General features: G+C 41.4%; 2 protein-coding genes and 1 non-coding gene across 4 annotated transcripts; 2 read left to right on the forward strand and 1 right to left on the reverse strand.

The window, feature by feature from the left end:
- Positions 1-20,800: 20,800 nt before the first annotated feature.
- On the reverse strand, positions 20,801-119,681 carry CMYA5 (cardiomyopathy associated 5). Of its 2 annotated transcripts, XM_061158094.1 has the most exons (13): positions 119,533-119,681; positions 63,461-73,703; positions 60,439-60,534; positions 58,823-59,056; positions 57,272-57,294; positions 52,479-52,597; positions 47,861-48,010; positions 45,145-45,291; positions 43,665-43,812; positions 31,562-31,695; positions 30,148-30,247; positions 26,708-26,881; positions 20,801-21,691 (listed from the first exon to the last, which is right to left on the reverse strand). In XM_061158094.1, exons 1-13 carry the CDS (start codon positions 119,679-119,681, stop codon positions 21,445-21,447), a joined length of 11,964 nt encoding a protein of 3,987 aa, XP_061014077.1. In that variant the 3' UTR covers positions 20,801-21,444. The 2 variants fall into 2 exon arrangements, 1 of the variants encoding a protein (XP_061014077.1); XR_009695198.1 differs by lacking the exons at positions 20,801-21,691; positions 26,708-26,881; positions 30,148-30,247; ... (2 more) ...; positions 45,145-45,291; positions 57,272-57,294 and having other exon boundaries at positions 47,873-48,010.
- LOC133067547 (small nucleolar RNA SNORA72) lies at positions 83,954-84,086 on the forward strand. Its single transcript, XR_009695330.1, has one exon. It is a non-coding gene; the product is annotated as a small nucleolar RNA SNORA72 (small nucleolar RNA).
- LOC133066733 (mortality factor 4-like protein 1) lies at positions 89,316-90,491 on the forward strand. The gene is given in 2 exon segments (XM_061158093.1): positions 89,316-90,300; positions 90,302-90,491. Coding segments are annotated over 2 exon segments (972 nt in total). The 5' UTR covers positions 89,316-89,358; the 3' UTR covers positions 90,332-90,491.
- Positions 119,682-123,423: the final 3,742 nt, after the last annotated feature.

The raw sequence follows: 123,423 nt of genomic DNA on the forward strand, positions 1-123,423 counted from the left end.
AGAATCACCATATGTGGGTTCACCATATGATCCAGCTATCCCACTCTTGAGCATATATCCAGACAAAACTAGATACAAAAACATACATGCACCTCTGTGTTCAAAGCAGCATTATTCACAATAGTCAAGACATGGAAACAATCTAAATGTCCATTGACAGATGAATGGATAAAGAAGCTATGATACATATTTACAATGGAATACTACTCAGCCAAAAAAAGAAGAAAATAATGCCATTTACAGCAACATGGATGCAACTAGAAATTATTATACTAAGTGAAGTAAGTCAGAAAGAGAAATACAAATACCATATGATTTACTTACATGTGGAATCTAAAATATGACACAAATGAACCTGTCTATGAAATAGAAACAGAATCAAGGACAAAGAGAACAGACTTGTTTGCCAAGGGGTTGGGGGAGGGATGGTGTAGGAGGTTAAGTTAGCAAGTGTAAGTGATTATATATGGAAAGTATAAACAAGATCCTACTGTATAGCCCAAGGAACTATAGTGAATATCTTATGATAACCCATAAGGTCCGTCTAGTCAAAGCTATGGTCTTTCCAGTAGTCATGTATGGATGTGAGAGTTGGACCATAAAGAAAGCTGAGCACCAAAGAACTGATGCTTTTGAACTGTGGTGTTAAAGAAGACTCTTGAGAGTCCCTTGGACTGCAAGGAGATCAAACCAGTCAATCCTTAATGAAATCAGTCCTTAATATTCGTCGGAAGGACTGATGTTGAAGCTGAAACTCCAATCTTTTGGCCACCTGATGTGAAGAACTGACTCATTAGAAAAGACCCTGGTGTTGGGAAAGATTGAAGGCAGGAGGAGAAGGGGATGACAGGATGAGATGGTTGGATGGCATCACCGATTCAATGGACATGAGTTTGAGTAAGCTCTGCGAGTTGGTGATGGACAGGGAGGCATGGCGTGCAGCAGTCTACAGGGTTGCAAAGAATCAGACATGACTGAGCAACTGAACTGAACTGATGATAACCCATAATGGAAGAGAATATTTTTACTAAAGAATGTATATATATATAATATATATATATATATATTATATATATATAATTGAATCACTTTGCTGTACAGCAGAAATTATCACAACATTGTAAATCAACTATACTTCAATTAAAACAAACAAATAATAAACACTGAAACTGAAATCAAGCTCTGGATTTTAAATACTCATATCTCTTTTTTCTTCAAAAGCTCTAAAATTATCATTACTCTTCTAATGATGGTTTCTAACTGGTACCCAGTCTTCAATTAATCCTTAATAATGCCTTGGGATATCTTTCTAGGAAGAGGAAGGTTTTCAACACTCTAAAATCTTCCAAGCAACTTCACTGCCTAAGGAATAATTCTAACCCCCTAGTGCCTATGGTCCTCCACATCCAGACTCCATGTTCTTCCCCATGCTTACCTCCCACCCTGTTCCTTAAACCTAAATCACATCCTGTACTTTGCATCTGTTGTTGCTCAACTGCTCACCCAACCTGAGAAACCTTCAACCATCCAGGCAGTGGGACTTGCCACTCAAATTCTCCCACTGGTTCTTAAGATGTCGAATACAGATCCCATCAGTATGTGTAAGTTACAGTGGTAATTTTACAATAAAATTGACAAACAACTCCCTCGGTGACCAGGTGTGGTAGTTTATATTATTTCCCACAAATATCCCGTTCTACTCCCTGGGGGAGGATCATTCTTTCACTGTACTCCTGACAGAAGGCTTGGCCACCCGACTGACTTTGGCCAGTGGAGTTACAGCACAGGAGCCTTACATGACTTCCAAGCAGAAGTTTAAAGAGCAAATGGATGGTTCACTGGACTCCTCCCCAGCAGGAAATAGCCTACTGCATCAGCCCGGTCCCAGAGTAAAGATAAAATGGGACAGAACCACAGCCAACCCACCGTAGACATACAGCAAAAACAAGAAATCAACCTTGGTTTATAAGCTATGGAGCTTTCCAGGGTTTTGTTATTGAGGCACTATCCTGACTATAGAAACAGGGATTTCCCCACCTCCCCCTCCACCCCTGAATCTTCTGTCAATGGAATCAATTAGTCTCCATTCCTGAAACCAGAAGAAGTCATACTGGGCCAACAGGGTGGGAGTGTTCTGTGTAAGGAGAAGATGCTTGACCTGACTGTCTTGGCCTCTCCCTGGGGCAAGTGATCATTAATAGATAGAACCTCAGCCCAGCTGTCCCCCAGTCTAGATGGGTCATTACTGCTCCATCGACCAGTGTCACACCTAGGAGATGAGCCTCACCCGTGGAAATGTCCTAGCAGAGGGGAGGGTGGAAGAGGGGGCTTGTGTCTGTGCTCCCCACTCCCAACAGGCTCCCGTGTGAGGAGCCTCGATGTCAAGAACTTGAAGCCATTGGCTCAGGTGGCTTAGCAGTTGGAAAGAATTGGGATGCACCCCTTCTCCAACCTGAGCTGGTTCATCCCAGAAAGGTCAGACTCAATGATGGGCAAGTTTAAAGCCAGGGGACCAAGAGGAACCTCCAATCACCACACACCTGCCATGGTGATGAGGCTTTCTATGCAGACTGGGATTAAGCTCAGGACAGACTGGAAGACCCCTCCCAGTATTGGGGTAGCTTACACACTGCCTTCCTCCAGAGTGCCTCCTGTCCTCTTCACCTTTGGTCCAGTGATCCCCTCTGGCCTTTCCGCAATAACTAACCCAGGGTTGCCTGTGACAACCTTGGACTTGTTCCCGAAGGTCAGCTCTGATGACACTTCCTCCACAAAGCCTTTGTTCTTCCAATTGTCAACTTTCTCCTCATTCTTGAAAGCGGCAGGCACTGTGCCAGATGGACTGAATTCTACATCCCATTGTCCACAGCAACATCCTTGAGCAGTCACAACATTTATCATAATGGAGCAAGAACATTCCTCGTACTCCCTCTTATTTTTTAAACCTAACATTGATTGACCAAAGCCGATTTAACAATTTAAAATGAAGCATGACATTAGCTTTAAGATTAGTTGCTAAGAGATGACCTCTTTATAGTTTCAAAATCCAGAACCTCATGTTCACCTGCTTGATTCAATGTAAACTCTGTACCCTTGAGAAAGAGAATCATTACTAAGACTCAGGCTTATAATCAGTGTTTAGGGAGTGAAGAGTGAGAAAAAACTGTATGTCAATCTAAAAGTGTTTATCTTTTTACCCTAAAAATGTTCAGGGAACCACAGCAAAGTGAATACAGTTAGTATCCAATTTCTGAGGGGGATACAGTCCAAGATTCCCAGTCGATGCCTGAAGCTACTATGCCTTTCCCTATATAATCATACCTATGATAACGTTTAATTATATATTAGGCACAGTAAAAAAATATTTGAATTGCCAGATCACTACCTCTGCACTTTGTGCCATTAGTAAGTAAAGTAAGCGTTACCTTGACAGTCCATCGGATGGTTGCCACAGGAGGGATGGTGTAGGACGGCATGAGATTTCATCACACTCTGCAGAATAGCATGCAAATTTAAAACGTTGCTTATTTCTTGAATTTTCTGTTTAACCTTTTCAGACCACAATTGGCCAAGGTTAACTGAAACTGCAAAAAGCGAAACCACGGATAAGTGGGGAGACTGCTATATGCTTATCCTTAAACCACACATTTACAGAGGTTACAACTCTAAGTGCATGTTATGCGCTCCTTGCCACAATTTTTAAAAAGTTAAAGTCCAGCTATATCTATGTAATGTGTCTTGGAAGGTCTCAGCACCGCTGAATCCCCGTACTTGACTGGGGTGAGTCACGCTGTAGGGAACACCACGGGCTAGAGCCGTTCTGCAGCCACGCGCAGTTCTGTCTTTGCTCCACCCACATATTTGTTCAGATCTCCTGGGTCAGTCACCACAGCGGGGGTGCTCAAAGCCCCATGTCCTGTGATCAGGGTCCTAGGGCTGCCATAGCAAATTCCCACATGCTGGGCAATCGTAAGACAGCAGAAATTCATTCTCTCAAAGTCTAGAGGCCAGAAATCTGAAACCAAGGTGTCAGCAGGGCCACGCTCCCTCCTAAAGCTCTAGAGGAGATTTTCTCCTTGCCTCTTCTGAGCGCCTTGTGGCTGCTGGTTGCCAGCAATCCTTGGCACATCCTGACTTTTAGACGCACCACTCCACCCCGTGTTGCATCTTCAAGTGGGCATCTTTCCTCTGAACGAACCGCTGTCTCCAAATCTCTCTACTCACTGGACTTAGAGCTCACCCTACTCCAGTTGACATCAGCCAAGACTCCACTCCCAAATAAGCCCATGTTCACAGGCACCAGGTTTAGGACATTAACATACCTTTTTGTGAATGCAATTCAGTCTATAATAGTCTGAAACTATCTTTTTCTTCCAATTTCTTTGACCAACACAAAAATCAAAGACTTTCTAAAGGAACATTATGAAGAAAATAAACACCAAATAATAGCAACAACAACATAACAGAAGTACAAAAGCATAAAAATGGAGATGTTTATTCAAAGATTGTTGACATCTGGCCATAGTTTGACTTCACAAAGATCCTGTTCCTGAACCAGAGGGGTCACAGTTTTGATTGTTTGGAAGAATAAACCCCCACTTTGTAAAGGTAAGTCAGAGCCTTCCCACTGAACCCTGCATGACCGTGGCAACTGAGGGTCCCCTTCTCTACCTCAGAAGGGTCTCTTCTGTGAAACCGCAGCGGTAGCCATGGTGACACCTTTGGCACCATCTGCTTAGTCAGGACTACGATTAGTCTGCAGTCTTTTTAAGTCTCTCTTAGGCCCTTTGGGGTGCAAGCTCCACCTCCCCTGGTGCTACTTCTCTCCTCCATTTCCATGACTTGCTATAAAAACAAAACATGAAGCATTGTGTATTCAGGAGCAGTTTCCTCCCACCACCCTCCCTTCCCTCCACCAATCAAGTCCTCCAAAACACCATATCATTTCCATGTCATTCCTGGATTTTCTCTAGCCTACAAAAAAAGAAAAGAAAAGAAAATGGCAACAGCAAAATAAAGGAAGAAAGGACTCTATGAACGAAAACAGACAGCAGGGATGCTGTGATGAATGTAAGAACTACCTGACTCTATTGCTTGCATTCTCAGCTTCAAGTACTAGAAATAAATAGGCAGGCTTTTATGCTGAAATTTTTTTTGTAGCCCTACACAGCCAATCTCACATTTAGGGCAAGTAATTTTCAATTTTCTGAGTTCTATTATCATTAGGAAGGTAAACAATAGGAAAAAAAAAAAAGCAAGGAAGTCTATTAGAAAAAAGTTAAATACATTTGTATTTTAAAGGTGGTATTATCAGCTTATCTACTGCAGGATTACGGTACTCTAAAAGCATATTCTCCACATGTGTTTTCAGGTTGGGTTTCACTCTGTTGGTTCAGCAGTATCTATCATAAGGCTTCAATAATTTGTACTTTTTAACTCATAATTGTATTTCTAGGAACTTACTGAAAGAAATAATGAGATGTATATGCAGATATTTATGGACAAGGATATTCACTTTAGAATCATTCATAGTAACCAAAAGTTGTAAACAAATGTCCAGCATCAGAGTACTAGTTAAATAGATGATGCTATATCATTATAATGAAATATTCAGCACATATTAAAAACTATATTTGTAATGAATATTTAAGGATATGAAGGAAAATATGTGCATACATACTCATACACATACATCAGATGGGATTCTCTGGCTGCTGGTAACAACAAAAAACAATTTGAAATTACTTAGGCTTAAAAAGGTGACAATGGGAAAGGGATTCATGAAATGGGATTGGACCAACTTTTTTTCCATGAGGGAAAACCTACATTTTGATTTCTACTGTGCACCATACATAAAAAACTGATTATGTATATATATATATATATCAAAGTTATATATGTGTGCATTCATACACACACACACACATATGTGTTCAGTCATTCAATCTTGTCTCTTTGTGACCCTTTGGGCTGTAGCCCACCAGGCTCCTCTGTCCATGGGATTTTTCAGGCAAGAACACTGGAGTGGGTTGCTATTTCCTTCTCCAGGGGATCTTCCCAACCCAGAAACTGAACCTGCATCTCCTGCACAACTCAAGCCACACAAAGTTTAGAAGTAGACACTAGAGACCAGAAATGTTGTCTCAACAATGTCACCAAGGATCTGGGCTCCCATCTTTATGCTCCTTCATGCTCAGCATGTGAATTTCATCCTCAAGGTTGCAAGATGCCTATGATAACTCTAGGCATTGCATACACACACAAGGAAGGCAGAAGGCCAAAGGCCCAAAGTCACAGAACATACTAACTGAGTCTAGGTCTGTGGGAATGTGGATACTGTTTATTTTAGTCATCATTTTCCATAGTTTCCAAAAGTCTCATAGTGATATGAATTAGCATTCTTTTTAAAAAGAAAGTTCTGTTCATTGAATGGGGAAAGAGCAAAATCATTTTCTGATTTTTGAACTTCAAGCCCCATACAGGTAATCCATAGGGTTTCCCATTGCGTTGAATAATTGGGGACTCATTTCTATGCGTATAGAGGTGAAGAAGTAGCCCTGAGCTTATTCTTGGGAGGATGCAGAGCAGTGCATGGCTCCCTGACTCTCACATTATAAGGTGCACACGAAGACTTTGTGTGGGGGCCCCTAAATGCTATTCTTTGGGAGCAGAGGTGTTTCTGACCTGAAATGACTTGGGGAGAAAGGCAGCGTCCCACACAGCCAGGGTTTGGTGTGTAGGTGTCTGCCCCTGCTGTTCAACACTCAAATGCATATTTTATCCATTTTCTGGAGCTCTGCAGGGTAGAACTTAGCTCAGAATAATTAAGGAGAAATGCAAATCAAGAAATAAGCTTTGTTATAGTTTAATTCACTGAAAGAAGAAAAGGTGAAAAGCATTATAAATTTCAACAGAGATGATTTCCTGAAGAATACCATGGATCAACAGGTTTTCTTAAGAAAATGACCTTTCAAGCAGCTTGTGTTTTGGACGAGTAAGGTTTACTCACACCATCTGGATGATAATTTTTGACCCTGAGGCTTCAGCTCCTTCGCTCACGTCCAGTCATTGAGGAAACTCAGACTCCATTTGGAGCTTCTGTTTTTCTCCCTCTGACTTACAATCCAAGCACTATATGGAGAGAGGCCTCCAGTTTCCCAGTGGAGAGAAGCAGGAAGCTGACACAGAGATTCTGAATGGTGAGAAGGGAAACTGTGTTAAAGGAGAACCAAAATCTACATGATTTTCTGACTTCCCTTTCAACAATATTTATTTACTGCCCAAATTCTATGAAGCCCTAAGCTAAAACCTAGAGCATTCAGGAAAGAATCTCTCCACTGCAGGAGCCCTCCACAGCCATACCCTAGAGTCACTTCAATGGCCACTTCTTCCCCACTCGCCCACCCCTCTTACACATAGAGCTATAGTGACCTCTGAGCCCCTCTCATCCATCAGGCTATGTGTCACCTCCTCACCTTTGCTCTATGTCAGAAACGCTCTTCTCTGCCACCTCCCGCCTCCATAACCCACTCCCCTCCATCTGGCCAACTCTTATTCAGCCATCAGGTCTCAGCACAGACATTTCTTCTAAGAAAGCCCACCTAAGTCCTCCCAAGTTCCTCTGCCTACACTTTCACTTCCTTTCACTGAATAAACATAAAAAGTTACAAGGAGACAAAAATAAAATGTCTTTTATGACTATATCTCCAGAGTTTTGCTTATTCAACACACTAGTCACATAAAACTAGTATCATTTGGTCATAACAAACAGATATGTTCTCTCTCGGCTCTGTACCCCATTATTCTTCAGTCTATATGCTGATTAGATCCTTGGGTTCTGCCGAGGCCTCTTTAAAGGTAGAGATTGTGTCTTACTCATCTTGGTTCCCAGCAGGAATCAGTATGGTATCTTGATATGGTAGATGTTAAAAAAAATCTATATTTGAATTGAACAATTAAATATAATATATTTAATTGAGTTTAAATAAAACTGGGTGCCAAGCTTGCACTATCAAGGAGTTTCTGTTAGGTTTTCCCAACAAGATTTAATGAAAACTGATTCAAGTTCATGGTAAATATGGAAACAATACGCAATTTTCCATGACAAATTCAAGAAAAATTCTAGGCCAAAGAGTGAAGCTTGTTCCTTTCAGTTCAGTTCAGTTCAGTTGCTCAGTCGTGTCTGACTCTTTGCAACCCCATGGACTGCAGCACACCAGGCCTCCCTGTCCATCACCAACTCCAGGAGCTTACTCAAACTCATGTCCATTGAGTCAGTGATGCCATCCAATGATCTCATCCTCTGTCGTCCCCTTCTCCTCCTACCTTCAATCTTTCCCAGCATCAGGGTCTTTTCAAATGAGTCAGCTTTTCGCATCAGGTGGCCAGAGTACTAGAGTTTCAATTTCAACATCAGTCCTTCCAATGAACACTCAGGACTGCTCTCCTTTAGGATAGACTGGTGGGATTTCCTTACAGTCCAAGGGATTCTCAAGAATTTCCTCCAACACCACAGTTCAAAAGCATCAATTTTTCAGTGCTCAGCTTTCTTTATAGTCCAACTGTCACATCCATACATGACCACTGGAAAAACCATTGCCTTGACTAGACAGACCTTTGTTGACAAAGTAATCTCTCTGCTTTTTAATATGCTGTCTAGGTTGATCATAACTTTTCTTCCAAGGAGTAAGCGTCTTTTTATTTCATGGCTGCAGTCACCATTTGCAGTGATTTCGGAGCCCCCCCCAAAATAAAGTCTGACACTGTTTCCACTGTTTCCCCATCTATTTGTCATGAAGTGATGGGACCAGATGCCATGATGTTAGTTTTCTGAATGCTGAGCTTTAAGCCAACTTTTTCACTCTCCTCTTTCACTTTCATCAAGAGGCTCTTTAGTTCCTCTTCACTTTCTGCCATAAGGGTGGTGTCATCTGCATATCTGAGGTTATTGATATTTCTCCCAGAAATCTTGATTTCAGCTTATGCTTCATTCAGTCCAGTGTTTCTCATGATATACTCTGCATATAAGTTAAATAAGCAGGGTGACAATATACAGCCTTGACGTACTCCTTTTCCTATTTGGAACCAGTCTGTTATTCCATGTCCAGTTCTAACTGTTGCTTTTTGATCTGCATACAGATTTCTCAAGAGGCAGGTCAAGTGGTCTGGTATTCTCATCTTTTTCAGAATTTTCCACAATTTGTTGTGATTCACACAGTCAAAAGCTTTGGCATAGTCAATAAAGCAGAACTAGATGTTTTTCTGGAACTCTCTTACTTTTTCAATGATCCAGCAGATGTTGGCAATTTGATCTCTGGTTCCTCTGCCTTTTTTAAATCCAGCTTGAATATCTGGAAGTTCATGGTTCACGTACTGCTGAAGCCTGGCTTGGAGAATTTTGAGCATTACTTTGCTAACATGTAAGATGAGTGCAATTGTGTGGTAGTTTGAGCATTCTTTGGCATTGCCTTTCTTTGGGATTAGAATGAAAATGGACCTTTTCCAGTTCTGTGGCCACTGCTGAGTTGTCCAAATTTGTTGGCATATTGAGTGCAGCACTTTCACAGCATCATCTTTTAGGATTTGAAATAACCCAACTGGAATTCCATCACCTCCACTAGCTTTGTTCATAGTGATGCTTCCTAAGGCCCACCTGACTTCGCATTCCAGGATGTCTGGCTCTAGGTGAGTGATCACACCATCGTGATTATCTGGGTCATGAAGATCTTTTTTGTATAGTTCTTCTGTGTATTCTTGCCACCTCTTAGTATCTTCTGCTTCTGTTAGGTCCATTCCATTTCTGTCCTTTATTGAGTCCATCTTTGCATGAAATGTTCCCTTGGTATCTCTAATTTTCTTGAAGAGATCGCTAGTCTTTCCCATTCTATTGTTTTCCTCTATTTCTTCGCATTGATCACTGAGGAAGGCTTTCTTATCTCTCCTAGGGTATTCTTTGGAACTCTGCGTTCAAATGGGTATATCTTTCCTTTTCTCCTTTGCTTTCACTTCTCTTCTTGTCACAGCTATGTGTAAGGTCTCCTCAGACAGCCATTTTGCTTTTTTGCATTTCTTTTTCTTGGGAATGGTCTTGATCCCTGTCTCCTGTACAATGTCACGAACCTCCGTCCACAGTTCATTAGGCACTCTGTCTATCAGATCTAGTCCCTTAAATCTATTTCTCACTTCCACTGTATAGTCATAAGGGATTTGATTTAGGTCATACCTGAATAGTCTAGTGGTTTTCCCTACTTTCTTCAATTTAAGTCTGAATTTGGCAATAACGAGTTCATGATCTGAGCCACAGTCAGCTCCCAGTCTTGTTTTTGCTGACTGTATAGAGTTTCTCCACCTTTGGCTGCAAAGAATATAATCGATCTGATTTTGGTGTTGATCATCTGGTGATGTCTTTAATGCCAAACTTTTAGAAATGAAAAGTTGGAAGTCAGTTGAATATCTCTCAATAATGAATGGGTTGAGTAGTCTACAATCTGTCTTTCCAGTGGACTGCACTGAGATATTAAAATAGTGATGTGAATCTGTTGATGTGAGAAGATGTTCATGACATAGCCTTAAGTAACAAAAGCAGATTATGTAATAGTGATTTTATTTACATTTTAGAAAGTGCACATGTGTGCTTGTGTGTATGTGTACCCAAAGGAAAGAAGCAAAGCATTTGGGAGGACACACACTGAATGTTAATACTGCTTCCCTATGAGTGGTGAAATGAAGGATAATTATCTGTTGTTCTAAATACTTTCCCTGAATATTTGCAATGAGTAAAAACAGGAAAATACTAAGCTTTCACTGGAGATACAATGGCCATGGATAGTATAACAACATACCAAGGGGCGTGTGAGGACATCGTGCTTTTCTGAGGGGTACACTAGGCTCTTTGATTGTAAGAAGTCCCTGCAGTATAGCTGAATTAATAATGGCTAAAATGTTTGCTTTTGTCATATGGCCAGCACTCTGCTAAGAATTTTACACACATTAATTTGTTCATTTACAGGTCACAACAACCCTTCTCTGCTTCATTCTTTTCAATAGCATTAATCACTTTTGATACTCAACAGTTCACTTATGTCCTTTACTGTGTATTGTTCTTCTCACTAGAATGTAAACCTTCTGTGGGCAGGGCTATTTGTATGTTATGTTCACTGCTGGATCCCTAGTACCTATGGCAGAGGCTGGCATCATAGCTAGTCTTCAAATGAATAAATGAACAATCTTATGACATAATAACTAGTACTTGAAGGTGGGAGGAGAAGGGGACAACAGAGGATGAGATGGTTGGTTGGAGACTCGATGGACATGAGTCTGAGTAAGCTCTGGGAGCTGGTGATGGACAGGGAGGCCTGGTGTGCTGCAGTCCATGGGGTTGCAGAGTCAGACACAACTGAGCGACTGAACTGAACTGATGACTTCCTTACAATGAGAACTCTAAACGAGACTGAGCAATTTGCCCCAAATCACACAGCTACGAAGCAGCAGAGCCCAGTTTCTCTAAACCCATATCTACATGATAATCTGGTTCTAACCCACTCTCATCAATTACAACAAATCCTTGAATAAAAGCATCCTCCTCCTCCCCCCACATGCAGTCCATCCATGGGCGAGACAATGAGATGTCACGTAAGAACTTGCAAGTGTGGTTTCCTTCTATTAAATTGGTAATATCTTTACATAATAGATGATGTTCTATCATCTGCAGGGGTCATCATAACAGACATGCTATTTTTCAGATCAAAAACAGAAGGAACTGGGCCTAGACACCTAATCATTCACTAAGTGAAGGAAAAAAACACAGCCTGGAAAAGGGTCTTAAGTTTTTTTTTTTCTTTTAATTGTGAGTGTAAAAATTTGTACTGAATAAATAAAACCCCCAAGGGACAAGGATTTTCTCAGGGAAAAATCCTCAGGGCTGATGCCAGGAGAAAGTACTTAGAGTAGCAAACCCAAATATTTGGGCCCATGGCTAGCCATGGCAGTTTAATAATGCTGGCCACTAAGGTCTTCCACATAACCTGCCTTGATCACCAACCGATCCTTAAACTCACACAGAGCTTCCCATGTGGAAATCTGTCAGCTCTCCTGAGCACGTGGGACCTGAGAGGAGTCTAAGCGGCCAACACTGACTGTGGGGGGGCCTGCAGGTCCTAGAGCTCAGAGGCCTGGAGAGGGAGTCTTCTGACCAGAGGTGTGTGCTCTCCAGCCCCTTCGGCAATTTAATGTTTCACTATAGATTAAGTGATTGACATTCTAAATTATTAATGAGTCTTCTGTGGGCTTGATTAATGGGGGTGAATCTCTATGGGCCTGACAACCTTTAAAGCTCTGACCAATCCACTTCCTAAGTCTTCTGTGGGAAAACCAGCCCTGAGTTGTAATGACAATGCGAACTCAGACAAACCACCCTTCCCCCTTTACACACACATAGCCGTGCACTCGAACACACACACACACAGATATGAAATATACACAACATAACGATGCACACATGAGCACACTTAGCACATAAACATACACCCATCGGCCTGTCTGAGGCCCTGTTTGGCCACATAGTGCCCCAATGACATCATGGTCTCATCTTCCCGATAACTGCAAATTCATGGAGTTGAAAAATATAAAATACTCCTTCAAATGTGCTTGTATCTCTCCCAACTTTGCTGACTGCCAACTTATCAAAGGTTGTTTGTTTTTGCTTTTCTCTTTGCGACCCCATGAACTACAGCACACCAGGATTCCCTGTCCTTCACCATCTCTTGGAGTTGGCAATGCCATCCAACCATCTCATCCTCTGTCACCCCTTTCTCCTCCTGCCCTCAGTCTTTCCCAGCATCAGGGTCTTTTCCAATCAGTTGGCTCTTTGCATCAGGTGACCAAAGTACTGGGGCTTCTAAATAGACTCAATTCAACACAAGCCAACCCAGGTACAATAGCAGTTTCCCCCACATTTCTGCACAAGGCTGGTCCTAAAGGCAACCAGTCAGCAGTGCTGCTCCCTTAGAAGCAGGGAGTGAACAGGGCCACAGGGTTCCTGAACAGAGTTAACAGAGAGACAAGGAACACTTTTTCTTCTCTCCCACCTACATCAGGTCCTCTCTGCAGGAGCTGAGAGCTGGCAAAGGCCAGCCCAGGGGGCCTTTATGAAACATCCTGTTTAATGCTCACACACAGAATACCCAAACACGTGAAAAGCCGATTTGCTGAGACTGCCATTGCCTGACTCCTAATGCCTTACTTCTTGTTAATTCACCCAGAATATAACCTGAAGTCCTTACTTGGCCTTTAAGGCCATTATGAACTGGCCCCCAGAGAATCCGTAGCATTCTCTCATTGCGGATTCCACTCCAGTCCCGTGGCCTCCTTATTGGTCTTTAACACACCCCCGTGTGCTGCATCAAGACCTCTATATGCCTGTTCTTCTGTGGTCAATAATCTTCCACTGCAGGTATCCACATGACCTACGCCCTAGACCGCTAGGCTTTGTCCATGGGATTCTCCAGGCAAGGATACTGGAGTGGGTTGCCATTTCCTACTCCAGGGCATCTTCCCAATCCAGGGATAGAACCTGTGTCTCTTATGTCTCCTGCATTGTAAGGTGGGTTCTTTACCACTAGTGCCACCTGGGAAGCCCTTATTTAGGTCTTTATTCAAATATCATCTGATTAGAGACACTTTTCTATCATACCTACAATACAGAGCAGTCCCTGCCTCGTATTACTCTCATTCTTTTACCTGGATTTATTTTCCTTCCTAGTTCTTAATCCCCACTGACATAGTATGTATGTATTTGAGTGTGTTAGTCGCTCAGTCATGTCTGACTCTTTGCAACCCCGTGAACTATAGCCCTCCAGGCTCCCCTGTCCATGGAATTCTCCAGGCAAAAAACCTGAGTGGATAGCCATTCTCTTCTCCAGGGAATCTTTCTGACCCAGGGGTCAAACCCGGGTCTCCTGCATTACAGGCGGATTCTTTACTGTCTGAGCCACCAGGGATGCATGTATGTATTTACTGTCCATTAAAATATAAGCTCCTTAAAAGCAAGGATTTTGACTGATTTGATGACTGCCAACTGCTCCTTAAAGTGCTGAGCATGCAGTAAGACTCTTTGTGGTGTAGAGACAGCCCAACATGAAGTCTGGGAACTTGGGTTAGCTTGAAAAAGGAAAAATGATTTTCTATCACTAGCTAGCTGTACAGAAATCCATGAAAGGGAAGATACTAAGGGGATTCTAAAACCATTCTAAGAAGTAATGGCCAAATTCATCTTGGGAAGTATTCTCTGGCTTAGGGAATTGCTTTTAATGGGCCTTTTAGTTCTGCAAAGAAAGGCCTAGAGTCTGGGCAGGATAGAAGAGGCTGAGACAGGAGGACACAGTTTTGTTCTCAGTTTATTATAAAAGATGTCTATATTGGTAAGATAAGTGTTTTTTAGTTTTATGTTTTCTAGTTCCACTGGCTGATCCAAGAAAACAAAGCTTGAACAGAAGCTAGAAACTTTAAGAGCAAAATGGAATGGACAGGTTTGTCTGTTCAGTATGTCTGGAAAGCCAGGCTAAAGGAGTCCAGACAGGGGCTCCTGGCAACATGGGATGCCTCACAATCAGTTTTACTTTGCATCATTATCTAAGAAGAAATCTCCCTTATTAGCTCCAAGTCTTCAACAAAAGCTATGTTAACTGCTACCAGTGTCAGTCTTGTGTTAGCACTGCCTTAAGGAATCAATGGAGATTGTGTCAATGTTCTGGATAGTGAAAGTCAAATGGGACCAGGGACGCATGAAGAAGAGGTGGCTAGAGGTGGTGGAGGGGAATTTGGAGGGCAGAGATGTCAACAAGGAGAAAGCAATCATTTGGAGAAATTCTTGGAAATTTGGAATCAGAATCAAAATTTCTTACAATCAATATGACATCAGTATTTGGATAGTAAAGGACAAGGGACTTGGAGAAAATTAAAGATTTAGGTACTTTGCGGTCCCTAAAGTGCTGCACTCAATATGCCAGCAAATTTGGAAAACTCAGCAGTGGCCACAGGACTGGAAAAGGTCAGTTGTCATTCCAATCCTGAAGAAAGGCAATCCCAAAGAATGCTCAAACTACCGCACAATTGCACTCATCTCACATGCTAGTAAAGTAATGCTCAAAATTCTCCAAGCCAGGCTTCAGCTATACGTGAACCGTGAATTTCCAGATGTTCAAGATGGATTTTAAAAAGGCAGAGGAGCCAGAGATCAAATTGCCAACATTCACTGGATCATTGAAAAAGCAAGAGAGTTCCAGAAAAACATCTATTTCTGTTTTATTGGCTATGCCAAAGCCTTTGACTGTGTGGATCACAACAAACTGTGGAAAATTCTGAAAGAGATGGGAATACCAGACCACCTGACCTGCCTCTTGAGAAACCTATATGCAGGTCAGGAAGCAACAGTTAGAACTGGACATGGAATAACAGACTGGTTCCAAATAGGAAAAGGAGTACATTAAGGCTGTATACTGTCACCCTGCTTATTAAACTTATATGCAGAGTACATCATGAGAAATGCTGGGCTGGATGAAGCACACGCTGAAATCAAGATTTCTGGGAGAAATATCAATAACCTCAGATATGCAGATGACACCACCCTTGTGGCAGAAAGTGAAGAGGAACTAAAAAGCCTCTTGATGAAAGTGAAAGAGGAGAGTGAAAAAGTTGGCTTAAAGCTCAACATTCAGAAAACTAAGATCATGGCATCTGGTCCCATCACTTTATAGGAAATAGATGGGGAAACAGTGGAAACAGTGTCAGATTTTACTTTTGGAGGCTCCAAAATCAATGCAGATGGTGATTGCAGCCATGAAATTAAAAGACACTCCTTGAAAGAAAAGTTATGACCAACCTAGATAGCATATTAAAAAGCAGAGACATTACTTTGCCAACAAAGGTCCGTCTAGTCAAGGCTATGGTTTTTCCAGTGGTCATGTATGGATGTGAGAGTTGGACTGTGAAGAAAGCTGAGCACCGAAGAATTGATGCTTTGCACTGTGGTGTTGGAGAGGATTCTTGAGAGTATCTTGGACTGCAAGGAGATCCAACCAGTCCATCCTAAAGAAGATCCTTCAGGTCCTGGGTGTTCATTGGAAGGACTGATGCTGAAGCTGAAACTCCAATACTTTGGCCACCTCATGCGAAGAGCTGACTCACTGGAAAAGACCCTGATGCTGGGAGGGACTGGGGGCAAGAGGAGAAGGGGATGACAGAGGATGAGATGTCTGGATGTCATCACCGACTTGATGGACATGAGTCTGAGTAAACTCCAGGAGTTGGTGATGAACAGGGAGGCCTGGCGTGCTGCGATTCATGAGGTCAGAAAGAGTCAGATACAACTGAGTGACTGAACCGAACTGAACTGGAAATGAATTCAGCATCACAGAGTTCAGACTTTAATCTCAGCAGTTAGCTACTTTTTAAACTTTATCTCACCATAGAAACCTGTTTATTAAATAAACTGTTACATGGAATCCAGATCCAAACTGAGCCACTGTGATGGAAAGGGGTAGGGGTTTGAATTTATGCCCACTTGGCTTTCCTACTGGATCCCATGTTATCCTCATGTCCCTGGGAATCCCAGCACCCCAGGAATATAGCTTAAAAACCATGGCCATGGATCTGGAACTGAAAGCAAGAATATGCTCTTTAAAATTTCAGATGCTTGATCTTTCAGCCTGACTCTGAGTGCTCATTACCTGCTAAGCAGTATGTCTCTCAGCCAGCTGTTACTGATTGGGTATTCTCCCTTCTCTTGAACCAAATTCCTCAACCCTGGGACTTCTACCCACTGGTCCTGGTGTAAAACTCAAAATAAGCCTAATTCCTTCCATAAAACAGCCCTGTAAGTCTCTGGCTTCCTAGGTGGTGCAGTGGTAAAGAATCCACTTGCCAAGCAGGAGATGAAGGAGGCAAAGATTCAACCCTTGGGTTGGGAAGATCCACTGGAGAAGGAAATGGCAACCCACTCCAGTATTCTTCCTTGTAAAATCCCATGGACAGAGGAGCCTGATGGGCTACAGTCTGTGGAGGAACAAAAAAGCTGACATGACTTATGGACCAAACAGCAGCAAGTCTTTGAAGAACTCTTATTTCCTTCCTTAACTTGTCTTTGTTCCGGGTTAAACATTTTCAACCCTCCAACTATTCTCAAGCAATTCTTACAGTGCATATACTATTTGGGCACCTGAAGCTACTGATACTGATCAGAGAAAACGAACTCAATATTGACAGAGTTAAGACCAAAACAGGGGCACATAAAAGCGGAGCACAACCACACATACTCTGGGGGTAGTAAAGCAAAGTGAGAGATGCCATTCTTCTAACGTGAGAACTACAGAAAATACGTTTCCCTGCCAACACCCCTGCCCACTGTGGAGGGGGCTGGAAAGCAGGTCCAACTTCATTCAGCTTGATCACTGCCTAGCAGTCACCGAATCAGGGACATGGGGCAGGAGAGGCACTCAGCTCTCATTACTATTATTTGTGGAACACCCCCAGCAGTTGGGCTCTGGAATTCAGGGCAGTAATTGCCTAGCATGGGTTCATTCCCACTCATCTTTACTGACCACCTGTGTATCCACACAGTTACTGATCCTTGCCTAATGCCATGGAAATCTATTAACTAAAAAGAAGTGATATTCTGTAACCATGGATTCATCAGTTCTTTTGGAGCAAGTTGTATCAGTCTGTCAGCATCATTTAGGAATAATCACTGGATATTTATCTTAGGTACTGGCTTTGGTAGAGCCTGTAGGGGGCAGGGAGGTACGTTTCAACAATTAGGGCTAGTTTCACAGCTAGAAAGTACATGACCAGCTCAGTATGAGAGCCCCCCTCCCCCACACCAAACCCCCTGAAACAAAACTTGGGCTTCCTGCTACCCAGGTGCTTCACACACACCCTGACAGTGGTGTTTTGAGGCCTGGAGGCATGTGCGTGCTGTGCATCCACGCACGGGTGGACAAGGACACATGCACTTGATGTATAGGAGGACCCCTTCAGTGCTGACCCTTCCTCTGTGCAGCTAGACCTTACTCTGCCTGTGATAAAGCTCTTCCATGAGCATAAACTGAGTCCTGTGAGTTCTTTCAGCAATTAAACAGCTGAGATGATTCAAGGGTAATGAACACAGCAAGGCTGAGAAGGGACCTCAGATACAGGCCATCCTGAGGCCTGAAAGATGCTTCTGATGGGAGAGTGTTGGTTTTCAGCACTGAAAGCACAGTTTTGTGAGTGAGTGTGATGAAGTACAAGACAATTCTGTTGGACGCTAGGGAAGCACTTCTATAAAAACAACAGGAACATATTCTGGTTTGCTCCAACAGAAAAATACTTCTAATTTTGACAAAGAATATATCCAGCCAGAGTTGCCAGGTGCAGAGAGACAGAGAAGGACCACAGGGTTCATCCCCACTTTTGAATCTTTTTTCCACTGTACCTGTTAGAGGCAACACTGTGTTTTCATATATGTGGTTTCGTGTTTTTTTTTCCTCACAAATAGAATATTATACATACCTCTGAATCCTAAATAAGGTCAATGGTATTGAAGAAAGAATTAAAGTATCCTATGTCTGCTGGGAGTAGGACAGCACCAATAACAAAAGAGAGGCTTGGGAAGGAAGTCAGTACAGGAGGGAAGAGAAAGTGGATGTATGAATGAATATATGTGTGCATATATGTATATTCATATGTGTATGTGTGGTGTGCATATGAGTATGCATAGGCACGTAATTTTCATGTACAATGTATATGTAGAAAAATGACCTGATTAAAAATGAAACAAAATATAATCATTTTATTCTTCTAGCTTCAGATGCAAGCTATATCTAAATCCATGCTCTATTCCCTGCCAGCTGTGGCTATGAACAAGTTAGTTAACTGCTCTGAGACTGGTTTCCTCATCCATAAAATGGAAATTTTTATTGTGCAATGACCTGATGAGCATTAAGAGATAATGCATGAGCTATACATTGACCATCAGCGGATTTCCAGAGGAGAAATTTGGACAGAAATTCGCTGTCTTCCTTTTCTCTCGCTGAGGATCTGTGTTGTGTGAAGAGGAAAGACAAGAATGCAAAAGCAGCTCAGAGAGTAAGGGCCAAGGAGGAGGGCGTGGGGGAAACAGCATTAGCTTCACTCTACTTGTCTGCACGGGACCAGTCCCCTAGAACCACCGCCTGTCGCTTAACAGACAAAGGCAGCTAAACCATGAGCTCCCAAAGCCACTGTCCTCCCTGCCAGCATCCCCTTGCTACGGGGTCAGAGATATAGGGGCCCACTTACGGGGGATGCGGTGGAAGGTCGCCACAGAGGGTCTCTGGCATCCTCATCAGGACGTTGTAAGCTAAAAATACCGGGCTGTTTCACGTGCTTATTTAACCTTAAGTTTACAATTATCCTGAGAAAAAGGCATCACCAAAGCATCTGAGTTGCCCAGAGTCATGATGTAGAAGGGCTGAGTCACGATTTGAACCCAGTTCCTCCCATTACAACACGACTTCCGCCGTCACACCGGAGCTGCTTCCGCCTTGTCGGCGGACGCTGCTGGCGTCCGGCCCGCCTCCCCGCGGCTCGCCTGAGTGCACCCGCGGCTGCATTAGAGGGTGGGCGGCCTGCTGTCGACTGTATCAGGCACCTGTGTTTCTTGTGTCCTTTGAGGGGTTTCTTATGACCACAGAGCCTTCAAGGAACACAACCTGGAAAGGTAAGGAAGGGAATTTAATGTCCCCCGAGGTCTCCAGGGGTAATGCTCATCCAACTGGCTTGGACAGGAGTGCTTACACGTTACCCTCTGGCGTGTTCCGAGTGGTTTCCGAGGGTGCCCCCAACACGGCAAGCCCCTGGTGTCCACACTGTAATAACCCACCCATAAAACATGTCCTCTAGACGTTCTTGCCTCTTCCTTTCTCACTTTCCTCACTTCCTCTCCTGTGCTTCCTAGAATTGCCTCCTATGTTTCCTAGAATTATCTCCTATGTAAATAACTTGCACTAAATCTTTATCTCTTTGGTCTACTTTTGGAGGAATCCAAACTGAGTCAAATTCTAAAATCCACGTGGTTGTTGCTCCTTTTGTTATTAATTACACTATATTCCCACCCAAAAAAGTAATAATGACCATGAATTCCTGATTAGTCAGAATCTGATTATCATTTTAAGGCTTGTAAAAAAGGAAGTCAGTGTTTCCCACAAAGCAGCACTGACTCCTTGTTTTCACTCACTATCCTTCTTGCCAGCAGTTGCCCTAATTTCAAAGCAGGATGAGGAAGGCTTTGAAGTCTCTCTGTTAATGCGGTTACACACCCAGTTTTGCTTTTCCAGCTATTAAACAATAGATTTTAGGGTATGTACCAAAAGTAGGACATTATTTCTCGATACAAGAAAACAATTGAATTCGTAATGTTAAAAAAAATCTTCAAGTACAATCAAAGTATTTGTCTTGTGGAGAACAAGAGCAATTTCATCTCAACATGCATTTTATATTTATCAACTCTATACATACATATTTTAGGAAGATTTTGAGAGATTTCAATATATCTTAAAATGACCAACCATTTTATTTTTAGCAAAAAGAGATTCTCAGTTTCTGGTAGTTGTCTGTAACTATAGGCTGAAAATCTTTAGGTTTTAAAGCTTACATGTGTAAATTCTCACATGAAAATGAGTGGTAGTCGCACCCACTGCAGTGTGATGATGCTTTATCCGTAGCTTGTCCCATCCAGAGACGCCAGGCTCGCAAGTCACATGTAATAAGTTCACGTAACATGTTTTGTTTTATAGACTCTAACCATTTATTTAACAAAAAGGAAATCTCTAACATCTAGCATTTTTCTACATTTAAAATTTCAGGGAAAAGAGACTCGTGTTCTACAGTATATAATGGTTACAAAAGAGTTCATTATCAGCTTAGAATGGTTAAAATATGTTCGCTACTGATTAGGACTCAGCATTCTTTAGTGAAGTAGATGACATTTCTCTTATGGAAAAAGTAGTTGTTTCTTGTTGGAGGAGAGGAATTACCAGCACAACCTTCCCATCACTCAGGAAGGGACACAGACCTGTCCCTCTGAGGATTTCTTTCACCAGTGACATAGGTGGAAGTCCATTTCGCTATTTTGATTCCCAAGTCAGGTATAAATCCTTTTCACTTAGGGAAGAACTCAAACATATGTAAACTGAAGGGTAGAGGTTGCTTTTTCCATCTTCTGCTCACACGACACTCTAGAAATTCAAGGTTTTCTTGGTGGTTTGGCTCAGGTGTTGATCACTGTGCATGGAGCTATCATTCGTGCAAGTGTTTTTTGAATGCTGTATTCAAATGTTTTGAATACTGTCTAGCACCCACAGGAGAGAACAACAGAGCACCCCCCTCCTCCAAAATTTGAATTTTGCTCTTGGAAACTCTGAAAGCCAACAATCACTTCTGCCTTGCAGAATCGGGGGGCTCTATCCCCAGGTGCAGAGTACATTTTCCAGGTTTCTCCAGGGCGAAGGCAGGGTGGACGCCCTCGTTAAATCTGTGCCTGATGATGAAGAGCATCTGTCCAGTCTCAGCATTTATAAACAGCAGCCTCTGGGTGGTGTAGTCCAGCAGGATGCCCACTCTGGCAGGACGCTCAGTCACGTGGACATCGCTCACAATGCCACTGTAGAAAAATGTGTATCTGAAATGGAACAGAATGGGAATTGAAAACTTTGGACATCTTGAAGGACTATGATAAAGAAAATCACCTGGAGACAACCAATTTTGCAATTATTGATCTCAGTTCACAATAAGAAGCTGCAGTAACATTGCCCCAAATACCTTAGCCAGATCCCTCCTAGATGCTAAAATGCATAGCTCTTCCCAACAGACGAGCGTTTTTAATAATTTTGCTACTTCTACATTAGGAGGCAGGCCCAGAATAACCAACATATGCCTCCCTTGTGATTTTTCTCCACATTTTAATTCTTTCCCAGCTGCCCACATGTTTTAACTACCGCATTCATGGTGTGTCATTCTTTTGAATAAAACTCCTTTGAGGCTGCCATGTATTTTTAAAAGTACTGCAGGTTCGCCTTCCATAAAATGCATTAATTTTACTGTTTAAAAAATCTGTAAGTAACTTATATAAGGGCCTTAATGAAGTTTACGAAATATGTCATTATTTCTGTCCAACTTCATCCTTTGTACAATGCCCCTGCCCCAAACCAACTTTCCTTTTCATCTTCTCTATGTTTTCTGCAGCCTTACAGCCAAGGGGGGTTACCTTTGATTTCTCTCTCCAGTTCAAATACATTCAGTTCACCATGTTTTCAATGGCGTATGTGTATGTTCTACAGTTTGTTAGACTTCTGCACCTCTGGGGGATATGAAGGATCACAGCATACTGTCCTTGCCTTCGAGGAAACCCATACTCTACTGAACTAGAAGGAAAAACTGTTTATGACTTTAGCACAGGCTGGGGCTCAGACTCCAGCTCCGGGCACAGATGGGGAAAGTGTTTTCTGACACATTTCATGGACCTGGTTTGGTTGTGAAAGGAAAGGTTCAAGGACAGGTTGGAAGGGAGAAATTGCTGAACAGAAAAAGTGAGACTGCTCTGTGCAAAAGAGTAACATAAGGTGGGAGCTTCCTCCTGGCGATCTTAGAAACAGAGGGTGGGGCCCTGAAAGCAGGAGAAGAGAAGAGCTGGGGGACAGGTGTGTGGTCTGTGGATATGACAGGTCTGAGGGCTAGAGCGACACTGGACAGACTGGGGCCATAGAACCTGCGTACCTCTGGTGAGGCAGAGAAGGACCTTGAAGACTTGCTGTGCCTTTCTTAAACACCTAGAAGCTTGAGCACAGGGAATGGCAAGTTGGCAACTTCCTTGTGGAACGAAGTTCATTCAAAAGGGCAGAGGTTTATGGGGATGAAAGGTAAGTGAGACTTCCACAATGATAAAGGACCTTTTCAGTGCCTTGCCAATGTGAAATATGGCCGAACACTATAAAATTTTAGAACCTGTAAAGCACAGAGGCTGTGGGTGGCAATGATGGGGAATAGCAGTGTAGCTGACTTGGGGAGCAGATGGGTGCACTTTCAGCCAAAGAAAGGTCAGGACAGGATGGGGAAAAGGGCGAGGTGATCCAAGCTGTGGGGGCAGCAGAGGCAATGACGAGGTGGCAGAATAAACCTGTATGTCATCTGCTTGATCAGTTAGAAGGGGACGTGTGAATGACTTTGAGGGTATTACCTGGATAGGTAAGTCAGAGGCCAGGCTCTGTATTGGCCTGCCCTGTCTAATATAGTAGCCAAGAGGCACATGTGGCCACTTACATTAGCATTAAGTAAAATTCAAAATTCTGTTCATCAGTCTTGCTAACCATATTCCAAGTGCTCAATAGCCACATCTACGGTTTTTCTAGTTTTTCCAGGACTGGTCAAGAGGGTTCTGAATGTCCGTCTGAGCTACTTCCCTAACCTGCTGGGAAGACCCACAGGCCCAGCTCCAGTCAGTCCTGAGCAAGTGGCTACCATGTAGGTCACGGAGGGAAGGACATTCCATGAAGCCTTGGAGCCACCAGTTCTGCAGGGCCTGGAATTCGCCCTGTCCTGCTTCTGCCCCATTTCCCACTGAGCACATTGCTTCATTCTCTAAGCTGCACTCTGGCCTGAAAGAAGGCCTTTCTGTCTGTGGCCTGACTCCCTCCCGATCCTTTGGACTGCTAGTTCCTGTTCAGACAGGGGTCATTCGGAAGCCTGGTTCTTGACATCTGCTTGACCCTGGAACTGCCTGGGTGAGGGTCCCTACCTGTGGGGCCCACCCTGGTGCATCTCCCTGCTGGCGCAGAATGAGCCCAGACTCCTTTCCGCCCCGGTGGCTGCTGCCCTCAGGACTCCCATCCCCCAGCCTGGTTACCTTCTTCCGGGCTTCCCACCTTCACTGTGGTCCCAGAGTGCTGACACCACAGTATATGTTTGTAGATTTTTTTTAGCAGAAAAGGAAGGGACATGATGCGAATGATGTTTTAGAAATATTTGCCAGTGGTGACACTTAGAATGGCTTGGAGTGGTTAGAGACTAGAAAAAGAGCACAGGCCTGGGGGCTGTGGGTGAAATGGGAAAAGGAAGTGAAGCCTTGAACTAGAGGAGTAAGGTAGGGACAGACAGGAAGAAATGCAACTGATTCTTTCTCCTTAGACTCTTCATTTCTCCTATCCCACTGGGACATCTTACAGTAGATGCAAGTAGAATCAGGAGTAATATTGCTTCATTTAAATCGTGAAGCCAGAAAAATGGAAAAACACAGGAGGGTCTACTATAGCAGCACTCTCAGTGACCTGAAGGCAGGGTGCTCTGTTTGGACCGTGGAATGAGGCTCTTAAGACCTGACCCCTCTGTGCTGTGATCACACAGGCAGGCACATCCCTTCCCCCAGAATCTATAGAACCTACCCTGAGCAACAAGAGGCAAAGACCAGAGCTGTTGAAGCTGCTGAATGAAATTAATTCTGTTCTCTGGAGTCTAGAACTTTGTTATTGGAGACTTGCCTTTAGGTTCATAAGGGTTCAATTATCCAAGGAAATCTTCATGAAATCAATACTTGGTTCCATCTCTAAGTCTACCGATCATAAACTCTGGGTTTGAATGATTTTTCAACTCTGGGCGGAGGATGGGTCCTCAAGGATCGCACAGCACTGAACATCAATTAATCATAATTGCTCTGATTTGATGGAATGTGACTTTGAACAGCTCTTGGAGATGGTGTCCTTATGAACCTTGTCAGGGAATCAAACTCTGTCAAGTAGGATACAGGGAGAGATGTGCAGCGACAAATATGCAAAATCCAATCTGTGGGCCTTTTTCTGGGAACTTGCAAGCACTGCTTCCTTTTTAAGCATTCTATTTGAATAATGCCTCACATTTGAGTCTTTACAGTTTCAAAGCTCTTCCTCGTACCTGACTTCATGTGACCCTCAAAACCCCCAAATGGAGCAGACTAGGCGTCACTGTCCCCTGACAAGACAAATGAGGCACAGATTAACCAAGACAGATCTGCTCACAGGATTAACCAACTTCTGGAGAGTAGTCAATAGGACACAGTCAAGAATGGAGCCAGGACTCCAATTAGGTTCCTGGCTCCAGTCTCATGCTCTGTTATTAGACCGTCTTGTGCACATGTTCAGTTCACAGCATGCTTGCCTTATCTCTCTGAGACTAACGCAGGTTTGTGTCTTTTTCATATCAACCAATTAGACAATACTAATGAGACAGTCTACAACCTGGGGCCGTTTACTGCAGCACTTGCACCTGGACAAATGTCTCCTTGAGCAACAGAATACAAAGAAACTAAAATTAACCACGTGTATGCCCAGTTGGGGCAAATTATGAACAAGATACAAAAGGCCCCAACTCAACTGCCACTTCTGAGGTGCTGGGAGCAAAAGCAGGGTACTGTACATGATACACGCACTTGGCACCGCCAAGGGGGTGGGCAGACCCCCTAAGCCACTGCTCCAGCCTGACCCACCAATCTACCTTTACCCTCATTCCATTTAAGGGGCCAGCTCACCCCTCCTCAGGGAGGGAGCAAGGGGACCCGTTCCTTGTCTTTGCTCGCTCGTGCTGCAGCACAAGTCCAATAAAGCCTTGCCTAAATTCGTCATCTACATTCTTATCAATGGAAATTGATTAAAGAGTCTAAGGGGACTTCCTGGGTAGTCCAGGAGTTACCACTCCACCTTCCAATGCAGAGGGTGTGGGTCTGATCCCTGGTCAGGGAGCTCAGATCCCACATGCCTCATGGTCAAAAAACAAAAACATAAAAACAAAAACAACAAATTAAATAAAGATTTTAAAAAACAACAACAACAAAAGAGAGTCCAAGAACCCCAGGTCAGTCACACTAATAATATAGACCACGGGTTAGTCAACTTTGTCTGTAAAGGGCCAGACGGTAAATATCTTGGGCTTTGGGGGCCATTTGGTATCTGTTATAACTAGACAACTCTGCCACTGTAGCATGAAAACAACCATAGGCAATATGTAAACAAATGAACTTGGTTGTGTTCCAATAAAACTTTATTTACAAAAAGATCAGCAGGTCATATTTGGCCGGTGGGTTGTAGTTTGCCAACCCCTAATATAGACCAGTGGCGGTGGTGGGGATAGGGTGCTGGGATCCACTTTTTCCTTAGTCCTGTTGACTCCTCCGTGGAGGGAGCCCTTTTAGCCTTACCCTTATGGTCTCTCTCCACCCTGGGGTGGTTTTCGAAGGAAAACCACACACCCACTTTCCTGACTTTTCATCATGAGCTTCCTGAGGGGACACACACCCTTTTCCAGGAACCTACTCTGTCCTGCAGTATGGGAAGCTGGCCTGGCCAAGGCTTTGGGTGGGTTCAAGTCTATTAAAGAGGATTCGAGATAAGAAACAGTTTTGCTCTCACATATGAACCACATTCTCTAAAACTGGCTTCCTCATTAATCAGAGTAATAGTTGAGTCTCCATGTATCAGTTGGCCCAGAAGTTTGTTTACAGAAAAACCTGAATGAACTTTTGGGCCAACTCAATACTTGACTCTTTTCTTTCTCAGTTGGCTCAGAACTTGGGCAGGGAAGTGAGAGGCTACTTACCAGGCCCCTCAGAAGCCCTCGGCCTAGACATCGACTGATGACACTTGGATTAAGTGAAGAGGGACAGGCCCCAGCTTACCTCTGTGGCCCAGAGCAGTGCATGTACCACGAGGTCTCTCCTTGTCCCAGGGTACCAGCCTGCACCGCTGAGCTGGAGCAGATGCCAAGTCGGTAAGCTGGGCAGTCTGTGACAGTGGTTTCCCAGTAGTGCTGGCCACAGGCAGGCAGCTCCTCACCCAGCACTGATGGGATTCTGCAGGCAAAGTTGATCAGGAGTTGACAGCCTTTATTTCATAGACATAGACATTCATAAACGCACCCGCAGTTTAAGCAGGATTCTATCCTTGGAAACTGCTGGAATTTGACTAAAGACATTCATTGTTCATGCTGTCCCTGACCTTGACCTGAGGGCCACAGAATTCCCACAACATTCAACATGCTTCTAACATATCTCTACTGCCACACACAACACACATATATTAAACATAGCATCTCTTAGAGGAACTGGGAACTAGAAAATAGAATAATGGTAGGATAAAAAGAAGAGGGCTTCCCAGGTCGTTCACTGGTAAAGAACCCGTCCGCCAACACAGGAAATGCAGACTCGGGTTTGATCCCTGGGTCGGGAAGAACCCCTGGAGAAGGAAATGGCAACCCACTCTGTATTCTTGCCTTGGAAATTCCATGGACAGAAGAGCCTGGTGTGCTGTAGTCCATAGGGTTGCAAAGAATCAGACATGACTGAATGACTGAACACACACGCATAGGATAAAAAGAAATGGCACCAATTCATGGCCCCAGTGGCAAAGAACCTACCTGCCAATGTAGGAGGCATAGGAGACCCGGGTTCAATCCCTGGGTCAGAAAGATCCCCTGCAGAAGGGAATGGCTACCCACTGCAGTGTTCTTGCCTGAAGAATCCCATGGACAGGGGAGCCTGGTGGGCTACAGTCCATAGGGTCACAAAGAGTCGGACACGACTGAAGTGACAGCATGCACCGCATTCAAAGGGAGTGAGGAAATATATAAAGGGGGCAAGGGGAGAATTCTAAGAGAGTATGACTTGGAAAGTTTTTTTCCCCAAAACTTGCACGCACACAAAATGGAGTCTCTAAAACCTTTAACCATGAGTCCCCGTGTCTGAGGACCTTACTGGGCACAGAGACCAAACCAGATGCTGCTCCTGGGCAGCTAGTGTCTGGGGAGGCCTGAGCAGAGGGTAATGCAGGTAAAGTGGGTGTGGTGTTCGTGCTCTGGAGAGGCTTGCCGTCAACAGTCTTGGGGACTGGGGCCTCTTTAGATGGAAGTAGGTATGCCTAAGAGGTTGTTGAAAGGTCTCATTTTGTCTCACCTCAGCTATTTTTGTAACAGGCATGGTGAAGTGAACCAAAGCACTTTCAACCGCTGATGGGTGACCTTGTTTGCATGAATTGCTCAATTTTGCTTTGAAATGACTCAGACAGCAAGGAAGCATTTTTAATTTAAGCAGTATTAATATTCAGTCAGCACCATCTCCCGTGCCCCTATAACAGGTGAGAAAATGATTACACAAGGGAATGTATTTCACTTTCTCGTGTCTTTACCCAACAACCTCATTTCAGAGAGGTGGCTACTGATGGGCGCTTGCTCTCTGGAGCAAAACCTGGTTGCTTGATATGCATGAGCTAATTTTCAGATTAATAATTAACAAAATTCTATCAAATACATTACAGATATTATCTATTATTATTAGCAGCCATGAAATTAAAAGACACTTGCTTCTTGGAAGAAAAGCTATGACCAACCTAGACAGCATATTAAAAAGCAGAGACATTACTTTGCCAACAGAGGTCCATCTAGTCAAAGCTATGGTTCTTCCAGTAGTCATGTATGGATGTGAGAGTTGGACTAAAAAGAAAGCTGAGCACCAAAGAATTGATACTTCTGAACTGTGGTGTTGGGGAAGACTCTTGAGAGTCCCTTGGACTGCAAGGAGATCCAACCAGTCAATCCTAAAGGAAATCAGCCCTGAATATTCATGGAAGAACTGATGCTGTAGCTGAAACTCCAATACTTTGACCAACTGACATGAAGAACTGACTCACTGGAAAAGACCCTGATGCTGGGAAAGATTGAAGGTGGCAGGAGAAGGGGACGACAGAGGATGAGATGGTTGGATGGCATCACAGACTCAATGGACATGGGTTTGAGGAAGCTCCAGGAGTTGGTGATGGACAGGGAAGCCTGGCGTGCTGCAGTCCATGGGATCGCAAAGAATCAGACACAACTTAGCAACTGAACTGAACAATTATTCTCATCAGTCATCTATGAACCAACCTCCAATATACTTTTCTCTTTGATTTTTTGAGAAATCCAAAAGAGACAGAAAAGCTCAGTCTATTTCTTAAATCTTTTTCTCCCCCTGAACTCACTCATTGGTACATGTTTAGCACTTCCACTGTTCTGGACCCTAGGATAGATTCTGGGGGCTCAAATATGCGGAAGACAGGGCTGCTTGAGGACCAGTCAAGATGGAGTAGCTGATGAACGATTCCAAGGTGCTCAGACCTTTTTGTAGACATGATCAAAGGGCGCCTGAGCCCAGAGAAGGCTTGGCCATTTCCAGGAGCAGGTAACACCTGAGTTGAGCCACAGACAGGTGAATAGCAGCCTAAGAAGGAAACAATGCGAGTCACCGTTGGTGGGCTCAGGGCGGTAGTGAGAGCTTGCTGGCAGTCCACCCCAGGCACATTAGTGCCTACAGGAGCGTGTTTCACATGGGTTATGATTTTCAAAAGTCTTTCACTTTCTTCCATTTGGACCCTCAAAATAACCATGAGTGACTGCAGACAAACTGCAGAGCATGCTCCATGCTGTGCCCTCAGCTTCTGGCTTCTTTTGACTTTGCTGCTTCCTTTTGTTGGGGCTTCCCTGGTGGCTCAGACTGTAAAGAATTTGCCTGCAATCAGGAGACCCGGGTTTGAGCCCTGGGTCAGCCCTAGAGAAGGAAATGGCAACCCACTCTAGTGTTCTTGCCTGGAGAATCCCATGGATAGAGGAGCCTGGGGGGCTAGAATGCATGGGGTTGCAAAGAGTCAGACAGGACTGAATGACTAACACTTTCACTTTCCTTTTGTGGGAGCCTCTGGGGGAGAGGGGGCAAGATCCTGAAAGTCCTGCATGTGGCCAGGTCCAGAAACTCAACAAAATGTCATTCTCCTCTATTCCTTTTCAAGTGGATTGATACAAAATCTGATTTGCTGTTGAAAATAATAGAAGAATGAACCCAGGCTCTTTTTTCACTGAACCAGAGATAACACCTTAAAACAGCCTATGTGTTAAACAAAACCATCTGTGCTTGTATTTCCAATAAAAATATTGACACTTGCTCCATGTTTGAACTACCTCCATCACTTTCCCCTTAGTAACGAACCACAACCGAACTCTGCAATTCGTGCTTGCTGTCACATAGCATGTGCACCAAACCAAGGATGTGGCGGATGAGGCCACATGAGGCCTCTCGTGCCTTCTTCTACTCACTCTGTCAGCCGTCTCCTCTCAGCGAAGCTGATCACTGTCCCATTTGAGGAAATCTGCAAAGCAGGATGAGCCGTTTCCCTCAACAAGAGAAATCTGGTTCCTGTTGCAATCAGAAAACAGGATTATAACATTACCACAACCTCCCTGGCCAAGCCCCACCTTTCAGATCTTAGTCTCTCCTTGCTTCTGACATCAAAATCCCCGCCCCCACCCCCCAGGGTGTTTTCAGGTCCATGGTAGAATTCCATCCATGATCAGGACTCATGAGCTAGTGACTCTTCACCTTACCTGGTATCACAGATGTGTGAAACCCCCCTCAGCCCAAATCTAGTGCCTACTCTGTTATACGAAGTATGCTCCCCACCCAACACCTACCTCACCTGGAAACTAGTTAGAAAGGCAGAATCTCAGGCCTTCCGACAGGTTCCTGAATTACAATCTCTCTTTTAACAAGCTCCTCGGGAGATCCATGTGCGCGTTCAAGTCTGAAGACGCACTGGTGTAACCTCCAGAAGTGCTTCTAACAGTGGACGGTACAGGCACCACACTGGGACTGCAGGGAACACACTTCTGGACAGACAGTCCCCCTGTTTTCTCTCTTTACAAACATCACGCTGTCCCTAACCACATCAAACAACACACATGGCTCATGCACAACTTTTTGCTGGTTAAGCAAGTCACTTAATGGGCCACCCTCAAGTTTCTGCCTCAATCTTTGGGTCTAGGATAAGATAAAAAAATGATCACCTTTCCATTCCTCATTTCTTTTCACAATAATTGGGAACAGCCGAGTATTTTTTATTGGCATCATCAGGGTATTTTCCCCAAAAGGCCCTTGAACAGTTATCATTTTCTTGAGTTACTCATACATTCATGCATTCAACAAATATAAATTGGCACCAATCATGAGCTAGGCATGGAAAATAATTAGAAGAATAAGACTGGAAGATTATTCATGGAGTTCACAGTGTCATGTATCAAGAATATCTTCATCCCACTCTTCCCAACACACACACACACACACTCACAGACTCAAAACATACCCATCATCTATAGCAGATTGTAAGCCAAACAAGAATCATCTGAGGAGATTTAAAACATGTCAGAGCCCATATCTCAGTAAATTAGATCAGGATCTTTGGGAGTGGATCCCCAGCATCTTTTTTTTTTTTTTTTTAAATTTTTTAAGCACCTGACTGATAGCTAATGGGTAGCCAAGGTTGAGAATGTCTTAAACCAGAAAAATAAAAGAAACACCTTGACCTTTGGCCAACCCTGGGTCCTTACGCCAAAAACCTAGCATTGCCAGCAGACTGGGAGCTTAAGAAGTGGCCCTCTAGGATGTCTTCTCTGGGTGGTGGGTGGGAAGGAATGGGAATACTTGGAAGCAGTTCTCTGTGTGCAAAAGAAGTACCTCTGGTGGAAATGAGGGCAGCTTCACTCTGCTCACTAGTCCCAAATGCATTGGTGGCTCTCACGTAGAAAAAGTAATTGTCATTGGGTTGGAGATTAACTTTCAGCTGGAGTCCTTTAATTCCAGAGAAAGATCTAAACGTGAAAGGAAAATAATAATTTTAAATATAATGCTACATGCTAAACAATACATCATATGTCAGTCCTGCAGTGCATGAACACCTTTTATTAACAAATCATTTATTTTTCCCTTTTTATGACCATGGAGTTAGCAAGTCAGATTCTATAAAATGGCCACTTCCAGTAAGTTTACTTTATCAAATCATTTCTACCTTGGTCAACTTTTGTCTAATATTATGCCTGCCAGAATGCTCTTTGGAATAGAGCCAACGAAACTTTTTTTTTTTAATTCAGAAAATAGACTAATTTTGTGGTTAATGAGTCTCCAAGCTTACGTTGTTTTCTTTATGAAATTCTGGCCAAGAGGGCACTTGTGGATTAAGATGATGTTAAACTAATCTATAATGGAAAAAAACACTATCTCATTAACAGATCCTGAATAGTGGAAAACTTAAAGTGATGATTTTGTACATAGCCATCATGTTAAAGCTACCCAAGTTAATGAAACTGAGGATCTCTAAAGATGACAACATCCTTTAGAGCAAACTTAATCCTGGCAAGAAAAGAGAATTCTAATTGCCAAATAAAATCCCCAAAGTTGTTGTTCCTAAACCTCCCATTTACAATGAAAGAAAAGTACTGGTCATGGTATTGGAATGGCACTAGACCCAGCAAGTACACTGTAACATCCCAACCATTTAAGCTAAATGGACTTGCTGGATTTGAAGATGAAGTTCTGAACTTGAAATGAGCTGGAATAATTTTTGTGCCTTTTTTCCATTCTCTTTAATCTGCGTGATTATCATATCCTAGGGCATTTATACAAACAAAGTATACAAGTTTGTTATACAAGCTCTTCTTTTAGCCTCCATTTGGGGAAACTTTGGACAAGTTAGGCTCCTTGCTGATAAAAGAAGTTCTAATCTGAGTGCTACAGAATCAGAATCCTGTCCCTCTTGGATGTGCATTAGATACTAGACATAGAAAACAATAGTACAATAGCCTTCAAATCCATTCTCAGAGGGAGAGAGTTGTTTTTTTTTTAACTGTTTGCTTTGTTTGTTTTTATTTTCTTTGGGTTTATTTTGTTATTAATGAATGTTCCACAAAATCATTAGAATCAAAGAGTGGCCACTGTTCATTCTCAGATTTATTTTCTTTTTCAGGTTATTCCTCCTTCTGCTGATTTATTTCATTCTCAATACCTACCTTAGAGAATACCATGAAGGACCATGAAAAGGAAAAAGTATCATTGATCCAGAAAACAAATTAATTTAGACTTTTTCAAAGCAGAAAATCTGTACAGAGTAATGATCCCTCCCCGACCAGAGCAGCCCTGTGTCTAAAAGCTGGGAAACTCCATGTGTTTCTCAGCAGTAGGGGCCACAGAGGGGAGAAGCCTAGGTCTATTTATGTATTTGCTATTTAGTACTTGCTCCTGAAAAAGGTCCCTGTAAATTCCCCAAACCTTATTGATTGTTATTTCAGAACCTACCACCTGACCAGGCCCTTGGAGGGTACTCTCTTTAGATGCAGGGGAGAATGGATGGATGAAATTGAGCCACATGTCCACTGACAACTAATTGTGCTTCAACTAATTAACAAAACACCAGGTTCTATGACTAAAAATACAATTCTAAACTAGTATCTAGATCATTATTCTGGGGTAAATGTATTGCTGATCTTGTTTGAACTGATGACTGAAGATATGTTTTCAGTGTACATTAATTATAACAAGCTTATTGTCACAATAAGCACACTCAGATCTGAACTGAATTTCAGACTTCATCTACTCATTAAATAAATATTTACTGATCACTTGTCATATGCTCAGGTCCTGCCCCTGCTTGACAGGACTAGGTGAGGAAATTTCATCTCTAGAAATTGGATAGAACATACAGGTTTCATTTTGTGACAATGCAGTTGTTAAATGCCAAGGATACTGTTCTCGGGTTAAGTTTTGCTGTTAAATTTTATGAAGCCTATAAAGGAGGAAATGATATATGTGTGTGTGTGTATATATATATATATATATAGAGAGAGAGAGAGAGAGTCAATTACATGCTATGTCTTATTAGTCATTTAAAGAACAAAAGCCTACATGGTACAGAGTCCAATATATGGGATCACTGTGCAAACAGGTCATGTAGACATGACAAATACACACCATGCCCTCACTGAATCTATAAAAGCACCAGGCATGAAAATGAAAGTAACATGAAATATGGTAGGGTTTTATTGCTTATAAGTTGCTATCATATGCTCAAACACCAAGAAGAAGGCAAAAAAGCTCAGATACAAATGGTTCAACCCTATGTCTATTTATTCTGTCTGACCTCACTTGAATGCCACAAAAGTCTTCATGTCAGCTGTCCCTACTGTTGAGCCAAATGAAAACTTCACAAATTTTGCAATTTGAAATCTGAAGGGTGGCACTTCTCCATAGATTATGATATTTTTATTTCAAAACCAAAAAACTTGTCATAATTGCAACTGAATCCACATGGTTATAATGAGCTTTGCATAGTCTGGAGTAGAATTCAAATTCACAGAATATCCAAATCGAGGTAATTGATTAAACCGCACATGGAATCCCAGGGAGTTATTGGTGCTTAGGTAAGAAGAGATTTCAGTCTTATCAACAATGTGACCAATCTGATGATTGTAGAAGTTCAGAGCCAATAATAAAATCCAAAACACAATAAGAAATATGACTCAAAGTGTTTCACTCTGGGTCATAAGTGCGGCATCCTCTCTACAAACACCATAGTACAGTAGAAAGGGAAGGCTTTATATTAGAGGTTCTGGGAATGTGAATATTGTTAAATTCCAGTGTTGTAAGGCAGAGAGAAATAGTCAAAGGAGACCTACTGTCTCCTCAGAAGTCTGAAGGGCTGCCATGTTAAAGAGACTGGTCCGTCTTTTGCTATTTCTGATGGAAATGAGTGGAAGACCCCAGAAGGCCAATGTTTGCCCAATGTAACAAAGGCTTCTCTAGTTTGAGCCCTTTCACTCTTTAGTTTTTGCAGGGGATGACTGAAAAGTTTGCCACGACTAACCACAGACGATGGGGCAAGGAATATTTCACATGAGAATTGAAAAGGATCTTTATGAAGTAGAAAACCATTAGGGACTTAATGCTTATGAGAAAATACTAAAAGCATTCGTATTAAATCAGAGAGAGACATGAGGTTAAAAAAAATTGAGGAGTAGGAGGTAAAATTATTATCACTTGCGGATAATATGACTACTATCTAGAAAACCGAAGAAACTCAACTGAAAAACTCAGAATTTAGTGAGATGGCTTGATGTGAATCTAATAAAAAAAAAATCGAAATCTTTCATATACAATAACAACTAGATAGAAGATAAAGCAAAATAAAGACCTTATTTGAATAGTGGCAAACATAGCAAAAGTGTGTAGGATTTATATGAAAACTATTTTTGAAAATGATAATGAAGGAAAGTCCACTAAAGACTTGACTAAAAGGAAAGGCAGATCAGTTCTTGGAAAGGAAAATGCAACAATCATAAAAATTGCAGTGCTCCCTAAATTAACCTGTCAACTTCACATGATCTCTACAAATACCGAATTATCAGGGGCAGAGGAGTAGAGGGGACTACACAGTCTGACTCTAAAGGTCGTATGAGAAATAAACTAGCAAAAAAAAAAGCAGTCATGAAAGGGCAACCTAATCTACTTGACTTCTAAAATTATAAAGTTATAATAATAAAGAGTGCATGGTACCAGGGCATAAATAGATGGGTCAGTGGAACAGTTTATAAAGGTTGGGAATAGCACTGAACACATAAGTTCTTAAATACATAATAATGGAACTATTTCAAATCAGAAAGGAAAATGCTGGTAAAGTTGGATAGCCATACTAGAAAAAATAAAGTTGGATTCCCTACTCCATACTTCCTCTTGAAAGTGTGTATTAACTAGTATTAACATTTAAAAAAATATGTATGGCAAAAAAATTTTAATTGCAGCTTGTATCACAGATGAAGACTGATGTCCTTTAAAAATCAAAGAACTTCTACAGATCAATAAGAAAAAATACTACACTCTAATAGGAAAAAAAATGGGTAAAGGAAATGAAAAGTTCATAGAAAAGGAAGTACATAGCTCTGAAACATACAAAAAGATGTTCAACCCAATAACAGAAATGCACAATTAAACTATAATAAGATTCCATTTTCTACTTCACAAACTGTGAGAGATCAAGTTTTATCACACCCTGTATAGGCAAAAGTATGGAGAACCAAACACTTTTACATGCTGCTTGCCAAAGTGTAAACAGCTACAGCGTCTATGGAGACAATTTGGTAATATCTATCAAAACTCAAAATGTTCTTACTTTCTAACCAATCATGATACTTCTAGGAATTTACCCTGCAGATATACTTGCACATGTATTAAATGATATATGCCCAAGGTTCTTTCTGCCATACTCTTTGTGACAATGGAAACAACTTAAGTGCCTCTCAATTAGTCAAATAAATTGATTATATTCTTAGAATACAGTGACATTTTTTTTAAACTGATGCAGTTCCATTCATATTGCCATGAGATACCAAGAAATATTTTTAAATAAGAAAAATAAGGTGGAAAAAAAATAATAATAATAAAAAAATAATAAAAAAAAGAAAAAGAAGGTGGAAGAAATACATATAGTATGCTACCATTTGTTGAAAAAATATAGCTGCTATATATGCACAGACTATCTAAAAAGATAAATATGCATCAGATAACAGTAATTGCCTCTGGGGTGGGGAGAGATGAGTAAATGAAGTATAGATAGAAAGGAGACAATTTTCACTGTATTCTTTTTTGTATCTTTTGAATTTGTACCATATTTATGTATTATCTATCTGAAATTAAACAATTTACTTTCAGAGCTATATTACAAGTTCAGAAGCTGGTTAAATGTGTTTGCAAAAGGCACATTAGTTTGAATTCTATAAAGTAACTTCTCTAGGAATTTTATAATTCAGCAATTTGTGTTGGATGGAAGGTGTACATGTGCCCAAGGTAAGCTGAGGGCTGGTCACCAGGGGGAGTGGTGATGCGCTGCGCTGCCATGTCCGATACCTGGACCTGAACATATTTCCTCCGGGAAGAGGGGGCGGCATGTGTACAAACACCATGGGGAAACGCAGTGCCGTGACTCCTGGAAGCAGCCTGCGGATGGTGCTGTCGCTGCAGGGCAAACAGATGGCTAAGTACGAACTGCTTTTTAAAAACACAGTGGGCTCTTACGGTTGGCAGCACCAACACTCAGCCAGTCAATCAACAGCATTTACTGTGAACTGTGGAGAGAGCACATCGCTGGGCTCTATGGGGACCAGCCAGTAAAGTCGTGTTTCCCATACCTGCCCGGGCATATTAGACCTTCTGAATAGGAATCCTTAAGAGGCGCCTGTGAATCTAAACTCTAACGAGTAGCCCAGTTGTTGCTGTTGTTGTGTTTTTAATGATCTGTTAGGTTTGAAAAACATAACTGTAAGATAGCACAGGGTGAGAAGGGGTGGGAAGGAGAAACAGGAATAAGAAGAAAAATCTATGAGAACATAAGCAACATGAAATACAAGAAGAACTAACTAAACAGTTTCAGCTGTTGGAAGCCATTTATAAAATCTTAATTATCCATAAACAGAATTTTTTGTTTAAGATGAAAATTTTTGGTTAAATCAGGATTAAGGAAATTCTTTATATGCTGACTTTTTTTTTAACATAATAAATAAATATTTTTCAACAGGCCTTTTTTTTCACTTGATAACTGGGTCTTATTATAAGACTCAGTGTTAACTAAACATCACTATTAGTTCATAATAGTGTAGAAACATAACTTGAGGGCAGAATCCTGGTGACCCATGGAACTTAGGCTTTCCTATAATTAGAATCTCTCACAAAATCAAAGAGAGTCAATCAAAGAGATCTTTCCAGCAGAAGGACCCTAGGGTTTAGTTTTCTCTATAGTTAGTTACCCTCCAAAGTTTGAATGATACCATTTACATTTCAGGCAGAGAATCCCAAGAACCTAGTCACATCTATTCATTCTTCTGGATTCTCCAAGCTTTCCTTTACCATGCCAAGGTCACACAGGTGGACAATTACCCGAGGTCCCATAGAACTACCTGCACAGAATGGCGATTTAAATCATGCTTTCAGAGCCCGTTTAAAAAATGGTTACATAGGGAATGCTTTTGCATCTTTTGTAAAACTGCTCTTAAAGACAATCACTATTATCTTGTTCAATAGCCCTTATATAAAGATCTACATGAAAAATTCATCTTATAACTGAATGTCAAGAAATAGAATTGTCTCTCTTAGTTAAGTGTTGTGCTTCCTTTTTTAAAACAGATGAGTTATGTAATCTCTTTCTTTCTCCCTCTTGCTCTCTCTTCTGTTTTCACTTTAGCTGCCAGGAAGTTCATATTTAAATTGCATGTTCCATTGAGGTATTGTTCTTAACCTGTGCTTTGTGATACAATCTCCTTACCCCTGCATTACCTGGCTCTTGCCCTTACAGGGTTGTTTTTAGTGGCTTTAGTATGACTGAGTCTTTCATTGTGAACAATTGGAATCATTTTGAAAACTGACAGATCGTAAGTTAAAAGTGAAAGAAGAGGTTGGTTTTCCATTGACTGAGGTTTTACTATACAACCAGGAGGTGTATAGAATTTTAAATGATCAAAGTTAAATCAGATTCATTTGGGAAGAAAGATTTCATTTAGAAAAAGCTGAATGCCAAGAATTTCTGTGGAGGTGGAGGTGGGGGGGGGGGGGTAGGTTATCCTATTACCTCTTAATTACTCAGTGAATTTTGGCCCAGTCATGTCAGTGGTGCTCCTGTCATCCTATGAAGCAAGCATGGGGGAGGAATGACTGTCTCCTTTACCCACAGACGGTGCAGTAGGTCCAATCACTTGCCCTAGACTGTGTGGTCAGTCATCCCCTGTCCAGCTGAAAGCTGAGTGAAAAAAGTGTTTTGTTTTCTTTTTCAAATGCTGGGATTCTTCATCTCCTGATCAGGCATGGAGTTTATGAAGAAATTCAGCCTTACTTCCATAGGGACAAAGTGGCAGGTGTCCCCAGCTAGATCACCCAGCTGTGACAGACAATCCTGTTCCTGCCCCACCACGTGTGACCCCAAAAGCTGGAAGCAGGAGAAACAGGAGCTCACAGGCCCAGCACCCCGAGCCCAGCCCACCCTGAGGGGGCTCCCAGGGAGGGTGACCCGGGAGGGTCTCTCCACCCGCCGCCTGGCCGGGGCCGGGGAGCAGGAAGTGCGCTCCCAACCGCCTCGGCGGCGTACTGAGTCTCACAGATTTGTCGCTCGGCACACAGCTTCTTTCTGCACAGCCCACACGGCTAATGCCTGTACTATATTTCTCTCAGTTTTCCCTCCTCCACCCACGGTGCTGCTGACTCCTCTCCACACAGGAGAGACGGAACAGCTGAGGAAACAGCCGAGCGGTGGGAAATTTTTGAAAGTGTTTTGAGCCCACCCAACCTGAGGAGAGCATTCAAAGAAAAACAGGAAAGGGTGAGTAGGAGCTCCCTCAGCCCCCACACACAAGCCAGGGATTGTCACTCCCGCCCACCCCGGAGCCCCACAGGGGCCGACTGCTGGGCTGGAGCCACAGTGCCCACACACCACAATATGCAAATGTGTTTTCTGTGAGGATGATGGCAGGGGGACAACTGCTCGGCTGCTTCAGACACCACGTCAGGAAGCTCGGGAGCACAACAGGCTCACTGCGTTTAAACACCTCCTCTAAGGGGTCAACCGGCATCTTTGGTCTTAAACTGGAATTTCTAGAGGTCCTCATTCTGGCAGAGTGAACGCCAGTCTGAAGATGGATGTGTTTCTGTTCTGGCAACCAAAATTAGACTCCCTAATCTAAAGGGTAATCAATGCCCCCCGTGTGCGTATGTGCAATTTCATATTAGTCATCCTTTTTTCCCCTCTTCATTTCAATTTCTCTTCCTACTCCAGACAAGAGCTTTTAAGGCTGTCTGTCTTTTCAGAGGTGTGAGGGTGAGAAAGATCTAAATTCATTTAGTTTTTAGTTCTGTTTAGTTCTCCATCTTTTCTTTGCTAGAGATTCCAGTCAGTGAGATGACTTGGAGTTGGCAAGGACAAAAGGAGATGGGCTAATGCCATCATTCATCTTCTCATTCACTCATTAAATAGACCTGTAATGAAGAGCTGCACAGAAAGTTTCCTGTTCTTACCCAGTTTTTTATGGGTTTTTTTGTATGTGTTTTGTTTCTACATCTGATTTAGCATAGGGGTTTTGCATAGAACCTAGAATGTATGCAAGGGTTATGTAACCAATGGATAAATAAGATCATAAGTGTCCTTCCCTATAAGTGATCCATGAAAAGGTTTCCAATCTTCCAAGTTAGACTAGTCCTATCTCCTAATTAAGTATCCATTCACTGAAATTAACTCATTCACCATTCTTCTTTACTCTGTTGGCACAATTCACTTTTTTTTTTTCCGATTTTGAATAATATCCTCAAAACTGACCTAACTTTTATTGTTGTTGTTATTATTATGTATTCAGTGCTAATGATATATACCCATTCAGGTAACACATGCGTATTGAGTAGCTACAATATGCCAGATACTGTCCCAAGCACTGAGGCTGCAACTTTACATAATAATCCCTTTATGGAGCCAACAAGTGAGTGGGATCAGACAATCCTTGGCTTGCTGTTCTTTCCAAGACACAAAATAACTTTAATTATGCACTGCTATGCAGAAAACCAAAGTGAAGAATGTGGTTCTAATAAAATGGAAAACTAGGGACAGTTTGCTTTGTTAGCTAGGGGTGATAAAATGTTGAGATTCTTTGTTTATCAGTTCTACTGTCTGACTAGCTGTCTACAGCTGACATCCTAGAGATTGGCAATATAGATGACTGCTAAATAGCTAATGTTTAATAGAGTTTGAACCATCAAACATTGTAAGGAATGTTTTAAAGTTGGTTTTAACAACCAGATGGTCAAAGACACAAGACACATGACCACTCCAAAAGAGTCGAATTTTCTTTCCCTCTTGAACTCTTAAATTGGAGAACCAAAAGAGATACAAATGAGTTTTGCAGCCCTGGGCCTCTGAAATTAAGGATGAATTATTTCATAGTTTGTTGATGCCAACCAGAGATATAAAGCGCTGAGGCTTCTTGTATTTGTGAGGGATCACTCTGATGTGGTGTGTCAGCGGTAGACTTATCAAACGAACAGGGTAGTGATTTGTGGCCAACAAAATTGTGCTTGCCTTAAAAACAACCTATTGTGAGATGCATCAGGTATCCAAAGAGCCTGGAGAGTCATCTTTGAGCTGTGGATTGAACATACCATTCCACCTCCTGGCACTGAGGAGTCTTTTAACACCTAACTGGAAAAGAGCTCCATCTCCAACATAGCCCCAAACTATCAACAAGGCTCAGAATGTGGAATTTCCCTTCACTTCTAAACCTGTTGGACTAGGTCCATTCAATAACAAAGGATTCTTGTATTGGTTCATAACTTCTATAAACTTGTGCTTATCCAGTCTCTCAGATGTTCTCCTTTGGCAAGAAAAACTAAGAGAACCCACTAGCAAAGTGTCAAAGGCATAAATGAATGACAAGTCATGTTTTAATAAGCTCAACTTTTGTCTTAATGAAATTGATGGAAGGCTATTTTTTCCCTAGAAATGAAACTGTCATTGATTTCTCTAGCTTTGATGAAGGATTTGTTTGGAATGCATTCTTCATCATTGATATCAAATCAACTTTTTTTGAGAGCCTCAGAATGACCAGAGAAAGGAAAACCATTAACTAAAGGGGTTCTCTCTTTACATCTATGTTTTTCATATGACAAAAGAAACCAAGGGTATACAATAACTCCAAGTTGTTGGGCTGTTAAGGTATGTTAACTCAGTCTGTATAATGACACAAGTTTCAGAAGTAGTAGAAAGAATAAGATGAAGCTGATTTGCATCCTGACTCTGAACTCTCACTCCATCATTTAATACCTTGGCCAAATTATTTAACCTCCCTGAGTCTCATTTAATGGAAGTCATGATCTCCCTCCTAGAATTGTCAAGAGAGTTAGATGAGACTTAGCACATAGCCTGACAAGTCGAAGGCCCTTGGTGATGCCATTCTCCTTCCTTCTCCCCTTTCCCTTCTCCCTGTAGCCACACTTAAGAGATGGCATCACAGTTCCCTCGGTGAAACGGCTACCAGGTCTCAGGGTTTCCAGACTTCTGCCGATTTAAGAATCCAACTGTGCTGGTATTATTTATGCAAATGCCAGCTGAGTCCCAATGCTATAACAGGGATGAGTCACTCCAAAGCACTCGTTCATGGTCTGGTCTTGCCTTGGAAAGAACTGGGTTTCCTCACTGATGATGGAGAATGATGGGAGAGATTGCCCGGGGACTCAGGCACTTCTGATCAAATGCTCTCACAGCATCAAAAGTTTTTATGCAGAGAATGTCCAGGACTCTCATGAGTGACATTCAACAGTGGTTAGCAGCTTGGACTCTGAAATCTAACAAAACAAGATTTGAGTCCTGATTGCCACTCACTAGCTGCTAGGCTCTCAAAGCATCTGTTAGCTCTCGGAGTGTATGTAAGGATTAAATAAAGCAACATACATAAGGCATTTAGGACAGTGACTTGGTATATAGTAAATGTTTAATAGAAGCCAGTAATAATCTCTCTGTGTGTTTCTGTCTTTGTCTCACTCTGCCTTCCTTCCTCTATTCTTTCTTTCTCTTCCTAAGTCTCTCTGTCTCTGTCTCTGTGTGTGTGGGTTTCTCTCTCTGAGTTAACCACTCAGCTATTTGCTAATCATTGAGTCCTGCCTTCCAGCAATTGGCACATTAACAGAGACGTTTGTTTCTTGTATGTTTACTGTGTTCTCACTTCGGCTGAAATGCCTACATCTCACCCTTATACACTCCACTCAACGTTACTTCATCCTTTGATCATTATTTTGTGAAGCTTATCTTCACATATTTGAAAGAAATGATAATTATTGCTCAGTTGAATGAAACCTCACATCATAACTAAATAAACAGCTGTGGCTTGATCAGGAAGATAATCAAGAGCTTAAATATCACACTTTATTAAAAAGCTGTCTGATTTCATACCATTATTTCCAAGTTCCATATCCTGCCAAAATAATTTACCTCAGAAAATTACTGATTTTTAAATGTCTCTAGCAAAATATGGATACCAATAATAATCATCTAAATATTCATCATGGAACATCATTCCCTATTGCCACAGATTGGAGGTTAAGAAAACACCACCTCAAAAAAAAAAGAAAAAAGAAAAATTAAAAAAAAAAAAAAAGAAAACACCACCTCAGTAAATAAATTAACATTTACCAAAGACCCACTGGATATACAGACTTTTATTAATAAATTTTAGCTTCATAATTTTTATTGAGAGAACTTTACATTTCTTTTTTCCTGGAAAAAAAGCACTAGATTTTTCATGCTCTTGAAGAGGCAAGTATGTCTGTGATAATGTAAATGTAATTAGCTCCTTTTTATTACCAATATATTATGGAGACATTCAAATTTACATTATATACAAGCTCACTGTTAGTTTCCTGAGTTAGGTGGTACCTATTCTGTATGACTACTAAAAAAACACAGCACATATGCATATATCCTGTCTAATGATTCAAGTTAAATATACCTCAAAGAATGTTCTATTTTATTAAAATTCACATACATTTCTCTTATAAGGGAGTCACCATTCTGCATTGTAGCGTGTGCTTTATTACAAACTTAGAGTTCATTGATGAATAGTGACAGAGTTGCAAATCAAGTCAACAGCTTCATTAGCTCAGCAGGGTTTTAGGAAGCGTTTCTCCCTCTGTGACCATAAACTTAGAGGCTGGTCGAGAGCCCTGCGCTGGGTTTCCGGCACACCAGGCTCTTCCCACGGAGAGGGGTCCTTACCTGAGGCCCTCGCCCTCGGGAGCGTGCTGTCTGCAGTACTCCAACGTGTAGGTCTCGGTGGCCTCCGGGCTGGCGGTCCACCATCGGATGGTGGCTGAGTTCCAACACACAGTACAGTCCTCAGCCCGGATCACAGGGGTGGAGGGGGCTGCGGGGAGAGAGCCAGGGCAGTTGTGGAGCTGTCTATGGCAGTTCTGCTTCCCTGGTCGCTGGGCTTGGGGATGATTTTAACTTTTTTTTTTTAAATATGTCCTGAGTTGAAAACCCAAAAGGTATAAAAATATACATAGTGAAAGGTCTCCCTCCCATCTTTGCCTTTCAAACTGCCCAGTTTTCACCCATCCCCAGACAGCTTCAGATAGTAGCTTTCTATAAATTCTTCTATAAATCCTACCAGGGTTTCTTCATACATATACAAGCAAATGAATATGAAGATTTTTGTCCCTTTCTTTACACAAAAGTTAGCTGCCGTGATCTTGCCATCAGTAGGTACTCAATAAGTTGTTTTAAAAGGCAAAAAGAAAGGATAAAACAGAGGGAGTAAGTCATTTCTCCCTCTAAGGCAGTTACAATTATCTTAAATACAATGCAAACTTGGCTTATGACACAGCTGCTTAAGCCCCTGTGAAAAGATCCCATCATGGGAATGCATTTCCAGCTGATCACCATTGCTGAAAAATCTTTTGGGGGCTCCTAGCACCCATATGAGAAAGCCTGAGCTTCTTACCTTAGCAAGTGTGAACTCTGTGTACTAGCCTTTCTTAACTCATGTCCTCTTCTCCTTGTTTTTAAGTCAAAGAAATAATACCAAAATTCCTGTTGTATCCTGCACACTCCCTACTCTTTCTTACCTTGACACCTGTGCTCATATGTCTTCTTCAGATGGAATACACTCCTTTAACATATTACTTCCTACTGGTCCTTTAGTGATTCCATTCAGGCATAAGTTCTAGGAAGCCATTCCTGATCCTGTCCCTGCCCCAGCCCGTCTTGGATATCGTTCTAGAGTGTTCTGGATCACGGCCCTTACCACACATTTTCTATGATTTTTTGTGTTGTATCTCCCCCACTTAGGTATGAGCTTCCTGAGAAGAGGAGCCCCGTCTCATTCACTGTTGTAAACGCAGCACTGTACAACACCCAGCATGCAACAGGTGCGTAACAAATGCTTCTTGGTTGATCTTAATAGTCTGTAAAGAACTGAGTATTGCCTCTTAACACCCCCTTAACATCTCCTTTTTGTTGTCGTTGTTTACTGTTGTTTAGTTGATGAGTCACGTCCGCCTCTTTGTGACCCCCTTGGACTATAGTCTGCCAGGCTCCTCCGTCCATGGAATTCTCCAGGCAAGAATACGGGAGGGGATTGCCACTTCCTTCTCCAGGGGATCTTCCCAACCCAAGGTTCGAACCCGTGTCTCCTGCATTGGCAGGCAGATTCTTTACCACTGAGCCACCTGGGAAGCCCCTACCATCTCCTTACCTGTTCTAAAGATTGCCCTTTCGCTGGGCAGGCTACATCCTGTAAAATTCACAGCCATTACCCACACTTGATAGCATCGGTCAGGTTCTAAATCTTCAAAAACACAGTAGCTTTCTTTCACGGTCACTCTGTATTCTTCTACCAAATCTAGCATAAAACACAATCATAAACTCTAAGGTATCTTCCTAAGTTAACTGAAAGCTATAGCTATTGGAAAAATTCAACTACACATTTTTCAGTGGGAAATACAAACTGATAAACTTACAGATATCACTATGTGGTAGATAGCATTTAAGAACATTCAAGCAATAACATTCCAAAGGAGAATGACATAGTATTACTTGTGAACACTTACCAGAACATAATAGCACATTAGTAAGATTCTGAGTTTCATATACCACAATTAAAGTAACTTGTTTTAATAGCAAATACTAAAATTGCATGGAATTTATGTTAATCTCAGTAATCCACTCTCAAGAAAAGTCTTAAGAAGCAATGGCAATATTTTAAAAGAGTACGTAATAAAATAAGGACAATCCCATGTTTCCTAAATGTACAATATTAAAAAGCATCTTTATAGATTAGTAAACCATTCAGTATGATTTTCAAAGTTTCATATCTTGATTCCTTATCATGAATTCCAGAATTCTTTCAACTAGAGGTTTCCATAATTGATAGAAATACTTAAACACTGTTGACAGAGCATAAACTATTCTAAGAAATAACTTTGTTCAATCAAGATATTTCCTAAAATTACTTATTTTACTTTCAGTATTTTAGTAGTAAATATTACTCAATAACATTCTGAACACCTGCCCCTTGGGCCAATCTGATTATTCTTACTGAAATTTCTTTCCTTTTAAAAGAATGATTTTCTTTTCTAAATTAGCCTCTGGTGATTCCAAGTATCCTCTCTTATTACTCTAGGATGTCATATCTTCAAAATCCCTCCAGTTAATAAACCCAGATTATTCCCTTTTAAAGAAAATTTAGGAAATCTTCAATTCAGCAGGCTTCTTCAATTGCATCTCTCTTTACCAGTGAGATATACTTCCCTGGACGAAATTTTGGCTTGAATAATGTCATAAAGACATATATACACTGAAAAACATTTCCCCCATAGCCTAGAACCTGTGGTTCTCAATAGAATTATCCTTTTAGACTAAGTCGTTTAGCCTGGTATGCCTTTTAACAAAGCACATAATATATGTCACTGGGGACCTATTACACGCAGCATAGCATCACAGTCTAGACCATCAGATTATTGAAGTGGCATCAGCAGAGTTCAAGGCATCAGAGAAATGAGACACGGGACAGGTATGTGTTTGGGGCATGATAGGGGAAGCTGGGGAGGTAGAGCACTTTATAAAGTCCTCCAGGAAGTAAAGAGCTTTTCAGAGGAGTCTTGGAGAGCCATGAAGTTCTCTGATATAACTGGATATACAGGGAGGTGAAGTGTGGTATAGCAAAACAACCACAGAGTCAAGCAAATAGAAACATACTTTGAAGCTTTGAAGTCTGAAAGATCTTTATTTAAAACCTGTCCTGGTCCCAAGTAATTTTTGTGGTCTTGGGCAAATTATTTAATCTCACATCTGTTTTCTTAATTGCAAATGGGAATAAGAGCACTTTTCTTTCTTTTTTTTTTTTTTTTAAGAGCACTTTTCTTGTGCTGTGACAGGTATATGGTAATAGGTTCCCAATAAGATATGAGTTCTTACAGACAAATTTAGCCAACTTTACAATATACCTATGGTTGCTTTCTTACTTTTTCTAATTTAAGTATCACATGACATCCCAAAAGTCTTAAATATTGATTAACAGTGAAATAAGTTATAATTCATTCCTTATTACAAATTGGTTCCTATGCCATGTCAATCTTGTCACATGCTCATCTGATTTCCAAAAATATGGGTCTACCTTAAACAAGCAACACAGAATGCCAGCACTCCCAACTCTGATCCATCAAACTGCTTGGCTTCTAGGACTTATTAGAGGTCTTACTGAACAGAGAGATGTTTACAAAAGGCTCAGCTGTAAGACATGCGATCCATTCACCCTCCCAAGCACTTTTACCTCTATCTTCACGTTAATTTGGGACACCAGAAGACTATACCATACAGTCTTTTCATGCCTTGAGAAGTGTGAACTCTGAATTTACCTTTATAGTTTGTTTGCAACTTTTATCAAAGGGGGATCTGAGAAAATGCCAACCATGATATCCAATGCTGCAACTGCACTAAAATTACTGTGGAGGCCCGTGTCCTACATACAGCTCATTTCTCCTCTGCAAAGTGCGACACTTTATGCTTGTGTTTTAGACTTCAGTTCTGATCGAAACTTTGTTTTCAACACTTTGGTATGTTACCTCATGCCTGAAAATGAGAATCACTCAATTGCTCTTGTTAACCTGAGAACTCAAAGCCGAATTTGAATTTCAGTTAAAATATTCATGTTGAAAAGTATTCATTCATGAACTTTATTCATGTTAAAGTATTCATCATCAAGATGATATTTATTCATTCTTGTTTTCTTTGGTCCTGATTTCCAACTTTTGCTTATATGTCATTTCATTATATAATTGTTGGTTCATTGTTGCTTTTATAAGTGGCTACAAATGCTTTGCAGAAAGAGTCATAATAGGTATATGTTTAAATAGTACACATTAAGATGTAGAAATGTACATATGCATCTGAATACGTGTTAGTAATCCTACCAGTTACTTCTCGGTCATCTTGTGGCTCCTCCATGCAGTAAACCTGGAATGAGTCAATGACGTCTTCTTTGTTCATGCTCCAGTAAACAGCAATTGTTGTGCTAGTGGCAGAATTTGGTTCCTGAGGTTCTAATCTAGGAGGTTGTGGAACTGGAATATAAGCAAGATTTATTACAACTAATGCTGTTTTATTGATTTCTTTTTCTTTTTGCAAAAGTCACCTGTGCTTATTGATAATAACACAAGCAATACAGAAGTACATGGAGGAAAAATGGGAGGGCTATCTTGTTCTCAACAGCCCCCCAAACTCAAGGATATCCCTTGGAAGCAACCACTGTTATTATAGTTGTGTGTAACTCTCTCCAAAATGTCTTCTCTGCATGCATACATATACACTATGATACACATAGAAATAAAAAAAAAAATGGACCTCCCAATGGGATCATTTGATAATATTCTTCTGCAGTCCTGTACTTTGAGTAATAAACTTATACAAGTTAGAGGATGCACCAAATGATTTGGTTTTCCTTCAAAACAAAACCTTGAGTTTGCATTGCTAGTAACCAACATCATATCCTTCTATGTCAATATAGAATCTATATTCAAATAGAGATCGAGGAAACCCTTTTTAGCTATAGTTGCTTTATTATCAAGGCTGCAAAAGACTTGCATGAATAAAATATCAAAATACACTTTCTGAAACTACTACCCCATTTTCCCATATCCAACATGACTATACCCACAATTTTTTTTAATTCTTAAAAAATGTAAAAATTACATGAGGGAAAAGCACCCTATTAACTGATTCAAATATAAGATTTAGATATCTAGTATAAATCCTAGATAGTATAAATTGTTCTGCGTTTTAAAGGCAACAATATTCTCAAGTGTTTTACTAGAGATTTAAAAAGTTTATAGTTATGCATATTGAACATTCATGTACATACAATGCCATAAATGAAGCTCCTATGAAATTCTTCTCCAAAATTTTTGAGATATAAAAGCATTGAATATAGTTTACCAAATAGAGGAAAAGGTTATTCCCATAGTTGAACAGATGAACTGTTTTAAATTTTATTTTTGTGGTTATTATTTTCCAGTCAACAATTTCCTGAGAGATGAGCTTGCTAAATAATATAGGCTAAATTTTATGTGATTACTTTATTAAAAGTCAACAATGAAGGGAAAGAAAACAAAGGTTAGTTCAACAGGAAAGTGGAAATTAGAAGAAATAAATGGTTCTAAATTTAGAGAATTGGAACAAAAAGAGACACATTGAAAAGATTCAATACAGAGATAAGGAGCTGACGAAATACACAGTTATGAAAAATGAGAAGGAAGACAAGAGAATGGGCAAGTTCTTGAGCTTTGGAGGGGAGAGACTGGCCTAAGGTTAAACGCCAGATCCCCTACTTGTAAGCTGTGTTACTTCAGCTTCAGTTCCTCCATCTTTAAAACAGGAAAACAACAATAATACTACTTCCTCCCAGGATTGTTGTAAAAAGCAAGATAATACCTACCAAGTGCTCAGCAAAGTACTTGACACATAACCAGGGTTAACATTCAGAAAGCAACATGGCCTTTGCAGGAGCACAGAAAATGGAGGGGAGAAGGCAGGAAGCCCCTGACGATGGGGCTGAAGTAGAGCCCCTTCATCTGGTAAAAAAAGAGGGACCACAGGCGTGAGGCATGCGGGGAGGCTGCGTGAGCAGGCGGGAAGCCCGTCCGGCAGAGCACCTCCACAAGGGCTGACAGTGCATCAGAGGCTCTTACACTATCTGTGACTTTTCTGTTCGTCTTCCCAGCAGAAAATCAGGGTCACATTCTAAAGGGGTCCGCCAGGTAAATGTAGTTCAGTAAATTTTCATGTTGCCCTGGTTTATGGAAGAGCCAAGCAGACTGACTACTGTCTATCATCTTTGAAGTAGTGCTGGAGAACGTTTTGAAGAACAAACAATGAAAATGCTCCCTTTTCCTCTATGAATTATACTTTGAGCTTTACGTGCTTTTTAAAATGGTAACATCTTTTCAGAAATCTCGTATCAGGTACTTTAGCAAACTTTAAATTGATAACTGAGCCCCCCTCCCAAATCAACAAATTTTAAGGAATAGGCAGTTGTAGGGAATTAAGCAATGCAGTTAGGCTAGAAATAATTTTGTACCTAATCTACTCCTTTAAAAACATTGAAACTAAAACATCTTATTTCAAAACAAGAACCACTTTTATTATTTAAACTATTCTAAAATTCAAAAGGGAGTATGAATAGTCCATGTATGTAATGTACTAACAGTGGCTAGATTTACAATTCCTATGTGGCACAAGAACATCAGAGGCTCAGGCTTTACACATTATTAACACTATTTACACTTCTAGAGTAATAAACTTGAGTAGGAGTGATGCCAAAAAATGCGAAATGATTTTAAGGCTTCTTAGACATAGGTTAAGGAACTGGGCAAAGGCATCACTCCCATGGATTCCCTCTGCCTGACAGACTATGCCCATGACGAGCTGTCATGCTCAATGAGCTCAGCATCAGATCAGCCTGCACTTCAGTACAGATTCCCACTCAACTGAGCTTTCAAGAAAGTCCCCAGGAGAACAGCATTATCTGCAGTAGCCAAAAGGGGAAAGGAACTCAGAAGTATATCAACAATAAATGGATGAGCAAAAGGCAGTATGGACATACAATGGGATTTATTCAGCTTTAATAAGGTAGGACATTTTGACACATGGTACAATACGGATGAACTTAGAGGACATTATGCTCAGTGAAATAAGCCAGTCACAAAAAAGACAAGTATTGCAGAATTCCATTTACATGAGACACTTAGAGTAGTTAAATCCATAGAGACAGGAAGTAGAATGGTGGTTGCCAGAGGCTGGTGGTGTGGGTGGGAGGACTGCAGAACTGTTATTTAACAGTTACACAGTTCCAGTTTTGCAAAATGAAAAGAATTCTGGAGCTGGATTAGTGGTAATGGTTGTACAACTGTGGCTTCAACGTGGTTCAAATGGTCAATTTTATTTTACACATATTTTACCAGAATATTTTTTTTTAAGTTCTTAGGAGCAGAGTCAAGAAGCTTTGGGTATCACAAATCTATGGTTATCCCCTCTTTCACAGCAATACACTCAGCCTCTCTGGTGCAGACCAGTGGTTCAAGTGCAAAGACTCTGAAGCCAAACACCCCCGCCACACACATCCCCAATAGCTGTGTGTCTAGAGCAATATGAGAAACAATTCTCTGTTCCCTCTATTTCCTCATCTGTCAGATGGGAATAACAATAAACCCTGTCTCTTAGAGTGGTGAGATAAGAGGACAGTCTAATTAGAAACAGTCTCAGCCCTGCCAGGCATCGGTAAGCAGGGAAGAAATGTCAGGGGCTGCTCTGTTTCTCATTATAAAAGTCATCGCCTTCCCTGACTCTGTGAAGCAGAGGCCCAGTGTGTGGCATTCATATCTCAGAGACCAGTCTCCCTTTAAAGCTTGGAACTACTGGGATTGCCGCATGTACTGTTTGTGAATGCAGCATTAACACTTTGTGACCTCTGAAATGTACAAAATGCCCCCTCACTGCCCATCAGATATTCAAAAGAATGTCCTTCTAAATGAACAATAGCATATAAAGAATCCCTTAAAAAAAAAAAAGAGCTACTCTGTTGACCAGAATTTCTTGGTTTGCAGTCTTGGCTCCATTGAAATGCTTCTTAAAGACATAAGAAAATACCCCTTTGTTCTGAGATATACTAAAGAAAATCCATTAGGACAAATAACTGAATTTTTCATTTTATATAGTGTTGGGGGCTGGGGAGCTTTTTTGTTTTTCAGTTTTTTTAAAGACACAGTAGGCTTTTACTAGTTACTAAATTAAAACTCTCCCTATAGGAATAAAAGTTAATTCTCAATTTGAAAACAGAAATTGTCTTTATGGTTTGCTTTGCAAGATTATAGCATCTTTTAAAGAGGGCGTCTAAGTACATTTTACAGTAAGTGAAACTTGGTTACTTCACTGAAACACAGCAGCTTTGAAAAAAAAATCTAAATAAATTTCATTGTCTTGTTTGTTAAAATAGCACATTAAAAAATATTTTGAAGAGTCGGCAGGATGCTTTTGATAGCTGAGTTGGAGGAGGCTCCTGGCTACAGAGCATGATGCTGAGCTGTTAGTTCTCTACGTTAATCTGTTTAGTTTGAAAAAAGGAAAAAGAACTCAACTGAAGAGGGGAAAGCCACTCCAAAAGAAATACCTGTACAACATATATGAAAATACTTGATTTCTCTTTCCTTCTATACCTGGCTGCTGGCGTGAAGCAAATAATCTCAAAGAGAGAGAAATCTTTTAAGAGAAAAAAAGAGAGAAGACCCTTCGATTCCACTGCTATGTCCTTCCACCTCCTCAGTATTCCAGCACAGTCACAAAGCTTCAAATGGAAATGCCGTTTATAACTGAAATGGTATGCTAGTCTCACACTTTATTTCAGAATCTAGCTTTAAATTCTTACAAGAAAGATTTTTCCTTTTCCAGCTATAATTCCTTAGCTTCAAAAACTTCACAAAACAAACAAGAAATAACTGCCAAATTTCACTGAGGTAATTAATATATTAAAGTTCCTACCAGCCACTTGTTTTAACATCTGGTCACTTCTTGCCGAGCTATCATCATAATGTTCAAACAGTGAAAACGCAGCAGGCATTTTCTCTAAAGAAGCAGTGTTCTCCATTGCAGAAAGCAGCCTGTTGGGAAAATAATTCTGTATAAGTGCAGAAATTATTAACATATACATAATGAAAGCTAAGAACAATTACTCAAAACGAAATTGTTGTTGGTATTGGTGGTGGTGGTTTTTGTGAGGCATTGTAGCCAAAAAGGATTTAAAATGTTTCAAAATCTGTAAAGATGTGTCTAAAATCTATTCATAGGATTCTTTAGTGCAACTGGTAATATTAGAAACTCCATTCCTATATCCTTAAATTGAACAGATTCCATTGAATTATACAGTCTTAATTTTGCCTCTATAAAGTTAGTCCTAAAAATGATTACACTTGAATGATTGTTTTTATTCCCTAAAGATAAAAAAGGTTCAGAGCCCGTCTGGAAAGTCACATACTTTGTGATGTCTTTGCTGTTTTCAACTCTCAATACTATACATCTAGCCATTTAGTCTTTCAAGAAAATATGCGCATCTACTAAGTGCCAGGCACTGCTGTGGGTACAACAACAAAGGAGTATAAAGTCTATCTATTCTCGAAAGACTAAATAAGCCACAGTATATAAATTGTTAACTTTCTTTATATTCAACACGCTATTAAGAGGGATGCCAACAAATACCAGCTCTCAGCACTGGCATCCAGGTGAAATATGGACTTAAAAAAAGGGTTGATTCTGAAGAGGGAAACGGGGGAAGGAAGGACTGCAAAAGCATTTATCTTTAGCATGAGGGCCTAAAATTTGGTGAGGATCTCTCCTCTGTGTACCTTACTCAAGAGGACAGAAAATACCTTCCAGAAATCAAATCAACCACTAGGAACGCCAAGGACTTTGGGGTTTGGGCAGCACACACCCACCTCTAAGCCTTTTCACTTGCTACTGGAACTTTCTTCTCCTAGACACCTGTGTGGCTCCTGCCTCACTTAATTTAGATCTCTGTCAGAATGCCAGCCCCTCAGAGAGGCCAGTCCTGCTGCTGCCTCCATTACTTAACTCTGTTGTGTTGCTTCCTCAAACTCATTACAACCTATTTGTTTTTGCCTGTCTACTTCACCTGAATATAATCTACATGCCAAAAAAGGAAGTTGCTGGTTTCACTACAGAATTATGTTTCTTGGCACATAGTAGGCTGTCTATAAATATCAGGATCTTAGGTCTGGAAAAGTTATCAGTAGGAGAGGAAAAGATGATAAAATACAACTGAAATATTTAGAGTGCTCACTATGCTTACAAGTATTAGGAATAATAAAATTCACTATCTTCTGATTTGAGGGAGATGCTCCATCAGGGGCTTCAAAGAGGAGGTAACTTTTGGTGAGTCTTAAAGGATCTTTAGGAGTTTCCTAGGCAACAAAAAGAGTATGAGTGTTGCTGAGAGAACAGCATAAATGAAAGCTGCTGCTGCTGCTGCTAAGTCGCTTCAGTTGTGTCCGACTCTGTGCGACCCCATAGACGGCAGCCCACCAGGCTCCCCCATCCCTAGGATTCTCCAGGCAAGAACACTGGAGTGGGTTGCCATTTCCTTCTCCAATGCATGAAAGTGAAAAGTGAAAGTGAAGTCACTCAGTTGTATCTGACTCGTCGCGACCCATGGACTGCAGCCCACCAGGCTCCTCCGTCCGTGGGATTTTTCAGGCAAGAGTACTGGAGTGGGTGCCATTGCCTTCTCCGATAAATGAAGGCCTGGGGCTATAAAAAAGTAAGACACACTCAAGGGCCACAGGGGACCATGGACCTTGAGAACTGGGAAATGGAGACAATTAGAGATGAACTAGAAAGGTGATTTGTGACTTGACTGGGAAGTCTTTCACGTCCACCAAGAGTTTCTATTTTGTCCTTTGAGGCAGGGAGAGTCATGGAAGTTTTTACACGAGGGAATTTTGGAAGAACACCCTGGCATGAGTCTGAGGGAAGCTCTCCAGCACCCGGAGCGGTGGTGAAGCCAGCTTGGAGGCCCCGGGATGCTCTAGATGAGGGAAGGCAACGTGGACCTTAATTAAGGCCTTAGGGATGCAGAGGGCAGAAATGATAGACTCAAAATGAACCAAGAGGGGTTACGAGTGCATATACTAAGCCCTCTCAATACATGTCACTGACTAAATGGAGGACACTTCGTAGCACAGAAGCTATAGCTATTGATAAAACACGTAAAATGTTTGAATTTTCCCTCATGCACTGATCTGTTAAAATTTATCAGTGTGTGTAAGGGCAAGCCAATGTCTTTTTATGAGCAAGTCCTACAAATGGTTGAGACTCCCTTCCATTATTATAACACAAAAGGGCAAAACAGAGAAAAAACATGCGTCCTCTTAACAGAACAGCATTTTCTAAGCAAATGTGTTTTCCAGAATATGCAAATTTTGAGTCTAAATATGCTTGACGGCATTCTTTAATTTAAGCATTTTTGGTGTTGTGAAAAATTATTTAATATGCAAGCATTGCCTTTAGATATATAATACGATGAGAGGGAGAAAAAGCAAGGGGAAGAAACTAGAAAATTAGCATTTCTCACAGACAGGGACACCAATAGCATTGAGATTTTAAGGTAGAAGTTGTCATGAGAAACTGAAAGGTTTCATTTCTGTGGAAAAAATCAATCTTCATCACATGTGTGCACATTTAACAAGATTTTCTTTAATTGCTCATATTTCTTCATCAAATCCCCAATTTTGTTATCTTTTTTCTTTACAGAAAAAGTATCCCAAGTATACTTTCTTTTTGGCAACATGCAGCTTTAGCAAAGATTAATTCATTGCCAGTTGGACAATGAGATCAAAATTAATTAAAAAGACACACAGATGAACAAGTTCAAGCACAAAACCAAAGAAATGGTATTTAGAATTAAATGCATGTCAACTTATATTAGTAAGTTAATATTCTAATGTTTAGAAAAGTAAAAAATGTGAAACTATAGCATTTTTAAAGGCAAACACATTTGCAAATTTTCACTCACTAAATTTTCTTGCTGATTAGTATCTTCCACAAGCAGATGAAATATAATAAATAAGCAAAAACACCTGTATGTTGTCCAGTGCATACAGAGTGGCATTCTAAAGCCATATACTTTGGGGGGTAAAAATAAATGTCAATAATACTTAGAAGAAGTGTGTAATTAAAAAAAGAAAAGAAAAGAAAGCTGGGAGCAAGGCCTGGGTATCCGTTTTCAGACCCGCGCAGTGTGCCTCTAGCTCTTGTGTGGGAGCTGGTCCCACCTAGATATACCTGCAGTGGATCTGCAGGAGCTTTGGTTTAAGAAACCATACAGGTAATTCAGGCTCAGCCGGTCTGTGGCACCACCGGGCCAGAGGACAGGCTGTGAGAAACCAGAGGTCCTCAATGCTGCCTGTGCACTGAAATCACCTAGCAAGCCTTAAAAATGCCCTGGCCACACCACACAGCAGTTAAGCCAGAATCTCAGGAGGTAAGACTCAGTCATCAGCATTTTTTAAAGCTCCCTGAATAATTCTATTTATAACAGAGCCACTGTAATAAAAACCCTTATTGATTATTGCCAATATTAATATACAACTTGTTTTCTTAAAGCATTTTGGCAATATTCTTTTTTTACCCCAGAAGCTGTAAATATAGTTTAATGTAAATATGAAACATAAATTTTAAGGGGGAAGTTTTAGTTTCATTATACATTTGTTATCCATTTTTTCATTGTCTATTTCTTTGCCCATATCTTTATTCATACTAATTATGATTAAATTATGGAAGAAATGTTTATATATTGGCAATATTCTGTTAAATAGATTTCCTTAACAGGTAAACAGGATTCATCTATGTGGTTCTCATCTAAAAAATCAGGTTTCCAACTGAAAACCATTTCTCTATATTTTAATATATCACAAATTCCTGATTTTTTACTTTATGCTATTTTACAATTTGAGACTGAATGAAGCAAACTGAAGATGATATTCACAATTTTAGAAATTTACATTAAAAGGGTAAAATTGATTCAAAAAAAATTAGGCTCAGCCTGTAGGAAAGACCTCAAGCCTGACAATGGGGCAGTAAGGAAAATGAGTCAGATCAGTATGAGCATCTCATTGTCAGATGCTCAGAAGATAAACAAAGGTCTGCTGTTATGTGTTTTTATAAACAACACTTCCTGATTTCTTGTTGAGTGTTTTGCCTTTTAAATGAATGAAGAACTTCTCCTACATTGAGTGTTAAAAACAACAACAAACACGAAACAAAAATCAAAAGAAGATTCATTTAGGTGAGCTGAACAGAAAGAGAAGATAAATGCAAGCCTGTCTTTTGAAGAGAAAATGAGAGAACATTCCATTAAAGATTACATAAGTCATCAAATTGCTCAAGGCAGATATGAATGATCCTTTCAAATACTCATACATAACCAATAAGTCGAAGCATCTACAAAATGTTCTGTATGCAGTGATGGCAAAGATAGCCTAGTCTAGATTAGGTTGGAAATACAGACTACATCTTAAGGAAGCAGTTAAAAATCTACATTATGATAATTGTTATTTAACTAAAGCACATGCAGTTTTCTTTCAAAAGCTTTCATTTAGCTTTTAAAAGCACTGTAGCTAAAAGTGCAAATCCAGGAGCTCACTAAATGTATGTCTTTTTTAACTGGCAGCTCATTTTCTATAAAGCACCAAAATATTAAAAATAAAGCATACAGTCATGCTATTCTCAGCCACCACTACATTGTGCCACATTTTCTATACCTTTCATTGATTTCCTCAAAGGACTTACGGAGGAATGAGACAGACAGAGAGAGAGATTGAGAGAGGGGAGGGGCGGGGGGAGAGGGAGAGAGAAACTAATTAACAACCATAAAGAAAAACCAACCTAGAGCGTCATGATTACGTACATCTGAAAACCCCTACAGTCCTCAGCTACCTTTGAGGCTGTTTCCCTTGGGGGGGCTTCATCCCAGGCAACGAAGGAATCAGTGCTCAGAAGGTGGGGGAGCGGGGTCTCGGATGGAGGGGGCTTTGGGTCTACCCTCCACCATCGGCAAAGTGGCGACAGTTGCCTCTGCTCTGCTTCTCTCTATTAACAAATGGATTAGTTTCCAGAACTGAATTCTCTGAAGCAAGAAAAGTGACTTAAATGTGTTCAGTGTATGAGAGGGAGAGAGCAAAATGTAACCAGTAGTTCTCTCTAGATGATACCTTCTCTGTGCTTTTCTATATTTTCCAAATTTTCTAAAATGGATATCTATCACTTCTATAAGTAGGAAAAACATGCTTTCTTTTTCACAACTTGTTCTTCTAGAGAGAAGAAAATATTCTTATCAAACCCAGGTAAGGTTCTTAGGGAACACAAAGCACTTTATTAATGTTATACTTCACATGAGGTACTTAATTTTAAAATACTAAAGCTTTGCCTTAATTAAGAATAATGCAAAACTGAATGATTTTCACCCTCCTCTGAGAATGCCACGTCCATCCCACCCAAATTTTCTGCCCAGTTTTGCCTTGCTCTATCTCGTCTTCACTAAAGGGCTGGGAGGACAGAAGAGCTTTGACAGCTCATCATAGAAAGGTGCTTTCCTGGGAGTTGACAACTGGGTCTGGAATTGCCCTCGAGGAAAACATCGCCATCACTCCTGGTTAACCCCGGCTCTGAGGGGAACCAGCATCATACTGCCGGTTTAGGGAATCGGAAGAGCGAAGAGCCGCCTCTGGGTGAAATCTGAGGGGCACTCAAGGGGTTCCCTGTGCCAGGGTCCTCGTTTGAATTAAGGAATCTGGTCCCCAGGAAGACCCTTGTAAAAAGATTAACATGATACCTAAAAGAGGTTATCATAGTATGTCGTCCTTTTGCACGCTCAAAGTGTACCAAAATGTTACTCTCCACTTGGCGAGGCTCAGAGGGAACGGTCGAGAGGTCATTTCAGATTAGGGAGTGGAGTGGGGACAGGCACTGCAAGGTCAGGCCAGCACCCACAGGCAGCATAGCACAAATAAAGTTTCCAGGCTGCCTTCCCTCCCTCTTAGAAGGCGACCAATCCATTGTGACAGAACGGACAGATGATGCTGTGGGCTGGCTTCCATGTGCCCTTTCGCTGGATTTGGGTGTTATGGCTTTAAGGATTGGATGGGCCTTTTCCATGGGCATCTGGCATGCCCTAATACTTTTTAAATGAGAATTATAGAAACTCCCCAGAGGGATATATATGATCTCAGGAAATAACAAAAGTTGAATTTTTAAAAATAGACTTGGGCCAGACTGGGTTCAAGGGGTCTGGATCTGTTTGAAATGGTGCTTACAGTCAAGAAAACGGTCTCATCAAGCTCCTCGGCTTCTCTCACGATGGTCTCCAGGGTGTCCTTGGCAGTGTCCATGCTCTGCAGAAAATGGACCATCTGGTCATGCAGGAACTCCATCTTCTTTTTCTTCACTTCCTCAAAGCTCTGGGCTTTCTCATCGTACTGTGCTAAAACCTTCTTCATCATTTCCTCATTCTGTTCTTCTAGCCGTTTCTCATTTTTACTACAGTTTTCCTAAAAAAATAAAAACAAAAAAACAATTCTGAGTGAAAAAAGAAGTATATGTATTTTTTACGAGAAATACTAGCCTTTTAAAGAATTAATCTTTGGCATTCTGAATTTTCAGCCCATCAACCTCCTTTGCCATAGTTGGCTGTGCAACATAAGTCACTGTAAGAAGACTATCGAGAAGGCTTTAGTTAATGAAACACACACAAAAATATCTGTAGGGAAGTCTTGCCCACCTGCATTCCCACATGACAAAACCTGGCGTCACGATGAATGGAGATCAGGTAGCCAAGAGGGTCCAGCACCATCTTTCCCACTCTACTGAAATCAGAGTGTGAAGGAGGGGACAGCGAGGGTGCTGGACAGGGTGCCACATTCACAGACGCTCTCCAGGGAAGGGTACCTTCTGCCAGAGTCGGAGAAACTACACGGCCCATCTGGACAACTCAAGCTTAGCTGTCCTGACGAGCATGTGTGACAGTCGCTCAGTCGTGTCTGACTCTTTGCGACCCCAAGGACTTAGCCTGCCAGGCTCCTCCATCCACAGAATTTTCCTGACTAGGGGGCTAGTGATAAGGTAATCTTATTATTTACTGTCTAAAAGGAACACTTTGGTGGCAGTGAAGGTTGGGCAGCAACAGCACTAAAAATAATCAGCAGGGGTTAACTGATTTACAACAGGAGTTAAGCAGACCTTTCACAAGTAAGCTAGAATGAGGAGTGATGGGGCAACTGCGCTCCAGCCTCCCACAGAAGCCTGTCAATCCCGACTGATCAGTAAGGATGTCTGGGCTGCGTTCATATGTCAAAGGAGCGTTCCTATCCCCTTTCTTCACTGCAGAGAGAGCAGGGTCGGCATGAACTCATCAAAGACAGCGGTACCATGATACTGGTACCTAGACACTCATCTGTCCTTAGCATGGAATACTGGGCAATGCTTTAGAGCATCTCTGCAGAGCTAACCCAGTGAAAGGCAGGATGGTAGAGCAAGTAAGTTCCAATCTTGGCTATCAACTTACTATGACCTTGGGTAATATACTTAACTCTAAATCTCAGTTCCTTATCTCTAAAATGGGAGCAATAATGACTCCCATTTCTTATGGTTACTGTAAGGATCAAACTGGACAAAGCATGTAAAGCGTTTGCCCTATCATAGTTAGTACCCTATGTGTGTATGTGTATGTGTTTTTAAGGGCACATCATTTATCCTTAGGAAGTAATCTCACTGATAACACAGAGGGAAGATTTAAGGACTACTTTTAATGGAACAAAACCAACAATGGCAAACCAGAAATGCACACACAAACCCCAGTTCAGGTCCTTTTAGTTTGTTTACTTGTGATGTTGTAAGCACATCGGGATAAAGTTAAAAGGAAAAGGTAACTTACCTCAATGGTATTAAAAAAGGATTCTATCTCGCTAACAAAGGCTTCAATCCTCAAGGATTTTTCTTGCAAATCTTCTAGAAAGTCTGCTAATTGAACCTGAAGAAAATAATGAAGCTATCCTTAGTATATGACATTTGAGAAAAGAACTTCAAGCAGAGAGTTCCAATTTCCTTATAAACTGAGTATGTTTGGTAGAGATACGCTATATCATGTGCACAAACAAATCAACTTTTAAATTTTCTTTGCTGCTCCATCTAAATTGACTAGATAGGTAATGTCTGATAAACCATTAGGAGGCTTATGAGTGAGAGCAATAAACAGTTTATTTTCCTGTGCAAGAGGAAGGACTTCTTGGTCAGCTGGTGAACTCAAAGCATACTTGTTTTAGTAAACTATGAACTGAATTCTTCCCCCTTAGTAAGGCCTCAATTTTTATACACTGCCTTTCTTCTTGGATAGCAGACTTTTTTCTGAACGGGTCCAACGTATCTGAGAAACCTCCTCACATTTCCATGAATGGTTTCGGGTGTGCTTGCCTCACATGACCCTGAGAAGGCACCAGGCCTGAAATCTAGCATATCAAACAATGAAAACTATCTACTAAAGAGATCGTAAGATTCTAAGGACCCTCAACAGTACTTAGTAGTTATGAAGTTAGCTGTAATCTGTCCTACAAAGCTTAACAACACTGAAAAAAGAGCTTCCATCATTAGTTGTAAAGTTAGCTGTACTCTATCCTGCAAAACTTAACAACACAGAATAAAAGAGCTTCCATCTGCCTGATTCACTATCCACAGAATGATGGAGAGATTACACTGTGGGAAGTCCCTTCAGGATCTGGTTCTCTGCTTCCTGCTCACGCCCCGGCCTCTTCTCCACAGGGCTCCAGGATTCTCTCACCTATGTGCCTTTCTAGAAGGCAATCCCTGTCTCTAGAATGTCCTCCCTGCCCTGATTTGCTAGAAGAACTCTATCCTATTTAGGCTCGCCAACGCTGCACCTTCTCAAGACACCATCCCCATCTCTCCAGTCCCCCTCCACCATTTCACTCACTCCCAGAGGGTTTCTCGCTCAGAACACTGCATTCCCACGATGCTGTGTTATTTGGGGGAGCTACAAGTCCAGGTTCCTTTATTTTTGTTTTTATTCCCTATGATGAGCACAGTTCTTAACATGGAACAGGAAGGGAGAGAGGAAGAGGGAAGGAAGAGAGTGATGGAAGAAAAAAATGACAGATAAAAGATAATCCACCACAATGGGGATGGAGTGGAGGGAGAAGCCAGGACCTGGATAATCTACAAATGCAGGCATTAGTTCCTGAAAAATCACAGATGGCCACTCACAAAATGCTAGAGAATTCTCAGGTGACAACTTCTTAAATTTATTTTTAATTTTTAAAAAGTGCCAACCAATTCAATCTTCACAGTCCATTTAATGAATGAAGCAAGTCTCTGGCTTAGTCAATTTGTTTTCCACTTTCTGTTCATACTCTTTGGAGAAGGTTCGGAAAAAAATAAAAAGAACTTTAAAATGGTTTTAAAGCAGAAGATATCATATCTCTCTGCTTCTGAAATTTGTTTTAAATTGACAGTATTCAGACAGAATTATTTTTTTAATTTCTAAAACTCACAGAGATAAACAGAACATAATTAAGAAGGCTGAAAAAAAGTCTTCTTTCTACTGACAGTACCCAGTAGCTGTTAGTTAACAAAACCAAGGGTCATCAAAGACCAGGGCATATTTCATTGGTGCTGATGCACCTGAATGCCTGAGAGTCCAAAAAGAAATTGAACCACGGCCTACCTCCAAACTTGACTAGGTAAAGTTTCAACAAAATTTCACACTGGAAAAATAGAACCAGTATCATACAAGTTGAGGATTACTTTTCCAGAAAAAAAAAAAAAAAAAAATCCAAGATTCAAATGTGTTATCCTACTGAATCAAAATGAATCTGACAATTATCAGTGACCTAATTGAATGATCACATTGAAAACCACTGCCGTTATAAAGGCCCTGAGCAGAGTAACACGGATGCACATCAAAAGCATGAGCTCTGGCTTCAGACAGATCTGGGTACCAATCCTAGTTCTGTCTTCTATGACCTTGGACTTAAACTCTCTGAGCCCATTTTGTTACCTGCAAATCAAAGACAAGGATGGGGCTTTTGTGAGAATTTAAAGATATCTTGTATATAAAGAACTTAATACATTGCCTGGCCCATAGTAAGTGCTCAGTTCTGGCTATTACTTGCAATTTTAGATCATTCTGCTACTGTATGGAGAATAGGTTGATGAAATAAGAGCGGAGATTCCAGTTAGAAGGCTACTGAAAGGTAGGTGAGAATCTTAAAGACTAAGTATTTGATTTCCAATAGTATTTCTAAGAAGTAAGATATTTATAAGGATAGGTGTTGTGACTAACTTTCTAACATTGGGAGTCTATAGACAGAGCCAGGAATGCAAAAACTTTCCATTTCTAACATCAGTTTTATAAATAAAGAAGAAATGTGGAGAAAATAAAAATTTTAATTGTCTTACTGTCTTGAGCATTTTATAAAACTTGCAATAAAATTGTTTAATATGATATAAATGTGTATTTTTTTCTCTTTTTTTAAAAAATGTGTATTTTTAAAGGATCATATTGTAAATAATAGAAAATAAATAGTGTTTGATACTCTAACATGTATTTTTGTATTTAAAATTATTTCTTTTTTGGATAATGTTAAGGGCTACTTTTATAAAATAAGAGACCTCAAAGACAGTTAACTGGGGATGCCAGTTATTTATCCTGGTATACACAGAATTTAGAAAAAAAACTGGCACATATTATGTACCCAATAAATGCTTGTCAAAGTAATGTTAACTAAATAACTAGGGAAATATTCTTAGGTTTTTTTTTTTCAGACTATTGTGCCTAAAGATGAATGTATCAAATATTGGTCATTTTCTAAATAGAGAAAATGAGAAAACAGATTAATTGTCTATGTATGATTACACACTTATACACTTTAAAATCTATTTACCTTTACAGCACTTATAGCTGTATCAAGTGTTGAAATCTCATGGTCCTGGTGAGTGCCAAGCATCTTGTCAACAGCAGAAATTGGGCTTTTGCATGTGTAGCAATATGTGTCAATCTGAGATGTTTTCATTTCCTTTTGTTCCTTCTCGGTTACCAACTCTGATAGTAACTGGTCTTGTTCTGCTATCTCTATGCCCAACTCTTTCTGTTCAGCAGACTTTCTTTGTTCCACCTCAGTCACAAGTTCATTTTCACTGACATGTTCAAAGGATTCTTTTCCTTGAGATAACACATCTTCAGGGGTGGACTCTGAATACAGGTCTTCTGATAGAGTGTCTTGAGTAACCACTTCATAATTCAGGGATTCAGCAAATTCATACTCATCCTGAACAGGGCTACTGCGAACCCAGTCTTCACTCGGCTCAGGGGGAACCATTATTTGATGTTCTTCTTGCAGTGTTTCTTGAATGCAAGTTGCACCAGATGCAGATTCTTCCTCTGGGAAGGACACCTGCACTGGCACATTCAGACTGACCTCTGGATTTGCATTTGCTGCTTCATTAGTCTGACTGCTTGTTTCATCTACTCTCTCCAGGACATGATGGGTGTCTTCAAATGGAACCGCATAGCTTATCCTCTGGGTAACCACTCTGACTTCCTCGGTGATGGGAGCTTTCCTCTGCATAGCTACATTGTCAAGGGTCTCCATGTGGCCTACTGATTCTCCTTCCCTGTAAGCTGTTTTCTGTTTCTCTTCCAGACTCTCCTCCCTGCCAGTAGTTGCAAACTTGCCCCAAATTTCCCCTTCTGCAGTTATTGGTTGGTATGAGTCATCCTTACCAATTGGCTCTTCTTCAAGACCTTGGCCTTGGTCCTTTTCAGTTACAGATGTGTCATGGAGAATGTCATCTTTGAGTATGTACTTCTCAAAATATATTCCTGTTCCATCATCGGTGTCAGAATTTCTGCTTGGAAATGAAGCTTCAGAATTCACACTGTCACCTTCAGAAGCTGTCTCCCCTTCTTTCTTTTTCTCTCCAACTGCTTCTTCATATAGATCTTTGTATAAAAACGCAAGTGCAGGTGGCTCCTCCAGAAGTTCAGGATCGATGGCTTTTGCAGTGGTAGGAAATATCTGGGTTCGTGACAAAACTCCTTCCTCTTCATCAAATAAAGGCATCCCAGGTGACTTTGAGTCCAGGTCTCTTTCTGTGCTCTTTGAAGCATCTCTGTCTGTTAATTTTTGGATAACCAAAGACTTTTGGGTCTCTGGGTCAGATAATTTGCTGTAGTCCTTTTCGAGTCCATAAAAACTTTCATCTAATTTCACCAAGTCATATTCATGTTCTAGGGCACCTTCCTCTGGACATTCTGGGAAAGAGACAGTTTCTTCTGGAACTTCCTTTGATAGTTCTGCCTCTACATTTAATTTCCATGGAGCTCTCTGTTTTTCTGGGTCAGGGGAGATGTTATAATCAATCAATGTATATTTTTCAAAGTAATCCTCTTCATTGGGACTTGTGGGCTGATTAAAGGCTAAATCACCAGTTTCTGAATCTGTGGATATCTCCTCTTTGGCTGTATGAATTTCCTTTTGTTGGTCTTCTTTCAATGGTATAACTTTTATATCAGAATCTTCTAACTTACTCTGTAATGTTTTATGGCAAGCAACTGCCTCACTCTCATCATGGAGGAGTATAGGCTTAAATGAGATCTTCTCTTCCAAATATTCTAACTTATCTTGCATTTGTTCACTTTCTTCCTGATCGACTGAAGAAATAAATGCAGGAGCATGAATATTCAGTATCTCACAACCTTCAGAAATGATACTGAAGGCACTCTTTTGCTCTTCAGAAAGTCCAGCTGGCTTACTGGTCACTGTAAATTCTTCATCTCTTACGCTTGTGTCTTCAGGCTCCTTAGAAACCATCTCATCAGCACTGACTGTTGATGCATTAGTTATAAATTGAGCATAGTTACTGCTTGCTGAAGGGCGTGGTTCATATACATGGGAATCTTCTACAGCCTCCAAGTGGTGTTTTGAAACAAGAACAGGCTGTTCAAACATTTCAGATGTTTGATCTTTAGAGGTTTGAGCAGTATGGACCTCAGGCCTATCTGGAGTCACTTCTGACCATGGCAGTTCTTGTTTCTTCTCTGGACTAACTTCTGGAGATGCTCCTGAAGCAAGTGTTTGTGGTTCCACAGATGACCACAGATAGGAAGGTGTTTCTAAGCTCTTTGTTTCACCAAAAGGACGATCTAAAATCCTTTCAGAGTCTTTAGATGGAGAGCTTTGTGTACTTTCCTTTGTGGTACCTACTGAGCCACCTTTTGGCAGCTCTGACTCTAGGCCCTGCCCCTTTTCTTCACTGTGAGTCACGACATCAACGCTTGACTTTTCCAGTACCAGGTTTCCTTCCTTAGGTAAAGAGGGCTCATTTATTTCATAATGGTAAGGAAGATCCACCGGAAGAAAGGCCTTGGTTTTCTCCACCAAAACTTCACGTTCTTCTAATGGATGTGGTTGACTTCCTACTGCCTTTGTTTCCCTGATTTCAGAGTAAGCCTCTGAGATCGTGGTTTCTGATGTTTCAGCAGCTTCTGTAGTTTTAACTAATGAAAATGGTTGGGTTTCACCCAAAGTAAGACGGAAAGAGATATCTGACTCTTCAGGCTGATGCCCGGCTATACTTATGGAACATGGCTGAATTTCCTGCTGCTCACTTCCTTCTGAAAATGTTTGTGACCGCTCTTCTTTTTCTTCTCTTTTCTCCTCCTCAATAATTTTGTATCGTTTTTGGTGGTCTTCATTTTGATAGACTTGCTGCAGCACAGTAGCAGCTTTTGGTTCTTCCAATTTAACAGGGCTAGGCCCGTGTATAATTTTTGCCTTCTCTATTTCATTAATATCTCTATGTTCTAATGGGGCTGCTGTCTCTTGTTTTTCTGCCAGCACCTTCTTTTCTGCCAAGGAATATGATCTCATTCCCAAGTTACCTTTCTCCTCAGCTGGGCTAACAGATCTGAGTTTTATTTCCTCTTCAGAAATTTTCAAGGAAACAGGTTTTGGCATCTCTTTCCCTAGTCTGTCTTCACCAAGATCAATTAAACTGCCTTTAGGTTCTTCTCCTGGCAAAATTATTGACTCCAGCGTCTCTGATTCCTCTGTGATATTTTTACTTGCAAAGCTAGATGAAGCTGATTCTGGCTGTTGTGGCACCTTATCTGTTGCATCAACTAAAAAGAGTGGTTTTTCTTTTTGATCACTTCTTGGCTCTTCTTTAAGAATAGAAATAATCCATTTAGATCTAGGGGAGATTTCTGGCTTCTGGGGTCTTTTACTATCAGTGACATAAAGAGGAACAGCATTTTTGGCTTCTTCCATAATGGATTTCTCACCCATGGGAGAATAAGACTGAATTCTAAGATGTCCCTTGCCATCAGCAGAAGTAACTACTGAAGTCAGGTCCATTTCTTCTGAATAGTCTAGGAAGTCTTTCTTCCCATAATCGTCACTAGATGCCTCAAAGTTGGATTTTGGCTGTGGCGAAACTTCTACATTTGATAACAATGTGGGTTTTTCTTTAAAATCTTGATGTTCACCAGATTTAACTAAAGAATCTGCAGATTCTGAAGCAGTTTCAGGTTTGGCCTCTGGGACTAGATGATCCACTGGCTTCTCAGTTCCATGAACGTCAACTGGAGCAGGACTTTCAGAATCTATCACAGTCACTGTTTTCTCTTCAGATGGGCTGGGCTGAGCTTCTAAATCTTCTTTTTCAGCAACTTTGTTATCTAGAGTACTTGATCTAAAAAAGAAACTGGACACCCATGATGTGAAAGATGAGATTCCTTTCTTTCCCTTTTCCTCAGAGATGCTTGGCTCCACCGCCTTCTGCTGCTTGGGCGGCTTTTGTATGACCTCAGGGGACTCTAGGGGCTGAGGCTCTTCGTTTTCTTGGGTTGAGGAGAGTGGTTTCACTTGTGTGGGTGCTTTCACTTCGGATGGTGGTCTCCCTCTCTCATTAGCATCATCTGCAACCTTTGGCTGAACCACGCTGGGTTCTTCTAATGGCTTCTCTCCAGGCAAAGGGGATATACGACCATGTGCTTCTTTTTCAACGCCGAGTGCAGGTTCTACCTCTTCGGCCAAGACACGGGCAGCTTTGACAAGAGAGGAAGGAGTTTCTGATTTGACTTGTTCCATTGGTGGGCCAGACACTGGTTTCTGGAGGCCTCCTTCATAAGGTGTTTTGATTTCTTCCTGGCTGTCTTCTTTGCAAGGCCTGGAAATTTCTGTGTTTGCTTTCTCCACTACCAAACTTTCACCCCCCACAGAAGAAAGGGTCTGCTTCCCTTCTGCCTCACTTCTGTCCACATTTCCAGCTGGAACTAAAGATTTTGGTTTGGGGGCCCACTTTATGTCTTCAGAAGAGTAAGTTTCAGTTGCGAAGGTCTCTACATTATCACAGGAGGTATCGAGAGTAGACACTGGTTCTTGGAATGCTAAGTGAGGTTCTTCTGCAGAAGGTGGCAGAATTTGCTTTCTGATTTCAGGCGTGTGGGCTTTCTCTGGCGGAGCAGGCTTGAGCTGCTCTGTCATCAGATCACTGGTACCAGACGAATCCAGCTGCACAGATCCCATGACTCTTTCTTCATGATGACTTACCAAGTCTCTTTCTGGCTCTTTCAGCATCCAGTTTTCATCCTTTGGAGAAATAAGGGCCTGTTGCATGTGTGTTTCTTTAACATCTGTAGGTTCAGTTGTCATAAATAATTTTGATTCTTCCAAAGGCAAATTTTCTTTCATAAACAAACCTTGTTTAATACCCAGGTCTTGTTTATCTGCAAAAGACCTGCTCATGTCAGGTAATGTAGTGGCTTGATCTGAATCAAGTGCTTCTTCAGGCTTCTGTTGCACAAAGAGGTCAGAAGAAGTGATCTTTGATGGCTCTGTTACAGTCTGCAGTACATGAAATGAATTTGGTTGGTCAGTTTCATTTAGCTTAGTTACAGTATCTTCTGTCACTTGTGCCTTCAAATTTCCTGTTGGCAGTAATGGGCTTATTTCTTGTTTTTCTTCTTTTTTAAATTCAGCTGAATGGTTCAGCTCTTCTGATAATCCTTTTGAGGATAAAGTGTATGACTGAAGTTCTTCTGGGCTGTCTCCTTCAAGTCCAGAGGTAAATGCTTCCCTTGATCCTAAGCTAACTACCTTAGCAGAGACAGATTTCATTTCTTGAATCTGAGGTTCCTCCCTAAGGTATGAAGAAACCTCTGAAATTTCAGGAACTGTAGTTGACACATGAAGTTCCCTGTTTTCCTCTTTTCCTTCTCCTCCGCTCCTGAGCTCGGGTAGGCCCTTTGCTAAGACAGAACTCTCTGTTTCAGGTAGGGGAGATTTTATATGTTCTGTCTGTATGGATCCACTTTGCCTACTTAAATCACCAGTGAATTCTGAGCCAGCATTTCCAGTACCAGGTAATTCTGACACTGGACGTGGCTTGTCTCTCTCCTCAGGTTCCAAACACAGCTGTGCCAGAGCAAGACCTGGTTTTTCTGACCGGAAATCTCCCTGAATTACCGAGGGTGTCTCTGCTGCCTGTTCCCTCTGATCACCGCTGAAGGTTAAGAATGTTGAAGCTGAATCTTCTGATGTTAAATGTTCCAACTCAGGAGGAGAACTTGCTGTCACCTCATCTTTGCCTTTTGGAACTATATATTTGGGTGCAGGTGACATGTTCTGTGAGGAAGGAACTTCAGTTTCTGTTTTCTTTATCTCACCACCTAGGCTGAGTGAAGGCACATGTTCAGGTCCTGACACCTCTAAGGCAGACACGGAATTTTTTTTCTGTGATAAATCCAAATATTCAGAGTCGAGAACTGTAGAAAATGAAAGATCTTGTTTGTCTTCCACACTTGCTTCCTTTGCTACGTCTGAATGCTGAGAAGACAAAGTTTTGATTATTGCCAACCCAGGTTTAATGTCTTCTGTGTCTACCTTTGACAAAACAGAATGCTCTGATAGAGAGGATATGCTTTCAGGTAAATAAAATTTAATTTCTTTCTCGACTTCGGACCAAGCTGGATATTGTGATGCAGCAGTTTCAGTGGGAGGAGGACTAGCTTTGATTGCTACCTTGTCTTCTTTAAAAAGTGAATGCTCATCTATAGGTGGTAAGACACTTCCTAATTCACTCTTTTCTACTTTTGTTAAGACTGGATGTTCTATAGGGGTGGTAAGAGGTAAGTCTGTTAGGATTTCTTCTTTTGCTAATTTGGTTAAGTTTGAATCATGCTTTGTCTCAGATGTTGTGGTTATTGAAGAACTGGGTTCAATTTCTTTCTTTATTTCTTCTGACAAAGCTGAAAATTCTGGTACAGGTGGTCCATGCTCAACTTCCTGTTCCACTCCTGGTGAAGTTGAATGCAGCACTCTAGGTGTACCAGTTACTTTAGAATCAAGTTTCACTTCTGTTTTTACCACTGATGAAATCTCAGGTCTAGATAAAGATGTTTCCTTTAGAGGTGAATATGGCTTCATTACTTCAGGCTCATTCTCTGACAACCTTCTCTGTTCTAGTTCAGATGTCACAGTTGGAGCTAAATTGGGTTTGACATCCTTCTTTGGCTCATCTGCCAAGTCAGGCAGAACTGAATCTTTCATCCCAGACTCTGGGACGTTTGGAGGCTGAGGCTCCATTTCTTGATCCCTCAATACATGTGCTATAGCTTCTTGAGAATCAGGCACAATTTCTCCCTTACTTTCGACTTTTAACAAAGCCATCTGTTCATCTGCAGATTCTGGAGTGAGGGATGTCTTGGGTTCCTGTTCTTTCTTAACTGCATGTACTGAATCAGGTGAACCTGAGCACTGAGATGCAGGCAAAGCGGGTTTGGTTTCCTCCTTTCCTGTGGGTGACTGTGCAGGTGTTGCGGCTGGCGATGAACCAGACTTGGTTTCTCCCCTCTCTGAATCACTGGTTAAACACGGTGGAACCAAGACTTCAGGCTCAGGTTCTAAATACGTTCGAGTTCTCTGCTTCTGTGCCAGAATGAGATATTCAGATACAGATGTTGATGTTGTTTGAGCATCTGGCTTAATTTCTGCTTTCTCTGCTTCACTTGTTGAGGGGAGCTGACTCAAGTCTTCAGGTGCAGACATCGAAGGTTCATCTCCTTGCTTCTGTGGTGAACTTAGATGTTCAGGTACAGGTGTAGCCGTTGTTGGTGCAATTTCTTCCTCATCTGCTTCTGAGAAGCGGGAATATCCTGATGCAGCCATTGCAGTTAACAGTGAATCAGGCTCAATTTCCTTTCTGTTCATTTCTGGGATCCTATATGGTGGGATGGAAGCTTGTGACGCTGAGTCTGGAGAAAAAAGTTCAGTTTCCTCTGTGTCTTCATCTGACAAAATAGTGTGTTCAGATGGTGATGTTAAACATATTGGAGAATCACACTCAAATTCTCTCTTCCCTGTCGTTGCATAGGATGGAAATGAGAATTCTGACACAAAAGCCGAGTCTGGAGAAAAAGGCCCAATGTCTTCTTGCTCTTCTTCTGAGAAAATCATGGGGGAGGAGGAACCTTTTAGATTTAAAGGGGACGTGTGGACAATTTCTTCCTCCTGTGATTCTGGTGTTGCATATGGTGGTACTGAAAGTTCAGAAGCAGAGATGGAAGAGGGTGTGTACCGCTCCATTCCTACTGTCTCTTCTTCCGAGAGGACCACGTGATCAGGTGGGGTAGCTGGAAGTCGTGGGGCCAGGCATTCAGGAGTCCCCTCAGTTGTGGACGGTGGGAGGGAGCATTCAGGTAACAAGGCCACCTCTGGGGTATAGAATCCGGTGTCTTCCTTCTCTTCTTCTAACACAGTCTTGTGCTCAGAAACACCCTCTGATTTCAGCAGGGAGACATCGTCAATTATGTTCTTTGGGGATTCCTGTGTTACATTGGGTGGGACTGCATTTTGGAAGGTCAGTGCTGAATCTGGTGTAACACCCTCATTTCCTAGGTTCTCTTCTTCTGACAGGACAGTGTGTTCAGATGTCACGGCTGAAAGCGGTGGGGCCTGGCATTCAGAAGTCCCCTCAGTTGTGTGTGGTGAGAGAGAACGTTCAGATAGAGAGGGCACCTCTGGGGAACACATCCCAGGGTCTTCATTCTCTTCCTCTGACAGAATCAGGGGCTCAGAAACACCTCGTGACTTTAATGGGGACTTAAGGTCTACTGTTTTCTTTGGTGACTCTTCTGTTGCCTGAGAGGGAACTGAGTATTCAGAAGCAGATGTGGAATCCGGCGTGTAACGCCCACTTTCTGAGGCCTCTTCTCCGGACTGGATCATGGGCTCTGGTGTAACTGCTGAAAACAGTGGGGACTGGCTTTCAAGAGTCTTCTCAGTTGTGGATGGTGAGACAGATATAGAAGCTGAAGTTGGGCAAGAAGGCTCAAATTTATCATTCTCTTCTTCTGACAAAACTGCATGTTCAGATACAGCTTTCACATGAGGTGAAGAAACTGGCTCAGCTTCTTGCTTCTCTAGTTCATAGTTCCAATCCTGTGGGGCTGAATACTCTGACACAAAAGCAGAATCAGTAGAAACAGACTCATTTTCCTCTCTTTCTTCCTCAGACAAAGTGACATGTTCAGGTGTTGAAGTTGTCAGTAATGGCAGAAAGTTCTCCTCTTTTTCCTCCACTTCAGGGGCCAAGCGTGGTGGGAAGGGCTCCTCAGAAACTGATGGACTTTCTGGGTAATCGAGTTCTATGATCTCTTCTTCTTCCACTAAGCTAGAATCTTCAGGTTCAGGGGTAGCAGCCATTGGTAGAGGCATTTCTATTTCTTCCTTCTCTGGTTCCTCTAACACTAGAGGTTCAGAAAGAGAAATGGATGGCTCGGGCACAGTTTCTTCCTTCTCTGCTTTGATGCTGAGATGAGGAGGGGTCAGCTGGTCAGCGACTGGTTCTGCCCTTTCCTGTGAAGTCAGATCCAGCTCTTCTCTCTCAGGGCTGAAATCTTCCTGGATAGAGGCTGTCAGACCTGGTGCACCAGATTCCAGAGAACCCTTCTCTGCCTCTAGTGAAATGGAATGGTCAATCGAAGACATGTCTTCAGTCTTCACTTCATCCAGTGCAGGCAGCGAGACTGAAGAGTCAGGCTCTGCAATCACTGTTTCTTGTGAATCAGCCTCAGATTCTTCCTTTGCAGTTTCCAGGAATGTGGCTACAGATGTATCGGGTGTAAGAGAGGAAGGCTTCATTTCACGGGGCTTTGCTTCATCAGCCGGCAGTTGTGGCACTACCCGAGGAGCGCTGAGCTGTGATTCCCGTTCTGCTATGGCCTGACTTGCATGAGAGGAAGGTGTGGGCTGGGCGGCAGACGCAGCCCTCAAGGGAAAATCATCGTAAGTTTTCTTCTGATCTTCATGACTGAATAAGGAGGTCAGGGACTTTGATCCTTTGGAGAACACATCTCTCCAGGGTGGAGCAAGCTCTTTTACTTTAACATCTTCTATGCTTTGGGCTACTGATTTACCTGTTTTGGAAACTACTTTTCTAAGATCACGATCGCCTGACTCTGGCTCTAGACTAATGGATGCCTCTTTCCCCTTCCTATAATGGATTTCTTTAATGACATAACCCTTTGGCAATGTTCCATAAAACTGCAGCGGAATTAATTCTTCTTTAACAGAATTGAACATCTTGATTTTATACTGTACGGTTCCTATGTAGACTGGCCTTAACACTAAGGGCTTGTGTTCTTTGTATATTGCCCCCGTAATGGGAGGTGTACTTGAGGTGCTCTTCTTTTTTCTCATCTTATCATCAGTGCCAGTAGGTGACTTCTCTTTCTGGGTGGTTAGTTCCTGACTTTCTGAAATTAAAGGAGTACTTGTTTTGCTTGCTGGAACATCTTGGGATTCCAAAGAATTTCTCTTTTTGTTGCTTTTCCGACGCAGAGATGGTGAGCCATGCTTTGACTTAGGCTTTCTTTTCCGAACTTTTTTAACTTCATCCACGATAAAGGAAACATTCCCTGGAGGAGAATTCAGAGCCGACCCTTCCAGACTACACACACCAGATGTCTGACTTCCCTCCGAGGCCCAAGGAGTGGAAGGCCTACTTGAGCTGGTCTCCCAGGTGATACCACTATCTTCCCGTTGAACTGTTACCATGGAAAAGGAAGGGTCAGATATGATACACTTCTTCTCGGTCTTGCCCTCTTCATCCTGGTCTGATAACCTACAGTAAATGATAATGTTATTAATAATTTACATATATTAATAGCAACATCTTAATTACATATTAAATAATAAGTAAAGATCCTATTTTTACTAGATAAAGGATTAATGTGCAGTTAAAATATACAGATAAATAATGCCATCCATACCCAAAACCGGGACACACACAAAGTTTAAAAATTGAAGTCAGGATACCAAATACAATAACACATCCCAGACTGGAATGAAATCAATATTCTGCAAGGTAAAAAAAAAGCTAATGCTAAATTCACCACCTTTGGGACTCACCCCAGTGGTCCAGTGGTTAAGACTCCACGCTCCCAATGCAGGGGGCCTGGGGTTCAATCCCTGGTCAGAGACCTAGATCCCACATGCTGCAACTAAAGATCCTGAATGCCACAACTAAGACCCCATGCAGCCAAATAAACAAATAAATACAAACATTTAAAAATAAATAAAAATAAATTCACCACCTTCCCCTATCACCCTATCAGAGAGTGAGCCTCCTGTGACTCCAGCCCTTCAGACTTAGTATTATCGACATGACTACAGTCACCAGGACCTTCACAATGGCTCTTCTATTTGTAGCTCCGTGTTACTATTATCACTACTGTGACCCAGCTTTTTATCACATCACTCTGCCATGGACTATCCATTAGCTTCCTAACTGGTCAGCTGATATCACATTTACCTCCTACCCTCCTCACACCCTCAATTCATCCTGCCTATCTTTTCAGACCAATTTTACTAAAAGTTGTCATCATGCCACTTCCTGCTCAAAAATGTCAGTAAATGCCTCATACCTGTAGAAAAATTAATTCAAGATACTTAACTCTCTGATCTCTAGCTGACCTCCTTTACAAGTATCCATTTCCACCCTAAGCCTACCTGATACATTTCTGTTTTAACTAGATAACGCACTGTCCAGTATATCATAGGAACTCTGGGTCAGAGCCATGAGGAAAAATAGTGAATACAGATACATCACAAAAAAACAGCAGCCTACTGTACCCAATTCATCTGTAAACCAGGGGTCACAATAGAATCTACCTTATGGGACTGCTGCAAGGATTTAATTCACTAACACACATGAGATGTGCCTTGCATGTAGTTCAGTTCAGTTCAGTTGCTCAGTCATGTCCAACTCTTTGTGACCCCAATGGACTGCAGCACTCTGGGCTTCCCTGCCCATCACCAACTCCCGGAGCTTGCTCAAACTCATGTCCATTGAGTCGGTGATGCCATCCAACCATCTCAACCTCGGTCGTCCCCTTCTCCTCCTGCCTTCAATCTTTCCCAGCATCAGGGTCTTTTCCAATGAGTCAGCTCTTCACATCAGGTGGCCAAAGTATCAGGTCTTCCATACAATCCTTGGGTCAAAGGAGCCTGCTAGGTCGCTTCAGTCATCTCTGACTCTGCGACCCTATGGACTGCAGCCCTCCAGGCTCCTCTGTCCACAAGATTTCCCAGGCAAGAATACTGGAGTGGATTGCCATTTCTTTCTCCATCAAAGGAGCCTAGGCATGGTCATATTCAACTGGTTTGGAGAGATGGTCTCCTTAGACTAACCCTCAAGAGATAGCTGGCTTCAGCTGCCCCTTTGAATTGCCACTGGGCCTGTCTCAGACTTCACAGCACTCTTCTCTAGAATTTTCTTACACCACCCCACCTCCTCATGCTCATGCCAGTCCTCCATCTACAATCCTCCCCCACCTAAAACTAGCTTTCCTGTGTATTTAAATTCTGTCTCCTCTTCAAGGCTTAGTGTTAAAACCTCCAGTGTACCATCCCTGACCAATTCAGCAGCCTGACCAATTCAGCAGCTATATTTCCTTTAGGTTAAAGATTGAGATAAACAGAAAACTACTAACTGGCTTAAACACAATTTTTCTACAACAACAAAAAAATCTATGCTCAAAAACCACTACGCATAAGTATTAAATTAAACCACTTCAAAAAAACACACATGATTAAATTTAGGTTTCTTACCAATAATTTATCATCAGTCACTGCTTACATTAGCAGTTCTTATTAATAATTCTGGATACATTTTAGAATTATCTGTAGAGAGATTTTAAAAATAGTGATGCCACCCTAAACCCCTTCCCACAGAGACTCTGACTTAATTATACTGTTCTTCAGTCGCTAAGTTGCGTCTGACTCTTTGCAACCCCATGGACTGCAGCAAGCCAGGCTTCACTATCTATCTCCTATGGTTTGCTCAAACCCACATCCATTGTGTTGATGATGCCATCCAACCATCTCATCCTCTGTTTCCCACTTCTCCTCCTGCCTTCAATCTTTCCAACATCAGGGTCCTTTCCAATGAGTCGGCCTTTCACATCAGGTGGCCAAAGTATTGGAGCTTCAGCAATCAGTCATCCCAGTGAATACTCAGGGTCTTTAAATACAGGAAGTTTTAAAAGCTTCCAAGTGACTCCATTATGCATCCAGAGTTGCAAATCACTGGCCTAAACAATCCTAGCTATGAAACTTAACTAGTGCATGCCTTTTTTGCTTACTCTGAACCCTTTTTAGTTTGTTAGGCTACGCTGAAAGCCAAGACCAGAAATCTTTGCACATACATTCATGTCTCCTTTCTTAAACTTCAGACCTGCCCAGCAGTCAGCTGCAAAGGGCTTCTGGACCGCTCAGATCCTGATCTTCTGAATCCTCACCCACATCCAGGGGCAGTCTGGACACAGCAAGAATGCGGGATGCTGGTCTTCAGTAGCAAGCGGCCACAGCCATTTACCCCAGTGTGCTGAAAACAATTTCATTGTCTACACATGCAGTGAGTAAAAAAGGCTGGAAAGCAGTGGGAAGAACTGACTTCTCCATTTCCCTGGTTCTCTGTTCTCACTTATTTGCTGGGTATTAAACTACTGAACTTAATTAGCAACTGATACCCTATCTTGGTTCTAAACTGAATCTTATTTTCAAATGTTTTTTCAGGTCCTTTTACACACCTAATTAAACTTCTTCCTCAAAATTTTCAACTCCTTCTACCCCTTCTCCCTTCTGTTTAACTTAACAGAAATGGGAAGAAATTACAAATTAAGGTTATGACATGCAACTGAAAAGTCAGCATTTCAAATGCCCATGATTATAGTAGTATTACAAAAGCAATTATAAATTCAATTTAAAGTTAATTATTGATCATAAATTCAATGTACTCAATCAGAGAAGTTTTCACTACTAGCTAGAATGAGTTCATGACTGCTTAGCAGAATACCCAAATGGTGATCATAAAAAACAGATAAGAAAAAAAAAGAGAGAGAGGCCTACTGAGGTGGATTCACTCATTTACGTATTCATTCACTGATTTATTTCTTCACTTAATAAAATTTTATTTTGTTGTTCAGTCGCTCAGTCATGGCCAGTTCTTTGCGACCCCATGGATTGCAGCACGCCAGGCTTCCCTGTCCTTCACCATCTCCTGCAGCTTGCTCAACCTTATGTCCGTTGAGTTGGTGATGCCATCCAACCATCTTATCCTACATTGTCCCCTTCTCCTCCTGCTTTCAGTCTTTTCCAGCATCAGGGTCTTTTCTAATGAGTTGGCTCTTCACATCAGGTGGCCAAAGTACTGGAGGAGCTTCAGCTTCAGCAACAATCCTTTCAATGAATACTCAGGGTTGATTTCCTTTAGGATGGACTGGTTGGATCTCCTTGCAGTCCAAGGGACTCTCAAGAGTCTTTCCAACACCATAGTTCAAAAGCATCAGTTCTTCGTTGCTCAGCCTTCTTTATGGTCCAACTCTCACATCCATACATGACTACTGAAAAAACCATATCTTTGACTATACAGACCTTTGTCAGCAAAGTAATGTCTCTGCTTTCTAATACACTGTCTAGGTTTGTCACAGCTTTTTTTCCAAGGAGAAAGCGTCTTTTCATTTCATGGCTGCAGCCACCATCTACAGGGATTTTGGAGCCAAGAAAATAAAGTCTATCACTGTTTCCATTGTTGCCCCATCTATTTGCCATGAAATGATAGGACCAGATGCCATGATCTTCATTTTTTGAATGTTGAGTTTTAAGCCAGCTTTTCCACTCTCCTCTTTCACCTTCATCAAGAGGTTCTTTAGTTCCTTTTCGCTTTCTCCCATAAGAGTGGTGTCATCTGCATATCTGACGTTATTGATATTTCTCCCGACAATCTTGATTCCAGCTTGTGCTACATCCAGCCCAGCATTTCACATGATGTATTCTGCATATAAGTTAAATAAGCAGAGTGATAATATACAGCCTTGATGTACTCCTTTCCCGATTTTACCAGTTCATTTTTCCATATCCGGTTCTAACTGTTACTTCTTGATCTGAATACAGGTTTCGCAGGAGGCAGGTAAGGTGGTCTGGTACTCCCATCTCTTGAAGAATTTTCCAGTTTGTTGTGATCCACAGTCAAAGGCTTTAGTGTAGTCAATGAAGCAGAAGTAGATGTTTTTCTGGAATTCTCTTGCTTTTTCTATGATCCAGTGGATGTTGGCAATTGGCTCTCTGATTCCTGTGCCTTTTCTAAATTCAGCTTGAACATCTGGGAGTTCTTGGTCCATGTACTGTTGAAGCCTAGCTTGGAGAATTTTGAGTATTACTTTGCTAGCATGTGAGATGAGTGCAATTGTGCAACAGTTTGAACATTCTCTGGCCTTGCCCTTCTTTGGGATTGGAATGAAAACTGACCTTTTCAAGTCCTGTGGACACCTTACTTTGCTAGCATGTGAGATGAGTGCAATTGTGCAACAGTTTGAACATTCTCTGGCCTTGCCCTTCTTTGGGATTGGAATGAAAACTGACCTTTTCAAGTCCTGTGGACACCGGTGAGTTTCCAGATTTGTTGGCACGTTGAGTGCGGTGGCACAGCGGTGGCTGCGTGGTGCTGGAGCAGCGAGTGGCCAAGAGGAGACACCCCAGGCCCAAGGTCAGAGAAACCCCAGCAAGACGTTAGGAGAGGCGAACTTGTGTTTTGAGTCAAACCCTATTCCCACCAGAGACGCTAAAAGGGCTCAAACCTTGTGCACACCAGGACCCAGGGACCCCACAGAGATTGAGACAGAACTGTGTTTGAGGGTCTCCTGTGGAGGTACGGTCAGCAGTGGGCTGCCGCAGGGACTGGGGCTCTGGGTGCAGCAGACTTGGGTATGGCATAATCCCTCTTGGAGGAGGTCGCCATTAACCCCACCACAGAGCTGCCAGAACTCACACAGGACTGGGAAACAGAACCTTGTGCACCAGGACCCAGGGGAAAGGAGCAGTGACCCCACAAGAGACTGACCCAGACTTGCCTGTGAATGTCCAGGAGTCTCCAGCTGAGGCGTGGGTCGGCGGTGGCCTGCTGCAGGGCTGGGGGCAGTGAGTGTAGCAGTACGTGCGTGGGATCTTTGGAAGGAGGCCACCATTATCTTCATTACCTCCACCATAGTTTGGCCCCAGGTAAATAGCAAGGAGGGAACACAGCTCTACCCATCAACAGAAAACTGAATTAAAGTTTTACTGAGCATGGCACTGCCCATCAGAACAAGAATGAGTTTCCCCCTCAGTCAGTCTCTCCCATCAGGAAACTTCCATAAGCCTCTTATCCTTCTCCATCAGAGGGCAGACAGACTGAAAACCTCAATCACAGAAAACTAACCAATCTAATCACATGGACCACAGCCTTGTCTAACTCAATGAAACTATGAGCCATACAGTGTAGGGCCACCCAAGATGGGTCATGGTGGAGAATGCTGACAAAATGTGGTCCACTGGAGAAGGGAATGACAAACCACTTCAATATTCTTGCCTTGAGAACCCCATGAACAGTATGAAAAGGCAAAAAGATAGGACACTGAAAGATGAACTCCCCAGGTTGGTAGGTGCCCAATATGCTACTGGAGATCAGTGGAGAAATAACTCCAGAAAGAATGAAGGGATGGAGCCAAAGCAAAAACAATACCCAGTTGTGGATGTGACTGGTGATGGAAGCAAGGTCCGATGCTATAAAGAGCAATATTGCATAGGAACCTGGAATGTTAGGTACATGAATCAAGGCAAATTGGAAGTGGTCAAACAGGAGATGAGAAGAGTGAATGTCGACATTCTAGGAATCGGCGAACTAAAACGGACTGGAATGGGTGAATTTAATTCAGGTGGCCATTATATCCACTACTGTGGGCAAGAATCCCTTCGAAGAAATGGAGTAGCCATCATGGTCAACAAAAGAGTCTGAAATGCAGTACTTGGATACAATCTCAAAAACAACAGAATGATCTCTGTTTGTTTCCAAGGCAAACCATTCAATATCATGGTAATCCAAGTCTATGTCCGACCAGTAATCCTGAAGAAGCTGAAGTTGAACAGTTCTATGAAGACCTAAAAGACCTTTTAGAACTAACACCCAAAAAAGATATCTTCATTATAGGGGACTGGAATGCAAAAGTAGGAAGTCAAGAGATACCTGGAGTAACAGGCAAATTTGGCCTTGGAGTACAGAATGAAGCAGGGCAAAGGCAAATAGAGTTTTGCCAAGAGAACACACTGGTCATAGCAAACATCCTCTTCCAACAACACAAGAGAAGACTCTACACATGGACATCACCAGATGGTCAACACCGAAATGAGACTGATTATATTCTTTGTAGCCAAAGATGGAGAAGCTCTATACAGTCAGCAAAAACAAGACCGGGAGCTGACTGGGGCTCAGATCATGAACTCCTTATTGCCAAATTCAGACTTAAATTGAAGAAAGTAGGGAAAACCACTAGACCATTCAGGTATGACCTAAATCAAATCCCTTACAATTATACAGTGGAAGTGACTAATAGATTTAAGGGACTAGATCTGATAGACAGAGAGCCTGATGAACTATGGACAGAGGTTCGTGACATTGTACAGGAGACAGGGATCAAGACCATCCCCAAGAAAAAGAAATGCAAAAAAGAAAAATGGCTGTCTGAGGAAGCCTTACAAATAGCTGTGACAAGAAGAGAAGTGAAAAGCAAAGGAAAAAAGGAAAGTTATACCCATTTGAATGCAGAGTTCCTAAGAATACCAAGGAGAGATAAGAAAGCCTTCCTCAGTGATCAATGCAAAGAAATAGAGGAAAATAGTAGAATGGGAAAGACTAGAGATCTCATCAAAAAATTAGAGATACCAAGGGAACATTTCATGCAAAGATGGGCTCAATAAAGGATGGAAATAGCATGGACCTAACAGAAGCAGAAGATGTTAAGAAGAGATGGCAAGAATACACAGAAGAACTGTACAAAAAAGATCTTCATGACTCATACAATCACAATGGTGTGATCACTCACCTATAGCCAGACATCCTAGAATGTGAAGTCAAGTGGGCCTTAGGAAGCATCACTATGAACAAAGCTAGTGGAGGTGATGGAATTCCAGTTGAGCTATTTCAAATCCTGAAAGATGATGCTGTGAAAGTGCTGCAGTCAATATGCCAGCAAATTTGGAAAACTCAGCAGTGGCCACAGGACTGAAAAAGGTCAGCTTTCATTCCAATCCCTAAGAAAGGCAATGCCAAAGAATTCTCAAACTACCACACAATTGGACTCATCTCACACATCAGCAAAGTAATGCTCAAAATTCTCTAAGTCAGGCCTCAATAATAAGTGAACTGTGAACTTCCAGGTGTTCAAGCTGGTTTTAGAAAAGACAGAGGAACCAGAGATCAAATTTCCAACATCCGCTGGATCATCAAAAAACGCAAGAGAGTTCCAGAAAAACATCTACTTCTGCTTTATTGACTATGCCAAAGCCTTTGACTGTGTGGATCACAATAAACAGTGGAAAATTCTAAAAGAGATGAGAATACCAGACCACCTGACCTGCCTCTTGAGAAACCTGTATGCAGGTCAGGAAGCAACAGTTAGAACTGGATATGGAACAACAGACTGGTTCCAAATAGGAAAAGGTGTATGTCAAGGCTGTATTTTGTCACCCTGCTTATTTAACTTATATGCAGAGTACATCATGAGAAACGCTGGGCTGGAAGAAGCACAAGCTGGAATCAAGATTGCCTGGAGAAATATCAATAACCTCAGATATGCAGATGATACTACCCTTATGGCAGAAAGTGAAGAACTAAAGAGCCTCTTGATGAAAGTGAAAGAGGAGAGTGAAAAAGTTGGCTTAAAGCTCAACATTCAGAAAACTAACATCATGGCATCCGGTCCCATCAGTTCATGGCAAATAGATGGGGAAACAGTGGAAACAGTGGCAGACATTATTTTGGGGGGCTCCAAAATCACTGCAGATGGTGACTACAGCCATGAAATTAAAAGAGGCTTACTCCTTGGAAGGAACGTTATGAGCAACCTAGACAGCATACTAAAAAGCAGACATTGCTTTGCCAACAAAGGTCCATCTAGTCAAGGCTATGGTTTTTCCAGTGGTCATGTATGGATGTGACAGTTGGACTATAAAGAAAGCTGAGGGCCAAAGAATTGATGCCTTTGAACTGTGGTGTTAGAGAAGACTACTGAGAGTCCCTTGGACTGCAAGGAGATCCAGCCAGTCCATCCTAAAGGAGATCATTCCTGAGTGTTCATTGGAAGGACTGACGTTGAAGCTGAAACTCCAATACTTTGGCCATCTGATGCAAAGAACTGACTCATTGGAAAATACCCTGATGCTGGGAAAGATTAAAAGTGGGAGAAGAAGGGGACGACAGAGGATGTGATGGCTGGATGGCATCACAGACTCAATGGACATGAGTTTGAGTAAGCTCTGGGAGGTAGTGATGGACAGGGAGGCCTGGCATGCTGTAGTCCATGGGATCGCAAAGAGCCCGACAGGACTGCGCAACTAAACTGAACTGAACTGAGTGTAGCACTTTAATAGCCTCATCTTTTAGCATTTGAAATCCTAATTGGAGGTGATGCGATTCCTGATGAACTATTTCAAATTCTAAAAGATGAGGCTGTTAAAGAGCTGTACTTGATATGCCAGCAAATTTGGGAAATGCAGCAGTGGCCACAGGACTGGAAAAGGTCAGGTTTCATTCCAAACTCAAAGAAGGGCAAGGCCAAAGAGTGTTCAAACTACTGCATAATTACACTCATTTCACATGCTAGCAAAGTAAGAAAATTCTATTTTATTGAGTCTAAATACTAGAAATACATAAAAACACAGAACCGTCTTTCAGGAAATTCAGGATCTAACAGGGAGACAGAACTAGACATTTTAATAGAGTGGCGTTAGTTCGCCTACAGAAGATAGGCAAGATACAATGAGAACATGAGGAAGGAAAGACCAGAGAGGAAAGATACTTCTATTGGAATTTTAAGAAGACATAGGAGCTTGCCAAACGGATGAGGAGAGGTGGTACTGTGAAGATGGGAAGGTCATTCCAGGAAAATGTCACAGAATATGAAAAAGCATACTTATGAATAAATCAGTTTGGCTCACCGAGAAACCCAAAGGTTTTTGGGATGTCTGAATTACTGGACGGGAACAAAGGAACAGAAGGATAACAGAGCCAACAGGATCAGAGAATAACTATATTAGTATTGTAAAGTCATAGTCAAGTATTCAAATTACACTCAGCGTGAAGAAACTATTCTCTTAACAGGAGATCAATGGCTCCCGTGGAGTTCAGAAGTGTTTGTTACTCAAGAACATAAGTGTTCTCATCTATGCAAAGGTATTTATATATATATATATATATATCAATGTTCTATAATTAACAGTATTGGCTATGAACATGATCTTATTCAATCTCCTCTGATTCTCACAAAACAACCTTCTGATTATTACTCAGCTTCCCATGCAGATTTATCTAAGAGAGTGAGGAGAAATACATCTTAATGACCTGGGGAGCTCACATCCTTCCTTCTTCCAGAGTTGAGCAAGGAGAAGGTTCAACAGATCTGAGTTAGATCCAGGCAAGAACAGACTGATACTTGAGCTGAGTACCAAAGATTCCTTCTTCTTTTTGAGAATAAACTTTATCTAATTTCCTCTGTTCTTATTTGTTAACAGAGATTTTTCGTAATGAATGAATCTTATATTTTATTATACAACTTTAAAACAACTATAAAAATGACCATATTTATTACTCTGTTAATGTAGTGAATCACAATGATTGATTTCCAGATGTCAAAGCAACCCTGAACTCCTGAAATTACTTCAATATGGTTGTGATGTATCATACTTTTCATATTAAAAAGCTGGATTTTGTTAAGAACTTTGCTCCTGTGTTCATGAATAACTGGTCTGTAATCTCCTTCCTTACAATGTGCTTGTCAGGTCTTTTTTAAATCAAGATTGTGCTGCCTCTTGTAATAATCAGAACAGGCTAAACTTTTGCTATGTTAGGACCACATGTGTGTCCCCAGATCTAGTTCTTTCTCTGTGTCTGGTTTTATAAAGGCTGAGGATAACCGCCGCCCCCCACCCCCAAAACATATTGTGCTGCCTCAAAGAACCAATTGTGAAGTGTTCTCTCACTATTCTCTGGAAGAGTTCATGGAAGATTATGTTATTTCTCTCTTGAGTGTTCGGCAGACTTTACTGATGAAGTCATCTGAATCTGTAGTCTTTTCTATGGTAAAGTTTTAATTAGCAATTTATTTAATAGTTATATGACTACATGGAATTTCTTTGGTGTCAGTTTTGATATGCTGCATTTTTCTGAGAACTGACATATTTAACCTAAATTTTAAAAATCACTGGATTAAATTTATTTATAGTATCCTCTCAGGATCTCTTAAGTTTTATGAGATCTAAAATTGTGTCCATTTTTTCAATTCTGATTTGCATCTCCTCTTTGTTCTCTGTATCTATAACTTTTGTTTTTGTCTTATTTGTTCATGTGTTTTGTTTTGCGATTCCACATATAAGTGAAACTATACAGTACTTGTCTTTCTCCGTCTGACTTATTTCATTTACCATAATACCCTTTAGGTCAATCCATGTTGTTGCAAATGGCAAGATTTCATTCTTTTTATGGCTGGGTAATATTCCATTATGTGTACCACATATACCACATCTTCTTTATTTGTTCATCTATTAATGGGCACATAGGTTGCTTTCATATCTCAGCTATTGTAAATAAAGCTGTAATGAACATAGGGGTGCAGATATCTTTTTTTGAACTGGTGTTTTTTTTTTTTTTTTTTTTTCAGATAAATACTGATGGATTTGTGGGATAGAACTGCTGGATTGTATGATGATTCTATTTTTAATTTTTTGAGGGCCCTCCACACTGTTTTCCATAGTGACTGTACCAATTTACATTCCCACCAACAGTGCACAGGGGTTCTCTTTCCTCCACAACCTCACCAACACTTATTTGTTGTCTTTTTGATACTGGCCATTCGGATAGTTGTGAAGTGATACCGCACTATATTTTTGATTTGCATTTCCCTGATGATGTGTCATGGTGAACATCTTTTATGAGCCTACTGACCATCTGAATGTCTTCTTTGGAAAAATGCCTATTCAGAATCTCTGCCAACATCTTTTTGTCCATGCTATTCCACATGCAGGATCTTAGTTCCCTAAGCAGGAATTGAACCCATGCCTTCCGCAGTGGAAGCAGAGTCTTAACCACTGGGCTACCAGGGAAGTCCCCCTCTGCCTATTTTTTAAGCTAGTTGTATAGTCTGTTTGTTTTTTTGATGTGGAGTTGTGTGCATTCTTTATCTATTTTGGGAATTAACCTCTTATCAAATATATCATTAACAAATATCCTCTCTCATTCAGTAGATGGTCTTTTCATTTTGTTGACAGTTCCCTTGTGATTTTTAGTTTGATGCATTTTTGCTTTAGTTTATTTTTGTTTTTGCGTTTGCTTATTTTTGTTTGTGTTTCCTTTGCCTTAGGAGACATACCAAAAAGTATTGCTAAGGTCAATGTCAAAGAGCATGCTTGCATGCTAAGTCACTTCAGTCATGCCCAACTCTTTGCGACCCTATAGGCCACAGCCTGCCAGGCTTCTCTGTCCATGAGATTCTCCAGGCATGAATACTGGAGTGAGTTGCCATGCCCTCCCCCAAGGGATCTTCCCGACTCAGGGACCAAGCCCACATCTCTTACGTCTTCTGCATTGGCAGGCAGATTATTCACCACGATTGCCACCTGGGAAGTCAAAGGAGATACTGCCTATGTTTCCTTTTAGAAGACACATGGTTTCAGATCTTACATCTAATGCTTCAATACATTTATTTTTATACGTGGTGTAAGGAAGTAGTCCAATATGATTTTCTTTGCAGGTAGCTGTCATTTTCCCAACACTATTTATTAAAGAGGCTGTCTTTTGCTTGTTGTATATTCCTGCCTCTTGCATCACAGAGTAAATGACCATATGAGTGTATTTCTGGGCTCCCAGTTTTATTCCACTGATCTGTGTGTCTGTTTTTGTCCCGGTAACATATTGCTTTGATTTCTATAGCTTTGTAGTATAGTTGGAAACTAGGGCATGTGATATCTCCACCTTTGTTCTTCTTTCTCAAGATTGTTTTGGCTATTCATGGTTCCACACAAGTTTTAGATCTTTCATGGTTCCACACAAGTTTTAGAACTATTTTTTCTAGTTCTGTGAAAAATGCCTTTGATATTTTGATATGAATTACATTGAATATTGATAGGAATTACATTGTAGGTTGCTTTGGGTAGTATGGTCATTTTAAAAATAATAATTCTTTCAGTTCATAAGCACAGTGTATCTTTCCCATCTGTGTTGTCTTCAATTTCTTTCATCAGTACATTATAGTTTTCTGAGTACAGGTATTTCACATTGTTAGTTAGATTTATTCCTAGGTATTTTATTTTTTGATGCAATTATAAATGGGATTGTTTTCTTTCTGATGGTTCATTGTTCGTGTATGGAAAAGCAATATATTTCTGAATATTAGTTTTGTATCCTGCAATTTTATTCACTGATGAGTTCTACTGGATTTTTGGTGGCATCTTGAGGGTTTTCTATGTACAGCATTACATCATTTTCAAACAGTGCAGTTGTACTTCTTTCTTTCCAATTTGAATTCTGTTTCTTTTTTCTAATTTGATTGCAGTAGCTAGGACTTTGAATACTATGTTGAATAAAAGTGGCGAGAATGGGTATCCTTGTATTCTTCCTGATATTAAGGAAAATACTTTCAGTTTTTCACTGTTGAGGATGATGTTAGTTGTGGGCTTGTCATATGTAGCCTTTATTATGTTGAGGTATGTTCTTGCTATACCCAATTTGCTGAGAGGGTTTTTTTAAATTGTAAATGTATGTTGAATTTTGTCAAAAGCTTTTTTTGCATCTACGTGATTTTTATTCTTCAATTTGTGAATGTGGTGTATCACATGGATTGATTTTTGGATACTGAACCATTCTTGCATCTCTGGGATAAATCCCTCTTGATCATGGTGTATGATCCTTTTAAAGTATGGCTGAATTTGTTTACTAAAATTTTATTGAGGATATATGATTTTTTTAAGATGTTGATCTCTTAATTTCAATCACATTTTGTCAATCTTACATTTTTACTCCTCTTCCCCCAGCACACATATTTAATGCTTTTCCTTTCAATACTTTAAATATATCATGCCATTCCTTCTGGCCCGCAGAGTTTCTGCTGAAAGTGATCTGAGAGCTTGATGAAAGTTCCCTTGTACGTAACGTTGACTTTCCCTTGCTGCTTTTAGTATTCTCTCTTTAATTTTTGCCTTTTTAATTATAAAGTGTCTTGGTGTAGTCCTCTTTAGGGTGATCTTGATTGGGACTCTCTTTGCTTCTTGGACATGGATGTGTTTCTTCTCCTTGGTTAGGGAAGTTTTCAACTATTATGTTCTCTGACCCTTTCTCTTCTTCTGTGGCTCCTACAATGTGAATGTTAGTATGCTTGATATTGCCCTAGAGGTCTCTTAAACTGTCCCTATATTTTAAAACTCTTTTTACTGTTCAGGTTGAGTGATTTCCACTACTCTGTCTTCCAGTTTGCTGATCTGTTCCTCTGTATCATCTAATCTACTGTTGATTAGCTCTAGTGTATTTTTATTTCATTTATTATATTCTTCAACTGTGTTTGTTTTTTCTTTATATTTTCTAACTCTTAGAAGCTTCTGATTACTCACTGTGTTCATCCGTTCTTCTCCCAAGTTCTTTTAACATCATTATGATCATTACTTTGAACTGTTTGTAAGACATATTGCTTATCTCCATTCCACTTAGTTATTCTTCTGGGGTTTTACCTTATTCCTTCTTTCAGAACATATTCTCTGTCACTTCATTTTGCCTAATTCTCTGTTTTTATTTCTATGTATATGGTTTGTTGTATTTTTAAGTTCTAGGATTTCCACTCTACTGTTTACAGTTCTCTGACAAGAGTTCTCAATCTTGCCTTTTATATCCATGTTCCTACAAATAACTTAAGCATTAAATAAGTACAATCCCCCTCCATGAGCCCTTTCCTTTCCATAAAAGTCCAGCTATGCCCTAATAAGTATGACTCTGTGAGATAAGAACTTGAAGGAATTGTGTGCTATGCTACTTCTTCATTTCTAAAATTTCCCTTAATAAACCCTATATTTGCATTGTGTGGCATAGTAGTATGTATATGTTCATGCCCCTTTGTATAGTAATGATGGAATGTGATAATTCCTTAATAGTGTTTTGGTATGCTTGCCAATAATACTCTTATATCCCACTGCTTAATTGACATTATGCTTTCTAAATTATTTTGAGTTGTATAAATATAAATTATTTCTCAAAAGATGAATTTTATTAAATGTGCTGGAAAAATCTAACTTTTGAAGTTTCAAAATGAAGGATAAGGTCCTGAAATATGACCATGTCAAAAAGTCCTTGTTTCCTGTTTAAGCAGTTTCACTTTAGCTGAAACTACAACTAGTAACTTTTTGAAAATTAATAATCAATCATGAATGGAAAAAGCCTTGTAGTTTTATACTGTTTCTCATTTTACAAGTGAGGGAACCAAAGAAAGGTCATACATGTATATCCAAACTGAAACTTTTAAAGAGGAAAATGGTTATCAAAGAGGAGCTATCAAAATAATAATTTCCCTTATTTTATCATCATCTTTGTTTTGAATTGGCACTTTCATTTTTCAGGAAAAGAAATAAAAACTACACTTCTGAAGAAGAAAAATAGGTCCTCAAACTATTTTTATTTGAAGGCTGAGATTTATAACTTTTATATTTTATTTTTCTTAGACTAAAGATTTGTATTTTAGGAACAGGTAGTCCCTTCCTCTGACCACCAGTTAAAGTGACATTAACGTTCCTTATAGGAATATAACTATGAACAATACCTTGGATTTTTATGATGTCTTGTTCTTCTCTCAAGCGCAGCACTCATAGTATACTCACAAGAAGTGTATCAAACAAAAGAAAGTAATAGATAGGATCTTCTCCTACTAAATCTGCTAAAATGCATTTAGTATCAATTATTATAACACAGCAATGAAGTCATATATGATCTTGCTTATGTTGCAAACTTTGAAAACACGCTTTTAAAATCCTAAAATGCTAAGCAGGTTTGTGATCTTATAATATGATCTGTTAGCATTGTATGTGGGTCCCGAAAAAAGAACCAAGAAGTCTTAAAAGCATAATCACTAATTCTACAATTAATATTTCACTAAGAATTAAATGAGAGTCAGGGGTGGTGGGAGAAGGAGGCGGCGGCGGTGAATCTTTTATAAATGGCGCTGAAGCAGGACCCGAAGCCTAAATTCCAGGAGGGTGAGAGAGTGCTGTGCTTTCATGGGCCTCTTCTGTATGAAGCAAAGTGTGTAAAAGTTGCCATAAAGGATAAACAGGTCAAATACTTCATCCATTACAGTGGTTGGAATAAAAATTGGGATGAATGGGTTCCAGAAAGCAGAGTACTCAAGTACGTGGATACCAATTTACAAAAACAGAGAGAACTTCAAAAAGCCAATCAGGAGCAGTATGCAGAGGGGAAGATGCGAGGGGCTGCCCCTGGAAAGAAGACTGGTGGGCTACAACAAAAAAATATTGAAGTGAAGACGAAAAAGAACAAACAAAAGACACCTGGAAATGGAGATGGTGGCAGCACTAGTGAAACACCTCAGCCTCCTCGCAAGAAAAGGGCTCGAGTAGATCCTACTGTTGAAAATGAGGAAACATTTATGAGCAGAGTTGAAGTTAAAGTCAAGATTCCTGAAGAACTGAAGCCATGGCTTGTTGATGACTGGGACTTAATTACCCGGCAAAAGCAGCTCTTCTATCTTCCCGCCAAGAAGAACGTGGATTCCATCCTAGAGGATTATGCAAATTACAAGAAATCGCGAGGAAACACAGATAATAAGGAGTATGCAGTCAATGAGGTTGTGGCCGGGATAAAGGAATACTTCAATGTGATGTTGGGCACTCAACTGCTCTACAAATTTGAGAGGCCGCAGTACGCTGAGATCCTTGCGGACCACCCTGATGCACCCATGTCCCAGGTGTACGGGGCGCCACATCTCCTGAGACTGTTTGTACGAATTGGATCAATGTTGGCGTATACACCTCTGGATGAGAAGAGCCTTGCTTTATTACTGAATTATCTTCACGATTTCCTAAAATACCTGGCAAAGAACTCTGCAACTTTGTTGAGTGCCAGTGATTATGAAGTGGCTCCCCCCCGAGTACCATCGGAAAGCCGTGTGAGGCGCGTGCACCCACCCATGTTTGATCTCTGTAAACACCTTTTTGTTTCTTAGTCCTTCTCTTGTACAAACAATGTACTTTGGAAATGTTCGTGTATAACAAAATTGATGTTTGTTTTCTGTTTGATTTTAAACAGAGAAAATAAAAGGAGTTACAGCTCCTTTTTTTTCCTTTTTTTCATTTCAAAGTTGCTACCAGTGTATTCAGTGATGGACAACAGAGAGACATACTGTAGAGTGTTTTATTGCTTCATTGACAAAGCTGCTTTTGAACGCTGGTGGTTTCTATTCCTTTGACACTACGCACTTTTATAATATGTGTTAATGCTATATGACAGAATGCTCTGATTCCTAGTGCCAAAGGTTCAATTCAGTGTATATAACTGAACACTCATCCATTTGTGCTCCCCCCTTTTTTTTTATGGTGCTTAAAGTAAAGAGCCCATCCTTTGCGAGTCATCCATCCATGTTGTTCCTTAGGCATTTTATCTTTGCTCAGATTGTTGAAGAACGGTGGCTTGTTTCATGGTTTTTGTATTTGTGTCTAATGCACGTTTTAACATGATAGACGCAATGCATTGTGTAGCTACAGTTTTCTGGAAAAGTTAATCTTTTAGAAATTATTTTTCAGATCTTCAATAAATTTTTTCTTTAAATTTCAAAAAAAAAACAAAACAACAACAAAAAAGAATTAACTGAGTAACCATGTTCTTAGCAGAAAATTAACCTATGCATTGCTGAACAAAAGTAATATAAAATAGTACAGGTTAAAAGTAGCTTATAAGCCATTAGAGACTTCAAAAAAATCACTAAACCATGCATGAAAAAATTATTATACAGCTTATCATGCCCTGGAGATCAGTCCTGGGTGTTCATTGGAAGGACTGATGCTGAAGCTGAAACTCCAATACTTTGGCCACCTCATGCGAAGAGTTGACTCATTGGAAAAGACCCTGATGCTGGGAGGGATTGGGGGCAGGAGGAGAAGGGGACGACAGAGGATGAGATGGCTGGATGGCATCACCGACTCGAAGAGCATGAGTTTGAGTAAACTCTGGGAGTTGGTGATAGACAGGGAGGCCTGGCATGCTGTGATTCATGGGATCGCAAAGAGTCGGACACGACTGAGCGACTGAACTGAACTGAACTGAATATAAAGTGTTCATTTTGTGATATAATAAAGACCACTCAAGTTCACTGTGGATGAGAAGAATAAGTATTTTATTCTCCCAGTGACCAGAAATTTTATGACTGTAATTTAGGGCCCCATACTATCTGAAGCACCGTCATCTTCCTAGCTTTACCTTCCAATCTTCCCCTTCATGAATCCTGTGCTCCAGCCAAACACCGGCCTTACCCCACATGCTTTGCTTACATCCTTCTCTTCACTTGAAATGAATCATCTCTGCTTCTAATTTTATAGCCTTCAGAGAGCAGTTCATACATCAACCTCTCCATGTAGCTGTCAATGGTTCTTCAGGACAAAAGTAATTTTCTTCCTCTGAAATTCTAGAATCCTCATGTAATCTTCTTCTATGACATTTACCATCATACATTAGAGTTATTTTTCATATATCTTAGCTACTCTACAAGGCTGTAAACTACCTGTGAGCAGGGATCATATCGTTTAGCAATTCTTTCAGGAGCTCTCCTGCTGTGAAGTCTTTTCAAAACATTCTCCAAGCTAGGCTCCAACAGTATGTGAACTGTAAACTTCCAGATGTTCAAGCTGGATTTAGAAAAGGCAGAGGAACCAGAGGTCAAATTGTCAACATCTGTTGGATCATCCAAAAAGCAAGAGAGTTCCAGAAAAACATCTATTCCTGCTTTATTGACTATGCCAAAGCCTATGACTGTGTGGATCACAATAAACTGTGGAAAATTCTGAAAGAGATGGGAATACCAGACCACCTGACCTGTCTCTTGAGAAATCTATATGCAGGTCAGGAAGCAACAGTTAGAACTGGACATGAACAACAGACTGGTTCCAAATCAGGGAAGGAGTATGTCAAGGCTGTATATTGTCACCCTGCTTATTTAACTTACACGCAGAGTACATCATGAGAAATGCTAGGCTGGATGAAGTACTAGCTGGCATCAAGATTGCTGGAAGAAACATCAATAACCTCAGATATGCAGATGACACTACCCTTATGGCAGAAAGTGAAGAAGAACTAAAGAGCATCTTGATGAAAGTGAAAGAGGAGAGTGAGAAAGTTCACTTAAAACTCAATATTCAGAAAACTAAGATCATGGCATCTGGTCTCATCACTTCATAGCAAATAGATGGGGAAACAGTGTCAGACTTTATTTTTGGGGGCTCCAAAATCACTGCAGATGGTGACTGCAGACATGAAATTAAAAGATGCTTGCTCCTTGGAAGAAAATTTATGACCAACCTAGGCAGCATATTAAAAAGCAGACACATTATTTTGCCAACAAAGGTCCGTATAGTCAAAGCTATGGTTTTTCCAGTAGTCATGTACGGATGTAAGATTTGGACTATAAGAAAGCTGAGCACCAAAGAATTGATGTTTTTGAACTGTGGTGTTGGAGGAGACTCTTGAGAGTCCCTTGGACTGAGAGGAGATCCAACCAGTCCATCCTAAAGGAGATCAGTCCTGAGTGTTCATTGGAAGGACTGATGTTGAAGCTGAAACTCCAATACTTTGGCCACCTGATGTGAAGAGCTGACTCATTTGAAAAGAACTTGATGTTGAGAAAGAAGGCAGGAGGAGAAGGGGATGACAGAGGATGAGGTGGTTGGATGGCATCACTGACTCAATGGACGTGAGTTTGAGTAAACTCCAGGAGTTGGAGATGGACAGGGAAGCCTGGTGCTGCAGTCCATGGGGTCGCAAAGAATCAGACACGACTGAGCAACTGAACTGAATAACAACTGAAACCAGGATAAAACCTTTGGAATAATCACAGCTGATCCTTAGTAAAAATGCAACTCAAAATGATGGGTATTAGGAGGCTCAAGAGGAAGGAGATATATATGTATATACTTATAGCTGATTTGCATTGTCGTATAGCAGAAACCAACACAACGTTGTAAAGCAATTATCCTCCAACTAACAATAAAGAAAAAATTTTTAAATAATGGGAATTATTAGATAGGAGTCTGCTATGAGGGATGGTTAACTTGCCTTAGGCATCAGTCTGTTTTACAGAGAAATCAGGGCACTTTGGTTACACCAGCCAATTAGGTTTAATGGAAAGTAACTTTAAAAAGCTCATATTTCTTTCTGTTTCATTTCTAGTTTCCACTCATCTATACCCATGAAATTTCTGTTTTAGATAATTTCAAAACTATGAAATGTTCACTTTCAACTGATTTCACATTGAAGCCCAAGGTCAAGATTCATTCATCCAACTATTTATTGAGCTACAATTATGTACTAATTGCTATGTTAGACACGATTTTTTTTTTTTTTTTACAGCAAGACAACCATTTGGTGCAAATTTTAAAAGATCTTTACAGTCACTTTGGATGAACCCATTTGGTCTGAGCTATAGATTTACAGCAGAACTGTAAGTTAACATTTTCTTATTTGGCTCTCTTGAAATCTAAGATGATTTCAATGTTGCCACTAGAGGAAGCTCAACAGTAACGCAAGTGAGGTGCTTGCCTCAGTCCTCACCTTTATAGGAGCACCGCTAGACAAGAGCAGCATTCCCCAGCCTAGCCTGAGAACACTCAGCGTGTGAATGTTTTCCTGCTTCATCTACACAAGTGTGTATGAGTAAACTCTAGTCACATCTTTTTAGCTTCTTTAAAGGAGTCTTTCAATCTGTAAAATATCTTAAAATATATGATAGCAATTTATTTCAACTTATTAGCTGGGACACTAATTTCTCATTCCAGGTGTTCCTTTCCATATGGAAGGACACCTATTAGTGTAACACTCCTTCCTAGCTAGCTTCCCTCTGTCTCTCCCCCAATTCTATTCTGTTAATTCTACTATTAAATACACAAGGTAGGTTCTCATGTGGAGAAGCCTGTACCTTTTCAGAGATGATGACTAGGTATATAAATCCATTCATTTCTGAGATTTGGTATTAGAAAGCACATCGGTGTCCTACACCTAAGCCACATTCTTTGACATTTGCTTTATCAGTAATAAAGTTGATGTTTTGATCTCTCTCTGCTATTCCTTTGATTACTTACCACTTGTTTCAGATCTTAGGCAGGGAAAAGAGGTAATTATACTTGCCAAAGTCCAATATTAATAAATGAACACATGTACTGCAGTTGGTAAAGCCCAAAGGACATCACTGGACAGCAAGAACAGATATGACAGCTAACCTATATGCTTGTCAGTATTCACCATAAACTGATGTGGGGACCTATCAGGCAGAGAAATTCGCCAGTCAGAACTCAGCAACACAATACCCTGACTGCACAGCCATCCCCTTCACAAGCACACAGGCATGTGTCTCTTTATAAGAACAAGCTTTCAGAACTTTGTAACTATAATAGTTGACACAAGGCTTTATAAGCAACACAGACAAATTTTTTAAATGTGCTATCCATGGTCAATGATAAATAATGGTACAGCCATGGCAAAAAAAAAAAATGTCCACAGATGGAAAGAATAAAGATTGACAATATGACTCAGATTATGCAAAAAAGAGAAAAAAAAAAAAACAGTAATCATGTACAGATGTGAGAGTTGGACCATAAAGAAGGCTGAGCAATGAAGAATTGATGCTTTCGGACTGTGGTGTTGGAGAAGACTCTCGAGAGTCCCTTGGACAACAAGGAAATCAAACCAGCCAATCCTAAAGGAAATCAGTCCTGAATATTCATTGGAAGGACTGATGCTGAAGCTGAAGCTCCAGTATTTTGGCCACCTGATGTGAAGAGCTGGCTTGTTAGAAAAGACTCTGATGCTGGGAAAGATGAAGGGCAAAAGAAGAGGGTGACCAAAGATGAGATGGTTGACTGGCATCATTGACATAATGAATAGGAGTTTGAGCAAACTCTGGGAGCTAGTGAAGGACAGGGAAGCCTGGTGTGCTGCAGTTCATGGGGTTGCAAAGAGTTGGACACAATTTAGCAACTGAGCAACAACAACAATGCAAAAAGATACTAGCTGGTATCCTTAAATACCTCAGGTTACTCTGGTTTAGGGCCATGTTAGCTCTGAGACTAATTCTGCTGCCACCAATTAACAGGAAGAAGGAAACCTGGATTCTAGTGCTTGCTTGGATGCTTACCCAGTATCTTGATTTTCAGCATGTAAACAAAACAAAGTCTCTATCTCATGTTGCTTAAATTTTATCAGAGGGGAAGACAGAGAATGAACAAACGTTAGGTGGTGATAAATGCTATGAAGAAAATAAAACAGGATAAATGGGATAGAGGGCAATGGTTATGATTTGGAATGCTATATTACATATAGAAGGTGGTCAAGGATGACCTCACAATGAAAGAGATATTTGAGCAGAGATTTGAAGGCAGTGAGCATGCAAATATTAACTGTAGGAGAAAGAGCAGAGCAAACAACAGCATTAAAGTTGCTAAGATGAGATCGCTTGTCAAACATGAACAGTAAAAATGGGAATGTATTGGAGTATAGCAAGCAGGAGAGATGAGGTCAGAAAAGTATGCAGGAGTCAGTTCACTTGAGCTTAGAGTCCACGGAGTTTCAATTTCACTCCAATGGACTGTCAGCCCTGCCATCTTCTAGCAGCTCAGAGATGGGCAGCTACTCAGGCTGGTTGAGGTTCATTTATCCTCCTACCCTTCCTCAAGCAGGAATTTGAATCTTAAGCAGAGTGACTAGAATGGCACCTGGGCCAGATACTCAGTCTTTCTTGTTCCCTGGACTCCACCCAGCACTCTCTTGGCTCCTGCCGGGTTCTCCAGTCTACCTGTGAGCTCTTTAAAGTTCTTCTAATAGATTCCATTTTCTGTTGGCATACAAAAAGTTGTTTCTTTGCTCACTATGAGAGATGGCTAACTTTCTACTGCTCTTGAATGGCTTACAGAGAAGTCCCCATTTTCCAGCCTCCCTTGAGGTAGCTGTGGCTGGTGGCAGCCAAGTCATGGAGTTCTAGTCAATGGAAAGTGAGCCCTAGTAACGTAGGCCATTTCTAAGCAGGATTGCTAAGATCTCCCAGGAGTGATCCTCTGCAGTTTTTCCCACGCACAGCTTGAAGCATGGCAACCTTAAATGCCACATACTGAAGAAATCAGAGCTATAAGAGCTAAGGTGCCTCAGTCCCTGAATCACTACTTGGAGGAGAGCTGCCTAACCAGGAATACCTGCAGTGCACTTTTAATTGAGCTCAGGAGGAACTTTTATTACACTAAGTCACTGAGATCTGGTTTGTTACAGCAGCCAGAGCTATCTTATCTAATACCTCTTATCTAAACCCTAACTACACCTCTCGGTCATCATTAAACACTTCACTCCAACATTAAACATCTGTACTACTTGGCACAGAAAATATTTTTTGAGATATACAGAAATATAAAGTTAATTTTTATTACACAAGTAAATGAAAATACTCTCATCATTAAAAATTAATCTAACATTGATAGACAAAAAGTCTCCCATAACTACCACAAAACCCCTATTCCAGTCCTATAACCAGAGATAATGCACTTAATCAGTAACATTTTCAGATAAAACAAAAACTGAGCCTAGTGAAATAAATAATGGAAATTTCACTTTTAAATTCTAACAAGTACTCATACTGTGCAAAGTAATAGGAATCTTAGAAGAGTAACAGAATGTTTATCTGCTACTGGGAGGTGTTACAGGACCCATCAGAACAATGAAATTATAGAAGTCACTTATCTGCCCAGAGTTAACGGAGTAATCTGAATTTTGGAGTGAGTAATCAATTGAGAGTCCCTTGGACTGCAAGGAGATCCAACCAGTCCATCCTAAAGGAGATCAGTCCTAGGTGTTCATTGGAAGGACTGATGCTGAAGCTGAAACTCCAGTACTTTGGCCACCTCATGCGAAGAGTTGACTCATTGGAAAAGACCCTGATGCTGGGAGGGATTGGGGGCAGGAGGAGAAGGGGACAACAGAGGATGAGATGGCTGGATGGCATCACCAACTCGATGGGCATGAGTTTGAGTAAACTCCGGGAGTTGGTGATGGACAGGGAGGCCTGGCGTGCTGCGATTCATGGGGTCGCAAAGAGTCGGACACGACTGAGCGACTGAACTGAACTGAACTGAATCAATTTATAAAAACATAAGGAGGATCTACCCAGCCAGAGTCTGGCCAAGAGCTGGGGGTTATGTCTCAACTGAACAAACTACAGGCAGACATTCATTTGAATCCCCCAAAGAGAAATATAAAAACTCATCCACTAAATTCTCCATTATTTTAGAAGACAAAGGGCAAAAGATGCCAGGTCTAGAGAACCAAAATAAATGACCTATGGTGTGACAGGGCTAGTTCACAGCTTAGTGCCTACTTCAGAGCAAAACGTGGGCAAGTCAATTATTTGTGGTCTTGGGAACTCCTCAATGGTGGGAGTTCCTTAGTGGCACCATTGACATTTTTGGGGTACATGTGTTGGGGGGCTAGCCTGTGTGCTGAGGATGTGTAGCGGTATCCCTGGCCTCTACCTACTAGATGCCAATAGCATCCCACCTCTAATTTCAACAACCAAAAATGTCTTCAGAATGACACTAGTTGAGAACCACTGGTATAGGCAGACCGAAGAGTGAAACAGAAAATAAACAATCAACTACAGGCAACACTAACCTTGGCTGAGGATATAAAGGAAAAACCATGGAGGTTAAGAACATTCCATATTCTGGGATTTCCAGCTGAGGAGTTAAATACAGGTTTAGCTCTTTAGCACTAGAATTCTTCAACAGCTACTGGGTATTAGCACAGAACAGAAACTGTGCCCCACCAGCCACTGCTGACAGATTCCTGTGAGGGTTGAGTGGTGGTTACTAAGAGACAGAGCACTTCATCTGAATAGAATATGTCAGGCTGAGATCTTTTTAAAATAAACCAGTGAGTCAGGACAGACTTCTCCCCTGCTGTTCGGCAGACATTTTTTTTTTTTTTTACTACAGTTATAACTCCATAAAAGCACAGAGGATGACAGCTAATTGGTCCAATAAGTAGGAAAAGCTGGTCACGTTTCCTCATTTCCTTAGTGATCCTTCTGAAATTTTTCTTAAGTTTGCAACAGAGCAAGAACCATTAGATTGTGGCCTTGAAAATAAAAGTAATACATGTAAAACTAAAATTCAGCTCCTCTATTAAATGAAATGAGGGTTTGTCCACAGGCCTAGAATTTAATGGCAATATTTTTCTTTTCTCTGTTGTTTTCTTAAAAGGAAGTAACAGTAATAAAATACACAAAAGCCTCACTCCAGCAGATGTTAGTGAGAGACATTACTTTGCTGACAAAGGTCCGTCTAGTCAAAGCTATGGATTTTCCAGTAGTCATATGTGGATGTGAGAGTTGGACTATAAAGAAAGCTGAGCACCAAAGAATTGATGCTTTTGAACTGTGGTGCTGGAGAAGACTCTTGAGAGTCCCTTGGACTGCAAGGAGATCAAACCAGTCCATCCTAAAGGAAATCAACCCTGAATATTCATCGGAAGGACTGATGCTGAAGCTGAAGCTCCAATACTTTGGCCACCTAATGCAAAGAACTGACTTATTGGGAGAGATTCTGACACTGGGAAAGACTGAAGGCAGGAGGAGAAGGGGACAACAGAGAATGAGATGGTTGGATGGCATCACCGACTCAATGGACATGAGTTTGAGCAAGCTCTGGGAGTTGGTGATGGACAGGGAAGCCTGGCATGATGCAGTCCATGGGGTCACAAACAGTCAGACACGACTGAGCGACTGAACTGAACTAAAGTGAGATGAGCAGGACTAGGTAAAAATCCTCCCAGCTCTGGAGATTGCAGGGGAGAAGACTTCTGCCCGTGTCAGCAGAGAGGCTTTGCAGCCAGTGGGCTGGCTGTCCTGGAGCTGTGTGGATGAATCTCACAGAGCGACACTCCCAGAAGCATATGGAGGGCGCCTACCACCCAAGGCAGAGCATCATAAACAATACTGTGTGCTGCCGGTAGTGAAAGTCGCTCAGTCGTGTCCGACTCTCTGCGACCCCATGGACTACACAGTCCATGGGATTCTCCAGGCCAGAATACCAGAGTGGGTAGCCTATCTCTTCTCCAGGGGATCTTCCCAACCCAGGGATCAAATCCAGCTCTCCCACACTGCAGGCGGACTCTTTACCAGCTGAGCCCCCAGGGAATCAGAGGAGCACAAGAGGGAGGAGGGAGAGCAGCCAGACCAGAACACTCTGACTCAGCGACAACCACACACCCCCTCTTTAACTCCCGAGGGCTCCTCCGTGGACTTCTGACCTAGCCCCCAAACTAATGCTGCCAATAATTCCTCATGGAAAATTAATCATGACATTACAGTTAAGGACAAATCTTTAGACACTTTCTGCTAGTTTCTGCAAGTGTGGTATTAGGGAGTCTGTTCTTTCGTGCACAAAGAAAATGTTTAGAAAATTTTTCAATCTCCATTTTTCTTTATTCTCAAATCAATGATCTATAAAGGCTGTGTGGGATGCTTTACCTGTTTTAAAAATGCATTTTTGGGACTTCCCTGCTAGTCCAGTGGCTAAGACTATGAGCTCTCAATGCAGGGGGCCCAGGTTCGATTCCTGGTCGGGGAACTAGATCCCACATGCCACAGCTAAAAGATTTCATGTGCCGCAACTAAGACCCTGTGCAGCTAAATAAGTTAAATAAATAAAAACAAATATTAAAATAAATAAATAAATAAAATGCATTTTTAATTTCCCTCTCCAATGCAGCCTTAACACTGGAGAACTGCAATCTGAAAGATTCAGCTCTCAAGAACTCAGTTTATGAAATCTGCTCATAAAATCTACCTTGATAACTAAACTTTGTGTCTCTCCTTTTCAAGTTTCCAAGCAATTATCTGGGCATTCTACATTCTTACACTCTTCTCCTTTTAGTGGTTATTACACTTTAATAAACTCTGTCATATTAGGTTGGTGGTAGGGTACCTGGTTCCTAGAAAGTGGAAAACACGGCAGCAGCAGCCTGATGAGAACTGGGAGGTGAAGACAGTCTCGTCATCAGGCTCAAACACCACCATGAGGAAGACACAAGGAGCCTTTTACATACACCAAATGTGGACGGTAAGACCAACACCATATACAGAGTGAAGTAAGTCAGAAAAACAAATATCCTATATTAACACACATATATATATGGAATCTAGAAAAATGGTACTGATGAATCTATTTGCAAGACAGGAATAGAGATGAAGACACAGAGAATGAACTTGTGGACGCCGGGGGGCAGAGAGGGTGGGACGAACTGACGGTAGCATTGACGTATATACACTACCACGTGTAAACCAGATAACTAGGGGGAAGGTGCGGTACATCAGAGGGGTCCACCCTGGCACTCTGTGATGACCCCGAGCAGTGGCGCAGGGTGGGAGGTGGGAGGTGGGAGGGAGTTTCAGGAGGGAGGGGACTGTGTACACCTGTGGCTGACTCGTCCATGTATGGCAGGAACCTACACAACATTGTAATGCAATTATCCTCCAATTAAAAAAAAACCAACCCCATAAAAGGAAGTCTCTCAAATTCCAGAGGGAAAAATTGAATACGATTCCTGTTGATACATATTCTACATTCTCACAAGAGAATTAAAGTGGAAAATGCAAACATCTTAGGGTTACATGGAGAACAAGTTTGACCTTGAGGACGCTCTGAAATGGACCACACTTTGAGAACCACTGTCATGGAGCCTCCTCGTTAATGGTTAAGCTAGCATTCCACCACAGGATATAATACTTTATCCAACACCATGTTGTTGAACATTTGGACTGTTTCCGAGTCTCTGCCATTACAAAAGAAGCTACAACAAACACTCTTATGACAGCCCCTTCTGCACATTTGCTTCCTTAGTGTTAACACCTCAGGAAGTAGAATTTGAGAATCAAAACCAGTTATTTTTTTCAGACTTTTTATACATATTGCCGGTGTTCCCTCCAGAAAGGTTTATTAATTTGCATCCCTATCAACACTGTGGACCATGTGAATCCCGTCCTGAGGGCTGTTTTTAGAAAATCAAAATGTGACTGAGCTGGCTGTTAGCAAGCTCCCTCTTAGATGAAATATAATACTTGAGATTTCTTGGAATTCTCTGCTCACAGAGTACTTCTCTGATGATTCTACTGCGGTGTTATTTACTGCCGCTTTGAATTAGTGCGTTAGTATTCCCATGTAATACTTCCACCTGACAATAGGTTTCTTGAGACAGAAGCCACACCGCATTATCACAGAATACACCACAGTGCCACACACATGGGGCAGGGACTGTACTGGGCAATCGTGGAAAGAACGCTCTTCACCTCAGCAGACACACCTGGGCTTAAATCGTGGCCTCCCCACTTACAAGCTGTGTGAGCCGGGGCAGATGACTTTCCTGTCCTTCCCTGAGCCTTAAGGTCATCATTGTAACAGGGAGACTAACACGCACTTCATAAGGCAGCTGTGTTGAAATGCTATGTGTAAAATGCATTAGACCACACCAGGCAAAAACAGATGTTCCATACGTTTGTTTTCTCCCTTTCCCTTTCCAATGTTGAATTAACCTTGTGAAATCCGAACTTCGAGGAGCTGCACATTTACTTTGATTTCTGAATAAGGCTAAAATTAAGACAGACAGACAGCAGCTCGTTAATGATTACCTCTGGAAAGTGTAACTAAGCAAAACTGACGCGCTTTCTAATTATCCTCCCCTGCATCACTCAATCGCTACATGGTCTCTGAGTCAGTCAAGACCTAGAAGCGTGTACAAGACCGAAGGCAGATCCCACCCAGCCCCTAAACAAAACAGAAATGTAAAAGGAAATCCTTTTTAGTGCCAGAATGCTACTTCTCTGATCACACCCAAACCTGACTTTGGAGAAAAGCCATTCACAAAGTTATGCTGAAAGAGCTGGGCCAACTGTGCGTCTCGGTGACTGTGGGGACGTCACCCCAAAACCTCTTCTGGTCCAAAGCTGACACTTACTGCAGTGGGGCTTTAGGACTAGAATATGTTAATGTGACCTTGACATGTATCCAAATATGAACAAGAAAGCTTTGACATTTTCTCATAACCTGATTAGGGAAATTGAGAAAAGACCCTGGTGAGACAGGTGCACTTCAGGTTGAAGTTCACTCCTGGTTTTACCTCAAAATTTAAACAAAGCACAAGTCAAGGAGAGTTATTTGTGCATCTGGGCGTGCACCCTAACTAAGGTGTGGGGTAAGGAGTGCTCTCTGGGGACTAGCATTGCTAGAGATGGCAGTACCAACCCAAGAGAATACTCAAGCCAAGAGGTCCTGACAACTTATACTGAAGGGAGGGAAAGGGAACTGACACTTGTTCACGCTCTGCTCTGTTCCAGGCCCGTGTGATTTCCCTGTGTGTTTATATTCTCATTTACCCCATCCCCACACACATTTACATTGTGTAGAGTCTGAAGCTCAAAGAGGTCAAGTGGTTCTCAGCAGTATATTCTGGAGAACTATGCGTGCTCGGGCATTAACAACTCCAGGGCAGACACAGAGAAACTCTGAGTCTCTGATGCTTGAGTTCAAACCGAGATCGTTCAAGAACTTTTCGTACCAGTACCTGAATGCTACTGCCGCTGCTGCTAAGTCGCTTCAGTTGTGTCTGACTCTGTGCGACCCCACAGACAGCCGCCCACCAGGCTCCTCTGTCCACAGGATTCTCCAGGCAAGAATACTGAAGCGGGTTGCCATTTCCTTCTCCCAGTACCTGAATGGTATATGCTAAAGTTGGTGTTAGTTCATCACAAACCTCTCCTTAGGTATATAACTCTATGTTCGGTAGACCTTAAAATACTGGCAATGGGAAGACACGTGGATAGGAAGGATTATTGCCTTTAGATCTGAGATGGGTTTTAAAAAAATATGCTGGTGGTCATGATACGCCAATGACAGCTTTGGGTTTCAGTAGTATGGCTATCAATATTCAAAGGAGTCCTGATGGTGAGAAAAGAGTATTTCTGGGACTGTGGGTCAAGACTCTGCCTTTACAGGTTTTTCCGACTAGCCCTGAGGAAGAGCACATGTGTAGCCAAGGTCTGTAAGGGGACAAGGCTGTTAGAAGTGCTAAGAGGTGAGGGACTATCAGGTTAAGAAGCAAACGCCCTCAAGCTAGCTTAAATAGAAGGGGTTTATCTTTAGCAAACAGAGACGTGTCATGAAGTCGCAGGGCAGGCAGGAGAGGTGTCCAGGCCTCACAGGGAAGAGGAGACAGGACAGCCAGCAGGAACCAAGGGAACTCCTCGTGTCTCTGTCTCTGTGTGTGTGTCTCCCTCCCCGTCAGTACAGCTGCTTCCGTCTGGCTCAACACAGCTACCACCAAACGGCACAGCAGGTCCAGGGTCTACAGGGTAATCTTGGCGTTCTTAATTCCTTGTTACAGACAGCTCTTCCCAGAGGAGATTAGGAGACACACCAAAAACAAAAGCAGAGGCTCCTGGCTTTCTGAAAACGTGTTTCATTGCTTCTCGCTCTTCCCATCTCTAGATTCCAGAGAACAAAGAGACAGGGAGGGGAAAACTGACACGATCTCCCTGCTGGCTGTTGGCCTAGCCTGCCTTGATGAAGGATGGAGCCCTCATGGGTAACAAACACGCTCAAACAGCTTTCGCTCTCTGAGCTCTCTGACAGATAAGTAGACGACAAGCTGTGAAAGTGAAGTCCAAGTGAAGTCGCTCAGTTGTGTCTGACTCTTTGCGACCCCATGGACTGTAGCCCCACCAGGCTCCTCTGTCCGTGGAATTCGCCAGGCAAGAATATTGGAGTGGGTAGCCATTCCCTTCTCCAGGGGAGCTTCCCAACCCAGGGATCGAACCCAGGTCTCCTGCATTGCAGGTAGATTCTTTAATATCTGAACCACCAGGGAAGCACAGATTGGAGACAATAAGGTGTACTCACAGAATTCTGAGTCAGTCATTCTTTGTGGGTGCTCTATTTTGGGTGGATTGTTTTAAGGTTTTAGAAACTCATTGGGGTGATCCTGTATTCAGAGACCTAGCTTTCCTCTCTGTAAAGGGTCTCCTCAAAATCCATCCTCTATACAGAAGTCCTTCCTCATCCACAGTCTCCCTTTCTATGTTTCAGCTACCCACAGTCACTGGTGGTCCAAAAATATCAAAAGGAAAATTTCAGAATTGAGTTTCCAACTGCATACCATTCAGAGCAGCATGATCAAATTTTGCAGCACCCTGCTCCATCCCACCCCACGCAGACATCATTTGCTCCTGATGCCCAACCGCCAACATCACCCCAGCTCCATGACCCAGGACCACCCAAAGTCGACGATGCTCCTTCTGACATAGTGTAGGGTCTAGAGTAGCCTCCATCACAGTGTCAGAGCATCTACATCCCTTTGTCTCACGTCACAGGCACTTTACCATCTCACAGGACCACAAGAAGAGTGAATGTAATGCAGTAAGACACTTTGAGATTGCCACCCCCAGAGAGTCCAGGAGCCCCAGCGAAAGATCCTGCCGGGCGCTATGGAGATCCCTCAGGCCACGACACAGCCTGACACAGCCAAATAAGGGAATACGCTTGTTTTTAAAAAAGGTATTTTGAGAAAGAGATCACATTCACACAACTTATTACAGTATGTTGTTGTAACTGTTCTATTTGTGTTATTATTGTTAATTTCTTACTGTGCCTAATTTATAAATTAAACTTTAATGTACATATGTGTATATAGAAAAAAACATAGCATGTAATAGGGTTCAGTACTATCTGTGATTTCAGGGAACCACTGTGGGTCATGGAAAATATCCCCTGTGTACAAGAATGGACTACTATACTGTGGCTCCCTGCCCTGACAGATAGCTTTATTTATTTAGCATTAAATATCTTTTTTTTTTCTGCATACCATCCCAGACACCAAATTATGCTTAGCAATTTTAGCTAATGTTCTTCTTGGACAGCTTACAAACGTACATTTAAAATCTTTCTTTTTGACTAACAGAAAAATAAACTAATAATTTTCAAAAACATAACAACCAATATTCTATGACAAAATATTTAAAAGATCAAAATAACATCGAATAGACCTCCAAAAAAGTTGAGACCTATCTTCAAACCCTTCTCTTCAAAAACTAGCTAAACAGAATCTGTGTCTCCATTTCTAAATTACCAGAAAAGAGAATCTGACATTACTTGAGTCTCATTTCTCCCCCTGACCAGGATCAGAGTAGCCCATCTTGTGAGTTGGAACACAACTGTCCAGAGGAGGACACCTAGAAGTCAGTCCTTCTAAATTAATTAGAAGGTAATTAATTTTCTGATAATAGTAAACAGATAGTTAACAGATTTTAATAGGGCTTTGAGACCCCAAAGTAGAGATGCCACGGTAGCAACATAGGCCATGCTAAGGCCTAAATGATAGACACGTTTGTTTTTATCATAAGATGGAAAAGTTTAAAGCTAGAATAAACAGGGGTAGTCAGATTCAGCTGATATTGAATGGAAAAAGGTCAGTTCAGTTCAGTTCAGTCGTTCAGTCGTGTCCGACTCTTTGCGACCCCATGGACTACAGCATGCCAGGCTTCCTTGTCCATCACCAACTCCCGGAGTTTATTCAAACTCATGTCCATTGAATCGGTGATGCCATCCAACCATCTCATCCTCTGCCATCCCCTTCTCCTCCTGCCCTCAATCTTTCCCAGCATCAGGGTCTTTTCAAATGAGTCAGCTCTTCGCATCAGGTGGCTAAAGTACTGGAGTTTCAGCTTCAGCATCAGTCCTTCCAACGAATATTCAGGACTGATTTCCTTTAGGATGGATTCTATATAGTCAGCAAAATCAAGACCGAGAGCTGACTGTGGCTCAGATCATGAACTCCTTATTGCCAAATTCAGACTTAAATTGAGGAAAGTAGGGAAAACCACTAGATCATTCAGATATGACCTAAATCAAATCCCTTACGATTATACAGTGGAAAGTGAGAAATAGATTTAAGGGACTAGGTCTGATAGAGTGCCTGATGAATTATGGACAGAGGTTCGTGACATTGTACAGGAGACAGGGATCAAGACCATCCCCAAGATAAAAGAAATGCAGAGGTGAGAGCTGGGGCCATTTCGAGCTGCTGGGATGGAAGCAGCAACAGTATAAACCATGACATCTGGTGCCCAACAGTAATGACAACTGCTTCCTTACCAGAAAACTGTTCTAAAACAAACAACAGCTTTATTGTGATAAAACTCACGTACCATACAATTCACCCACTTAAAGTGTGTAATTCATTGGCTTTTAGTATACTCACAGAGTTGTGCAACCATAACCACAATCAAGTTTAAACATTTACATTACCTTAAAATTAACCCCACATCCCTTAAGTATCATCCTATAATTCCTCCCTGATCTCCCTCTACGGAACCTCTAACCTACTTTCTGTCTCCAAAGATTTGCCTATTCTGGACATTTCACATAAATGGAAATATACAATCTGTGATCCTTTGTGTCTGCCTCCTTTCACATAGCATACTGTTTTCAAAGTTCACTGTTCCATGTTTTATCAAAACTCAGTATTTTATTCCTTTTTATGGTTGAATAACATTCCATTGATGAATATACCACATTTTCTTTATTCATTCAATAGTTGATGAGCATTTCAGGTACTTGCACTTTTTGACCATTATGAATCTGCTGCTAGGAGCACTTATGTACAAGTTTTTATGTGGACATATGAGAACACTTCATATGTATTTAGAAGTGGAATTGCTGGGTCATATGGTAACTCTACGTGTAACTGTTTAAGGAATTGCCAGATTGTTGTCCAAAGCAGTTGCACCATGTTGCATTATGCATTTTGCATATGGGGATTCTGATTTTTCCATATTCTCATCAATACTTGTTATTATTTATCTTTTTGATTGCAGTCACTCAAGCAGGTATGAAGTAGTACCTTACTGTGGTTCTGATTTGTATTTCCCTGATAGCTAATAATGGTGAGCATCTTTCCATGTGCTTATTTGTATATCTTCCTTGGAGAACTGTCGATTCAGATCCTTTGCCCATTTTTAAGCTGGATTATTTGTCTTTTTTATAATTATGTTGTATAGTTCACTGGATCAGTTTTAAGGCATGCTTTATAGGTCGTTCCTGAATACCTAAACCTACTTTTCCATAGTTCTTATGATTTTGTGAGCTACCAGTATTCTTCGAATAAAACCATTTTCTCCTTAAATATGTCACAGGTAATTTCTATTGCAACTGAAAACCCTGACTGACAGACTCTGGAACCCAAGGCAGCACCCTCACCTAGAGAAAATCACTTACTTAAGGCTCTGCTTATGTAAGGCACTTGTTCAGTGGCAGTATTGTTACTAAAGCTTGGGTTTCTGAATTCATGATTTTAAATTCTTAAACTATGCAAACTCAGTTCCACGGCAATTTAGGGGATTGACAAGTGGAAATTTTAGCAGCCTGAGCGGGCAAGTAGGAACTGGAGCAAAGAGAAACAGAATCACCTTAAGAAGTGGCTGCCATTTCTTGCCATTTTCCTCCAAGATAAAGTAGGTTGTTGAATACTGTAAGTTATTCAGATGATAAGACCCTGACTGATGCTGGCAGTCCTCTGCCTTGGTCCTGCATCTCCCTGTCAACAATCTAGGGATTCCATGAGGATTTTCCTTCAAAGCATCAAATATGTAAATAAAATAAGAGTCCTGATTCTATCAGCCTGAAACAGGAGAGAAGAAGGCAGGGCACAATCTTTAAAAGAATGACATAGCCCTTGAGGATGCAACATAAACTGGTTATACCCAACTAGGTCCAAGATGGAGAAAGATTCGACTCCCAGTAGATCTTGAGCCTCATTATATGCTCATTGTAATACATTAACACATTAAATGACACACTCATCAATGCCTTGGCAGTTTCAAGGCTGACCATAAAAGGCCAAAGAGTGGATGGCGGCCCAAATCCTGGAAATCTCCACCCCTTCTCCCAGATAGCTAGAATAATCCTCCCACTCATTAGCCTGTGAAATTATCCAACCCCAAAAAACCAACCACCCCATTTCTCACCTTTGATATGCACTGCATTCTGTCTATGGACTGTGTATCTCTAAATGAATCTACTTCTTACCTATCACTTTGTGTCTCAATGAATTCCTTCTGCACCTGAACTTCAGCAAGTCCTGAGACCAAGTGTGTGATCTCAGCGAAAGACAGGGGTTCAAATCCCAATCTGAGTTTTGTCTGGGCTTGAGTCCCGACCCACAGGTTCAAGCCCCAATGTGAGTTGTGCAGTTTTAGGCCAACTGAACTACACATTTGGCTATCAGGCAATTTTAGTTCAGATATCAACACTGCTAACTTTGTGTATGCTTTCTCCCCATCCCCATGCCTCTCTTGTATCCTGGAGTCTCTAAGGAGTCAAGGGAATAAGAGTATCACTCCCTCTCAGGGAGTCTGGAGGACGCTGCCTTCTGCAGCCATGCCGTCAGCTCTCTCCTCTGAGCAGGACAGACGGGGCACAGCCACAGTGCCAGTCCGCATTCAGCGCCAGCTCACTCCTCTTCTAAGCACTCACTTCCCCTTCCTGGCCCCCTCTCCTCCCAGGAGAGTCTCTTAGAGTCTACACGTGAAGGGATTTGTCCCGAAGGGAATTCAACCTAAAATAGATGCTGATAGGTTTAAACTATCAACGTTCTCAAAGACATTTGCATTTCTACACCATTAACCTCTCCTATTGACTTTCATTTTCCAAATTCAAAGCCCACTCTCATTTCTCATTCTCCACACCTACAGGGTATCCATCTGAGAGGAGGAAACCTGAGATCCTGGAGTAAAACATTTTGTTGTGCAAACCACTGGCCTAACATCATTTCTTAAGCACCTGCTGTGTGCCTGACACTTTGCTCTAGCTGCTGGAAATGCAGCAGAGAAGAGAAGCAAGACCCCTGCCCTCATGTAGCTTCCACTCTAGTGGTGGCAAAACCCAACAAATACACAAAAAGATACCACTCAGACAGTGATAGGTGCCATGAGGAGGAATGTGAAATAGTGAACGATGGGATGGCAAAAGATGTGAAGACAGCCCGCTAGGCAGGCTGTCTAGAGTGCTGCCTCTTTAAGAAAGGGGCATTTGCACTGAAGTGGATTTGGGGAAGAAGGGTCCCAGGAAGAGTAAACAGCAAGTTCCAGGATGCAGGACCAGGCTGAGGACAGCACACAGGCGGTTCAGAAAGAAGCCAGCATGGCTGGAATGCAGTGAACACAGAGGAAGGGTACAAGATGAGCCAGAAGCAAGCAGGTCCGGTAGGCCTTGGAAGCTACGGGGTTCCAAGAGAAGTTATCTTGCCCCAAGTCACATGGTTGATAAATGGCAGAACCAGAATGTAAACCAGGTCTTTTCAACCATATCAAGTGTTTTTGCATTGTAATCTGGGTTATGCCCAAAATGGTGCTGGATGAAGAGACAAGTTACTGAAGTCCTTCATGGAGATACCAAAACTCTAAGAAAAGACAGACTGTTGTCTCACTCTCTCTCCTCATTCTGTCTTGAAAAAAAAAAATACTAGATATGAAAATTTCAGAGTGTATCATGCTAAATCAAATACAAATTCTGTCTTTTAAACAAAGAATCTGAATTTTATAGATATTATAAGTAAACATCTATTAAACATTTATCATATGATCCCATAGAGCATGCAGCAAAGTTATTTTGGTGTTGCTATGTCTGACCTTATGAAAATTCAAGCACACAGGATTGCCTAACATCTATTTTTAAACGTAAGTCCTACTCTCCCTATTACATATTAGGAAATTTAATATAGCTGAGGTGCTAGTTAGGATTAGCTACTACATAGATTATCTGGGACTTTCATGCTTTGCTTTTAAAAGGAGAAATAAATTGAAATAAATATTTTTTAAAAGTAAATTCATACACTAATGAAAAAAGAAATTGGCGAATACAAACAGATGTGTGTAGAGTCTTGAGATGAGCACTGAACTCATGAGAGTTCCAGCACTGGCTCTGCCAATAGACTAGGGTCATAATCCTAGTATACTTATTAGCCATCTGACGTTAGGTAAATTACTCAAAATTTCTCAGTTTCCCTTTTCTCGTCCATCAAATGGGGGTGAAAACAATACCTCTATCATAGAGCTACTGTGGAAATAACCCACACTAACAAGTGACCATGCATGGAACAGACTATCTATTCCTTGAGTTGATGTCGGTTTCCCTTCCTTCTCTGGGTCTCTTGTTCATTCATCAGAAGCATAAACAGGTCAGGGAAATGGTGCTAAAGTCCTGTCTAGCATAAGTATCATCAGCAGCCAGGCTTTCCTGCAATATTTGGACCACAGGGCAATGACACCTTCTGCTATAGGCAGATAGAGAAGTTGCTAGCCAGATGACTTGGAGACTGACAGAAAACTCCCAGGGCAATGAGCAAGGAGGCTTCAGAGACTAGGACTTGAAGGACCAGTATCCTATCAGAATCCTGCCTCTGCTCTCCAGGCCCAATTCATTTTACCAACACATTCACTTGTGAAAGTATTTGTTTAATGTCTGCCCTCTCCAGAGACCAAATTCTAAAGGTTAGGAACTCTGTTTTCTTCACTCTTCCAGTTGTTGTCATTGTTGTTGTTGTTCAGTCACCAAGTCATGTCTGACTCTCTGTACCCCATGGACTGCAGCTCACCAGGCTTCCTGGTGCTTTACTACCTCCCTGAGTTTGCTCAGATCTGAGTTTTCTCAGATTCATGTCCACTGAGTCAGTGATGCCATCCAACCATCTCATCCTAAGTCATCCCCTACTTCTCCTGGCTTTAATCTTCCCCAGCATCAGGGTCTTTTCCAATGAGCCAGTTCTTCACATCAGGTGGCCGAAGTATTGGAGTTTCAGCTTTAGCATCAGTCCCTCCAATGAATATTCAGTGTTTATTTCCTTTAGGATCGATTGGTTTTATCTCCTTGCCATCCAAGGGACTCTCAAGAGTCTTCTCCAAAACCATTCCAGGTCTAATTTACTTTGCTTTGCACACAATAGGCCCTCAAAAATTATTTGTTGAATGAATAAGCCTTTTCTTATAGTAAATAGATTTCTGAAATTCAAGGTGCCTCAAATTTGGCAAAGCTACACTGTGGCATTGCTGCTCCTGCATCCATTTTGTTCCAAGTGGCCTGAAGGGGCCTTAAACTGATAAGAACCTCCTCATGCAAGAACATGCCCTGGAGACAGTCCTCAGAGTAAATTTCTGATATGACTTTCCCAACAGTTTCTTGTGATCAATCATCACCCCCTCCTTCCACGGCCTGCTCCTTATGCACACCTTAGAAAAGACCCCTGTGAAGTTAACCAAAATCCCATTCATTTTGGTTTAAATTCACAGCTCCAACCTTAGCCCAAGAACCCAAACCATTCTACCCAAACCACAAAGGCATGGACCTCGGATTCTGCCTCTATTTCTACCTTGACCTCCCCATGTGGTCCCTTGAGGTATGCCATGCACTTCCTCCTCTAGTTTGATTTCTCTTGCAGTTTTTTTTGCTGAACTGCTGCTCACCATCCAGCACTGTATATTCCGCTTAATAAATGTCAATTTTACAAATTCATAACAGGAGGAAATTGATTTCATTTACAATTCAACAACTTTAAGTGCCTTAGTGAACTCAGCCAATAAGAAGAAATTTGTGATCAATGAAACTTTCTGCTTAGCTGTGGATTTTTTTTTTTTTTTTTTGTAAAAAGAAGTTTACCCAAACTAAGAAAACACAGTAGTGGCTCCATGAGAGGGCTTTGAGTGTTTAGAGTTTGGCAGCATCAATTAATATTCCCACATATCTTAGACTTTATCAGACCAGGACGTGGAATTTTGGAACTGAGTACATTTCAGTTGCCTTAATAGAGGACTTTTCTCTGGGCAAAGAGTAAAGCCTATTCTTATCCGTCCATCTATGATCCGGCTCAAGGGTTAGTCTAGGGGAGACTTCCCAACAAGTCACAGAAGGGGGAAATGATAACCGCAGACATCCTAATTGAACAATCCTTGGTACTTATCACTGTCCCCTCCAAGCTATTGTGTTTCCAGAGTCCCTGGCTGTTGTCAATTGAAAAATGAATGGTCAGCAAGTAATGAAAGTCTACCTAATCTAACAGGTTCAACAGCCCACCTAAATGTGCTTCTTGAGGGAGTCTGGATGACTTGCATTCACCTACTCATCCATTTACTCATTTATTCATAATGTTAACTCATTAATTCAACAAACATTCCCAGTCCTGAAGATCCTGAGTGATTCTGGATGAAAAAAAGAAAGCTCAGACAGAGGAGGAATTAGCACAAGAGCCAGAACCAGGAACTAAAGGATATGTAATCACACATTGTGTCTGGAATATCTTCCCGCCGAGCTTCAGTATCACCTGGGCAGAATCTTTCTACATGTCACTTTAAGAAGAATAGATGTCTTTTCTCTGTTCATTTGTTAATGTCCTTAGTGTAGTGCTTATGCCATTGTGTTGGAATTAACTGCTTCTCCTCACCAGGCTGTGAGCTTCTTTGGGAGGAATTGTGCCACCCAATCACCTAGGTCCCTCATGCCTACCACAAGGCCAAGCATATAGAATTTGTCCTCAAGGAACAGCTCTCTGGGTTCCCAGCGAAGTTAGTGGGTTTCTAGGTATTATCCGACTCATTCTTGTCCAGTATGGTATCCACTAGCCACCTGCGGCTCCTGATCACTTGAAATGCCGCTCTGGGGGTGGGGGAGTTGGAGGGGCAAGAACTGAGATGTGCTATAAATGTAAAACACACATTTTAAGACTTTGCATATAAAAAATAAAATATCCCATTAATAGTTTTTATATTGATTACATGCTGAAATAATACTTTGGATATTGAGTTAAATAAATATTAAAATTAATTTCACCTTTTTCTTTTTACTTTTTAATACAAATTTAAAATCAAAATTTTAAATTACACATGTGGTTCACATTACAGTGATTTTATTATCCAATAGAAATATTGGATTCTCTTAAGTTTTGGAGTAGGAAGGAAGAGGGATTTGGTTAACTATCTGAAATGAGTCAAGGCTTTCATTGAGTCTAGGTTCGGAATATGCCAGGAATATAAGACACCTTTTATTTTTTTTTGGAAAATTCTATCAGTTAATGTGCTACATTTTAGTAGGTTTGCTGTTTCAAAGGAAAAGACACATCCAGCTCTTTCCAGTCCCCCATATTGAGTCAAAGTCTCACCAAGGGCATGTAACACCCGTGCAGCCAACACTTAAATAGCTCTTCAATTCCTGGCTCCAAGAGCCTCTGTTTTATCTTCTCTCCTCCCTCAGTCTCTGGCATCCTAAGCAGTCACCCGTCCTGTCTCAGCTCTTTCCACTGACCTCAAAAAAGGGCTGTCTCAAATAACACCCTTGTCAAAACACCTAGGTAAGCACAGCAGTGGGAGACATCATATAAATAGATACATGGCCATAGAGTGCTCCACACTGATAACAAAAACCATTTACAAACTTGCCTCACCTTCCAATTGGTTTGTTTCTTACAATGATTAATTCAACATAAATGTCACTAATAATTTTAATTCTGTCCGCTTTGCTGACCTTTTTAAACAGGCACTGGCTAAGCTGCAAATGAAGGTAATTTTTACGTTTTAGGTACTGTTTCAGCAAAAATCCTCTGTGCTTAAATACAGAAATAAAATTGACCAACAGAAAAGATCCAAAACAAAAATTCTGAAAAATGTCCAAGTGATTTGTGAAAGAGTTAGTCACTTAGTCGTGTCCAATTCTTTGCGACCCCATGCAGTGTAGCATGCTAGGTTCCTCTGTCCATGAGACTTCCCAGGCTAGAATACTAGAGTAGGTTGCCATCCCCTTCTCCAGGGGATCTTCCTGACCCAGGGATCAAACCTGGGTCTCCTGCATTGCAGGCAGTTTCTTTACCGTCTGAGCCATAAGGGAAGCCCCAGCGATCAGTGAGAAAGACCAAAAGCCAGGCTTTGTCAGACTAAAGTCACAAAAATACAAAAATCATGAATGTCTATTTACATATCTCCCTCCACACTGGAGACCATAAACTTCGAACATTTAGTATAGCGTTTGGCACGCAGCAGGTATTCAGTGAGTATATGAATATATAGAGATGCTTACTATTTAATGGGATAATGCCCTCACTATGTTTTTCTTTTCTGAACTCTGAGTGAGTGGTATGGTAGGCAGAACCCAGCTTCCTATTTTACTCAGAACAAAATGTGAAGACCTTACCACGGCCTACAAAGTCCTACATGATTTGCAGCCCCACCACCTTTTAGACCCATTTCCCATTACTCTCCCCAAGTATATCTGCCCCAGCAACCTGACCGCCCTGTGTTCCTCAAACAAGCCACAAGCATTCCTGCCCCAGTGCCTCGCACCAGCTCTCCTCTTTGACTAGAATACTCATTCTTCAGCCTCTACTCAAACGTCACCTCCTCACAGAGGCTTTCTTCACCGCCTGATCCAAAATAGCATAACCCTTCTCTGCTGTATTTGTCCTCCTATCATTTAACGCCACCTGACATACTACGTATTTGTTTATTTGTTTCCCCAACCTGGAAAGCCACCCCCAGGAGGACAGGCACTTATTTGGTTCATTTTGCTCACTACTGTATCTTTTGTGCCTGGTACGTGCCTGGCACATAGTAGGAGTTCAATACATAGTCGTTGAATGAATCAACAAATGAACATTGAAGTCCAGACACCTGGATCTAGTCCTAATTCTGCGGCTAAAAAGTTATGTGACTTCAAACAAATATCCCCTGACACTAAGTTTCTGAGTGTAAAAGGGTTGGTTGGGGAAAGATGTTTCTATAGCCTCTCCTAGCTCTCAAATCCTGCAGGTTTTATAGAGATGCTTTTAACATACAAATTTTGTATGAAGTTTTTAGCAATATGAAAATCTTTTTCTCACACTGACAATCAATGAGCCCTCTGGGCACTTCATTATGATTGAAGATGCTGCTACAAAGGCCCAGGATGAAGCCTTCCCCAATCCCTGTAGGCAAGACAGACCCAAGGACTTCCCACCTACTCTGAGGTATTTCATACAGACCTTTCCTTCTTTAAATTTTATTTAACAGTTAATGACGTAATTATGTTCATCTGTTTCTCCACCTAGACCATGGCTATCTTGAGGACAGTAATGGAATTTTAGTAATGTTTGTATCCCCATCATGGTCCATGGCTATAAGCAGGCATTCCATGAATGTTTAGCGAATGAACAAATACAGGAAAGCCAAGTGGAATAGGACCATTTCTAATATTGAAAATAGAGATATCTTTCTCCCCTCATTGATGAATGGTGGAGAGAAGGTAGCTTTACTGCCAATGATTCCTCTGAAGGGATGTAAGAAACTACAACTTACTGGGAACCTACTAAAGGCAAAGCCCATATAGTTTATTTAATCCTATGACGACTTTATGAATTAGGAATTATCACTAATTACCCCGTTGCATACATCTGTAAAATTACCCTGTTTTACAGATGAGAAATACGGGGCTCAGAGAGGATAGAGAATTTGCCCATGATGGAATGGCAAAACAGAGTTTCCACTCAGGCTTCTCCCTGCCAACAATATTCGTATCACTGAATGATACATCAGAAAGATAACTCTCTGATCCAGTATAAGTACTAGTGTGTGTAATGGTTATCTTTTTTGTACTTTAAAATTAAAGGTGATTTCCCCCCCCCCCAGGATTCAAAGGTGGCTATAGATAATTTTATATATTATTCCTGAAAGGACAAAGAAAAGATACACAAGCAGATGATGCTTTGTATCTTTTGAATTTTAAAAAGTGAAGTTTTTTTTCTGATAATAAAGTGCACTATCTGTTCATTAGAGGAACAACAAAAAATACAGATAAAAACAAGAGTTGACATTATCTCATCACTCAGAGACAACCACTACTAACTTTTTTTAACCTTAAGGTTAGTAAGTTACCATAACCTTTATTATGCTATTTATTATGTTAACCTTTATTAACCCTTTAAGCCTTTTTCCAATACATAATTTACTTCATAGTGAGATTCTAAATTATACAAAATTTTTTTCAAATTCAATATACGTGCTTGCCATAATGTTAGAACTTTCCATAAGTAACATTTTAAAAATGGCTTAACAATTCCACATCAAAGAGATGCCATAATCAATCATTCTGTTATTATTTAAGCTATTTCCATTCAGTTACTTTCATGTAACTCTCAATTTAAATAAACCTGTTTGCAATTCATCTTCTGCAAATAGTTCTGATCACTTAAAGAAATGCAAACAATGTTTCCATTCCAGAAGAGAAAAACTTCTACTGATATTCCAAAAGAGATCTTTCCTTTTCCTCTAATAACCTTTCCATGTAAAAGCTAGTTGGAGCCATTCAAGTTTCCTTATTGCAAGGAACTGTCTCTCCTCCAAAAGAAGGAAGGTGGTGGAAGTCCAACAGTGGTGACAGTAAACAGACCCAGCATTCTCCTGCCTTATACCTCAGTAACTATGTAAAGCCTCGGTTTTCTCACATGTAACAGGACGGTTACCGCACAGTGTGGCTGGGAGGGCTTAAAATGAGAAAACAGGGACTTCCTTGGTGGTCCAGGGGCTGGCACTCTATGGTCCGAGTGCAGGGGGCTGGTGTTCAATTGCTGGTCAGGGAACTAGATCCCAAATGCCATAACTAAGAGTTCACATGCCACAACTAAAAGCCACAAGTAAAAGATCCCACAGACCACAACTAAGACCTAGCACAGCCAAATAGGTGGATTAATTAATTAAAATAAAAAATTTTTTTTAAATAGGTAAGATAAAATGAGAAAACATATGTAAACACCTAGCACCTAGCCTGATAAAGAGTGAGGGAGCCCTCGCTTAATTGTAAAACTTTAATGGAGGAGCTGAGAGGAAGACTGTCTCCTTATTCTTGCCATAAATTAGAGAATACTCCAAGCTCTCAGTTCTAGTCTCAGAAGAAAGAAGGACTTTAGGCCATATTTGCAAACTCACGCCCACCAAAATGCTTTGGGTTTTGACCACACTTTGAGGCAGAAGAAATTTAGGGACTCCCAATTCCCAGGAGTTCCTCCTGCCCGACATCTCTCCCCTAAAATGAGCTATGGCTGCCACTTCCTTACCCCTCACCCCCACTGCGGAGTAACCCCTACACATTTCCTTTCTCTGCTTCTGCTTCTCTGATCTGAGTCCTCCCCCAACCCAACTTTTCAATCTGCCAGTCAGTCTCATTTCTCAATAATACCATTCAGTTCTCCTAAATCCTGTTCAGAAGTTTACTGATTCCTTGTTACTTAAGTCATCAAATCCAAAAAATTTAAAATGGGATGGTTTTCAAGACCTCCACCATCACCTACCTCTTCCCTCATGCTTCCCTCCACTCTACTCATTCTGTTTGGCCTGGTATCCACCTTACCATCTGTAGTCACACCAGGCTGAAGCAGTAATTACTGCAGATAAATCAACTCTTTACCTGAAGATCCTAACCTCTGTCAAAAGGCAACGCAACCCCAAAGTGGTACTCTGAACTGCTGTCAGCTGCTCACGTTTTAATTATTTGGGGGGGCGGGGGCGGTGTGCATCACATGGCATGTGGGATCTTGTTCCCTGACCAGGGATCACACCTGCACCCCCTGCAGTGGAGTCTTGACCACTGGACCACCAGGGACGTCCCAGCGGCTCACATTTTAGAGTAAACGAGTTTTCAGATTCTGTGCACAAATTTTGGTTGGGCAAGGGTAGGGGGATCCCGGACACCAGTAAGGGAAAAGGGCTATCGAGGCTAGGACTGGCAAACGTTCCTTCCCAGTACTGCCCAGGAGCCACACGTCCCCCTGCTCCAATCTCCCACACACGCCTTCTCTTCAGCTGCTCCTCCCGGCACCTCCGGCCCCTTCTCCAGGGCCCACTCATGCCTACCGCTTTGGCAGGCAGTCACAGACCTTCCACAGCACCGTGGGCTGTCCTTCCCGCCTCTCATGTATCTAGCGCATCGTCTCACGGTCCCCATATTGTTCCCTAACTTCGTCCAGAAAGTCTTTGAGGGCAGGGATTGGGCCTGCTCCCCACTTGGTAAACATGCGACCGACATTCCAGACTTATCTGACGGGACAGTTCACCCTCAGCGGCCATTCTGTGGGCGATTTCCGCTCCTGCGCTGCTGGTCTCCGTTGGGGGCACTTCTACCGCTGGGGGGACATGGGCTCTCTGCAGGGATGCACAGCCATCTGTCACCTACCAAACCATTTACTGAAATAACAGATTTAGGAAGGGACACGACGAATGAACCAAAAATCTAACAAATGAAAACCCTAAGACGAAAAACAAACAATAAAACCCCATACTCAAAGAGAACAAGGAAGAATAAAACCAGATTCAAATCAAGAAGAGATGATTCCTACTATTCATTTTAGAGGCTACAAGAAAGAAGGCAGGGAGATGGATCTAGAGGGAGACTTATATCTGTATATAGTATCTCCTAATTGTATTCACGTGTGCTGAAATGTTTGAGACCAAAAAACAGTATTTTAATAGCAGGGGTGACAAAAATTCAAACTTCTTTTCTCCAGAGAATATATGGGCGTTTGTACCAAAACGAAGTTATCTTCTAGCAGCTTAGCACTAGACATGCAGGAGAGCTCCAGTCATTCGAAGTTTCCAGAAAAGTCTCCGCCTGCCCCCACCCCACACTCTCTTCGCCTCTAGCCCAGGCTTTAAAGACTGTTCCTAGGCTTTGGGACAAATACAAACGTTTCTGCACAACTGTGCAGTGAGGCAGGCCCCAGGTAAATCCCGGGAATAAACAAGTGCTGCACGTCCCAAGGAGCGGCTGGGGTGAGGGTTTGGCAGCGGAGGAGGAGGGGGTGGGGAGGGATGAAGTCGGCGCTGCAGGCGAGCCTGCCACGCCAGCTGACAGCGAGCCCCTTCAGGCTCCTCAGAAGGCAGCGCTCCCCGAGGAGGCGCGCTTAGCTCGAGGGAAGCGAATGCCGGCGCCTAGGAGGGGCGGCGGGCGCGGCGTCGGCCCGCGCCTTGCCTGCCCGGCCCCGGCGGCCGCGCCCCGGGCCCGAGCCAGGGCCCGCGTACCTGGCGTCCGGCTCCGACTCCGACTCCGACTCCACGGCCGTCTCGTCCTCCTCGCCCCCCGACTGCTCCTCGGCCTCCGGCGCCAGGGTCTCCTCTTCGTCGGAGCCGAGGGTGCTCTCCGCGGCGTGGCTGCCGTCGCTGCTCTCCATCGCGCCTGCCGGGCCGGAGCTGGAGCCGGAGCCGCCCGCGCCGCGCCTGCTGTTCTCCCTCTGACGGCGCCTCCGGCCCGGCGCGGCGGCTCGGGTTCCCTCCCGGGGGCGGGTGGGCCCCGCGACTTTAAATAGAAGGCGTCAAGAGGTTTCGCCACCGAGCTGCTGGGCCCGGGCTCGGCTTCTCTCTTCCCCGGCCTCTGCCAGTTTCCCCGGCCCTCCCCGCCCCAGTCCAGGCAGCTTCCTGGCGGGGCCTTTGGGCAGTCGGCGGGCACCGCTCCGAGGGGCGCGGGCTCTCGCGGCACCCGGCCCCTGCCCTCTGCTCTGGAGTGGGTTCGGTAGGCTTTCCGTTTGGGGCCGAGCTGAGCTACTCAATGGGCACTTACCCAACCTAACAACTATTCTCTTACAGAGCAGAGCCCTTACGACTAGTCATTATGCCCCCGCCAGCTCTGCTGCGGTAGGTTTAACTGCGATGCTGGTTTGGCTCCGAAGAGCTCGGATGCCTACCTAGCTTGCTCAAGGCCTCCTTGCTAGCAGAGCGACCGAATGGAAGACAAAGTCGGCCCATTTCAAAAGCCCAGTCTCCTTTTACATTTGCAAATCAATAAACTGTGTGTTCTCTTTGTCAGTGACCCCTGGATTATTCAACTAGGAAACTAGGAATAATTCCCCCTACGTTAGCCAAAGTCTTTTTTGTCTGAAATTCAACCCAAAGGCCCAGATCATGCCGTGCCTATGCTTAGGAGACTTCAATGGCTTTCCACTGCTCTAGGACCAAGCTCCTTGGGAAGATAAACGCTAACTCACATCATAGCTGCCTCCTCTCTTCTTTAGAAGTCAGGAGTTCTAACATATATCAAGTCATAACACCCTATCTTTATTTACAAATTCCTCTCCCCTGAAACTTTCTTCCCGCCTTTATTTTACCTGTATACTCATCATCCAAGACTGTACCCTTCTCTGGAATCCCCAGCTTAAGTTCAATACTACTGCCTTAAGTTCCCACATTATCCTATATTCAAATTGTTTGTGTCTCTTTCCCCCACTAGACCGTAAGTTACTCATCTTTGTCCCACTCTCCCCATTTCTTACAAGCATGGAAGCTTAGCCAAGTATTTAGCACATATTAGGTGCTTAATCGGAGAAGGCAATGGCACCCTGCTCCAGTACTCTTGCCTGGACACCTATGGACGGAGGAGCCTGGTAGGCTACCGTTGGGAAGAGTCGGACACGACTGAGCGACTTCACTTTCACTTTTCACTTTCATGCACTAGAGAAGGAAATGGCAACGCACTCCAGTGTTCTTGCCTGGAGAATCCCAGCGACGGGAGCCTGGTGGGCTGCCGTCTATGGGGTCTCACAGAGTCGGACACGACTGACAAGACTTAGCAGCAGCAGCAGCAGGTGCTTAATCAGTGTCCCCTGCACTGAGGAGAACAGGACCAAGACCAGCTATGTACAAGTAGAGCTATCTTTACAATACATATTTTTCATGAGGATGATTTTATGGCTAGAAGAGCTAACACTGATTTTTAATTACAGCAAACTCTATTCATAGAGTTGTTAAATATGATACATGTAAATTAGGCAGTATTCCCCAGTAACATGAGCTTGTGTGTGTGCATTAGGTCTGTGAGCAAAGACCTGCAGCTAGTTGAGACGCAGTTCAGAAGCATCAGCTGGGGCATGTGAGGGAAGACAGCAGAGTCCAGTCTTCCAGGGTTCACTAAATCAGGTTTAACATCAGAAATATGCCTTCTCTTACAGGAGCTAGGCTTTTGCATTAGTAATCCCAAATGTCTGCTCACTAGGACAAAAAGGAACCAATTACAGCTATGGGAATCTATTAAATACTAATCAAAACCACAGGTAGTCATTGTGTATTCCCTCCATTTAACTCAAAATTTCTTAGGAACACTAACTACAGTCAACAAGATTTGTGAAGACCCTAGCTCAAACCAATCCAAAATTTAGAACTGCAGTACAAACTGTATGTTTTAAACTTTCTAACACTACTTTCTTAACAATGCAAATAAACAGAAATGGCCAGATCAAAATAAAAAGAATATAAAAGAATGTATTATACACAACACAAATAAGTAACTCATATTGAAAACAATTTAAAAGCCTAAAAACTTCTCTTATATATTGACATACCACTTATCTGACATATTTAGCTGTCACAAGTGCATAATCCTAGCTTTGATTTACAACTGGGTATTGATTTACAATACCCAGTTTGTATTGATGTACAATTGCATATAAATTTATTAACATTTTGATCTATTTGTTATAGGAATACAGCTGAACCCCCAGTGGTCACTGAAAGCTGAGAAAACAGTGGCAGTAAAGATGTCCGTGATAAATTCTGGGGTCTTACAGGAAACGTAACTCTGTAGCGGGAGAATGCCCTAGACCCCTGAGAGCCACACAGGGTTATGGAGTACTACGGCTATTATTTATTGCTTATAATTATTACCTGGAGTCACTATGAGAATATTAATTAAATTCAACACATTCTCATAAAGAAGAGTTGCACAGTATAAGATACATTTAAGAGAAATTTCCAGAAAAAAAAAATAGTATATAAAGCTTAATTACTTCAAAAGCATTAATCACTAGTAAACTGAAAAGTTCATCTGTTTGGGAAGCTCCGTTCCTAAAGATGCCAGAGAAATAGGTGCTGATGTGGCTAGTTGGCTTAACCAAGAATGGACTTGATTCCAAGATTCTCTGCATAATCTAAATAATTACACACAATAACCGGATTCAGCTCAGTTCAGGTGAGAACTACACCCTCAATCTCATCTCCGAAGTAAAGACCTCCACAGAAAAAAACAAACAACCCCCCCAAAAAACCATATCAACAATTTTCATATATAAACTTTATTCCATTTGATAATACAAAACTTTAAACTTAAAGAAAAAAATGAAAATATGCACCTTTTACAAGTCAAAAAGCAAGTCTTAGCATTTGAATTGGTCTGCAAAAAATCCAAATACATTAGAGGTAACAAACTGTGCCACAGCAGGTCTAAAAAAAGTTGTACACAGTCCTTTTGAAAAAGTTAGAACTGTTTTTTAAGATTATTTGTATTTAAATTTACAGGCACTGACCAATTTACAAATATTTACACCAAAAACAACCTTAATAAACACTGTAGCTTTTTTAGCAGCCACCACTATTTCTTCTTGTGGAAAAGAAATACTAAAAAAGAAACCTTTACAAATGCTATGCTTTTATTTATTATAATTTTATGTCTTATCTAGAACATTTTATAGTGGCTTACTATCGACAACTTCCAGTTTAGATTACAATCCTATAATTACACACAGATAAAACTCTGAATCTATCAATAGGATATAATCTCAATTTTGATCTTTCAGTTTCTGTTGCTTCATATCACAGGAAAAATAAAAGCAAGAAAACGGGAAGTAAAGCAAAAGGGCATATTGCACTAAGCTATCATAAAGCAGAGAACTTAATCTTTTCGAAATGTCTACACTGAACCAATTCTTCCAAACAATTCCCTAACTGTTGTACAACAGAGTTAGTGCTCATATTACTAGTGCAAAATGTACTGCTGCTCAACACAAAATTTAAAGCAATCTTGAGTCCACCAAAGGCATGTGAGGTACTAATGAAATGCTATTACGTACACAACCAGAGTCTCCATCTTTCCTCATCAGTCAAGTGAGGGCTTAGGGCAACTGTCCAGTATTGCCTGCTTCTATAGTT

The sequence above is a fragment of the Dama dama genome, chromosome 12, assembly GCF_033118175.1.
Source record: "Dama dama isolate Ldn47 chromosome 12, ASM3311817v1, whole genome shotgun sequence".
NCBI lineage: Eukaryota > Metazoa > Chordata > Mammalia > Artiodactyla > Cervidae > Dama > Dama dama.

What these genes read in the sequence shown, in the direction of transcription:
- CMYA5 (XM_061158094.1), bottom strand. Translation starts at nt 119,681, where the DNA reads ATGGAGAGCAGCGACGGCAGCCACGCCGCGGAGAGCACCCTCGGCTCC. An exon ending in TTTGAGGAAATCAATGAAAG is followed by an intron (nt 52,598 to 57,271) that starts GTATAGAAAATG and finishes TTTTCCCAACAG; the next exon opens with GCTGCTTTCTGCAATGGAGA. An exon ending in AAGGGCAATCTTTAGAACAG is followed by an intron (nt 43,813 to 45,144) that starts GTAAGGAGATGG and finishes CTCTCCCCGCAG; the next exon opens with CCCCCTCCACCCCTGTGATC.